At 34.3% G+C, this 120,999-nt stretch overlaps 11 protein-coding genes and 1 long non-coding RNA gene across 33 annotated transcripts; 6 read left to right on the top strand and 6 right to left on the bottom strand.

Annotated features, from left to right (window-relative positions):
• The first annotated feature begins 3,058 nt into the window (after positions 1–3,058).
• On the top strand, positions 3,059–3,895 carry LOC109147920 (protein LIGHT-DEPENDENT SHORT HYPOCOTYLS 1-like). The gene has a single exon (XM_019295593.1). It carries the CDS (start codon positions 3,132–3,134, stop codon positions 3,759–3,761), a length of 630 nt encoding a protein of 209 aa, XP_019151138.1. The 5' UTR covers positions 3,059–3,131; the 3' UTR covers positions 3,762–3,895.
• Positions 3,896–11,900: 8,005 nt separating this feature from the next.
• Positions 11,901–14,144, bottom strand: LOC109147921. 5 transcript variants are annotated; one of them, XR_002048729.1, is made up of 5 exons: positions 13,701–14,144; positions 13,538–13,586; positions 12,661–13,443; positions 12,242–12,476; positions 11,901–12,135 (listed from the first exon to the last, which is right to left on the bottom strand). It is a non-coding gene; the product is annotated as an uncharacterized LOC109147921 (long non-coding RNA). The 5 variants fall into 5 exon arrangements; XR_002048728.1 differs by having other exon boundaries at positions 12,661–12,785; XR_002048730.1 differs by having other exon boundaries at positions 12,242–12,463; positions 12,661–12,785.
• A 6,651-nt stretch (positions 14,145–20,795) lies between these two features.
• Positions 20,796–28,617, bottom strand: LOC109147911 (lysine-specific demethylase JMJ18-like). Of its 7 annotated transcripts, none has more exons than XM_019295573.1 (13): positions 28,048–28,617; positions 27,871–27,944; positions 26,885–27,192; positions 26,709–26,780; positions 26,482–26,559; positions 25,849–26,337; positions 25,468–25,692; positions 25,049–25,210; positions 24,363–24,731; positions 22,631–23,996; positions 22,441–22,544; positions 21,776–21,973; positions 20,796–21,323 (listed from the first exon to the last, which is right to left on the bottom strand). In XM_019295573.1, the coding sequence occupies exons 3-13, from the start codon at positions 27,170–27,172 to the stop codon at positions 21,033–21,035; spliced, it is 3,642 nt and encodes a 1,213-aa protein (XP_019151118.1). In that variant the 5' UTR covers positions 27,173–27,192; positions 27,871–27,944; positions 28,048–28,617; the 3' UTR covers positions 20,796–21,032. The 7 variants fall into 7 exon arrangements, with proteins under 7 accessions (XP_019151118.1, XP_019151113.1, XP_019151119.1 ...); XM_019295568.1 differs by having other exon boundaries at positions 26,885–27,177; XM_019295574.1 differs by having other exon boundaries at positions 26,709–26,777; positions 26,885–27,177.
• Positions 28,618–33,951: 5,334 nt separating this feature from the next.
• On the top strand, positions 33,952–36,854 carry LOC109147918 (RNA-binding protein 42). 3 transcript variants are annotated; one of them, XM_019295589.1, is made up of 7 exons: positions 33,952–34,349; positions 34,609–34,786; positions 35,146–35,243; positions 35,825–35,921; positions 36,117–36,202; positions 36,373–36,454; positions 36,564–36,854. In XM_019295589.1, exons 1-6 carry the CDS (start codon positions 34,119–34,121, stop codon positions 36,424–36,426), a joined length of 744 nt encoding a protein of 247 aa, XP_019151134.1. In that variant the 5' UTR covers positions 33,952–34,118; the 3' UTR covers positions 36,427–36,454; positions 36,564–36,854. The 3 variants fall into 3 exon arrangements, with proteins under 3 accessions (XP_019151134.1, XP_019151135.1, XP_019151133.1); XM_019295590.1 differs by having other exon boundaries at positions 36,531–36,787; XM_019295588.1 differs by having other exon boundaries at positions 36,373–36,787.
• Positions 36,855–41,301: 4,447 nt separating this feature from the next.
• Positions 41,302–51,226, top strand: LOC109147914 (serine/threonine protein phosphatase 2A regulatory subunit B''beta-like). 2 transcript variants are annotated; one of them, XM_019295581.1, is made up of 13 exons: positions 41,302–41,961; positions 44,429–44,671; positions 44,781–44,886; positions 45,351–45,450; positions 45,976–46,081; positions 46,444–46,534; positions 47,097–47,238; positions 47,912–48,059; positions 48,154–48,263; positions 49,061–49,217; positions 49,828–49,953; positions 50,053–50,227; positions 50,631–51,226. In XM_019295581.1, exons 1-12 carry the CDS (start codon positions 41,812–41,814, stop codon positions 50,191–50,193), a joined length of 1,620 nt encoding a protein of 539 aa, XP_019151126.1. In that variant the 5' UTR covers positions 41,302–41,811; the 3' UTR covers positions 50,194–50,227; positions 50,631–51,226. The 2 variants fall into 2 exon arrangements, with proteins under 2 accessions (XP_019151126.1, XP_019151127.1); XM_019295582.1 differs by lacking the exons at positions 49,828–49,953; positions 50,053–50,227; positions 50,631–51,226 and adding an exon at positions 49,629–49,808.
• A 1,979-nt stretch (positions 51,227–53,205) lies between these two features.
• LOC109147913 (ankyrin repeat domain-containing protein 13B-like) lies at positions 53,206–57,514 on the top strand. Of its 5 annotated transcripts, none has more exons than XM_019295579.1 (4): positions 53,206–53,448; positions 53,659–55,513; positions 56,500–56,933; positions 57,330–57,514. In XM_019295579.1, exons 2-3 carry the CDS (start codon positions 53,924–53,926, stop codon positions 56,890–56,892), a joined length of 1,983 nt encoding a protein of 660 aa, XP_019151124.1. In that variant the 5' UTR covers positions 53,206–53,448; positions 53,659–53,923; the 3' UTR covers positions 56,893–56,933; positions 57,330–57,514. The 5 variants fall into 5 exon arrangements, with proteins under 5 accessions (XP_019151124.1, XP_019151125.1, XP_019151121.1 ...); XM_019295580.1 differs by lacking the exon at positions 57,330–57,514 and adding an exon at positions 57,090–57,312; XM_019295576.1 differs by lacking the exon at positions 57,330–57,514 and adding an exon at positions 57,087–57,312.
• A 170-nt stretch (positions 57,515–57,684) lies between these two features.
• On the bottom strand, positions 57,685–59,847 carry LOC109147919 (multiple organellar RNA editing factor 2, chloroplastic-like). The gene is made up of 4 exons (XM_019295592.1): positions 59,331–59,847; positions 59,085–59,182; positions 58,934–58,999; positions 57,685–58,034 (listed from the first exon to the last, which is right to left on the bottom strand). The coding sequence occupies exons 1-4, from the start codon at positions 59,759–59,761 to the stop codon at positions 57,907–57,909; spliced, it is 723 nt and encodes a 240-aa protein (XP_019151137.1). The 5' UTR covers positions 59,762–59,847; the 3' UTR covers positions 57,685–57,906.
• A 1,271-nt stretch (positions 59,848–61,118) lies between these two features.
• LOC109147917 (nitrilase-like protein 2) lies at positions 61,119–65,784 on the top strand. Its single transcript, XM_019295587.1, has 9 exons — positions 61,119–61,356; positions 62,712–62,848; positions 63,159–63,287; positions 63,376–63,434; positions 63,739–63,851; positions 63,935–64,027; positions 64,312–64,414; positions 64,670–64,752; positions 65,418–65,784. The coding sequence occupies exons 1-9, from the start codon at positions 61,162–61,164 to the stop codon at positions 65,457–65,459; spliced, it is 954 nt and encodes a 317-aa protein (XP_019151132.1). The 5' UTR covers positions 61,119–61,161; the 3' UTR covers positions 65,460–65,784.
• A 3,509-nt stretch (positions 65,785–69,293) lies between these two features.
• Positions 69,294–82,717, top strand: LOC109147915 (anthocyanidin 3-O-glucoside 2'''-O-xylosyltransferase-like). Of its 4 annotated transcripts, XM_019295583.1 has the most exons (3): positions 69,298–70,751; positions 74,151–74,179; positions 82,059–82,232. In XM_019295583.1, exons 1-3 carry the CDS (start codon positions 69,427–69,429, stop codon positions 82,136–82,138), a joined length of 1,434 nt encoding a protein of 477 aa, XP_019151128.1. In that variant the 5' UTR covers positions 69,298–69,426; the 3' UTR covers positions 82,139–82,232. The 4 variants fall into 4 exon arrangements, with proteins under 4 accessions (XP_019151131.1, XP_019151128.1, XP_019151130.1 ...); XM_019295586.1 differs by lacking the exon at positions 74,151–74,179 and having other exon boundaries at positions 69,294–69,489; positions 81,036–82,717; XM_019295585.1 differs by lacking the exon at positions 74,151–74,179 and having other exon boundaries at positions 69,298–69,676; positions 81,223–82,717.
• A 3,423-nt stretch (positions 82,718–86,140) lies between these two features.
• LOC109148220 (anthocyanidin 3-O-glucoside 2'''-O-xylosyltransferase-like) lies at positions 86,141–99,217 on the bottom strand. Its single transcript, XM_019296089.1, has 2 exons — positions 99,173–99,217; positions 86,141–87,689 (listed from the first exon to the last, which is right to left on the bottom strand). The coding sequence occupies exon 2, from the start codon at positions 87,671–87,673 to the stop codon at positions 86,303–86,305; it is 1,371 nt and encodes a 456-aa protein (XP_019151634.1). The 5' UTR covers positions 87,674–87,689; positions 99,173–99,217; the 3' UTR covers positions 86,141–86,302.
• Positions 97,591–114,891, bottom strand: LOC109148222 (anthocyanidin 3-O-glucoside 2'''-O-xylosyltransferase-like). Its single transcript, XM_019296090.1, has 2 exons — positions 114,888–114,891; positions 97,591–99,089 (listed from the first exon to the last, which is right to left on the bottom strand). The coding sequence occupies exon 2, from the start codon at positions 99,073–99,075 to the stop codon at positions 97,708–97,710; it is 1,368 nt and encodes a 455-aa protein (XP_019151635.1). The 5' UTR covers positions 99,076–99,089; positions 114,888–114,891; the 3' UTR covers positions 97,591–97,707.
• Positions 100,741–105,976, bottom strand: LOC109148219 (interaptin). 2 transcript variants are annotated; one of them, XM_019296087.1, is made up of 5 exons: positions 105,702–105,976; positions 104,496–104,824; positions 102,411–104,406; positions 102,106–102,300; positions 100,741–101,317 (listed from the first exon to the last, which is right to left on the bottom strand). In XM_019296087.1, the coding sequence occupies exons 2-5, from the start codon at positions 104,795–104,797 to the stop codon at positions 101,003–101,005; spliced, it is 2,808 nt and encodes a 935-aa protein (XP_019151632.1). In that variant the 5' UTR covers positions 104,798–104,824; positions 105,702–105,976; the 3' UTR covers positions 100,741–101,002. The 2 variants fall into 2 exon arrangements, with proteins under 2 accessions (XP_019151632.1, XP_019151633.1); XM_019296088.1 differs by having other exon boundaries at positions 102,411–104,403.
• Positions 114,892–120,999: the final 6,108 nt, after the last annotated feature.

Genomic DNA, 120,999 nt, shown 5'->3' with positions numbered 1-120,999 from the left:
ATAATCTTATCTTTTTATGATATTTTATATTCTTATCAATTAAAATTACAAGACGAATTTCATCTAAACAACAATTTTAAATAATAATTATAAACTTTTTCATAAATCATATATATATTAAACATCTTTCGTAGTAATCAGCTAATAATTCATAAAATACTGTATAAGAAAATTAATTTCTAAATAATTTTATTACACAATGAATATCTCACTAAAAAGGGATCCTATGCCAAATTTCTCACGTCATTTTTTTTTTAAATCATCTATTATACTTCATTTTTTTTTGAAAGATAGTATACTTCATTTCGAAGTAGTCTTTTATATATATATATATATATATATATATATATATATATATATATATATACATACATACATACATACACACACACTGTGAATAACCGATGCAAAATACAAAATTTGACGTTATAGGTTGAGGGTTTAGGAATAATTTGGGTGAGGATGTATAGCGTTAGCTTAGTGTAACATGACATGAACGTGTGACAATTCAGTAATAGTTAAAAGCGGTACTAGATACTTGACATTGTATTTGATTAGCTCCAATATAATTATTTAAACAATATCAAAAGTCAACGCGGGGCTAAATGTAAAAAATGTCGAAACCAACACTAAGCATTATTTTTTTTATAGTGTTTCTATTACAACACAACACACTAAATAAACGATGATTAATAGCCCTACTATACGTACAAAGATGAATTATATAACATAAGCTTCAAGGCAATTCAAATTTGTGCTAGAAAATTCTAGTCTCAACATTTTTGTCCCTCAAAGATCTTGACGTTTGAAAACTACGGAATTTTATTACGTACATAATTGAATATAATATACTAATTTTACAAAGACCATTTTCCCAAAAAGGTATTACTATATATAGCTAAATTATTTGGATCGTTTGGGTTGAACTTGTGGTTGTTACGTTTCAAGCTAGGTACAGATTTTAGTCATATGAAACGAAATTCCTTCAATTCCCATGCAAGTTTGAGGAGTGGCATGAAATTTCCTAGGTTTTGTTTCCTAGTTTGCCATGATTCATGAATAGTTGCTTTCAGAGCATTTATAGATCTTGACATCTTTTGAAGTTTATGCTAAGTTGCTATTCTACAGTACTTTCGCATGGCAAGACCATATATGGTATATCTCCCTATACCATATTAATCAATTCAATTTTTTTTTCATTTATTTCATTATATTTGACTTTTATATTTAATATAATACTTTTAGTATAATTTTTAAATATATAAATTTTATTATACACTAACACTAAAATAAATATTATAACAAGTAAATAACAATAATTTAGCTTAGACATATAAAATGATACGAACAATACTACATATACTCTCAAATTTAAATTTCACTAAATTTTTACTCTCTGCTTACGTAACGTATTCTGATTCATCCAAAAAAAAAAAAAAAAAAAAAAAAAAAGAATGACCCAAGGTCCCTATGCCATTTTCGAAATGAGATAGAACCTATTATTGTTCATACATACTTTCTCAACCTACTGAAGCCCAACCGAGTCAATACCGCCTTTTCCAAAATGAGATAGAACCTATTACATGTAGGGGTGAATTCATACAGAAAAAAAAAAAAAAAAAAAAAAAAAAAAAAAAAAAAAAAGAATGACCCAAGGTCCCTATGCCATTTTCGAAATGAGATAGAACCTATTATTGTTCATACATACTTTCTCAACCTACTGAAGCCCAACCGAGTCAATACCGCCTTTTCCAAAATGAGATAGAACCTATTACATGTAGGGGTGTTCCTACTGAAGCCCAACCGGCCTTTTCCAAAATGAGATAGAACCTATTTCATGTAGGGGTGTTCCTACTGAAGCCCAACCGAGTCAATACCGCCTTTTCCAAAATGAGATAGAACCTATTACATGTAGGGGTGTTCGTACATACTTTCTCAACCTACTAAAGCCCAACAAGTCAATACCACCTCCACTGAGACTCAACCCCATGACCTCTCACTTGGGAGAGTCACTTCATGCCGCTTGGCCACAAAGTCTTTGGCAGAGTATCTTCATTAATTTGGATTCTAGCATTGATTTTTACAGGTCATGTAAGAAAGAGAAGGGAAAGAGGAGAATAAAAAACAGAGGGAAAAAAGGGAAAATTAAAGCAAAACTTAACACAAAAAGAAAAAAGGAAAAGCAAAGCAGTTCACGCGTCTGGCTGGGCGTTGGATGTCCGTCAAACGCGCACGTATGCATCCCTCTTCTACCTTTTATCTCTTCTGCGGGACTCACAAAAAACTTGATTCTTGCAAAGTAATCTCAACCTTCTTTATCCACTCTTATCTGTCTTTCACATAGGCAAAAAGACTGTAAAAACCTTCCAAAAATCACAAATTAATAGGCTCTTATAGGGGACTAAATATTATTGGTTGATAATTTAATTATAATATTTTTTTTTCCCACCCTAAAGTTGATTGGTGGGCACATCATCAGCTAGGTGATGGCTATCAACCTCCAATCACCTCACATTAATGTCAAGGACTTGGCTTTGTTTCAGTTTTCTTGCAAAATGCTCTCTTCCCACAAAAGGCATCATATCACACCCACCCACCCCCACCAAAACCCCTCTTTTTATTTGCTTTCTGCACCTCCCTCAACACAAAGCCACTGTCCCATACTGAATTTGAGTGAGCTGTGTTTTCATTTCAAGATTCTGTGGAACATACATACATACATATATATATTTATATATTTATATATATATATATATGTACTAGCTTTAGGCCTTTAGCACCTCTGCAGAAAACTCAGTCTGCTGGCCTGGTTTTCAAGATTCTGGGTTGATTATGTTTGAAATGAAAAGTCTTCAGATGATTTATCTGCAGTAAAGTAAGATTCTACTGGGTTCTTCTTCTCATCATCTCCAGTCTGAAAGTTGGGCTCTTTTTGCACAATTATATACACTACATTGTGTCTCTTTTTGTGTATCTATTATATCTCCCTCAGCTTTAGGAGGTTTCTGGTTTTTTGCCTGAAATAGTATCTGTCATAGAATCTTTTTATATACTTTTTTGTAAAGAAAAGTTGAAAGCTTGCAAGATCTGGAAACCCTAGGAGAAAGAAACAGATCTTTGAGTGTGATTCCATGGATTTCATTACTCCGCATCACCAAGGGAATAGTCTTGATTCCGTGAGCGGCGGCGGGGGATTGGTGGCGAGCTCGAACTCCTCCGCCGCCGCCGTCCTTCATCACGCTGCAGCGGCGCCGCCGCCGCCGCCGCTGAGCCGGTACGAGAACCAGAAGCGGCGGGACTGGAACACGTTCTGCCAGTACCTGCGCAACCACAGGCCGCCGCTGTCGCTGCCGCTGTGCAGCGGCGCCCACGTGCTGGAGTTCCTGCGCTACCTCGACCAGTTCGGGAAGACTAAGGTTCACAACCACAACTGCCCCTTCTTCGGAATGCCGAATCCGCCGGCGCCGTGTCCCTGCCCGCTCCGGCAGGCTTGGGGCAGCCTCGACGCGCTCATCGGACGTCTCCGCGCCGCCTACGAGGAGCACGGCGGCAAACCCGAGTCCAACCCGTTCGGCGCCCGCGCCGTGCGGCTCTTCCTCCGCGACGTCCGGGACTTCCAGTCAAAGTCTAGAGGGGTCAGCTATGAGAAGAAGCGGAAGCGCTCGGCGGCGGCGGGTAAGCGTAATTTGGCGGCGGATCAACCTCCTCCGGCGAGTAGTCCCGCCGCGCAATTCTGTGGACACCCAAATAATTTAGAGTGAACTTTATTTTTATGCAAAACATGAAAAGTATCTTCTTCTGGCAAAGTGGTTTCGAATTTCATAACGCCTCTTAATCTCTTATTACCATAATTTTTATTATTATTAAAAAAAATGGTAATAATATTAAAAGAAAATGTGGAAATAGGGCTTTGATTTTTGCATTTTTGCATGCTTTTTATCAAAGCTAATGCTAGTATTGTATGGCGTTTTGAATATATCTTTAGTATATGATTATATTTCCTCGTTTTTTTCCGTTGAATATCCAACTGAAAAATAATAAATAAATTAAATATGCTATTCAAATTATTATGCTAATTTGTTGTTTAATTTTGTAATGCTTTTTCAATATTTTAATTTCATCTCCTTAATTGTGTAATTAATAAATTTAAGTGTAGTATTTGACAATTAAGATGAAAACCCTTGCATTATTAATAATGACTTTAGGAGTAATTAATATTGGCCTGAAAGTGGTAATCGAGCAAATATAATATTATTCTTATCTGTTCATATACTTTCTCAACCTACTAAAACATAAAGAACCAATAACGCCTTCACTGAAACTTGAACTCATAATTTTTCAAATGGAAACCCAACCCGGGTACCATTGGACCACATAGTCCTAGTATTATTCTCGTACTTAAAAGGTCACAAATTTACATTTTCTTGATAGAGTTGTCACTTTTGTATTTTCTTTTGTTATTTTTCCGGTTTTAACTGGTTTAATTAGTTCAAAACTTTAGGGTAACATCTTACTTTTAGTAATCATATTTTCAATCGATTTTTAGTAAAGTTCTAAACCAATTAAACCGGTTGAAAATTAATGAGAAGGACTAAAAGTGAGGAGAATATAATTAAATTTATCTTACAATAAAACTTTGTTTTCGAGTTTTGCTATATAATTTTTTTCCAAAATTACTTTTTTGATATTTTCTTCCAAAATAGTGCTGACATTATTAGATTGGTTTTTTTTATATATATATATTTCATTACTTCCTGAATTCTCTTTTTCTCTTGATAAGTTAGTCAACGTATAATTAATATAAAAAAAAAATTATGTTGTCCTTTTTATTAAGAGATAAATTAGAGAGAATAAGAATATTATTATGTATATAATCGCAATAATAACTTCACCTTTTTTTTTTATAATACACCTTTTTTCTTTATTTATTTATTATTAAATAAATTTTAAAAATATAGGAAATGTACGCTTCATTAAACTATAATGCAATAAAGATGTGATGATGAGGTATTAGGTTGACAAAAACTTAATGTCTTGTGTTTGTCTGAGAGTGTCCTTCCAGAGTTCCAGATAATTCCAGTTGTTAGTTGTTGCATATATAGATCTTGCTAGCTTTGTACGGAGTATAGTGTTGAGTAATAATGTACTAATGTATAAAGATAAATATATTGGCACTGTTAGATAAATAATTGTTAGTTGATTGGGTTAGAGGTTATAACTTGTTTATTACATTAGCTGATTATAGAAAAATATTCGGTAAATTAGTTGTTAGTTGATAATTATTTGGTATAATATCTTTTCTCAAAAAGCTAATTGAAAAGGTTGAATTGACCAATTTTTTGTATTTTAGTATTTTGGAATTACAAAAAACTTATTTACCAAACACTTGTATTGATTTTTTTAACTAAGTCAAACAGCTAATAGTGGTCAAATAAGTCAAAATTAACTGATAAGTTAACTATTTTACCAAACAAGGCTATTGTAATTTTTTTTAAAAAAAAGTTATATTATATATTAAAAGTTTGTATTAAACACTAAAAATTAAATTCAGAAGTTATTAGAATGTTAAAGAAAATGTCCTTTCGTCACCATTACAATGTATATCTCTCTAAAATGTAAAAGTGTAAACTATTACGGCAAATGTCGTTACGGGCTTATAGCTTGTAGTGAAAGTATAACTATATTTCTTTATACTTATATAGTAATCAGCGTCACATATTAACTTCCCATACTTACTGGTCATATCGCATATCATGTTTCTTTATACTTATATAGCAGTTAGCATCATATTTTGAATTCATTTGAGCGACAATAGATGTTGGACCAACAACAATTTATAGTGAGAAGCTAATTTTGTTATAAATGCTTTAACTAATATTAACCTATGCATGCACCAACAAAATGATGTATACATTTAGCCTTATCGTGGGTACTAGCTTAGTATATAAGCATTTTTAGATTTGATAGGGAATATTTCTCGATATCTCCCTCTACGTATTGTGTACTTGTTCGATTTGATAGGGAATATTTCTCGATATCTCCCTCTACGTATTGTGTACTTGTTCGATATCTAGTCAGGTCACTTAGAGGAATTATTTTTGACCTTGACCGACCATTACCTTGATATTCCTGATCTAAATGCTACAATCGAGCTAAAATCACGGTCATAGTACGTAGTACGTACTTCGTTGTCTTGGGACCAATCCCGACCTATTTAAGTCGGGCAGTCATCCCGAGCAGGGTTGCTTGAGGATTTGGGTCTAGGTTCCTAACTTTAACCCGACCGCATCCCTCAGTGGGTCGTCAGAAATATCGTTACACGTGGCTGACAGAGTATTGTTCTCGAGCTAACTGATTGCATGTGTGACACGTCTCAGATATGCTAGGAGCTCGACATGTATGTGTCTTCCTTTCTACGCTATAAATGCCGCATTTAAGGCTAGAAGGAGGACTGTTGGCCCTTTTACCTACTACGATATAGCTCGGGACCCTCTGACCTCACGTCTTAACCTGAGCTCGAGACTTAAACCAACAAGCATACTATATAAAATCTAAATACAATACGACCTATCAGTTCGTACGTATTCAGAACTTTCGAGTGTATTTATACTATCAAGACCTGTTGGGTAGTTGAGGCACATCTCACATGTCAGGATCAAGCGTGTCTAGCATTTGGTTTGTACACCAAAAGTTACAGCTAGTAGTGAAAACACTACTTTATTTTCATATATTTGCATAGCAATCAACATCACGTTTCGATATCAGGATGCTAGACTCACCCCTCTAAGCATCTGCCCAACACTGTGATTTACCTCCTCCAAACCTCCACCCGTCTCTAGTGTAAGAGTGATAAATATGGCCCTTAAGTTTGGATTCAAACTTATTAACCTATGCATGCATTTTTCTCGCTTCCATAGTTTGTATTTAAATTTTTAATGTTTTACAGTCTAAGTTTCTTTTAATTTACCAACTACTATGTAGTGTGATAGCACATATGTTATCATTATAAATGTGGTCACAGTATACTACCTTATAAAGAATTGATTTTTTTTTTAATCTTTTAATTTTTTTTTTAGGGAAAATGGTCAAATAGGCCTTGAATTTTACTCAATAAGTCAATTAGGTCTTTAAACTTTCAAAGGTTGTAATTAAACACTGAAACATGTTATTTTAAAGCATTGAGACCTAGAAACCGGTTGGTGACCTGTAAATGGCTGTAATTACAAGTCACTAGGATTCCAGCGGACCTCCAACCATATTCTGGCCAAAAACACCGACGAAACGATCGTCGGTGTCAGTTGATCGATCGCCTTCTCCAGTCGCCAGAACCCTAGTAACCTGTAAATTACAGGTCACCAACCGATTTCTAGATCTCAATGCTCTAAAATAATATGTTTAAGGGCTTAATTACAATATTTGAAAGTTTAAGGGGAGTAATTGACTTCTTGAATAAAGTTCATGAGCATATTTAATCATTTTCTTTTTTTTTTTTTAATTATGTAGTAGACACGAGATAAAAATAATAATAATTGGGTCAAAGTACCTATGAAATCCCGGTACTATAATGTTTTGTTCAATTTAGTCCTTGTACCTTTATTCTGTTCAATTTAGTCCCTCTACTTTAAAAAGTTGTGAAACTAAGGACAATTGTCCAAATCTCATTAGGAACATGATTGTAATTATTTATTTTGGACATATTAATTTAATATATTAGTGGTAAAAATAATTAATTTTAAATATTTATAAAGTAATATATGAGTAGGAATATAAATATCGTCACCGCCACGTAACATAAGTTAACGATAATATTAACACTGTTACTATTGTCCTCAATTGCACCACTTTTGAAAGTAGAGGGACTAAATTGAACAAAATAAAAGTATAAGGACTAAATTGAACAAAATGTTATAGTACAGAACCTCGTAGTTACTTTAACCTAATAATTGTAATGTCACACTTTAATTAACTAAGACAAAAAGGTTTCAATTTCAATGTTGTCAGGTGAATGTTGGATTATATCTTATCTAATTTATATATGTTTGGTTATTTTAAATTAGTATTTTACATGAATGGAAACTAAATTGGTAAGTAAATGTCGCGTGGGTACGGTCACTGAGGATTATGGCGTACTAAAGATAGTAAGAAAACGTTTGCTCAAAATAGCAATCCATTATTGGTATTTGGTACGTTAATATAAAGCCAAATATATATATATATATATATATATATATATATATATATATATATATATATATATATATAATTTCAGAATTATATTAGTGGAGCACAGAGAGCCTAGCAAAGCTATAACCTATACATATTTGAGGAGTGAAAGAGAGACATTGTTAGGTATTGACTTTGTATTAGCAAATCCATAATTGTAGTACTTACATGACGACACTTCACATGTTTTCCATTTTTTTCTTTAAAAAATTATTATGTAGATTCTGTATGATCACATAAAGTCTGTGAATAAGACGGGTTTACAAACAATATTTTAATTTTTGATAATTCATTTTTCTAGGTTACGAGAGAATCCCTTAATCCGTGAATCACATAAAAAAGATAAATCACAAATTTAATAAGAGGGTGATAATAAGAATTGAATTAGTGATAATCAATGTATAAAAATTACACTATATTTAATCGGCTACTCAACATAATTAGTAGGGAGTAATTTTTTTTTAAAGAGATGACGTGTCATCTATGGAAACAAACAATCATCGACTAATTCATAGATCTTGGTTGATAAGTACATTTATTTTTAATGCAGCATATCATCGACTAATTCATAGATAGTCAATAAATATAAAGAGTTTTATTTTCATGTTAGCAAACAAACATTATAAGACAAGATTTAGAAGAGAGAATATAGCATTTTTTTTGTAAAGAAAAATATTTACAAATATTCATTGATATATTTTTTATTGATACATTCTCCATGCTTCATATCTCTTTGGGTGTGTTTGACAATTAGATGCTAATTGATAAGTAATAGTTAATTGTGTTAACTATTTTAACCAATTTGAGGTATTTGAAAAATTAATTGTTTACCGTTAGCGGTAACATATAAAATAATTTTAAAGGACATAAATCTATTATTTTATTTATTAAATAATACTTAAATTATTTTTAATTTTAGATATATGTTTTAAAGTAAGTTTTCTTATCAACGTTGTTGTATTATCATTTTGTTATTTTAACAATTATTTTTGTTTTTAATAATAATAATTCAGCATTAAAAAGTAAATTTAAAGATAAAATCACAATAACTAACCATTATTAACCGTAAATTAATCTTTAAAAAAATTGTAATCAACCGATATTAAACCGTTAAAAAAATTACTCTAAATAAATTTTTTATTTTTTTTCTCATTACAAAAAAATAATAATAAATAAATAAACGAATTACTCACATTCAATGTTCAACTTGATCAAACAACTAAAATTGATCAAATAAATTAAAAATTAATTGATAAGCCATTTGTCAAACCCCCTCTATATCTCATTTTATTTTCATGATATATCATGCATTAAACTCCACAGCCGTCGACAAAAAACATAATTGTCATTTTATACAAATCGTACTAATTTAACTTGATGTACTCCTAATAACTAAGAAATTAACTAATGCATTCTATTAGACATCATTAAATTTTTTAGGTGCACAATAAATTTTTGTGGGCCACACAAATATTGTTGTGTCAAATCATTGGATTTGCTCCAAATGTTTCTAAATATCTAGAGCACAACTTGTATAGTTGTATGCCTCTATCGAGAACCGTTGGATGAGTATTATAATATTGTAAAAAAAAATTAATTTAAGCAATATCCTAATTGCCCAATAATTTGTCATAAATGCGAATATTTTATTTATTTAATTATTTATTAAAAAATACTTCTTACCCATTCTAATTTTCTCCTCTTAAATTATCTTCATGATATGCCTTATAATCATTAGGTGTAATGAATTAGTTGACACCACCAACTTTTAATAAAAAAGTAAAATAATCAATCAAATAGTGTCACAGAAAATTATTATGAGAAGAAGTCCGCACGGGCTTAGCTCAATTGAGCATGCTGTATTTAGAAGAAATGACCAAAGTTCGAACCTAAACAAAAGCAGTGTAAGAATTATGCCTAAAGTAAGTAAATCTTTTATGCGTACCGACATTTAACCTTTGTCTCTATGCAAAAATAAATAAATAAATAAATAAAAAGAACAGCTAAAATCAGGCAAAAAATAATAAAAATAAAAACACAAGGAGCACCTTGCAAATCCTTCTAAAATAATACTGGTTTTATTTGCTACCGATAAATATGTCCTAATTAAACTTCTAATTGATACTTCTCCCAAATTCTTGCACATTGAGAGCATATTTACAATAGGTCCTAGAATTTTGGGTCCGTTTACCAATAGAAAACTGTTTTCTGTTTTCTATTTTCTAATTTTTTTAGTTTTCATTCTCTGTTTTTCATTCTCTGTTTTCTGTTTAGAAAACTTGTTTACTAACTGAAAATTGTTCTCTGTTTTCTATTTTCTAATTTTCAGTTTTCACCTAAAATTTAGTTTAGATAATATTAATAATTTTTGAGCTAATATTTAAAATTTTTTGTTGGATACATTCATTTGAATGACATGTATATGAATATATAACTTTTACTTTGAATTCTAATATATGTGAGATTTTAATATCCGATATCTGGACCGAACTTGTATTATGATGTAACATAATTAAAAACATCCAAACTAATAATCTATTGAGTTCAATCAAAATCTAAAGCATTATATAGAGTTTAATTCTTAATTTTGATAATGTAAATAATGTAGTCTAACTTTAAAGTGTAAGCAAATAAATAATGTTTAAATAAGTAAAGTAAGTATAAAAGATAGAAGATAGTGATAAGTAAAATAGGATGATAATGAATGTAATCATAGTAATGTGGTTATAGTAACATATAACTAAGTAGATGATAGATGATTCTATTTTCCATTTCGAAAACAGTTTTTAAGTGTGTTCCAGTTTTTCAGAAATTATTTTCAGTTTTCAAAATGAAAACTGTGTTAATAAACATGTTTTCTGTTTTCTATTTTTCAGTTTCCGGAAATTCTCAGAAATTTTCAGTTAGTAAACGGCCCCTTAATTTTCACCTCTATTTGTTAAGTGAAGATTTGGAGGGTCAAGATCTGTTTCACATACATACATATATAGATTATAAGCTAGCTTAAAAGCTTTTAGCTACTAGCTTATTTTAAAACATTATTTAGGATAATGTTTTAAAATAAGCTATTATTTAAAACTTGTTGTATTTTACCACACAAAATTTATAATTTATTTGTAACTTAAAATGAGCTATTAGCTCTAAAACACTGCTGGAAATTTCGCATTTTCCGTCCAACAAATGTTGGACGGAAAACGCGATATATTGGTCGGAAACGACGTTTCCGTCCAACATACCGACCAAAAGGAACGTTCGGAAAAACCTCCGTGGGAAATTCCGTCCAACTACAATTTTTGGTCGGAAATAGCGTCCAACGAACAAAAATTGGACGGAAATTCCGGAAAGTAACCCACCATTTTTAAAACGTGGGAACTTCCAATCAACTTTGTGCGTTGGTCGGAAATTCCGTCCAACTACGTGCGTTGGTCGGAAATTCCGACCCAACGTTGGACGGAAAACTCACATATTATATTTTGTTATTTTCCTTCCAACTGTTGGTAGGAAAATCCTAAATCATATGGAATATTTTTATTATTTTTATATTACTAGAATTTTATTTATAACTGTTGTTAATAAATTATGTCATCAACAAATTAATGAACACACTAAATTGAAAATTGAAAATTGAAAATATATTTAAACATCAAAATTATTTACAACAAAATTATGTTCATGTTCATAAAAAAAACATAAAAAATATATACTACTTGATTCATACTCCGTACTACTTAAGTATGAAAATATACTTATTTGATACTACATAAGTATGCTCGCTGCACCCAATTAAGCCTTCAAATCCGGCACTGCTTCAATGGCTTTGATCAATGCAGCATCCACAACCTCCTTCAAATCCGGCACTGCTTCAGCTTTCTCACCTTCAACTTCAACTATACCATTCACTATTTCATATCTCTGCACGTTTTATTTTTTCACTTCATTATGAATTTGAGACAGAGAATTACAAGCCAATGGAACAGCATATGTATAACAATATAATATGTAAAAGAGCCTTACAAACCTTTGTATATAGTGGTTGATAAAGCATATGATACTTGGCTTCAAGTGTTGCTCTCTCTTCAAGAAACTTAGCCTCCAATTCATCATGTTGAGTCAGCACAATTGAGCACCCAAAAAGGTACCAAAATCCACCAAGGGAGCATCAATATACGCCCTAGCAGTGTTGAACTGCAGATCTGCTCCTTAGCTAATAATGCAGCAATTTGGATGGCATTTCTAACACCTGATAATAATAACTTCAGAAAAGATATATAGTGTTACAAGTGAAAGGCTATATACAGCAAAGTGTCGAGGGCATATATTATCAATCACATAAAAATATTGATTAAAAAGGCTATATACTGTGATTCAAAATATTGTATAACCCCAGTGTTTAGAATAAAAACAATGTTGACAAGTTGGAATATTTAGCAAACTCACATGTCTGATTTGCAACTAAGTTGTTTTTGTGGAAAAATAACCTGAGCAGAATGAGAGTCATGTGTGGGGGGGATAGGATGACTCATTATGCAGATAGCACGAGAAACCTTCACAACCTTCTTGACCTGTATTGTGATTCAGTTTAGATGGATTGCAAATAGAAATCAAAACAAGAATCTATGTTTCTAGTTCCTACCAGGCAGATAATCCAAATTGGGATGGAATTGATATGCAAACAAATTAAAAAGTTTCAAAACATCAGTCCATATTCACCAAAACATCTATTCCTCTTATCACATAATATAAGTCTATTATTACCTTATAATATCAACCACAAATACACTCTATAATAAACAGTATCCTTGATGAATACATACAGGAGAACAAATCACAATGTTCTTATGTTCATAACGCCTCCAACACTGTAATTTTTTTGTTTTCTTATTAATTATTTTCTTCAAATTTCATTTCACCATCAACTAAGGATATAATTCAACTAAGACATCACTTAGTACAGAATCACAATTACAACAGAACTGAAAAGCAATCTTCCATTGATCTTTGCCAAATTAAATATAGCATCATTATATCAATTGAAAATTTAATACAATTTACCAACTTGACAAGCAAAGATAAATTTTCAAAAGAAATTATAACTTGCAGTAACCAGATTAACACCACAACTATTAGCTCCTAGACATAATCCAGTAAACATTGCTCCACAACCAGAATACATATCCAGGAGAGTCATTTCAGAACTATCCTCTTTAGCTTCTGCAAATTCTGCAACATCCATCTCACTTGAGATTGTAGAATTGGACTTACTAGGATAAATCAAAACATATTAGGATAAAAAAGTAGCAATTGAAAAACTCACTGGAAATGATTCAAGTACACAGTGTCCTTGGCTCTATAGTACCATTGAGCTGTAAAATAAAGTACACTATCAACTGCTTCAAACATTTCTATAATTCTGCAGATGTAATAATCTTCACCATCTCCAGCATGAACAGAGGAAACATCAGAAAGTAGGCCCTTACCTCTCTGGTTGCCGGTCGGTGTACAACAGTGGTAGACGAAGGTGAGGCTACGGTGGCGAGGAGCGAGGAGACTGGTCACTGGTGGTAGACGGCGTGAGGCTACGGTGGCGAGGAGCAAGGAGACTGCCGACTGGTCACTGGTGGTAGACGGCGTTCCTACGGTGGTCGGTGGCGAGGAGAGTGAGTGCGTGGCTGCGTATGGACTACGGTGGTCGGTGGCGAGCGGCGAGGAGCGGTTGGCGATGGCGACCCTGTTGCTGTGGCTGTTGGCGGCAAGGGGAGGCTACCGGACGGAGGGCGTGGGTGGACTGAGGAGCCAGAGAGAGGGCGTGGGCGGCGATATCGGAGGATTTAGGGATTTTCAGATTGAAGATTGAAGTTATTTGTAGAGAAGACCTAATTTTGGTTGGAGAGAAGACCTAATTTTGCTAAGTATTTGGGACTATTGCGTAATAGAGAAGGTTGGAAGCGGTAATATTTTAATTTCCTAAATATTTGGTGGGAATGAATTAGGTTTTATTTTGAGATGATTTTTCAGATATCAATTGTGGGAATGAATATTAAATTTCCGTCCAATATTACGTTGGACGGATATTAAAATACCTACTATTTTAATTTCTACCTATCAGTTAATTCGACTTTACCAACCAACACTATAGGTTGGTCAGAATTTCCGTCCAACGCGCAAGTGTTGGACGGAAATTCCGTTCAACACTTCCGCGTTGGACGGAAATTCCGACCAACTTTCCGTCCACCCATCTTTAGTAACAGAAAGTTGAAATCTTTAGTAAAATACCGACCAATTTACGGTTGGACGGAAATGTTGGACGGAAAACGCGAGATTTCCAGCAGTGAAATACGTTATATCAAACATAACCTAAACGTGCCGTTGACTGTTATATAAATATAAGTAAATAAAATCATTCATTCACTACTAACTATAACTTTTAACGTAATGATAAGTGTTTAATCGATCATCTACCGTCAACCATTTACTTTTTTTTTGGTAGAGGGAAGGGCCATAGGCCCCGGGAGATTAGTAAAATCTTCTAACAGCTACGCCATTAGCATCACGATTGAGCATTAGGATGATTTCTTCGGGAGGATGCCGTAGGATATTAGTGCCCCATGGAGAGTCTTGACCCATATTTGCGAGATAGTCTGCGCACTGGTTCCCTTCTCTAAAAATATGTTTGAGCTCACATGCAAGGAAACCATGCATAAGAGTCTTACAGTCTTTAATGAGAGTATCCGCTTCCACGTTGGTCTCAGTATTCTTGCTAAGGGCTTGAACTACCGCCAACGCCGTCAACCATTTACTATTCTCATAGAGTTGCATTTTAATAAGGTCGAGTTTTTAAAATACATTTTATACGAATGAGCTGCAATATTATAGTTTTAACATGTTGTACGGGATAAATTTATTTGGATTGACACTAGTGAATATTGATAGATCATATCAAAACAAACAAAACAAAGGAAACATTATTCATTGAACCATAAAGCAATCATTCATCAAACTGGTGTCTCATAATTTATACCCAAAAAAAAAAAAAAAAAAAAAAAAAAAAGGTAAAAAACCAAGAACAGCAACTGGCAAGATTGATTTGAAAACCCAGCAGCGGTGCACTAGAAAAGTCCAAATGCAAATATCACAAAAACTGTCACACTTTATAATGTTTTTGACTGTTCTTGTCCTCAAGCCATAGGTCATTGTCACTTGACAAATTCACTTTTTATATACAGTACATACTTTGGAATTTTTGATTGATCTCCATTTTAGTTAATTAATGTGTACTAGTTTTTTTTTTATTTGTTACACACAAGTCATGTAAGGTTGGTAAGCATCTCGATCATTAAATAAAAAATTTAAAACATATACATAAACCGACAAAAAAAAAATGTGTTTCATTCGTTCGACAAAAATGACAACTCAACTCCAGATAAGATATTGTGAAAATAATCAATAAGAGAAGTTATCTTTGTGCTCGAAACAATGATGAATTGAAGCTAGTGAACTTTTGACGTTGGTATATCTTTTAATTTATTGACAAAAAATTTATTTTCAAATCTTATACGTCACCTAATCTCTTTAATAAGGTGCGCTGAACAAAATCATGACCTAAATTTTCCTTGGACACTTTTAGGACTTTCTAACATGGAGTTATAAAATAAAAGAATAAATAAATGAATATATCATAGACATTTTTTAAAAATTATAGCAAAGAATGGATGCTTATAGGGTGGTGGAGGAACGTAACTAAGCACATACGTGCACCACCACCCGTAGATTCAAGCTAGAAAGAGTGTCAACTAACACTATATAAGAGTAGAGTTTATTACATTTGCACTCTTAAATAGAGATTGTGGGTTTCCTTTGTCACGCAAAAGATAGAGTGCCAACAAGCTCCGAAGTGGGTGACCGAGTGGGAGAGTAAGTGGATTATGATTCTTGTACCAAAAAGTTACAAGTTCAATTCTTGTCAATATTTTCTCGGTCGACTCCATCGCACAGAGTTTTCCTAGTGCATGTGTTTTATTACCTCACATGCATGTGTGATTTGCAAGCTATTACACAAGAAAAATGTTTACCATGTATCGCGCTACAGGTAGTAGATGTGGTTTTCTTCATAACCAAAAAATAATAAAGAGTGTTAATTCTTTATTTTTCACACAGGATTTTCCTAATGTTGTTTACCTAGCCCTGAAAGAGGTACACAAATGGGAGGAGGAGGAAAACAATTCTATAAAAATGTTTTTAGTATATTGGAATATGTCGATAGAAGAACAAAATATAGTTTAGTTTTTTTTTGCAACTTCCATTAATTATGAGATGAAATAAAGAATGAAAGACTGTTGTGTCTTAATTTTTTGTACTTTTTTCATTTAAAAAAACACTTGTAAAATAGAGCTAGGGTATTGCGCCTTAATATTTTGTGGAAAAAATAAATCATATTGTCATAATTTTTTAGTATTTAATATTAAAATTCATGCACCTCTCGTTCAATTATTAGTATCTAAATCAAAACATAATAAGTGTGAATGAAAGTTATACCCCTGATTTATGTTCGTTTTTTCCATTAAGTTTTTTTTGTACATTATGCTATAAAGGTTGTTCATTAAAATATTTTGGACAAACATACCCCTACCGTTATAACTTCCGTTATCTTTTCCACTATTGTTACCATGCACATGCATCCACCATATATTTTCTTATCTTCTACATTAATAATAATATATACACATTAAATATTTGAGTTATATGTTAATTATTACATAAATATAAATATCAAATTTATAAAAATGATTTACATTATTATAATTATTATTTAAAATAATTTAAATATCTAAAATTTAAATAAATTTAAAATTTTAATATAATGTATTAATATTGGGCACCTATTTGTTGCGCGTCGCGCATAAAAAATACTAGTTAATATATAAATGACAATATAGATATAGCCCTATTTGAAATGACAGTAAAAAAAAAAAAACTTATGTGACTCTTATATACTTCAGATCTTTTACTTATTCAAAAAATTCTTTATATTCAAATGTTTCATAGATTATCCCTACTTAATACATTTGAACATTATCACTTGTTTATTGTTTTTTAACTTATATAAAAATAAATAAATAAGCCACCCAATAATGGAAGGGTAGAATCCCCCCATTTCCTCTTATAGAGCAATTAGAAATAAATATTACAAGTACAATATATATATATATATATATATATATATATATATATATATATTCTTCACCATTTTGTTAGGTAATATATAAATAAAATAATACTCCGTAAATAAATGCAATTAGCCAATTATTGTTAATAATATTATTTTTTTATTTTTATTTTTTTTTAAATCATCTAGTTTAGCTGTTTGCCACACGACGGAGAACAGTTCGATCCGTACGAAGAAAATGAGAATCCCGCAATTCATGGGAGGAAAAGTTTGGCGTATAGAGATGACACGTGCTGATGTGGGGCCCACAAATAATGTTCCCACGTGTCAGATGTACTGCTTGTCGGCGGCACAGTCCCCTCTCTCTTCCTCGCGCTTCCCGTCCGACATCCTACACCCTTCCCTTTCGCTACGCTGACGCGTGGAATGCTCTGAGCCGTCGGATCCACGTTCTCCCCTCCAGCAGGAAGCCATTGTCCGTACGATGCCCGCATTTTCCATCTTTGGCTTTATCGTATGTTGCTATTTAAGGGGCAGTGATAATTGCAGCCCCATCCCCTATCCTCTTTCGTGTTTGGAGGGAAATCTCAAAATATGGTAAGTGACGGACAAATAAAATTAATATCCTTACTAATCTACTCTCTCAAAAGTCCAAACAAACATAATTTTTTTTTTTTTAAACATCTTGAAATTACCTGCTAGACTGTCATTATCGTTTGAAATGCAAGTAGAACGATCTATTAGGGGGAAAGAATCAATTTTTAGACAATATTAATAGTGAACTGGTGAATGGTACATATTTCAAGTTATCTACGCAGATTCACGGCTTGAGACATCATCTGTGCCGTTGAAAAAACGGAACAGTTTTGCCATGCAGCATGCACAATTAATTACAATTTTTTTTTATTTCTTAAGTGGCTTGGTAAAAAATAAATATTTGACCGTCTAATAATTGAGACTTTATACTTGGACATTTTGCACAGTTCAAAATCCGCCCCGCTAATAACCCACAACCCAATAGTAATAGGTGACATACCTAAATGGGTACTTGGTTGGGATTATAGGCATAAAGAGGGGATAAAAACAAAATTCACAATTGGAACATGTGACGTCTAAAATATTATATTCAAAGGTAGTGAACGTAGGGAACCCGCGTATGGAGTCATTGCCTTCCAAATTTGTACCCTTCATCCACTACTTTATTGCATTTATGAAGAATATAAGAATCTCTTTTGGTATAAATAAATAACATTTCTGATAATTTTAGACCGACAATTCACATTAAAAATGGTAAAACACTAAAACCTAGCTAGCTTGAAACATACTCCATAGTTATAAATTTATAATGTTTAAAACATTTACATTGCTAAAAAATATAACTACAATGACTATTATATATTTCATTCCTTCTCTTCTTTTTTTTTTTTTTTTTGAAATATGTGATCATTGTTATTATTAGCTAGATTCGAAGCCTAATTCCTAAACCCAAAAATAAACATCTTGGTTTAACAATTCAGGTTAAAGTACCTACGAGGTCCATGTACTATAACGTTTTGTTTAATTTAGTCTTTATACTTTTATTTTGTTCAATTTAGTCCCTGTACTTACAAAAGTAATGCAATTAAGGACAATAGTTAACGATGTTAATATTATTGTTAATTTAGGTTACGTGGCACTGATGATATTTATATTCCTACTCATATATTACTTTATAAATATTTAAAATCTATCATTTTTACCACCAATATATTAAATTAGTATGTCCAAAATAAATAATTACGACCATGTTCGTAATGAGATTTAGACAATTGTCCTTAGTTTTACCACTTTTTAAAATAGATGGACTAAATTGAACAGAATAAAGATTCAAAGACTAAATTGAACAAAACACTATAGTACAGGAACTTCATAGGTACTTTGACCAACAATTCAACAAGAGTTAAATTCTTCGAATACGCTTCAAATTAAATATCGCTAACATTCAAACTCTCTCCAAATAAAATTTGAAAATTACATTTAAATTAATTAATGTAATTATAAAATACCAATAAGTTATGATATTATCAAGTGGCTTGTGGTCTATTAGTATCGGATTGCTCTCCTAAATGAAAGGTGAAAGGTTTGAACCTTACTTGAGACAAATAATGTGTATATATAGGGTATCCCCTTCCTTTTATAATAAAAAAAAAAAAAGTTATGATATTATTCAAAAGAAAAAGAAAAAATTTAACTTCACACGTGACAGTACGTGTACGTGACAACATTTTAGATCAACCAGTTCACAAGGCCCCATGTTCTTCTGGATTTATTAGTCTTCATCTTCTTCTTTTCTTTTTATTTTTTTAAAATCCTAATAATAAAAGACACAATGGATATGATTGGATAAGTTACGCATTTTCTCATGACAACTTGGAATTGTGCACTCAAAAAATATAAATAAATGGAATAAGGTTCAAATTGGCCACTGAACAAAAATACAATTAGGTTATTGAACAAAAAAAAAATACAATTAGACCACTCAACACTCAAAATGTATACAAGTTCACCTGATAGCAGGTTACCATCAATTTTAGCAAGTTATCTGCTTACGTGGCAACTGAATTGTATTTTTTGATAATTTGAACTACTCCGGATTAATTAAATCCATCAATTATGTATACACTTTACTCACTTTAATTTGGGTAATTAAACAAATGAAATTAATGAATGTATAAAATATTTATATTTAATATAAATATAATTTTAACTTATAAAGTGTTATTGTTTTTTATTTTTATTAATTATTAATAAATTAACCAACTTTGTTACAAGTTAATTAAGAGCAATCATATTAAATGTTATTTTTCAAAAAATATTAAATATTGAGTAATATAATATTTAATATAAAACAATTTACAACATAATTACTTTTTCTTTTAATATAGTCTAAGAGCATTCTCATTAGTGGTTTTTGGTGTGATTTTCAAGGAGCTCATGCTGAAGTTGAGGAGAGAGAAGAAGAGAGAGGAACTTTTATCTTTGTTGGAGGACTAAAGTTTTTGTCAGTTTTGTGGGTCCCACCAAGAAAGAAGGCAAGGAAGTCTGCCTCGTGTGAGGCACAACTCTCGCGCCAAGTCGGGCGCGTAAATCTTTTAAAAAAAGTTGTTTTCCCTGATTTTGAATTTTTTTTTTCCTTCTCTTCCCATCTTCTCTTTCCTAGTCACACGTGCAAAAATTCTTCAAAAATTACAACTATTGGTGATGCTCTAAGAATTATGTGATGTACACTGAATCAAATGTCTGCAATATGAATTCTATGGTATTAAAAAAAATCTTAGGTGATGAAAGTTGCATTGTTCCCCAGTACAACACAGCCAGCATATCACTGCACATCCAACATTCCAACATCATAAAATAAGAGAAAAAGACAGAAATTGAAAATAGATTTCTTTTACTTTGTTGAAATAATGTGAACATAATCCAAAACATTTTGAGTGAAACCTGGCTCAAGCCAGAACAAATCTATCTATGAGGAGAACAACAGAATCAATATGGAGATGGGTATCTGACCTAAAAAATGGGACACAGCATTTACAAAGCTTTAAAAGAAAAAAAAAAAAAAAAAACTCATTGTTAGAGGCGCAGACTGACCATTATGAGAAAGAAGTTATTTGCCTCGCCTATGAATCTCTTCGCCAAGACACCGAGTCACTAAGGTTTGATCAGCCGAAGAGGAATTGATATTTAGCGCACTATGGAGTGCATGAAGTTCTTCGGCGTTAGCCTTCTTGAACAGGTTGCTGAGTATTGTATCATATTTGCCAGCTTCCTGATCATCGGGGCACTCGGATTTGGGTTTCAAGTTGCTCCCAGATGGAGAACACTGTGGAAACTGCATAAATGGTCGTGATTTCCAGTACTCCATGCAGACTCTGCTTTGGTCCAAAGCCTGAATAGCCTACACAAGAAATTAGACATATCTTACAAAGGAAAGGTCAATTGAGTTCTCGTCTCCAAATATTTTGGAATCAAACACCAATAGAGGCGCTCGTCACTATGATGGAAGTTCTAATAAGGTCATCGGTTTTATAAGATCTTAGAAGCTCGCTTGTCACTATGATGGAAGTTCTAACAAGGTCATCATGGTTTTTATAAGATCTTAGAAGCTCGGCAATCTCAAATTTGGTTCAAATGGGTCAGGGTCACCGAACAGGCTCTGATACTATATATTATAATCTAAGATTGGGCCAGGTGGCTATAATGCACATGGACCAAACCACAGTAAAAGATTAATCCAACCAATTAGCTAGTCTAACCCATGGCCTTATAAACTCATATGTTCTCTCTTAATTTATCAATGTGAGACTCTTAACAGATAGAAACAGTTATGGTTTTGATAGGGTTGCTTACCTGCACAATTGCTGGCGAGGAAAAACCAAACATTTCCATGCCATCAACGCTTCCAGGAGGCTGCAGTGGAGGAAGCTTTTGCCTTCCCAACTTATGCTGCTTAGTGATCTCCTGATTCACTCTCTCGCGAACCATTTCCCAACATCTGACAGCTGAGACATGGACAAATACTTCACGTTGACAATGCTCCAAGGAGACCTGAAAATTCCATTATCAGTTTCAATTGATGTAGTAAGTACCAACAGGCAAGAATGCATGAATACTTTATATCGAAAGGTATTTAAGAGATTTTTCACTGTAAAACAGTATTCAAAGATTTCCACTGATGCAACTTCCTAAATCAAGCCTCTTTTCATATCACTTGCTTTCAAATGAACATCACAGGTTAAAATTTGGAAGATCTGATAAAAAAAATTAGCAGTTATTTTGCACTAGCCATTCCAAACTAAAGTGACTGATACCACCCCTCACAAAGAGACCAAAAAAAAAAAAACTGGTGGAAAAGAGTGTGCCTATCATTCTGCCTCATTGCTCACAGCAAAAAGACAGGTATAAACATTTAAACTTGGCCAAAATAACATATGAAATGAACAAATTGTTTTTTGGCATGGATTAGTAGTTATTTAGCACTAGCCATTCCAAACTAAAATGAAGGACTAATTTACCATAAACAAAGGTCCATCTCGTCCTGCATCCAGGATTTCAGAAACATAGTAGCACATGTTCGCTGGATCTAAAACATCAATATATCTGACACGGCTCCTAAATCCTGTATAAGAAATAATCAGCAAACTTATGTATGATTGGCTTTGAGGCTTTTGCAAAAAAAATCCACAAGTGGTTCAAGGATCATACCATTGGGGTATATGGCTCGACTATCACACCACAACTTTCCATGATGGACAACTCCATAATTCAGTACTTCAACATTGCAATTGATTCTCCTCACCACTTTCGCAATGCGAGGACCCTTTTGTCGAAAATATCTGTCCAAATTATTTTGAGAAGCAGATGACAAGCTTTGTGCAACATCCATTGATCTTGAGTTGCCATCTACATCTATTTTTTTAGGCGTATCTTCATTATTGGAGTTACTCTCACTAGACAGCTTAAGTGGGAAAAGACTATCTACAATTTCCACATTACAATTGGTGTTTCCATTTTTAATCTGAAGACCTTGAGAACTTTTATTAACATCTTCATCTGAAGACACAACTACGTGGGAAGAATGGTTTACTACAGTGGGACTTTTAGGTGTTTCAGATTGAGCATTCTCAACCTTTATGCAGCCCAAAGTAGATGAAGAATTGATAGTTTCTCCACAAACGGTACCATCAGTTATGTTGACTGCAGAGATGGGCACTGTAACACTATTATTACCCAGACAGACTCTCTGCTTTTCAGGAGAACCCTTCACTCTCCCAGGAATTACTGTAGGTTTCTCTCCATCTTCGGCGCTAAGTACAACATCTTCAGGAAGGGAAGGCCTCTTTACTTCAGGTTTAGTTATACACAAGGTTTTAGTCAGTGGTTTACCCTCTTGAGAAAGCTCACCAACGGGAATTTTTCTATCAGAATCCAACTTATCTGATCCTTCTTTTTGGTTCTGGAAGTTATTCTTTGCTTCCTCAACTGCTTGTGTTGAATTCTGTATGACTGAAGATGGCTTAGTTTGAAAAGTCACTGATTCTACAGGCAGCTTCCCTTTTTGCAATGGACCAGTGTGCCCAATAGCTTTTTTCAAGAGTTCTGCATGTATTTCCTCTTTCTTATCTTTTAATGATTCAGCAGGTGGTCTTGGATTTACCTCTTTTGGTACAGAACCTGAAGAGTTGGAAGATAGCCTACCAATAATCCCAGGGACTTGATTCTCTTTGGTCACATATGAACTCAAAGCCAATCCCAGATCTAATCTTGCCCATCGGTATACTGCACTTAGTTTCCCTTCTAAAGCATCAACTAGTAAGTTTAACTCAGTGATGTCATAACGGAAAAGAAAGAACTTTGCACCCCAGGAACACGAACACAATTGTTTTGCATGGTTCAAGCATGCATATTTGTCCGGTGAACAGTTGTGACAGCCTGTTGCAGAAAGATGCAGATCAAAAAAGCATACACTGCATTCCCTCTCACTAGTAGAATCAAAAGTGCTCTCCATCTTTAAGGCCTGTGACGAATTGCAAAGAAAGTCCCTCCTCACTCGTTCCATCTCAATACGTGTCTACAAAAATGTGATAAAATGTCAAATTAGCAACTGTTCAAATAATACATCACACTTTATGAAATTTAGAGCCCCAACAGTGCTCCAAATTGATTGCATATTTCTCCATGCCATAGAAGGATGGCTATCATTCCATTAGAAAAATGATGGTTATCAGTCCAAGATCAAATGAGAAAGGCAAGTGCAAAAATAAAATAAAAATCACTCTGCCTTTCCTTATTGTCATTACCCTACTCATATCAATACCTAATGTTCTCCTACAAATCCAAGTCTAGTAAGTAAATAGCTCAAATTTATAAATTGTCAACCAATAAATAGTTACCTCACTACAAATCTACACATAGAGTAAAAAGGCATTATCTGTACCTTCAATGCTTTAGACAAAATTCCATCTTTCCCACAAACATCTCTCCATCTCAAATTTTCCGAAGTATTCTTCCTCAGTAAACTAAGTTCCCAATGGGCTTTTACTGCATCACGCGCAGCCCCAAGCAATAGCTTATCATGAGAAATGGATGTTTTTCGGCCTTGCCCACAATAGAGCTCAATGGCATTCTGTCCATGGGGCAACCAGTCAACTGGAGCCACATTTACTGCTTCCGCACAGTTGAAGCCAGAGTTGAAGCCTGCATGATATGCTCGAGGGAAGGTCAGAACAAACTCCCCAGCATTTTGAACACATCGATAAACACGTACTCCATCAGACTTCAGTATGGAGGGCGAAAGTTGTGTGACCTGCATAAAACTAGAAGGTTGAAGGGAAAAACTGCTAGCTAACAAGAAGAAAACATGAACAGCAACTTCTTACAACAAAGCAACTATCACTAACAATCAGAGATCCCTCAACAACATTCGGCAACACAGAGTATAATATACAGACACAAAAGGAAGAAAAAAGCAGCAATTCACATGAATAAGGACTGGAAGTGCTAAATACATTGTCAGCCCTGGACCTAGCTTTTATTTCTTACTAACCTCAACTAGACCTCTCAGACACTGTTACAAGTTACAGATATGTCAAATCCAATTGACAGAATTTAAGTTCTGCTCACCAGCTTATGAAGTAAGTCAGGCTGCTCGTCAAAGAGGTCAGGCAAGTGTTTCCTCATAGCAGCTTCCAACTTCAAGGCATCTGCCCCAGGAACACCATACCACAATTTGGGAGCTCCCCAGTGCATGTAATTCAGTGAGTATAGATGGTGATCTTCAACATGCTGAAATATTTAGAAGGAAAATAAAAATTAAACACGCAATTATCCAAAAGTACTCTGTGCTATTAGAATGCATAAGAACAAAAATACAACAAAACATAGTTGACATGAAGGATGAAAGGAGGTATAATATCTCCAGTGAACCGAAATGCTGGATATCAATAGTCAAATATCATTTCTGTTTATTGCACTGTCCTGGCTCCTGATATGGTGTAACAAGAATGAATTCCATGCAAGTGAAGAGGTACCATTTTCCTTACCCAGCAGAAAGAAGAAAAGCACATTCCTAGATACAGCCAAGGTACCAGAACACCAGATATGTCACTGCTCTCATATGAAAGTAGTGAGCCTGGAAGCCTGGGAAAATTATTTAAGTTCCACCCTGAACTTATATATTTGGTGTCCAAAGCAGATCCAACTTGATGGGAATGTTTAGGAAACCCACTACCAAATGCTCCAGTTTCCAAGTCGGCTCCATAAAGCACCTATATTGCGACAAAAACATTAAGAAAATACTTAAAAGGACGGTGATTAAATCTCATTAAAGCCAAACGACATTTAAAGAAAACAAAACATAATTTGGAAATGAAATTTCAAACGCGAAAGCACGTATCTGTATATAGAAGAATAATGAATTATACCTCAATTTCTTCAGTGGGTTTCTCAACCATCCGCCAATATTCACCTTCAATATTCTCCACTGAGGGCTCACATTGCCCTTCATTTTTTCTGAAGTACTGGGCCTTGAAATCATCAGCATATTTCTGAAATGAATCCAGAGTAAACTCTGGACCAGGTTCAAAGCCAAACCTCTCAGACTCAAAAATTGCAGCTTCACTAGGAACCTTGACATCACAAATAGCACTGTTCTGATCTACTCCTGCCTTAGTGCATCTTCTCCTTTTCTTTTTCTTGTGGTGATTAAGCTTCAACATTTTTGTTATTGAGTCCCGATTCTGAAGTTTGTCTACCCTTTGTATACGAGTAATAAATTTGGATTTTTCCCATACGTTCTTCTCCTTGAGGGGACATGGAGGTTTCCACGAAGCAGGAGGTACTATGCGGCAAATGCCGTATGCTTCTGCTTGGGGACGTATACTTGCAATATATTGTAGAGTATCTTGAAATTCCTGTATATCAATTAAATGACTGAGACAACACCATTGTATAAGAGTAAAAAGAATATAGCAAAACTTTAAATAATTGACACTTGAAACAAGGACATATTCCATCTAGTCGAAAACCAAGTACAATTAATAATTTAGAGTAGCAACCTCTTCAGTTGGATAGAACACTGGAGCATCATAAAGATCAGGCCTACGTGCTTCTTCTGGACGCCATTGTGCAGTGACCTGTTTAGACATTGAGATACAATCCCATTATTGACCTCTATGAGAGGGTTGTAATTCTCCAAGACCTTTGGCATCGGAAAACCACTAATCAACCACCACTTAAATGTTTAAAAGTTTTGATAAGACAAAAACAATGTTATAATGTTAACCTTTTGGCAATTGACACACTCTTCACATCCACGGATAACCCCTTTAGGAAGCTGTGGCCTGAAGGAGACCTTCTGCAGATGTAAGTAATGCATAAGATGAGGAATCACAAAGACCTAGGAACAATTTTGAAATTTGAAATAATATATTAATATAACAGTAGAGCAATAGACTCCACCTGCTCAGAGTCAGATTCATCTCCTGAGCTGTTCTCAACTTGGCCATAGTTCATACAAGGTCTACGCCTTATAGACTTCAGTTTTGCATCCTCCACACCCTCTAAATCAGGTTCAACCTTAGCTCTCTGTAATTGCATTTCACTTGAAGAGGCTAAGCAATTAGTTTTCTTTTCATTATCTTTGACCTTTTCCAGGGTGAAGGATGCAAGTGACTCAAATCCAGGTGGAATTGTTGACATATCTATAGTTTCATCCTTGACGCAGTGACTAAAGAGTTCTGTCCCCATGATATCTGTTTAGCAATGAACTAAAATCATGTCAACTAGCAGATGAAACAAAAAAAAATCATACATTTTTTTTTCTACCAAAGTGCATATGTTATCAGACAATGAAACCATATTCCTACCACCTAAGACAGGTAAGACATTAGGTCTAAGAGTTTATTCTCCTCAAGCAAGATTAGTGCATATTGAATATGCAGTCAAGGAGGTTAATCTCTAAGATTAAAACTGGTGCATGTGGAACATGCAGTCTGTTTCTTAAAAGATTAATGTCGACACTCAGATCAGTAACATCCATTACTATCACAGGATAAAATGTATTGCAGCTAAAATCCGAGGTCTATCTTCCCAACTTCAAGCCTCAGTCCACTCTCTCTTGGCATGTCTTTTGTAAGGCTAAAAAGAAAACCCAAATATTCACAATTGGAGTTGCTGGGTTCGAATCAGAAGTATCTATCCAGAACTCATTCAAGAATGCTCTGATTGTTTTATACAGAACCCCAAGATTCATATCAACATCAAGCATTCTCCATGCCAAATCTAATAATCTCAAATTCAGAATGTCATAGTTAAGGACCACTAAACATTAAAAACAAACTAAATCCAACATTATCAGATACAAAGAAGTACTGCATGCATCATCACCAACAGATTGATGATTCAAAGTTCAAATTAGCAGAATTACATTGAATTCATATACTTACATATGCATGTATGCTTGATCTTAGATCAAACTTTTCCAGTGACCTCAAGCAGCTGAAACTCCAAACCACCACTCCTACATGTTCCACAAAGCAACAACATCAACAATCAACAGAAACACATCAAATCACAAAACACCACACACAATTACATATATGTACACATGCATACACATATACCTACAAATATGAATCAGGAACAGCAGATCTGAAGCAAACCCTAAACCTATCAAGTACAGTAAAAGAGATAGAAAGGTAAAAACCCACCAATAGGTCAAGGCAATCTACAGCCCCTAGCCAGTGTGGGCACCCATCAACATTTACCAACTAACCAAAATTGTATTTTGACCCGACCCTTATGACCCACTACATCTACTACACATCTACTTTTCAGCCTTTCATTTCTCCCCACCCCCAAAGCCTCTTGCAGGCAGAGAAGAAGTAAATTCAAGAGAAAGGACAAATGAAATCCAGATATAGTTTCCTAATTTTGTTATTTGGATAAGGCACCGGAGCTGTGGGATTTCACTTATGGAACAAAAAATAACAATAAAATTGTGAATCAATTGGTGATAAGAATAAAAAAAATTGGAAGAACCCTAGGACAAGAAAACACAGCAACCTAACTTCTAGTCTAGTACTACACGCCTACAGAAAAACCCCCAAACTTCAGCTCGAGCCCAGTTGTTAATTACTTCAACTAAACCTTCTAAATCTATGTAACTTTCTACTTGTATTCTTTACTATATTTATTACCATACCTAACTTTGTTATTGGTTTGGACTTAGTAGCTCGGAGTTTTATTTCCTTTTTATTCGAATGTTCTGTGTATCGGAGACCAAGTAAGAAACTCTGAAATGACTAAATATATAATACAAATAATAATAATAATAATGATGTTATGATAAAAATACAAATTAAATTGATTCACGTTATTCCTATAAATCTTGTAATAAAATTGACCCTGACATGTACGCGATTGAGACTTGAGATGGTAAGATTCATAATATATTAATGTACAATCATTTGTAAATTTAGTAGTATAGTTTATTATTAAATGATATGAGTTTAAATTAATTTTTTGAGTACATATTTTGTTATTGTTATATCATGCATCCTAAGATTTAAAAAACAAAAAAAAAATAGTAAATGAAGTGTTGCCAACAAAAATCAAACTTAAATATGAAGTAACTTATTATTGTATACTTATGTTGAATAATAATAAATAGTAATGGTTTCATCAATTCTAAGTGTTAATAACTTAGATAAGATAAAAATGTGTCAAATTTAAAGGATTTGCAAGTTTTATATATATATATATATATATATATATATATATATATATATATATTATACAAGTTATCATTACAATCAATTACATTAACACAATTTAAATGTATGTTAGAACCTTCTAACTATTGATTTTTTAAATATAATTGTAAGATAAGAAATCTTTGAAAGAAATAAATAAAATATGACGACTCAAAAGACGTTGGGGTGATTGGAGCAGTTTATCGCTCCAAACACGTTTGAAATTATTTTTGGATAAATTATAGTTAAATTATTAAACTTAAATACATAAGGCAAACAACTCAAAATTAAAAAATTTAATAAAATCAATTGATTAAAATGATTGTCAACAATTATGTAGTGTGATAACGCATTTGTTACCTTTTTAAATGGGTAGTCACAAGATAAAATCTCGTGGTAAAGGCATTGATTCTTTATGTTGAAAAAAACATGTTATATGTTAATATGTTTAAAAAAAAAATGTTTTCATTCTATGTTTTTTATTATTTGTTTTATGTTTAAAAAACTTATTTACTAACACTCATTTTTTCAAATTTACCTTTTTAGGCTAACGTTATAAAATTAACACAAAATTATTTTCGAGTGCTTTTAAAACCTTATATTTAAAATATTTTTTGATATTTATGATTTAAATTGAATAAATATAATTTTTATTTAGTCAAATATATGTAAGATTTTTACATTTAATTTACGAACCAAATTCATATCCATATATAACATAACTAAAATCATATCCAAACCAATAAGCTATTAAGTTAACCTAAAATTTAGTTTATATAATATTAATATTTTTTTGAGATAATACTTAAAATATTTTTGGATATATTCATTTGAATGACTTGTGTACATATAATTTTTACTGATATAACATAATTGCAAAATATCCGAACCAATAATTTATTGAGTTCAATCAAAATATAAAACTTGGAGTAGATTTCAAGTTTTAATTTTGATAATTTTGAATAATGTATAACTTTAAGCCTAAACAATTTATATAAGTAAACGAATAGAAACGATAAAATATCGTGATAAGAAAAAAATATGATAATGAATGTAATGATAGTAATAAATGCATATGTAAGTAGATAATAGTAAGAATGTGGTTATAGTCATATAGTGATATATAGAGGTGTGCAAATTTTGGATAATTTTCGGTTAACCGACCGAACCGACAAAGATTGGTTAACCGTTTTCAAACCGAATTTTTTCGCTTCGCTTCGGTTAATGGTTAAAGGAATTTTAAAACTTCGGTTAACGGTTAATTCGGTTCAAAAGGTCAGTTAACCGAAGTTTTTTTAATATATATAAAAATAATAATATAAATATAAATACTAATTTGAAGTTATGGATGTTTGGAGTTTATAATTCATGTTTTTATATTTTGTTATGAATTTATTATGATATGTATTTTATTTTAATTGGATTTATTAGTTTATGTGTTATTTTTAGAATTTTAAATTTTAGCTTTAAAAAGTTCGGTTAATCGGTTAACCGACCGATTAACCGAAAAAAATTTCGGTTCGGTGAATTCGGTAGAGCAAATTTCGGTTCGGTTAACGGTTAAAGAAAAAAAAAACTTCGGTTAATTCGGTTCGGTTAACCGATTGAACACCCCTACTGATATATAGCCAAATATATGATAGATGATTATGTTTTTCATTTAGAAAAACAGCTATTAAAAGTTATACAGTTTTATAGAAAACTAAAAAATATTTTCAGTTTTTGAAATAGAAAAATGTGCTAGTAAATAGATTTTATTTTTTATTTTTATTTTTGATAAAAAAAAATGAGGGGGTTACCCAACAAAACGCTAATCTTGCCCATTACCATTGGAACTATCCATGGGTAGCCTTATGGGGAAATTTGCCCCAATCCGATCTTGTTGGACAAGTTCCCGGAGCTCCGAGGGCACTTCGTCTAAGATGCGTAGGTCGTTGTTGTGATCCAGGGCTTGCGTTGCCAATCGGTCAGCAACCCTGTTTTGCTCCCTGTAGACATGTTTGAATTCTATTGCATCCATGCCTCCAGCTTCTCTCATGCAGCTGCGAATGATATTTGCATTGTGGCAGCTGCCGTCGACCCCCCGTCGCACGTTCATTATGATGATCTTCGAATTGCACTGCACCAAGAGCTTAATGACGCCATAGCCCTTCGCCACTCGAACTCCTTGCAAAATGGCCCAGGCCTCTGCCTCTTTAATCAAGCACCGCCCTATGTTGTATGTAAAGCCCCTACACCAATCCTCGTTCGAGTCTCGTAGAACACCACCACATCTAGCTATCCCACTCCTCTTACAGTAGCCATCTACATTCATCTTCCACCATCCTCTAGTCAGTCTCTTCCATCCCACTTGGATAGTCGCCTACCGCGCAGTGGCCATCGCCGAACTCCTTCTCTTCTCAAAAGCCGCCTTCACCTCTTTGTCGTAGCCATCAAGCCAGAGTATCTTTCGTGCTTCCACCATAGATCGGGAGTTGAACACCTCGTCATTCCTCCAGCGCCAAAGCCACTAAAGGCGAATGCTAAACTGTTCCGGCCACCCTTCTGCAAAGCCCAACTTCGCGTCACCTCTCAGGTTCGCAGATAACCATTCTTTCCGTCCCATGCGTCATATGTTCTCTCTTGTTCGCCAGTGCAATGCCGAGGTCCAGATCGCCGTCGCAACTGGACATCGTCTAAACAGATGATCAAGATCCTCCACCTGGCCTGCGCAACGAAAACAAAAAACGTAACATTAGTCGCGATATTCCGCCTAACCCTTTCGAAATTTGTGAGGATTCTCTCATGTTTAACTAGCCACATGAACATGCCAATCATCTCCGGAACATGAAGCTTCCATATGGCGTTCCACTCATTATCCGTTGATTCGGCCATGTCATCGACATCCATCTCGTAAGCAGTCTTGATCGAGAAGTTTCTGTTAACTTCCAGCCCCCAGTCGAAGCTGTCCTCCACACCTTCAGCTAGAACGAAACTCGCCAACCTCGCCTTGGTATCCTGTGCCAACGTATGCCCCAGCTTCTCCCACCTCGAACCTCGCTCCTTGTCCCAATAGTCGACCACATTTGCGTACAGGTCAGGGAGGCTGAGCAGAGTTAGAAGCTGTTCAAACAAGGGTCGAGGCGTGATCGATGCATCCATCCAAAACCTCGTGCTTCTACCATTTTGAACAGCTCGCGTTAGACCCCTATCCAGCGTTGTCATCGCGGTGTAAATGCCTCGCCAAGCATTTGATATTTTGTGGCGGCTTCCCATAGACTGGACGCCACCACTCCCGTATTTCGTCATCAGCGTTATCGCCCACAGACTAGACGCTTCAGCCCTAAGACGTCATCCCAACTTCATCATATAAGTTGTGTTCATCTCCTGCAATCGTCTAATGCCCAGTCCACAATGCGTCTTTGCTGTTGTAACCTTGCTACAATTGATGAGACTCATTTTGCAACCCGTGTCACGCCATTGCCACCCATATAAATTTCCTCATTATTTTCTCGAGTTATGCGCAGATTCCTTTTGGCAGGGAAACCGTTTGCATTGTGTATACATGAATGACATTTAGGACTGATTTAGCCAGCACCACCCGTCCTGCCATGGATAACGTTTTAGTTTTCCAACCCTCTAAACGTGCGGAGACTCTATCGAGGAGGTCTGACTACGTATTGCAGGTCACTCGCCCATGGAGGGACGGTACTCCCAAGTACTTTCCCAAATCTTTCGTCCTGGCAGTGCCTAACCTAGTTGCAATACCCTCAACAAGACCTTGGTCCGTGTTCTTGGAAAAGTGCACCTGCGATTTGTTCAAACTGATCTTCTGACCCGATGCCATACAGAACCGGTCCAAACACTCCTTAATAACGTCCACCTGCTCAATCGAAGCCTCTGTGAAAAGAACCATGTCATCTGCAAAACAAAGATGAGTTAGAACCGGTCCCGTAGGGGCTAATTTGATACCTTTCAAATTTTGGTTTCTAACTTCTGAAATAATCAACTGACTGAGACAGTCCATACAGAGCACAAAGATAGTCGGGGACATTGTGTCCCATTGCTTAATGCCCCGCTTCGGACTAAAGGGCTCCAGCCGCTCTCCATTCCAGATAATGGAAAGTCGGGAGGTACGGACGCAAGCCATGATAACCGTCCTCCAAGCTTCATTAAAACCCGCCAACTCTAGGGTGTCCTGAATGAAATCCCAGGATAGGCAGTCATATGCTTTCTCGAGATCCAAATTGATAGCCATAAGACCTTCGCCCCTCATATCTCCCGCATGGTGTGCATAACTTCTTGGAAATATGCACATTATTTGATATTTGCCTGCCCGGGACAAAGGAGCTCTGGAAAGGTCCCACGATTTCGGGGAGAATAAGCTTCAATATGTTGGTTACCGTCTTTGTGATGATCTTGTAACTTACGTTGTATAGACTTATAGGTCAAAATTGCTTGACTGTCTCCGGGATCCTGACTTTGGGGATAAGGGCAATAAGGGTGTCGTTTATGCCTTCCGGTAAATTACCCATTTCAAACGCATCTTTGACCAAATTATAGACACTATCCCCGGTGACCTCCCACGTACGCTGATAGAAGGCTGCATGGAAGCCGTCCGGGCTCGGTGCTTTGAACGGCTTCATAATTTTCCAAAAAATGGGAAAAAAAAAAAAAAAAAAACTAGTTACTAAACGGGTTTATAGTCTTGCAGCCCATTCATTATTCATAAGCGCAAGGCCCAGTCCGGTCCATTACCAAATACAGTACTAGAAAGCCACCGTGTCAGAGTAAAATGCGCAATCGTATACCTCTGTAGTCAAATTAGAAGAAGTATTCCTTCTCTCTCTCTATCTCGGGACCAAAATCAACGAGCCCTAATCGCGAAATCTCTACAGCTCCATCTCTAATTCCATCCAATTGAACTTCGTTGTTGGCGCGATTCTTAGCCGGTATCTGCCATGTCGACGGTGCCTTCAACATCCGCAGCTGCCTCTTCTTCTTCGTCGCAGTACACGTACTCCAATGGCACCTACTTTCCGACTCCTTTTCATCTTCAACAGCAGCCGTCGCAACCCTACATCGGCGCTGCCCCTCCGCCGGCTCAGCTCCCTGCTCCTCCCGCTGTTCCTACCGTCTATCCACCTCCGGCCCCTCTTCCTGGCGTATATTCTTTGCCTCAGTACCAACAAGTAAGATTTTTTATCACCTGGAAAAAAAGTAAAAGAGAAATGTGATTTTGATTAGGTATATGGATATATGCAGCTGCAATTATACATTCAGGCATCTTTGCGTGTATACATGTATATATGTATTTGTGCGTGCATGCATTTAGATATACTGATTAGTGAGTAACATATAGTTTAATTTCATTTTCCATAGGAAACTAGTCCATATTTCCATATTGGGTATGTGTGACCTGTTTGTGATGTTTGTAGTCTGCATTGACAGGCGCAGCAGTTGTTTCAAAGGGATGCCCAAACAATTACTCCAGAAGCACTTGAGAATGTGAAAGCTGCACTTGCAAGCAGTGATATTGAGCACAAAGTTGAGGCTAAGAAGAAAGCCCTGCCTCGTAAAGCAGCAGGGCAAAGTTGGGAGGACCCCACTCTTGCTGATTGGCCAGAAAGTATGTTTTGTTTTCCCCTGTATATATTCTCAGTTGATTATTCACATGAGGGTTTGGTTTTGGTGATGTTGCTTTAGATTAGCATTGATTGATATTAAAGGTGTTGGAAGGATTTTTCACCACATTGTTTAATTTAGAATCTTTTGCGTAAGGTACACACTTATTTTGATACTTGAACTGCTTCTTAAGGAAGTCCAAATCTCGGTCTCTTCATGTTTGTATATTATTATTATTATTATTCTTATTATTATTCTTATTATTCTTATTAGTAGTAGTAGTATTATTATTTTATTTTATCTTCGCAATAATATTTGGAGGGATAAATATATTATGATCACAGTGGTGTTGGCATTTTGCAGATGATTATCGTCTGTTTTGTGGTGATCTTGGAAATGAGGTGAATGATGATGTTTTATCGAAAGCATTTTCAAGATTCCCTACTTTTAACATGGCTAGGGTGAGTTCTCATGGAAGTCATTTCCGCTCTTCTCTGTATCTATGATGTTTTTGATTGCTACATGTGAGCATTTGGATGTAATCTGGATGTGTCTGTTTGAAGTATTTGGAGCCCTCAAATGTCTCATATGCATTAAGAAAGAAATCTCTTTGGTCTTAATTGCATTGAAGCTTGTAAAGCTGAAGCGAATTATTGCTGGAGAAGTTTCTATCCATGAATTAAATTTAGCACTTTTTAGTTTCTTGCAATTTAATTCATGCGCTTTTTATTGTGATCTAATTTAAATGGTATCCACAAATGGTTTTGTGCCTGTTTGGAACTTGGAAGAATGCAACTATGTGATGTTTCTACATTCCATATGGCTTGTTGGTTTATGTTCTTGTCAATCTATTATCTTTAACTCTGCTATAATTTTGTATCTAGATGCTGGGTTGAGTTTGCTCTTGCTTTCTAACACACATCACCCACCCAAAAAAAAAAGTAAAAAAGAGAGAGATGTCCTGGCATTAGTGTTGGAGTATCTGCTTGTTTGCACTTTGTTGTAGTAATAGCTAACTGTTTGTGCAATATCGTCATTGCAGGTTGTGCGAGACAAGCGGACTGGTAAGACTAAAGGCTATGGATTTGTAAGTTTCTCAAACCCTTTGGACCTTGCTGCCGCCCTTAAAGAAATGAACGGTACGTAATAATTGTACATCCACAGATTTGGATCTCTTTTGCGTTTCTGATAGGGCCTTAATCACTGTCTTAAACTGTGAAAGACCCATGCTGTCTCTGAAAGGTGTGTGGTGTAAGAGATCAATTAAATTCAGGAGAGTATGTGCTTAGTATATCTTGGTTCATTTGTTATGACATACACCATTATAATTTCAGGTAAATATGTTGGAAATCGACCAATTAAACTCCGGAAGAGCAAGTGGCAAGACAGGATTGATGTTGATGCTTTGGACAGACAAAAGGTAAGAGGCCGTTTGTCAACATTTTCTTCTCTTCTTTTTTTCCCTTCTCCCGCACCCGACACACTGCCTAAGTACCTAACCACTCCCACATACAACCAACCCTAACTCCCTACCCAACCCTGACATGTTTTGGTGAATCTGGATTCTGATGGCATGCAATCTTTTGACAGAACCACTCTCAGAAGAAGGGGAAAATGCCAAGGAAGAGTTTTTTGCACAAGTGAGCACTATTATGCAGTCGAGCAACTGATGGTAAGAAAGCCATTGGACGTTTGTCTTGTTTTCATTCCTTACCATGGATAAATGACTCCCACTTACCGGGGTGTAGACACTTTCAATTCATACTTATTCATTCATTTAGGACCGGGTAGAGAAGTTCCAGATGTAAGATCCACTTGTGGGCATACATCCTTTATGCAAGGATTACCTGTGACTCATGAAGTTGGTGTAACACATGTCCTTGTGAGAAGTATCTGCTCAAAAATTTGTAGCATAATTCATGTATGGGATGATAAGTATAAGGCTAACATTCTACTGTTGACAAACATCATCTGCATGTATGTTTTGGATTCAAGTTTGTAGTCATGTTAATTGGATGACTTGAGAAAATTAATTTAACATGTTTTAAAATGTTGCAGCTGTTTTACCCAAATTAGTGAATTACTTTGTGAATGCTATAAAATAGCTCTGGTCATTTATGCAGCTCGTAATCCTATATGCCTGCTGTCTGGATTTACTTATTTATTTATTGGGTAATATGCTTTCAAGTTTATTTTAGACAAAACTTAAGATCAATAGTTATATCATGAACCAAGAATCTGCATGGTGGACTCTGTTCAAATTATATGCTTAGAGTTAACATATTATGTACTTGTTGCATTTAGGCTGTGTTTGGAAATTATAAAAATGACTTCTGAAAAATATTTTTTTGGAAAATGAGTCACTTCAGAAAATATTTTATTTTTCCGTGTTTGGTTGCTTTCTAGTAAGGGGAAGAAGGTGGTGGTGAGAGGAGGGAGAAGGATGGGGATGGACCCTCGGCGGTGGTGGGGATGGGAAAGGCGATGATTGAGGAGGGCGGAGGAGGATGGTCGCCAGAGCGGTTGTTCGCTGGAAGGGGGAGGTAGAGTGGAGACAAAAAATGGCTTCTCGAAAAAAAAAAAAAAAGAGAAGTCATTTTCCGGAAAAGCACGCTGGAAGGGGGAGGTAGAGTGGAGACAAAAAATGGCTTCTCGAAAAAAAAAAAAAAAAGAGAAGTCATTTTCCGGAAAAGCATGTATATGTACCATTGATCAGAGTTTCATTTTTTGTTGACTTTAAACTTTTCCTTCTTGCCAAACATTAGAAACCTAGCAAATTATTTACAAAAATCATTTCTCTGGTTTCTAAACACACTCTTAACTTATTATGTGCATGCAATTAATCATGGATTCATGGGTATATAATCTAGACTAGGGTTCATAAAACTCGTGGTGGATCATGTGGGCCCTAGTCCACAATATAATTTGCTTAGTTTGATGTAGTATGTGCTTGTTGTTTGGTTTCCAATAGAATTTTGCTGTATGGATTTGTTTAATTTCAATTTTTGCCAACGTTTTACAGGCATTTTGTCCTCTTTGATAACGGTCGAACTCAATGTTTAGTTATTTTATCCAATTGCTATATTAAAAGAAGGGAATATTGCAGCCCCACGGGTTTCCTTCTTTTAGGTTTCATGCTTTGGAGAAATGAACTATAGATTTAAATCCGCAGCAAAGTCAAAATATAATTTTAATTCGTCGTAATCTTGACGAGTTTTAATGACGTGTTCATCGTTGGTAACTTGTGCATAGCATTAAGCCTGAATGGAATATTTTCCTTTTAAGATTTACTTATATTTTAAAATAGTTCTACTACATGGACTCTCGAATTTTTATTCTCTAAATTTTACTCCTTCATGTGATAAGTTACTTTTTTCATGTGGATCCCAATACAAGTATCTGGGTGTGTGAGTAAAAGTTGGAGTAGAAAATGGAAGTATATATAGGCCCTGTTTGGTAAAAAATTGGCCTATAGGCCAATTTTGGCTTATTTGACCACTATTAATTGTTTGATTTAGTTAAAATATCAATATAAATGTTTGGTTAATTAGCTTTTTGTAACTCCAAAATGCTAAAATTCAAAATGCTACTCTAAGCAACTTTTTCAATTAGCTTTTTGAGAAAAGAAATTATACCGAACAACTATCAGCTAACAGCTAATTTACCAAACATTTTTCTACAATCAGCTAATGTTATTAACTATTTATACTCTCTACTTAACCAATCAGCTAACAACTAACAGCTATCAGTTAACAGCCATTTTACCAAACAGGGCCATAATATTTTTCATTTTAAAATACTTCTTAACAGTCAAATATGGTTGTGATTCCGGAAGAATTGATGGTTCAAAGTTCATCATTAAAAGAATCATAACTCGAATTGTTAATATACAATTCTAGACATTTCATGAATTGGTGATTTTAATTTATGAATTATTGATTAATTGAGATTTTTTTAATTTTTATTTTTAAATATAACTAATTAGAATTTTAATTTTAAATAAAAGATTGAAATATAAATTAAATGAGCATATGAAATATAAACTTAGCCCATTAATAATCCAATGAAAACCTCATGGTCTTACCCATTGAAGACTTGGTTAAGAGATTCGTGTAAAAATAAAAATAGTTTAACATATAAATATATTTTAGAATGACAAGTGCCTAACAATAACTTTATTGATCAAATGAATTTACCTCTTCCGTGATCTAACCAAATCATATCACATCATTTAAAACATGTATTTATTGTTCAAATTACAAATTTGGCTGATAGATCATATCACCTAATAGTTCAACCTGCATCCATCAATAGGGATTCTATTGTTGATTTAGTGTACAAATAATCTTCCCAACCCCCAACCCAATATGGGAGTTAATTTGATATTGCACCCAACTATTGATATCAATACAATAGCATTGTTTTTTAGTTGATTTAGTGTGCAAATATTGAGTGTTTGCCGTTTGGTACCCACAAAGAACCACATTTACAAGATGGTGAAACTTTTACACTATAACTGACATAGTTTGATTTTGCGTTATTGGGTACAATCTTGAATTTTCCACCTCAAAACCAAGTTGATTATATGTGAGGATAATTATTCAATCTTGAAACACATTAATCTCTATCTTTAAAGATTTAATCGTTTATTATCGTATTAAGTCACTGATATAATTTTTAAAAACGACAACATAATTAATGTAATTTACGGTACAACCATTCATTATCAAACATCTCATAGACTAAAAAGTACATAATAACGTATAGATGATATGCTCAATTCCGTCTCTAAAAATATTTATTTTTTTTAATCATTACGTTTTGATTTATGGAAAAGTCCGCCACAACTATTTGAAAATACGCTATGGATGAAGCTCGCATTGTATGTCTAACTAACCTATGTTTGCTATAGCAAATTGGCTTAAAGCAAGAAAGCCAACAAATTCAATATACAACTATTACATAAAGCCGAATTTAAACTATTATGATTATCGATCTAATATATACTTTCATAAACTCTTACAAAATTTATAAAAATTTAGAACGACTCTATAAAAGTAAATCAAATTTATTAAAATATATCATTTTAATTTTTTTTATACTACTGCACAAGAAATCAATGTCTCCACTAGAATTCAAACTTGTGACTTTCTATTTGAGAGAGCTACAAAAATTTACAAGCTACTTGACATTATTTTAAAAATTTACAAGTCATTGAATACACCCCAAATTAATTTATTTGAATAACATATGAAATATAAACTTAGCCCATTGATAATCCAATGAAAACCTCATGGTCTTATCCATTGTGGACTTAGTTAGGAGATTCATGTAAAAATAAAAATAGTTTAACATATAAATGTTTTTTAGAATGACAAGTGTCTAACAATAACTCTATTGACCAAATAAATTTACCACTTCTGTGATCTAACCAAATCATATCACATCATTTAAAACATGTATTTATTGTTCAAATTATAAAATTGGCTGATAGATCATAGCACCTAATAGTTCAACCTGCATCCATCAATAGGGGTTCTATTGTTGATTTAGTGTACAAATAATCTTCCCAACCCCCAACCTAAGTATGGGAGTTCATTTGATATTGCACCCAACTATTGATATCAATACAATAGCATTGTTTTTTAGTTGATTTAGTGTACAAATATTACGGAGTGTTTGTCATTTGGTACCCACAAAGAACCACATTTATAAGATGGTGAAACTTTTACACTATAACTGACATAGTTTGATTTTACGTTATTGGATGCAATCTTGAATTTTCCACCTCAAAACCAAGTTGATTATGTGAGGATAATTATTCAATCTTGAAACACATTAATCTCTATCTTTAAAGATTTAATCATTTATTATCGTATTAAGTCACTGATATAATTTTTAAAAACGACAACATAATTAATGTAATTTACGGTACAAACATCTCATAGACTAAAAAGTACATAATAACGTATAGATGATATGCTCAATTCCGTCTCTAAAAATATTTACTTTTTTTTTTAATCATTAAGTTTTGGTTTATGGGAAAGTCCGCCACAACTATTTGAAAGAACGCTATGGATGAAGCTCGCATTGTATGTCTAACTAACCTATGTTTGCTATAGCAAATTGGCTTAAAGCAAGAAAGCCAACAAATTTAATATACAACTATTACATAAAGCCGAATTTAAAATATTATGATTATCGATCTAATATATACTTTCATAAACTCTTACAAAATTTATAAAAATTTAGAACGACTCTATAAAAGTAAATACAAATTTATTAAAATATATTATTTTAATTTTTTTTATACTACTGCACAAGAAATCAATGTCTTCACTAGAATTCAAACTTGTGACTTTCTATTTGAGAGAGCTACAAAAATTTACAAGTTACTTTGACATTATTTTAAAAATTTACAAGTCATTGAATACACCCGAAATTAATTTATTTATACAATGTAAGGAGGTCAAATATCTAAGTTGAACTAATCACAAGATTTGGAGGAATTAATAAAACAATGATATTAACCAAACAACCCCTGGTTTTGGATATTGGCTTTAATTGCTTCCGTCTGAATTGCTTCGTCTCTGTGGACTAACATACTCTTATCAAGCGTCACCTATATTATACGGAAGTAATTTCACTTTTTTCTCCTTTATGTTTCTCTCTTCATCTTCTTCATAGGCACTTGGCTCCTTCTCATCCTCCCCCCTCCTGCTTTTCGCCAAGCTTTTCTCTGGAAATTCTCATCCTCCGGTCTTCGAATATTGAATTTTCACTCGTTCATTTCTTCCTAGGGTTTTTCATCCTCTCGATTCATCCGATTCGGAAGATCTGCTCGGATTTGCACTTTTCGTATCCAATTCGAGGAGTTTGGCCGGAAATGAACGGCGTCGTTTGAATTGGAGCTGCGGTGGTGTGAACAGCGCTGTTTCGGAGCTTGTTTTAGGGTTTGTTGGATGATACAGGAACAACGCAAAGATCTGAGGATTTGCTGCGACTTGATTTCGATTTGTAGGCTTCGTGATGGATGTGGATTTTGATGGCGACGTGGCGAATCTCGATGCTGAGCTCTTGCAGCTCCCGGAGGTGTCTCCTCTGGCTATCAAAGCGAATCCTTATATCGCCGAGAAGCTCTTTGATCAATGGCTGTCGCTTCCGGACACAGTTTCATTGGTATTTTTCTTTTGCAGCTATACCTAGTTGTTACACTGACTCAAAAATTGAATTTATATCCACCTACATCTAGTTTCTTTTATTCTGTGTAATTAGTCTATTTCAACAAAATGTGAATGCTGGTAGGCTGTTTGATTAGCGGTGGTATTAATGAATAGTGCAGAAGTAGCAATAAATGGATAGAAGATTTTAACACATGTATGATATGGATGGTTATCACTGGAGATGGAGGTTAGGGCTTTTTGGCTGAAAATTTACAAGCCTAAAACAAATGTAAAGAGAGTGTACCCCAATTAGTGCAAAAATAAATAAATAAACATAGTGATGAAACACATTTTTAATGAGCAAAAATATTTATTCTATGCGGAAGATTTGCTAGAATTACCATTCATGGAAACTATGTTAGATTCTCTTGGTCATTAGATCAAATTATTGGTTTATGTATTTCATTTCATCTTAAAGTCTTAGGAAGACATTAACATCTACATAGATCCAGATTAGTGACAGCTGATATGTCCTCTGACATTATCTGTATGATTCAAACTTGAAACTTGATTGGCAGTGTGTATTGCTGATCCTTTTTTATACTATCAAGGATTGTTACGTGTTCTCCACATTATTAGCTCTGAGCATTATGGCTTTACCAGAAATATTGATATGAAATCTTTTATTGCTGACTAAAAGTGAATGAGCATCCATATTTAATATTGCTCATTTACTGTTGCTACTATGAGGAAATTGAACTAAATTTCTTATCTGGTTAAGATGTCTTTTATTTTATTTATGGTACAGCCAACTAGACTGAAAGGAATCAAAGGATAGATAATTATTTAGTTCAGAGAGAACAGTGCTCAGGTGGTTAATGAAATTTATGTATTTCCTTTTTCTTTAATCTCTTCATTTTCGAATTTTGTAACCATTTACTTGACCTCATAGTCAATAGATTGGTGGCTTAGCCTTTATCTTTTGGGGCATGCTGTAGGGATTTTTTTACGATCCTTGATTAAATGACAGACTGTCTAGAGTTTACATGTGTAGATCTCTTTATTGGTGGAGAGTGACATTCTGGGGTTTGGAGTTTCAATTCATTATAAGTTTCTGGCTGTGGAAGTTAGGTCTAGATGAAGCATTTCTGAACACCTTATATGTGATTTTCATGACAAGTAGCAAGATTTATAGGTTAATAGGATTTGCTTCCTTGATCTCTTCACAGGACTTTGAGAACAAAGCAAAATCTATCAAATCCTATATCTTGATCCTCTCCATGAGGGAAGAATGCTTCCTAAGGAGTAAGGATCGACTGTATGTACTATGAAGGGAAGTTAAATACTTTCCATGTGTCTTCCTTGAGAGAAGGCTGTTTTCCAAGTATTAAACAGCATTTAATAGAAAAGGCAAATATAGTTATTTTTCTTTGGGAAAAAAGCATTTTTGGTATTTGAGATAGTAATTTTTTGTAAATTCAGTCCTTAAGGTATAAAGTGTTGCAAATATACGTAGTTATCATCAAAAGTTGTTATTATAGTCCCCTAATGTGGTTATTTTAATCCTCCTAAAGTATGAGGGACCAAAATAGTAGTGGATAATGGAGTACATTTGCTGATTTGCAACACTTGGTATCTTAGGGATTGAAATTACAAAACCCTACTATTTTAGGGTCCCAAAGTGTTTTTTTTTTTTTCCTTCAAGATGATGTATGGTGTTAGACATATAAGGTAAACTATGGGTTTGTTTATGTATTTGGATTGAAGCCTTGGAGATAAAGTGGCTTTTTATAGCTGAAGTCTTCAGATATTATTGCACTTTTACAATGGAAAATTGCTTGCAAGAGTTCATAGTAGCCTCTTGGTGATGCATTGCTATTCTTTATTTTTTACGTTGAAATCAATCAGAAATAATTATGTGATCAATTATCGTTTTTCCTTTTTTCCGTTTTGATAGAAACAGAAGGTTTGGTTGAATAGTGTGAGAGAAATTACAGTAGAAGATGAGAAGCTATTTGAAAAATATCAACTCCTTAAGTAAAGAAAATAAAAATGAAACTAAATCTTACTCATGTCAGAAATATAGAGATGCAAACACTGATTTTAATATTTATGTATCCAGAAGAAAAGATGTTAACATCAGTGATTCATAGGGGTTTGATGCTGTTCTTTTATTCTTACTGTAATTATGTATTTGTAATCTGAGTCTTTTATTGAATCTAGGATCCTTCTCTACATGTGCGACTACACTTGGTACAAAACTTGGATTCTGAAAAGCTTCAAATTCATCTTTTACATAACATTCAAATAAAGATATGGGTTTGACTGAAATTTTGAAATCAATGAACTCTATGTTGTGATTTGATTTTGTTTCTCTCACTTCCTTTTTCAGAGTCAGAGACTCAGAATTAATTATGCTATCTTTTCTTTTGAAGTCTCCGGCTTATAACTCTAAAGATAAATCCCATTTTCTCCACATTCAGGCAAAATCTTTGGTTAATAATGCCAAGGGTGGTGGTCCCCTAAATGTCTCTGGAACTTCTTCTAGCAGTAGTGCTGCTACAAGCAATTCTTTGCCATCTATGTTTCCTGCTGGTAGTACACCTCCACTTTCACCAAGAAGTTCATCAGGTTCACCTAGAACCATGAAGCATAGGGCTGGGCCATCTCAGTTAGGCTCTCCTCTGAAATTAGTGAATGAACCAGTTAAAGAGATGATACCTCAGGTTTGCAAGTGTCCCATGATTCATTCATTTTCAGGAACTTTTATGTGCATATCTCTTTAAATTGGTTGATGTTTTATTTTTAAATAAAAAATAATTGTGGTGATGGCAGTTCTACTTTCAAAATGGCCCTCCACCTCCAACCGAGTTGAAGGAACGCTGTTTGTTTAGAATCAACCAGTTTTTTTATGGTCACATGGATGGAATACAAATGCATGGTGAGATTCCTTTCTTTGCCATATTTGTCTGTGTAAAGCCAGAAATGCAGGCGAATGTACTTTATAATTATTGCCTCCTTGATAAAATCATTTTCTTTTGAGTTATCAGTCTTGCCTCCTTGATAAAATCCCGGTGTTTAGCTGTTTAATGCATTTGATATTACTGCTTCTTGGAGTATTTTTATAGTTAGATTTTCATTAGAAGATAAACTACCGAGAAACACCATATTATATGTACTATGTAGCCCAGAGAAAGGTCATTTTTTAAAACCTGGGGGATTTGATATGGCAGTGTTATGTCTGAAGTGATTTGTTATACTCTTTAACGCACATATTAGAGAAATTGCCTAATCTATATTTTATTTGTGCTTTTGACATTTTCATATAACTGTAACTTTGGATGGCTAGTATAATTAAACTGTTTAGTAACTCAGTTTTTTTTTTTTTTTTTGATTGTTTGTCAGAATTTAAGTTGATTACAAAAGAAATATGCAAACTGCCATCGTTCTTCTCCACAGCTCTTTTTAGGAAGATTGATGTTGGTTGCAGTGGAATTGTCACCAGGTAAACTTTGTATGACCTTGAGAACCCTACAAGTGGGAGGTGGGGGGGAGGGAGGTCTTCTCTTGGTTTAACATCCTTGTGTGTGCTTATGTCTTTGATAGATTGGATGACAAGACCACTATTATCTATCATATAATGTACTTGGTTGGCACAAGTAGATAAGTGGCAAAAGGCTCTTTCTAGGAAGAGCTTATAAAAAGGAATTGTTTTAAGAAGTTTTTTTAATATTTGGTAAACATGTCTTATTTATTTTTAGTTCTTTTATCACTTAATGACCCAAGTCTACACTAAAAGATTTTCTTAAAAATGGCCCCAAAAAGCACTTTGTGAAAATTCATGTTTGGCCTAGCTTATGGTTTCTTGGAGTAGATAAGACGCAATAAACTTCTGGTCAAACAAGCATGATATCTGCTTTCTTTTTGTACTTCACTTTCATTTTTTTTCCTGTTCTGTTTTCGTTTGAATTTATTTTCTGTTCATTGTGTTTTAAGTATTTAGTGAGCATTTTCGTTTCCCTTGCTTCAGGGATGCCTTTGCTGATTATTGGGTGAATGGCAATATGTTGACCAAAGATATAGCGACCCAAGTATTCACAATCTTGAAACAGCCTGATTTGAAGTACCTGACTCAGGTTTTCCTTGCATTTGATTGAACCAAACTGCATTCCTAATTCATTAACTTTGCGATTATCAGTCAACTCATGTGAAAAGAATTTTTGAGTTGCTTATTGAGACTCAAGTATTCACAATCTTGAAACAGCCTGATGCCCTGATTTGAAGTACCTGACTCAGGTTTTCCTTGCATTTGATTGAACCAAACAGCATTCCTAATTCATTAACTTTGCGATTATCAGTCAACTCATGTGAAAAGAATTTTTGAGTTGCTTATTGAGACAGAAAAATGAATCCATTTACAAATTCAAATGTTTTTCTGAATCACTGATCATTTTCCTTTCTTCTCAATGATTCGAATTTTCTGTCTACTGGACCATAGGAGGACTTCAAACCTATACTTAGAGAACTTTTGGCTACTCATCCAGGGTTGGAGTTCTTACAAAGTACACCTGAATTTCAAGAAAGATATGGTAACTTCCCAATGATATCCTTCTTTATACCTTTTACAGTTTCAATTCATTTGATATTTTTGCCTTGCTATATAATTTAATGCTGATGCTGTTTTCTTCATAAAAATTGAGGCCTAAAGTGTGTACCTCCTGTCACTCACAAATGCGCGCGCACACACATGCGCGCGCACACACGCGCGCACACACACACACAATAGATAGAAAGGGTGGTGGTTGTAAGATAGAAAGAACCCCCCCCCCCCCCCCCCAAACACCTGTGAAGATGCACGTGTTCCTGATGAGCCTCTAAAAGTTTCTTCTTTATTCTCTTTTTCCGTAAGTTTTTTTTCAAACTTTTGTACGTCTGTCCTTTTTATTTTAATACCATGAAGTTGCTTATGTGAGCCTTGAGATTTTAGACCATAAATTTAATGATAAAAAGGTACCATTGATATGCTATTGGTGATGTTTTTGAAGTTAAAATGACTTTTTCGTGACTATGTAAATTAGCCTTTTCTTTATTTAGTAAAGAAAATATACATGTTTTTTGCTGCATTTTAACAATCAGTTTTATTGCTGCCAGCTGAAACTGTTATATACAGAATATTTTACTACGTGAACAGATCGGGTAATGCCCGTCTTACCCTTAGGGAGCTGAAACGTTCAGACCTAATTTCTGCAATGCTACATGCGGATGAAGAAGAGGATATCAACAAGGTCTTAAGGTAATGATTGGCCCAGCCAAACAGGATGTAGGTCTCTCTTTTTTTTTTTTTTTTTGGGTTTTGTTTTGTTATATTATTTTATTTTTATGTCCTGCTGGTAATTTGCAGTGCACACACATTTGGCTACACTTAATACGTACTCCTCCACACACCAAAGAGGATGGATTCTCTTCAGTTTGCTTTTCTATTTCTTTATCCTAGCAGTCACAGTTTTGGTTAGCTGTTAATGATTTGATGAAAGTGTAGAAGCATGGAGAAATGTGCACCTTGAGTTGGACTTGGTTGCATTTTTGCTTGAGTGATAAAGAAATGGCTAGGTTGGCCTTTATTTATTTAGTTTTTCCTATAAATTCAAAGTTGATCCCAATGAAATATATTTTAAAAAATGTGGCTCATTGATTGGTGAAAGCTACAACTTACAGAGCTCCTAAGAAACATTTTTATAGGTTAACTAAGTCTGCTTAGTCTTTCTGATGCAGATTTCAGTAGCAGTGTGACATACTGACATAGCCTAGTAGAAAGAAAGCCTTAAAATATTTTTTGCTTGTACAATTTGAAAATAAGAACTGTTAAAGACTATCAGGAAATAACATAATTTGCTTAAAGTGCCATTTATATTTACCTCATACTTATGTTGTATGCTTTCAGTTTATTCTTGTATTCTTTGCTGCAGATACTTCTCCTATGAGCACTTTTATGTGATATATTGCAAGTTTTGGGAGCTGGATACAGATCATGATTTTCTGATTGATAAAGAGAACCTTATTAGATATGGTAACCATGCTCTTACTTATCGGATTGTTGATAGAATATTCTCTCAGGTTTGTGTTCTACAGTAGTGTTATCACTTTCAGTTAGCCTAATTTTGGGGGATGGAAAATTCTTATAGTACTTTATGCGTGGATATTTTTCCAGGTTCCCAGAAAGTTCACTAGTAAGGTTGAAGGAAAGATGGGTTATGAAGATTTTGTGTACTTCATATTGTCAGAGGAGGATAAATCATCTGAGCCTAGCCTGGAATACTGGTGAGTGGTGCATGATTAACAAAGTCTGTCTCAACTGCTCTGAAGATTTGTCATTTTTCTTTGCTGTTCTAAGTCTTCTACCATGAGACATTTGACTCTCGGTGCATTTTACTCTAATGTTTATACCACTACGCTTATTATGAAGTTAGAATAGATGTTGGGAGAGTTCACCCCAAATAGGGTTCGTCAGTAGTTCAACTACAGATTAATCAAAATTATGAAGTTAGGACTGTCCGGTGATTATGTTACTGGTGAAGTGGGCTTAATGAGGTTGGAAAATCAGGATGATTTGCTTTCCTCGTATATTCCGTATAGTGTGAGAGAGGGGATTGGTCCGAGGGTATTCATTTTGTTCCTATCCTTTTTGGCTAGTCTACACTTTGTGACTAGAAGTCTAGAATGCTCCTCTTCTGGCATTATAGGGCCATTAGATACATCCTACATCCTTTTGGCCAGAGATTTCTTGCTTGTAGGAATCTCTCTTAATTGGTTTGTTCTGCAAGACTAAGGTTTGTGTGTATTATTAATTTTGGATGTTGGTTTTGTTGTTTTTTTTGGAAACTATGTGCTTCTTTCAAGTACCTTCAGCACTAGTGATGACACAGGCTTCATTTTAGTAGGCAGTGTCCATATCATTTTCATTCTTGGGTCCCTCAGCTTGACACTCTTTAGGCAACCTTGAAATTTTAAAGATTACAGTTAGTGACTATTGGTGTTATTTATCATAGTATACTTTTTTATGTATGTAAGTATGTCCTATGTTACACATTTTAAGATTTCATCCTTAACTGGACCAGGTTCAAGTGCATAGATTTGGATGGAAATGGGATTCTGACCAGGAATGAAATGCAGTTCTTTTATGAGGAGCAGCTGCATAGAATGGAATGCATGGCCCAAGAGCCAGTGCTTTTTGAGGATATTTTGTGCCAGATTGTCGACATGATTAGTCCGGAGGTAACATTCCATTCTATTGCTGCCTTTACTGGTTTCTCTAGCACTTATGAACCCATACTAATAGGCTTTAAACCCTTGACCTCCTTATTTATTACAAGCAAATTCTTTGTTTCCAAATTTAAAGTCTATTCTGTCATTGAAAGTGGCCAGAAGTATTATTGACTAAACATCTTTTGGGAAAATTTTCATTTCTTATTTCTTTTTTGGGGGAGAGGGAACCATCAGCAAGTGTCATTTGGATAATCAATATCTATCTGTCAATAGTTTTGTGCACTTGCAAATTTGTAGAAAATGAATCACTATGTTCTCTTTTTAGTTACAATTAGTTAGAATGGTAACTTATTAATAGATAAAATAATTAGTTAGAATACACATCAAATTCTCAAGGACTCTAATGTGTTTGGGATAAAGGGCAGCCAATTTCCCACACTATGACCCCTTCCAAACTGTGCATGATGTGTGAACCTTGTGCCCTGGTACCGGCCCCCACTATGAGGTAAGTCAGGTAACAAGGGGATATCTAATTTCTATGGTTGCTGTCATGTTCAAGATATAATGATTTTAGATGATGTTCAATTTATTATTATTATTATTATCATTATTTTCACAGGAAGAAAGCTATGTTACATTACGTGACTTGAAGGGCAGCAAACTATCAGGCAGTGTTTTCAACATACTTTTTAACCTCAATAAATTTATGGCATTTGAAACTCGTGATCCTTTCCTAATTCGTCAGGTACTAATTATGACATATTTACTGTCGTTATGGAATTGTAAAAAATACTATTTTAAATTACAAAAGGATTAACAATGAGGTTATTTCGGTTTTGTACAGGAGCGCGAGAATCCAAATTTGACCGAGTGGGATCGCTTTGCACATAGAGAATATATTAGGCTTTCAATGGAGGAAGATGCTGAAGATGCCTCCAATGGAAGTGCTGATGTGTGGGATGAATCACTCGAGGCTCCCTTTTGAGTATTAGTTGTGAGTTATGCAAAATATATGAAAGGTGAAGTTACCTGCATTACTATCCTATATCAGTAACTTAATATCATTTGAGAAAAGAATTATGTTAATATCCCCAATCTTTAATGTTAAGTACCAGAAATCTGGGTGCAAAGTTAATAATCAAAACATCATGTATGACACATCATATTGTGGTCAAGCAAGGGTATTTTTTGCTGGTTTGCAAGCAAGATATACTGTTTAGATTGATTTGAAGTACAAACCAATAATGATTTTAAGTAAAAGGAAGTAACTTTGGTGTTAAAGCTTTACTTTGTATCAACACATTCTCAAATTACGATTACTATGGAGTTCCATTCAAAACTATCTATCTTCTGGGTGTTTTGATTGATTACTATTTTTATCGTATCTCTGTTTTCTTATAAGCTATATTTTGTTTTCATCAGGTGATTGTAGGGAATTTTATTTGGCCTGGCTTTTGGACAGTGAAGGACAATTTTGCACAGCAAACTCGTGGGATTAGCGGATGTGTCTTATTCCACCAAAGGTGTTTTTTTTTTATTGCTAGAGGGATTTCGATTGTATCTGCACAAAGCTTGGTTTCCAAGTCGAATACCCATTCTAGTGTACAAGCTTCTTCTGACTTCGATGTCCAAGTGTTTTGGCAACTCCACCAATTGGCAATTGGCGATTTTGCTGAAACTGGTTCTGATAATTCACAACTTCTAGCACTTCTTTCTGTAGTTGTAAGGAACTGTGATTATTAATTATTTGTTTCTAGAGAAAATGTTAGTGTTGTTTTTTCTATATACGCTTTTTCTCCGAGGGGGGTTCAGGTTCAGCATGGTGACTGGTGAGTGCCATGATGTAGTGTCGTCTTCTTTTCCCCCCTTTCCCAATTCGTTGTCTTCAACATTTGTGATGGACCTTTGTAATGATATCTTTTTTGCTCTGTTCAATTGCTAGTGACTGTAGACTGAATTCATGTAAAAGGGCTGTATAAATTGACTTGAATGCCAATTTCATAGTCAAACAATTTTAATGACGGTAGTCGGTAGGGTTGATATGCTTTTAGCATTGAAACTGAAAGGGATCAAATTTGTATTTCCCCCAGTCGAATCAGTATTTTTATATGACACCGCCCCCGCATTCCTTCCCCAATTTGTAATTTCTTGATTATAATAATATAATATTATATTTTTTATTATCAATTATTAATTAATTTGATGACTTTTGATCTTTTAGTTTATTTAAAAACCATATGATTACAAATTATTAACCATCATGTATTTCCATATACAAACGTACAAATAAACAATAAACTAAACTAAGATAATGAGATGTTAATGCATTTGAATCTCCAAAATACGAGTCTATAAAGAAATTCAATGCATTATGCATTTTTAATTATACAAGATACATAAACTTATATTCCGTATAATAAATGAATACTAATAATACAAGTATTATATATATATATATATATATATATATATATATATATATATATATATATATATATATATGGAAGGGTTCATGTGCGGATATAGCTTCCCGTGCGGTTGTGCGGTTAGATCTGAGCCGTTGATCAAATCTAAATCAACAGCTCAAATCAATGAAAATTAAAATAAAAAAAACGCGTGCCTGGAAGAAAGCCACGCACCTTAAGTGTTAGATCTTAAGCACAAACTCACGCACATTAAGTACAAAACTCACGCACATTAAGTACAAACTCACGCACATTGTTGTACAAGAAGACACGCTTTTGATTTTGCTAGACGCTTTTGGTCATTTAGACGTGTTGCATGCTTCTTCATCCAACACACATTAAGCACAATGTCACGCACATTAAACACAAAACCCACACACTTTAAGTATTAACTCACAGACTTTAAGTTTTAACAATTACTGATATTAATCACTACCCTCACACACATTAAGCACAAAACCTACGCAAATTAAGCACAAACTCCACTCACATTAAGAACAAATCTCACGCACCTTAAACACAAAAGCCCACACTTTAAGTTTTACTAACTACTCACATTAAGCACAACCCCACGCATATTAAGCACAAACTCATGCATCTTATGCACAAGACTCACGCATATTATATACAAAACTCACGCACATTAATCACAGAACCGCTCACATTAATGTTGACCTAAATACAAAAATTACAAAATTACCACTGCATTTTTTTTTAAATTTTGGTAATCCTGGACGTTGATTTAAGCGAGATCAATGACCCAGATTAAACAACCTAATTCTATATATATATATATATATATATATATATATATATATATATATATAGAGAGAGAGAGAGAGAGAGAGAGAGAGAGAGAGAGAGATAGATAGAGATGTTACTATGAGAATTATCCTTCTCATGAGTCCATGAAAACTAATCTAGTGTATTAAATTTTGGACGATTTTGTCTCGGCGAATTCCTCTCTCATTTTTGTGCATTTTTGGATCATCATACCTTCTTATTCTAAAAAGATTTGGACCAACATCCTTCCTTCACCAGCTCACTTGGATCAAGACTTTTCCAATAAAATAGACCTCGGGATCCATGGCCTCATCAATAATAATATTTAAAATGAAATTATTTGTATGGTGAGGAAAATAAACTTATTTGTAATTTTCTATCTAAAACTAAAAATAATTTTAAAATTAATAAAATAATAGACCTATAATTTTAAAAGTTATTTTTCTTTTTGCATACTATTCACTAATTTATCAAACATTTTTTACAAATACTAATATTATTAACTAATTTAAAGTTTTTTTTTTTGAATACATTAAAAAAAACAAAACAAAAACTGTTAGCTAATTAAAAGTTAAAACAATTAAGACAAGACAATAAAAAATCAGTTATTAGTTAAGACAATCGGTATTCGTGATTGCCAAACACTCCGGGATTATAATGATTTGAAGGCGGGGCAGCGGAAGGCAATCCCGTAATTAATTGAAAATTGAGGGGCAAACAGTGAAATCCATGTCCCTCTCCAGAAACAGCGGAGGGGCAACCGCTGCGAATCGATGCGGATATGAGTTTGACAATTGACATGCAGCAAAAATAAGCAGCTTAAAAGTGCCTCTTCCTCTTTCTACCGCTAATTATTTCATCTATACATACACACAATTCCGTATGTATATATACTAGAGAGAGAAACATCTAACCCCATTCCTCCCCCCCCCCCCTCTCTCTCTCTCTCTCTCTAGAACCCATCCTCCCTCCAATCTGCTCAAATTTCTCAGGTCTGTCTCTTTTCTCCATTCCTGTATACATATCTGTATGTATAGGCGTATCAATCAATATACGGGTATATTGTGCATGTATGATAGAGTACAAGTGTTAGGCCGAGATCGGCAATGTTGCGCTTTTTTTTGGTGTTCATTTCTTCCCTTTAGGTTATAATATTATTTTAATTTTTTTTTCTGTCCCTTTTGGGGGTTTCGTTTTGCCAGATTTGGAGTGGGGGATCCAGTGTTACTGGAATTTGTGTGATTCATTATTAGATAATTGATAAGGAAAAACTCCTGGAGATTTTCTGGTGAGAAAGAAAAACATGCGAATTACGTTAATGCTTTGATCAGAGATTTCTTAGGGAAGCTTAGGATTGAAATTTTGATTTGGAACTGAGTTTTGGAAAAAGGCAGTGAAAGAATTTTAATTTGTGTTGGCAATTTGGAAAGGAATAGGGTTGAGAATTGGGGAAACCGAAAGGAAAAAATGGAACATTGGTCCAAGTATGCACATAGTCCGGCCCATTTGGCCGTGGTGAGACAAGATCATGCTGGTTTAAAGGGGATAGTTGCAGCATTGCCTAGGCTTGCCAAGGCCGGGGAGGTGAATACGGAGGCGGAGTCTTTGGCAGCTGAGAATGACGCTGATGCTGTGTCTGCTGTGATCGATAGGCGAGATGTCCCGGGGCGGGAGACGCCTTTGCACCTTGCGGTTAAGTTAAGGGACGCAATATCAGCCGAGATTTTGATGGCAGCGGGTGCTGATTGGAGTCTTCAGAACGAGAACGGGTGGAGTGCACTTCAGGAGGCAGTGTGTTTGCGGGAGGAGAATATAGCTAAGATTATCGTGAGGCATTACCAGCCTCTTGCTTGGGCGAAGTGGTGCCGGAGGCTTCCTAGGATCGTGGCTTCAGCGGGCCGGCTTCGTGATTTTTACATGGAGATAACGTTTCATTTTGAAAGTTCAGTTATACCGTTTATTAGCAAAATTGCACCGTCAGATACGTATCGCATCTGGAAGCGGGGTTCTAGTCTCCGCACAGATATGACCCTTGCAGGATTCGATGGGTTTCACATTCAACGGGCAGATCAAACGTTTCTCTTCCTCGGAGAGGGGTCTTGTTCAGATGACGGGAGTACTAATTTACCCCCTGGATCATTGATAGTGCTTGCTCATAAGGAGAAAGAAGTAACGAATGCTTTAGAGGGGGCTGGTGCGCAACCAACTGAAGCAGAAATTGCCCGTGAAGTGGCCTTGATGTCGAAAACGAATATGTACAGGCCTGGCATTGATGTTACTCAGGCTGAACTTGTCCCCCATTTGAACTGGAGGCGACATGAAAAGACTGAGATGGTTGGGCCTTGGAAGGCTAAGATTTATGATATGCTTCGTGTGATGGTTAGTGTGAAGTCAAGGCGGGTTCCTGGTGCAATGACAGATGAAGAGCTCTTTACAGCGAACGATGATGATGATAGGATACCAAATGGCGGTGAAGATGTTGAGTATGATGATGTATTAACACCCGAGGAAAGAATGCAACTACAATCTGCCCTTCGGGGAGAATATATTGAGTTAGAGGAACCAGACGGTAAGGATTCTAATGAACAGTGTGATGGTGTTTCCGTTGAGTGCAATGAATCCAATCACATGGCTAAAGAAAAGAAAAGTTGGTTTGGTCGGAATAAGAAAAGTTCAAAGCACACTGTAAACGATCCTGAAGGTTCGAATATTGGTAGTAAGTCCTCAAAACTGGCTACTGAAGATGGCAAAATGAGGTCCATTCATAGTCATAGTCGCAAATCTTCATCAGGTTTTCCCAATGATGATATGGGAGGTGACAAAAAGAGCAAAGATAAAAGCAGCAAAAAGAAGAAAAAAGGCTCATCAAGTGAGTCTAAGATTGAAAGTGAGTATAAAAAGGGGTTAAGGCCTGTTGTGTGGTTGACGCCTGATTTCCCATTGAAAACAGAAGAACTACTACCATTACTTGATATTTTAGCCAACAAGGTTAAAGCCATTAGAAGACTGAGGGAGCTTTTAACCACGAAGCTGCCTCCTGGCACATTTCCTGCCAAGGTAATTATTGATCCTCCTCTTTTTTCATGTGCTTTTTCTTCGGTGCTTCTCTCTTTGCTTCCCATTTGTTTTCCGGTTTGACTCAAAGAGGAAACTACAGTTAGAATTCAGTGAGTTAGTCAACAGTAGTATGTTTTTATTATCATTAGAAAGACAAGAAAAATCTTTAGAAGTATTAAAGAAAGTGTAAAAATACAAAGATAAAACTATTTCATACAGTATAGAGAATCAGGGTTGGGATTACAGCAATTAAAGAGACAAAGGGGAAATTTCACCACTGTGCTTACAATAATATAAATTTTACATTATGGTTTCAGGTAATGTGAGCAGTTAACTCAATTATGGCATTTCCCACCCTTACAAGAAATATGAAATTTCTATCTTTAAAAAGAAAAAAAAAAAAACCACTTTCTTAGTTTGGTAAAAGGGGGCATTGCTGCTGGGGTGGGGGTTATCTGTTAGTAAGATTTCACGAATATTCTGCAAAATGGATTGTGGGAGATAAAAGAGTATGGATGAATAGTGGACTATACTTTAAGATGGATCAATAAACCATTGCATTTTCAAGTATATTTTATCTGTTGAAGGATATAGTATTACTAATGTTCCCTGTAAGTTAATTTTTTTTGGCCTCAATGTTAGATGGGCCTGGGGCTTTGCTGAGTATTATAATTAGTGTTAATTTTAGTAAGACGGAATGAACCACAGAGAACTGTATTTGGTTATGAGGTTTATTTTTGCTCTCTTGTTGTAAGAGTTCTTGATTCTTTGCATTGCAATAAGCAAATTCATCTGAATGCATTGCGATATTCCCTTAATCCACTTAAATCTTGCCAATAGGAACCTGAACTCCATAGATACCCTTTTAAATTTTATTTATTTATAATTATGTTTGAAACACTGGTCCTGAGATGTCTGTTTGAAAAGAAAAGAAGAGAAAAAGAAAATGGCAAGGAATAAATTAACAAAACTACTCTGCATCTCAGATTGCTGTCCCAGTTGTACCGACCATTCGAGTTGTTGTTACCTTTACAAAGTTTGAGGAGCTTCCGCCATTAGAAGAGGAGTTTTCAACCCCACCCTCAAGCCCTACACATTTCCAAGATGCTAAATCTACAGATTTCGAGAGTTCCACTTCATGGTCTACATGGCTTAAAAATCAGGGTGAGCAATCTCGTGAAAGCGAAAGCGAAAGCTTTCAAAATGAGTTTGACCCATTCCAAATACCATCTGATTATGCCTGGGTTGATGCCAAAGAAAAGAAACGAAGGAGGAAAGCTGCTAAGAGAGCGAAGCTCAAGAAACAAAGAAAACAGAGTACCACTAGGAATCCTGATGGAGGAGGAGGGCGTAAAACAAGGGAGAAGGCTGAAAGCTAGGTGAACAGAAAAACTTGCTGTTACTCGTAGCAGGAAGAGAGGTAAATGGCATTTCTTACACATCTAATCTAATTTCATCTGCTTATGTTATTCTCAAAGACGTTCAACTAAAATTTCCGTTACTGGTTTGTTACTTGATACTTCTAATGAATGGAAGAGCCTCTTAAAAGTAAATAAACACGGAATTTTTGCAGAAGGAGCATCCTAGTCATTTGTACTCTTTTGGTGGAAGCTTATGCAGTTGATGAATACTTAAAACACATACAAGTAATATGTAATTGTTGTAATCCATTACAATACATACCTCTCTGCTCAGTGCTTCCTGTAAATATGTTGTAATCCATTACAATACATACCTCTCTGCTCAGTGCTTCCTGTAAATACTAAAAAAACAAAGTTCAAATTTACCAATGATACAAAGTTTCTGTAAATGGCAGCAATTATAGATTCAATATTCAAAGATGTGATTCTTTCTTAAATGAAACTTGCAACCATAGCACTATTCATCAAGTAGATTGTAACAAGAACTCTTGGTAAGACTGCACATTCCGGCATTCTGGATTCTAATACCGAGTACAGGAAGCCTCCCTCTCCCAGTCTGATACCTAAAAACTTGGCATGCATCATTGCAGTTTCCTGTCTTGTTTAGAGATCACAATGGGCAATGGCTTGGAGCATTTTCGTGCCCAGGTACCATTCATATTCATTCATGTAGGATCTGTAAATAGCTATTCTGTGTGCTGTCTGAGCAGTGGCAATACTGGGAGTGTAAATATGCCAAAATAACATATATGTGGAAAATAGATTTTATATATTGTTCCAGCATCATGACAAAATGGCCAAATATTAGGGCATTTCAATTTCATAATGTGAGCAATTGCAATTAATACCTAAACACATTACATAAACTGACAGAGTCTGATTCAAGAAAGAGAGTTCTGTTCACAACCATTGTGGTCTCAAACACTGCATGAATACATAATTAAGCCATCTAAGACATTATATTCAAAATTTTCATCTCATGTCTCGGCGCCTGTTGTATCGCGTGTTGGGTCGTACTCTATCACGTTGAGGAACAGGCTCCACTCGCCTCTGTCGTTCAGGTGATCGTTGAACTATCTCCCCATTGACAAACAATTCAGCTGTAAAGAAATGAAACACATCATGATTGGCAGCAAGTCATAGTCATTCAATATGAGAATATAAATGAAAGAAACTCAAAAAGCATTATCATAAACAGGGAACAGATACTGGATATTTGTGCTGATTAACACTTAACAGGCTCTACCTGACCCTTTTTTTGGTTAGGGAGTGGAATGATGGGGGCAACAAATCAAGAACAAAATCCCAAACCACAAAGTTCCCTCCCCTATTGATTGTATCAATGAGATCTCATAGTGTCATTTACCATTCATTCAAACGACCAAAAAAAAAAAAAAAAGATTTAATGGAATGACATTGCTTTGACTTTTTACATGGCTTTTATCTTTGGGAATGCTTGATAAACTGAAAACATTCCATGCCATATGAACTGTAAGGTCTGTGTAAACTGTAAAGATACCTATATCCTGGGAGGTGCACCATCATTTCAAATTTAAACAACACAATGATAAATATCAACTAAAAGAAAAGAGTGAATAGAAGAATTGCAAAAAAGAAAAGGGCAAAGTGTTTTTATTGTCATTGCAAGAACAAAAATACAGAAAACAGAGAAAATTCCTAGGAATAGATTAAGGGAGATGCCGAATATTCACCCTTCTATAAGCTAATAGCAAACATATGAAAATGACTAAATCACTAAAGTCAGAGCTTTTTTCTACCGCTTTATATTTGTATTGCTATTTTCATAATATTATTTATGAGAATCAAGATAGAAAGCCCACCAATGAAAGGGAGAAAAATATAAACCTCCAATATTTAATATCCAGACAAGTTCAAATACAGGCAGCAAAGAAATTTATCAGAGGTTATGCTTCTACATATACTGGGCATTTTGTTCTCCATTCAAACACAACTACATTAAAAAAAAAAAGTTGTTTACCTCCATAGTCCTTGTATTCAGGATCAACATATGAATCAGGCAGCACAAACAAAACTCCAGGCAAACCTATCAAATGGAAATCAAGTTTAGATCTCATTTTGATAGCTCAAACACAATGCAATTCAGTTAGCTAAAATGAGAAAGTCCAAACCTTCCATCTTATTTGCAGTCTCTTCGTCCACTTCACAGCCAAAACCGAAGTACCTCTCACAAGAAACATTGTAAATCTTCTTCTTAGCCTCCTCTTCACTGTACAAGCACACTCAACATTAACCAATACACAAAAATTACACACATAAAACAATAACTACAAGTACATATCTACCGGCAAGAGAGAATGCGTATGTACATGAATTTTGTAGGTCTAAATTCGCATAATTGAGTATTTTATATTTACCTTCCTAGGACTTTAGCAAGAGTTTGAATGTAGCAATCGATCATTTGCTGTTTGGCGGCGCCTTCACCGCCGGGCTTATCCATGACGATCAGCCAGTGCTCGTAATCGCAACCGGGGAAAAGCGGAGCCATCTCGGTGGGAGGACGGTCGCTGGACCCGGGATTGTACGGCGGATTTCCGGATCGGTTGACGCGGAGCCGAGCCGGGTTGAAGCGGGCGGGGTTAATCCCATATGGGCTGGAGGAGGGTAGAGGGGAGTGTGAAATGAGAAACGAGGGTTGCGGGGAGCAGCGCACGGCGGGGATATCCGGCTGCTGAGTAATCGACGGCGATGAAGAGGCCGATGAGAGAAGGCGAGCAGTGGAGTAGAAGCGAGCGGCGGTGGGATGAGAGCGACGGAGGGATTCTGCGAGCTTTAGAGTTGCAGCCATGAGCGTGTAGATTGAACGGCCGATGAAGCGATGATCGAATCGAAGCAGTGGAGTGTAAGGGTTTTTGGACCTGGTGGAGTTTGGATTAGGGGTTTATCAAATCAAACCGGAATGGGCAAACTTGTAATTTGCAACTTTAATTTTTATCAAAAAAAACATATTTGGTGCTTGAGTTAAACTTCAAATATTGATTCCAATATTTACTGGCCTAGTTGTAATGAGGTAACATATTGTTCCTCTTTGGTAACATTAGTTAGTTTATCAGTCAATTTTGACTTTTTTGATGACTATTAGTTGTTTGACTTGGTTAAATATTTAATATAAGTGGTTGATTAATTTTTTTTTTTTTTTGTAACAGTTTTGATAAGGAATATATCCCGACTGTAAATGCTGCGACCGGTAATGGAACCCCGACGAGTAAGATACATGGCCCAATCCCGACCCGACTGCGTCTAGTAACCTCTCGACCGGAGGCCTCACCCCGACCGCTCTGCCTAGTGTGCCTGCAAGTCCCAAGTGATTTGCCTCGTCTTTCGACCTCCTAGGGTCGGGTGCTCGGGGGATTGTCGAATTGATAGTCCCTTTGTAGCAGGATTATGTTGACACGTGCTCACAGCTCCTTCAGCCCTCGCCTAACCCTGTGCATGGACGCCACGTACCTATCATGCCGGAGACTCGTGGGTTGTCCCGTCTTAGTCCTTATAAATACCACATTTATTTCTGATAATGGGACTTTTTCACTTACTTTGCTAAGAGGCTTATATGTCCAGAGACTGTCGACCCACTGTTTAAAGTTCCCGAGCTCAAGCACTTAAACTAACAAGTGGCCTGGGTATAGGACCCGAGACCGGGGCCAACCTAGGACTGTACAGTACGGTAGGACAACCCACTGCATATACTTTATTAAGCTTATTATTCCAAAATACTAAAATTAAAAAAAATATGCTAAAAATAGTTTTCCGATAAACTTGTTGAGAAAGTTATTTTGAATGTAATTAGTTATCAACTAATTGCTAATTTACCAAACATCTTTATACAATTAGCTAATGTTATCAACTAACAACTATTTACCAAACACTCTCACTAACCTTTTCGGTTAGAACCGATTAGCTATGAACGACCTAAGCTGGTTTATCACATGGTGATTCTTTATTGACTAAAGTCAAAATATGAGATTTACTTTGTGCACATCATCATTCTTTCAAAAAAGGTTGAACCCCAACTCTAAAGGCTCCCTACACCCGGTACGACATAGCATCTAGGAGGATGTAAAAAAAAAAAAAAAAAGCTTTTGAAGGGCGAAAGTGTAAAATAACTTAAAATGTTGGGCCGTTTCAGAATAGGGAGGAAGCTTTGGACAGTTACAATTTTTACAGTGAGCTAAATTCGAATCGAATTTTATGGCCAGTTGGCTCCACCTACGTCTCAACACTCCAATCCCCTCTTCGATCAAGTTCGGAGCTACTCCACCACCTATACCAGTGTCCGGCAACGACTCCGTAGCCATGGCCAACTCAATCCGAGTCGCCGCCGCTCAGATGACCTCCGTCAATGATCTCGCCACAAACTTCGCCACTTGCTCACGCCTTGTAAAGGTATCCCCCATCCCCTAGTACGCGCACATGTTTAGATTAGTAAAGGTTTGTGTTTATGGATGCTACTTCTGAAGTTGAATTATTAACATTTGATTTCTAAGCTTATTGTTTTTTTGTTTTTTTTTTTTTAAATATACAACTGAGGTTTGTAAGCTTATTGTTAGTTGGATTTGATTTGTAGAGAAACGTAAAACTAATAGAGATTTGAATATTCTGTTTGTAAGGTGCCGAGAAAATCAAATTGAATTATGATTAATATTATACTTAGGGTGTGTTTGAAACCCAGAAAATGACTTCTTCAAAATGTTTTCCGGGTTTCCCGTGTTTGGAGGGAGGAAAATGAGGTCAACAGAAATGAAGTCAACAGAAAATGATGTTGTAGTCAACGGAAAATAAGTATGTTTTGGGGGAAAATGAGTTCGCTTTTTTTTTTGGGAAGTCATTTTCCAATCCTCATGCTTGGTATGTATAGTATATAGTTTGTGTGTGTGATATAGATACACTATATATACACACATACTGTGTATATATATATATATAGATACATACGGTGTATACTGTATATATATACAGCGTATACTGTGTGTATATATATATATATATATATATATATATATATATATATATATATTTACAGTATGTATTTATATATATTTAGATGCTATACACACACACATATATTAAGAGATGTATTTATATATATTTACAGTATGTATTTATTGTGTTTATGGATGCTACTTCTGAAGTCTGAAGGTTATCCATTTGCTGCAAGTGAAGCATAGAAGTAACTTATTATTGTGATATAAGCAATTAGTATTTGATTAATCCAAGTTATTCTTTTGGCTTGGCTCTCATAGTTCAAGTTTAAGACATTTACTCATGAATATAGGGATGTTTTTACTATACATTACGTTTATGAGCCAATAATTTCAGGTCGGTAACTTTCCACTTCTAATCACTACCTTAATTAGGTGTTGATAGTGATATTTTGCAATCACTGTGTAGATTATTTGCCAGTTCAAAACCTATTTAATATTTGTCATGTGTTACTTGCAAAATTTCTGTTGAACAATTGGAAGTTTGGATCTAGATGAGTAAATATTCATGCAATATTCTGGTGTGTTGCTTGGAATTGTAACCACTAGTTGCCTGTCTATAGCTGCACTGGAATTGCGTGATAATGAAATGCCAATGCAAACTGTTGGCAGGTACAAAAGCATTTCAATTTTCATCTGTGTTCTCTTGCACTCATTGTTTTGATAGCGTGCAAACATATAAAGGGACAACAAAGCAACATTCATTGGCCTGGTAGAGATTAATTATATTAATTCTGGTATTTTGTTTTATTTTCAAAGGAAGCTGCTTCAGCTGGGGCAAAGTTGCTCTGTTTTCCTGAAAATTTCTCTTATGTGGGTGCCAAACAAGGGGACAGTCTTAAAATTGCTGAGCCATTGGATGGACCTATTCTTAGAGGGTACTGTTCTCTTGCAAGGTGAGACTCAAGAGAAAAAGCAGGCCTCATATTTCTTCATGGTTATGTGTGTATCCTTTCCACCTATTTTATTCATCTTGTTGCAGAACAATCAGTATAATCAATTATACAAATCATTGTTTGATCACTCACAATACTATTAGTCCTTTTAGTTTGCTTAACTTAATAAAACTTAAATCTCAATTTTTTTTGTTATTGCATATATCGAAATTTTGGCTGCATAGCTCTTTCTTAAGATTTATTAAGAAAGTGAGTGTGAGTTTATGATTCTAGTTAACTGAACTCATATTCTTGCTGTCATTAATTGAAGGGAGTCAAGCATTTGGTTATCACTTGGAGGATTCCAAGAAAAAGGGTGTGGCGATGCACACTTGCGTAACACTCATGTATTGATTGATGATGCTGGAAATATTAGAAGTACATACAGCAAAATGCATTTGTAAGACTTTTGACCTGACTGGAGGATCTGAGTTATAGTTGTGAAAACCTGTGTTTAAAACTTTTCACCACATCATGGATATTTGAAGGTTTGATGTGGATGTTCCTGGAGGTGCAGTTTACAAGGAGAGTAGCTTCACCGAACCAGGCAAGAGCTTGGCATTCCTCAATGCTATATTGAATCTTCTATTTTGCAACAAAAACTCTCATAAAATCTATAGCTTTCTTGTGAATCTATTTCCTACCAATAAGAAGCACAGCAACTTCTTGGAGATTATAACTTGAAGTTTTGAACTTATCAACAAATGAAAAGATTTTGAAGTTCTCAGTTAAGAGTTAAAACATTAATAGTTTTGTTCTCTCTTCATGGATGTCATTGTTGCTTTAGCAGTCAATACTTGACATAATTTGTTGTCTAAGTTATAAAATTTCTGACTGATTTATTCCTATAGGGAAGGATATTGCTGTGGTTGACAGTCCCTTTGGGCGAATAGGTCTGACAGTATGCTATGATCTGAGATTTCCCGACCTCTATCAACATCTACGATTTCACCATGATGCACAGGTTCTTGTATATTTATTTATGTAGATTAATGTTATTGTTGCTATATTGCACACAAGTCTCAAATGCCATTTTACTATCTGCAGGTTTTGCTTATACCTGCTGCTTTCACAACTGCAACTGGTCAGGCACACTGGGAGGTTCTTCTTCGTGCTCGTGCAATTGAGACCCAGTGTTATGTATGAAACTTCCTAGCTTCCTCTTCGTTGTCGGTTGTCACTTCTTCTGTCCCCAGATGGTTCCTTTTTTTTTTTTTTTTTTTTTCCTTTTAGTAGGAAGGAAATGTAGATGTATGATTCTCATGTCTTAGATTGCAGTATATAGAAGTTATTTGGCTCTACAATATTCATCTTTCAGCGATAAAAACGGAATATCCTCTTGGATTTTTTTTTTCTTGTTTACACAATCTTCTTTACCATGTGCCCCTGTATTTTGTGGGTAACTATGATAAATGCTTTGCCAGGTCATAGCTGCTGCTCAAGCTGGAAAGCATAGTGAAAAAAGAGAAAGTTATGGTGACACCTTGATAATTGATCCATGGGGAACAATAGTTGGGCGATTACCTGGTAAGAACTTTTCCTTTTGATCTGGGTTAGTTTATTTTATTTTTCATTTTTTTAATGAGTTTTCTTCATACAAAATATTTATTGTTTTTATGAGAGGCTGATGTGATTTATTATTATTAATTTTTTGGGCCATATGCTAGAAATGATTCTGCCTAAAGATTTTTGCTAAAAGAAATGGCAGACGTGTCTCTGATGTGCTGCTGTTTTGGTAACATGTCAAAGCCACTACTTAATAATTGTATTTTTGTTTTGCAGATCGGTCTTCAACGGGTATTACTGTTGCTGATATTGACTTTTCTCTGATTGATTCAATTCGAGCAAAGATGCCTTTATCTGTGGTAAATATACATCTACTCTACTCTGTTAATTACACTAGAGGCACATATCCTTTACCTTCCTTGCTCACAAACACGAGGCAGTACTCTCATTTAATATTAGACTTTGGAGCTTTGTTTTTTTTCTTTTTGTTTTTAATCTCAATGAGTTCTCCCCTGTTTGTTTTCTCATTATTTCCCTACTTGAATCTGTACCTCTTGCCCTCTTGGATTTTAATGCTAAACATTTCTCTAGAAATGAGCTTCCTTTTAATTTATTTACCATTTTCATTGTGCATATGCTTAACTTTGTACTCTCATACATGTAAAGTCAAAAGTCAAATAGTGCTCCTCTTGTAATTATTAAACTATATATGTATGTATGTATGTATGTATGTATGTATGTATGTATATTCTCCAAATATTTTCTTATTGTCTTGAAATGTTGATTTTGCCAATTGTGCAGTTTGTGCTATGTATGCTATCTTAGTATCTGTGATGCAATTTCACAAGGCCATTTTGCTCCCCCCTGAAAAGATAAAAGTTTACTGTCAAATGTTTAGCTTAAAAAGTTGCCAAATTGACTTTCATTGCAGAATGAAGGGCATCTATGATGAATTTATACATATTTTCTTTTTGTCATTATGATATTCCTATTCTTCTCACTTGAAGTAGCTTCGTTTTTCCAGCACCGAAAGCCTGCTGATTTCTGGAGATCTGCTTCTCTTTGAGTAAGGCCCTCTTTCTAGTTTCGATTTCTGCACCTTTAAGGTGAATTTGCTGCGAAGTTTGGTGTATTATCAAAATATGTCTTTTACAACAAACCTCGGTAGTCATCATTAGCCAAAGGAATTTGTGATGAATTTAAATATTTTTCTTATTTATATTATTGTAACCCCTCATCTACTGTTTAGAGTATTCTTCTGGTTGCATTTGCTCTTCATTTAGTCATAAAATCCTTACATTTGATCTGTACATGTAAACATTTAGTACATTCATAGTGAACATTAGTTCATCAAAATAAAAATCATGGCCAGGAGCCATGTATTCCTTGAAGTGTTGCAATATATTTTCACTACTCTTGACATTAGTTTTGTTTTGTTTTGTTTTGGTTTTTTTTTTTTTTTAGGGTTCCTTTTTTTGTTAGGGGGTGGGGGGAGGTTGGGGTATCAGTTACCTTACTGCCTGTTTTCGTTGAGATCCGGATGAAAAGAACAAAGATAGCCATGAAGCTTCTAGACATCAATTATTGCGAAAAAATAAAAAAGAAAATAATTGAAAAGACAACATAGTCCAATGACACCTTTTGAGACAGACAAATTATTGTGGAGTATTCAGGTAGCTTAACAATAAGCTAATTTTATCAAACACTTTCAATCATAACAGTTAGCTTAACAGCTTTTCAGTTTTCAGATCCGAACTTATAACTTTTCAGCTTTTAGTTCATTTTCAGCTCTTAGTTTATAGCTTTTCAGTTTGGTTTGCCAAACAAAGCCTTAGTAAAAGACAAATTATATATGAAATCCCTCAAGTAAAGTTTTTATTGATAAAAGAGAAAGATAGTAATAAAAATTGTGAATTGTTTTTTTTTTTTTTTTTAATGAGAATAAAATAGAATTTGAAAGTATATATAATATTATTCTAAATCGAAACCAATTGCAAACAATTATGATAATTAGTTACATATGTTTTTTTTTTTTAAATCACTTTTTAATATTCAATGTTATTGTTATATTAAATTATTTTTAAAAAATATTTGTATGGCTTGGAATAATTTCTCAAAGAATAATACTAGGACTCTGTTTGGTAGATCTTATAACTTATTTTAAGCTACTAATAAGTTATAAAATAATCTCATAGCTTAAAACAAGAGCTTATTTTGGAACGCTACCTTATGTAGCGTTTCAAAATAAGCTTCTAGTTTCCTAACTTTTTTTTTTCATCTTTATCCTTATTATTTTAAAAAAATGATATAATTTACCCTTCCCAATTAAAACCCTTTTCTCTTCTCCTTGCAGCTTTCACCGCAAATATTATTATTATTATTATTATTATTATTATTATTATTATTATTATTATTATGAGATTTGCAACAATATTGCTACTTCATTATGAGATTCTAGATCATGATTATACTAATAGTTTTATTTCAAAATGTTAATTTTTTTTTTTAATGACAAAATGTTAAATTTTAATATGTAAACAAACTAATTTAAATTTTATAAAGATGTCCTTTTTAGTCTTTTTCATTTATCAGCTTATCAAAACGCTAATTTTACCAAACATTTTCAATCATAACAGCTAGCTTAACCGCTATTCAGTTTTCAGCTCCGAGCTTATAACTTTTCAGCTTTCCGCTCATTTTCAGTTTTCAGCTCCTAGCTTATAGCTTTTCAGCTAAGTTTGCCAAACAGAGCCTATATGGACTCCTATTTTATTTATTTATCTTATTTTTGTATTTCATACTATGTGTCATGTTTTGATTGATTAATAAAAGAGATGAACAATAGTTTTTGTTCCTTCTTGTATTGAACATTTAATTACTTGATTTTATTGAAATATTTTCCTTTCAAAAAAAAAAAAAGAGATGAACAATAGTTTTTGTTCATTTATTTTTCTTCATCTAATAAAAATTAAATACTTGGTGGGAAAGTATATGAACAGATACTACAATGTAATAGAGCTAGTAACATTCAAAAAAAAAAAAAAAATACTTGGTGGGAATTACACTCCTCCTTCAATAAAAATTAAATACTTGGTAGAAATTATACTTTATGGGAGTATACGTAGTATTTTCCTTTCTTATTTTTTTTTAAAGGAAATTTTCCTTTCTTAAATTTAGTTTTCTTTTTCATCATTTTAGCTGTAGCAGTAGGACCACTACACTACATCAGTGTTCATTACTTCATTCATTAAATTCTGGAAAGAAATTGTCTCTTAAATTTAGTTTTCTTTTAAATCATTTTGGCTGTAGCAGTAGGACCACTGCACTACATCAGTGTTCATTCATTAAATTCTGGAAAGAAATTGTGTCATGGACTTGCCTAATTGTCCTTGATACTAAAAATCTGTTAAAGTCAACTTTAGTTGGTGAATATTTATTTTGTTAAACGATGCGAATATGATGGCTCATAGGCTTATTAGGAAATTCCTTTTTATGTCTGGTTGTACAAAGTGATTCCTACATCCTCAATTCCTCATCCTTTTCTTTGTAATGATTTTATCATGGATGAAAGTTAATATATGGTGTTTTGGTCTTCCAAAAAAAGATATATTGTGTTTTGATTTTTCAAAAAAAAAAATCAAAAATACTACTTGGACTCTAAAAACCTACTCTGAATTTTTACTCTTACTAAGCACGGCGATTTTTGAAATTTTGTGGTCTCATTCTTATAAATAAATGAGACCCTACCAAAAGTATAAGTGCAACCGTTAAAACCAATATCGTAAAATATATGACTTTTCTTTTTAATTATAAAATAGTTTTGTCATGCTCAATTAATTAGGTCTTAGTTATTAGGAGAGATAAGTGATTTGGGAAAAAACTAATGAGTTTTAGGATTAATTGTAGATTTTTTTTTATTTATTTCTTAAGTGGCTAAGTTAAAAATAAATATTGGGCCTTCTAAAAATTGAGGCTCTGTGCTGTTGCACATCTTGCACGTATACCATGAACCAGAGTATCTTACATTGTAGACTCTGGTCTAAAAATTGTGTTTGCATTTAATATATTTTGTACTTGCAATTAACAATTTATGTGTTTGTAAATAAATTGAAGCACATAATATGTTATCAAAATATACCATGTTATACAGTTAACATATTATGTGTCTATAGTTACCATGTTTTTATGTACCTTAAATTAATTTGAAAACATATTATGTGTTTTTATGTACCTTAAATTTATTTACACACAAACTATTAACTTACAAATATTACCATAATTTGAAGGTTATTTTGAATTAAGATCTACAATACAAGATAGATCTTGGTCCATTGTATAATTTGCATGCATGAGTTGTTATACCATGGACCAGGGTCCACTTTATGACGCATTTTTAGTATTGGAATTGTGAATTTCTAGAATATAGATTGTGTTTCTAAGTCAAAATACAGTAAATTTGTGAATACAATACAAGGTCATCAAAATCCTAATCTGTTAATATTGTGTAACTGCACTATTTGAAAAGAACTTATGAATACAAAATAAGGTAATCAAATTATATATATGTTAACATTGTGTATTTGAAGTATTCAAATTGTGAATTTTTAAAAAGTAAACTGTGAACATTTAGACCCGGGTCCACCTTGTTGGTGGATTAGGTTTCACGGAATAATTTGCCATTGGGAGAGGGTGTCTTTTGTCAAATTATTGTGTGGACCATGGTCTATACTGTGTTGTGTGGACCATAACAAAAAAAAAGAAAGAATACATTTTTAATATATTAAAAGTACATTAATCATGTACTGAATGTACATTATACAAAATAATGTACATTCAATACTCATAATGTAAGTTTCCGGAATATAATGTATATTTTTAATATACAAAAAGTATATTATTTGTGTATTGGATGTAAATTATTTGATAGTATGGTTTACCCCATAATGATTGGTATCTTCTCTCCAACCTCCCTACTTTCAGACACCAAATGAATTCCTTTTCCATTCAGAAACACCACTGCACATAACCAATCAATGCTACGTGAAGAAACTGTCAAGTGCTGCAAGCAGAAATCCATGGATTCAGCAAAGCTTCACATAGCCATGTTTCCATGGCTTGCGTTTGGGCACTTCATCCCTTTCCTCCAACTAGCCAACGATCTTGCAAAAAGAGGCCACAGGATCTCACTCTTACTCCCAACAAATGCTCTGCTTAAACTCAAACATATGAATCTCTACCCACAACTCATAACCTTATGTGCTCTTACAATCCCCCAAGTCGAAGGCCTTCCGCCCGGTGCAGAGACCACAGCTGATGATAGAAGGAACAGTCTTGATGGTTCACTGGAAGTAGCCTTCGATGGATTGCAGGATGAGGTGAAAAGCATTCTTCTTCACATGGAAAAGCCCAATCTTGTGTTGTATGACCATGCTTATTGGATCCCAGAATTGGTATTAGAGATGGGATGCAAAACTGTGCGATTCTCAGTTGTTAGTCCTACCGTATCAGCACTGTCCCTACTCATGTGGGCTATCAAAGGCAAAGGCAGGGCCGTAACGGCTGCTGATTTAATGGAGGCGCCGCCGGGTTTCCCTTCTGATTCCAAGGTTGTCTTGCGAGAACATGAAGCATATCAAGTTTCACGTTTCGCTAATGCACCTACCAACAGGATGAAGGTGTTTGATCGTGTTGGAGAGGCGCTGAAACGGTGCGATGCAATAGCCTTCAGAGCCTGCAATGAAATGGAAGGACAATACTGCAACTACATAGCTACTAAGTTAGGTAAACCAGTCTACTGCACGGGACCGCTATTGCCGGAGCCGCCGAGGGAAGAGGCGTTCGACGGCGAAATTGCGAGGTGGCTGGACAAGTTTGAGCCAAATTCAGTGATTTTCTGTGCGTTTGGGAGTGAATTGGCGCTTCAAAAGGAGCAATTTCATGAACTTGTTTTAGGGCTTGAACTCACCGGCCTACCGTTTCTGGTCGCCGTCAGGCCGCCGGAGGGATCATCGTCTATAGAAGAAGCCTTGCCAGAGGGATTTGAAGAGAGAATAAAAGGAAAGGCAATAGTTCATGGAGGTTGGGTGCAGCAATCTCTGATTTTGAGGCATAAAGCCGTCGGGTATTTCGTGAACCACGGCGGATCTGCGTCAATGTGGGAGTCGTTGGCGTGCCATTGCCGGATAATTGTGGCACCTCCAAACAGATATGACTTCGCTTTGAATGCTCGTCTCATGACGGAAGAACTTGAGGCCGCTGTTGAGGTTCAAACGGATGAAAATGGTAGATTTTTCAAGGAAAATCTGTGCAATGCTATCAAATCTGTGATGGGGGGAAATATCCAGAAGGAGAATCATAAGAAATGGAAGGATTTACTACATAATCCTAACTTCGCAGATGATTACATAGACAATTTCATTCACAATCTGTACGAGCTCTTGGCAAAATAAATATGTAATGCACACACTAGCTATATGCAGAGGTTGGCAAAAGTTTGTTTGTTTGTTTTTTTTTTTTACTATGAGTTAATTACCGTAATTGTCATTGACTATATGTTGTTGTAATAGATGATTTTTGGCTATTGACTGTCGCTATGTATGTTTGTGCAATAATGTATATAAAGATGTGTTTAAAGCATTGTTCTGAGTTGAATATTGTCTGAAATATGGACCATTGTGCCATCAAAATCACATGGGGAGGACCATGATTTTGAAAATTCATTTACTGGAAATCCATGCCTGTGAATTTGTATGGTTTGAATATTGTCTCTATGGGACCATTGTGGCAGCAAAATATAGAGTTTTAAACACATTGGGACCACCCATTTAATGTGCTTTTGAATATTGTGTGTATGTGGACCATTGTTGTATGCAAGTACTGGAAATCCATTTCTGTGTTTGTTTTTTTAACTTATTAGAAAATCCATGTTTGTTTTTGTTTTTTTAACTTATTAGATGTCTGGAATTTATAAAGTTGTTTTGCAGTTATTAAAGTGCATCTTATATACTAGTTAAATCAGGTGGTCAAGAGATTTGTACTTTCAATCTTAAATTAAGGCATGGCATGGTGATAGGATAGAACTAGGCAACCCACCTAAGTATGTGGGAAGCAGTGTTAAGTGTTTTTCTAACATGGATTATGATGAGTGGGGAATAATGACTTTATGGGACAAAGTTCAATAATTGGGATATAAGATTGATGAATGTAGGTGTTTTTCTAAGAGTGATAGTGGATTGGTAGAGTTAGTTTTAGATTTGGATGCTTGGAGCTTGGTTAACTCTATTGTGAGACCTAAGGTATTGGAGATTTGGGTTATTGTAGGGGTGGTTGGAGAAGATGAAAATGAGATTTATGAAGAAGAAAATGATAGTGCAGAATTTGAGTTGGACCAATTTGAAGAAAGTGACTATGAAATTGAGCAACAAGTTGATGATCAAGAATTTGTTAAATACACAGATCCAGAAGTTGAGTATGCAGGTGAGGGAAATCTGGAAGTTGAACATGAAAATGTAAATCAAAGGCCTATAAACAGTGAGGTGAGTTTTTCTGATGAAGGAGGAATTAATTTACATTTTGGTGAGTCTGTTAGGCCTAATCCACCTCCTCCAGATTTGACAAATCCTTTGTGGCTTGGTAGATGTTTTATGGCCAAAGAGGACTTCAAAAATGCAGTGAAGACATATGCTATACAGTATGGAAAAAAGCTGAAATTTAAGAAGAATGATAAAAGGTAAGGTGTGTAGCTGTATGTACCCGAACTGACTGTAAGTGGCAAGCAACCTGTAGAAGAGATCCTGATGAAGCCTTTTGGAGGGGGACTGTTTTCAATGATGTAAGAACAATTTTGTCCGATAAAAAATAATAATATAATATTTATAAAGTAATGTACAATTGTATCATTATAAAAATACATAAAAAAATATTAATACCATAATGACCTGAATCATTCAAATAATACAAAAGCATAACAGAAATATTAAGTTTTGTTCTAAATAATTAAAAGAAGATTAATTAAACAAAAAAAATACTTAACCTAAATTTGTTTTTTGTTTTTTTTTTGTTTTTTAAAAATGCAAGAAAATCAAATGATTTTTAAAATTCCTGTTTTATAATCTTTGATGCTCAACTTTGAATGCTATGTATTTAGTCAAGCTAATTATTTGACTAAACTTTATGTTAACAATTATTCCAACTCTAATTGGGATGAAGTTCGAACTTAAGACTTTTCTTATAGAAATTAATGAGTAAGTTAAGAATAATAAATAGTTAACGGAATATTCTATTACTAAAGTTTATATTAACGGAATTTAGGATTATTTAAGGGAAGAAAATAATATAATAGGGGTAAATAAGGAAAATCATTAAAAAAAAAATACTAAAATTAAAATAATATGAACCATTCATTTTAAGAAACAATACCACCAATATTTTTTTGTTCCAGTTAAAGGCCTAACATTATTGGCTCTTATTAGATTTGTAGATTTATGTGTCTTGTATTGTGAAATTATGTGTCTATGAATGCAAATTATGTATCTAAATCATATTTGAAAAATAAGTAAATATGTAACATGTTTATGTAATTGATCTGGGGCCACCATTGGCTCTTGGATGACTCTGACCTAGGATCCATACTACTATTCTCCAAGATCAGCTTGGCTCTAAGGTTTCTGGCTTGATTGACCAAGCTACTCATACTTGGGATCTATCTATTTTAAGAGATATTTTCTTGCCTACTGATGTGAACCGTATTATCAGGGTCGGTATGCCTAGCCTATGAGGATTCTTAGTATTTATATAGAGACCCTTAGAGTTATTATTATGTGAAAATGGTTATAGATGCATTATGGATGAATTTAGTGGCAGCTGGGGGCTTTAATAAATGGAATTCCCTTTAGGGGTCGTTTGGTTCACGGAATGTCAGATTACCTTAGGGAATGTTAGATTGTTGGGAATGTGAGATTACTGAGAATGTGAGATTCATGTGTTTGGTTAAAATTGGGGTATGTAATATAATCATGTTTGGTTTAGGGTTATCATTTATTCACACACTATAATATCCTTAACATATTTTCATATATTTTAATAAATTTAAAAATTAAAAATAAATAAATAAGATAACGGTATCATATATAATTACATGATTTTAAAATATTAACTAAAATATTGAACTTGAGAAACAAAATTATTTTATATGCTAACCTAACATAATAAAAATAAAAAATATATAATTACAAAAATAATTATATATATATATGTGTGTGTGTGTGTGTGAGAGAGAGATAAACTAACATAACCAAGGTTATCTTACATAACCTTAGAAATTGAAGGGAATCACATTCCCTTCAAAATCCTATGTGGAGGGAATGTGACATTCCTGGGGAATGTTAGATTCCCTGAGTTAATGTGAACCAAACATAGGAATGTGAGCTTTGGAATGTCACATTTCCTTGGTTATGTTATATAACCGGAACCAAACGCCCCCTTAGAGAATTAAAGCCCCTAAATAGAAGACTTTCTTGTGGAGAGCTAATGGTATTCTTCCCACTACTACTAACCATATTATAAGGAGAGTGGAAGTGAAGTGGCGCTTGAAAAGGAGCAATTTCACCAACTTGTTTTAGGGCTTGAACTCACCGGCCTACCGTTTCTGATCGCCGGAGGGATCATCATCGTCTATTTGAAGAAGCCTCGCCGGAGGGATTTGAAGAAAGAGTAAACGGAAAGGCAATAGTTCATGGAGGCTGGGTGCCGCAATCTTTGATTTTGAGGCACAAAGCAGTCGGGTATTTCGTGAACCGCATCAATATGGGAATCGTTGGCGAGCCATTGCCGGATAAATTTTGCACCAAACAGGGCCGATTTCGCTTTGAATGCTCGGCTGATGACAGAGGAACTTGAGGATGCTATTGAGGTCGAAACAGGTGAAAATGGCAGATTTTCCAAGGAAAATATGTGCAATGCTATCGGAGGAGAATCATAAGAAATGGAGAGATTTACTACTCAATCCTGACTTCGCAGACAGTTACATAGATAATTTGATTCACAATCTGTATGATAATTTGATTCACAATCTGTATGATCTCTTGGTAGAATAGATATGTATCTCAACTCAGGCACTATATGCAGAGGTTGCTAAAAGTTTGTCAGCATAAAGCTTGGTCAATGTGATCTAAGTTAGAGTATACCTATTGTAGATTTGTTATTATATCTTGAAACAATGAGTGTAGGTAAACTGGTTCTTTTATTCACTTCACTCCTCATAGGGGTGATCACAGTTCCGGTTCCGGTTCTAACCGGAATTATTTAAAAAAAAATTAAAAAATACACTATAAAATTTAATTTTTTTTTGGTTTGGAATCGGAACCGGCGGTTCCGGTTCCAAGATTTTACAAACCTTAACCGGAACCTAGGTTCCGGTTAAGAACCGGAACCGTACGGACGGATCCGGTTCTGTTCCGGTTTATACAGTCACGATTCCGGTTCGAACTGAACCGTGGTCATCTCTAACTGCTCATGCTTGTTATAACTAGATTCTATAAGGTGTAATTATATTAGGATTGTAGGAAGTATATTCCAAATGTTTGCATATAACTTTTTTTTTTTTTTCGAGTACTACTGACTATGTTACACTGTAGTATTTGTGCATGACTAATTTTTCAACCTACTGAAACACGAATAGTCAATACTCCCAAGCTCGAACCCATGACGGAGAGCCAATTCGTGACACTAAACCACAAGGTCATTGACTAACTGTTTCTTTCTTAATCATTTATGTTATCAACTTTTCTTTTCTTTTTTTTTCCAATTGATTAAATTCGAGCAAAGATCTCTTTATCTAAAGTAAATATTATTCCCAAAAGGTTGAATCCCCAATCTCAATAGAGCCCCACACCTCGATCCAACAGAGCATTTGAGAGGATGTAAATCATGACAACTCAAACACAGATGCTAGAGCCCACATTTATCAAAATCCAACCATGGCTCTTTTAGTATTTTGGGATGAAAACAATAATCAATTCATTCGACTATTGAATGCATTTCTTTTAGCAGTTTGATTGCTAAAGTAGTCAATTCTATTCATTTTTTAAAATCAAAACAGGATTTACTAAATAAGTTTTAGGCAAAGTGTCAAATAGCTCCATATAATATTCGTTAGTGTTTAATTAACATCTTGTTCTAAAATAAGGCCTAATTGGCCACATTTATTTTTAAAATTATGTTCTTTTAGCATTTTCTCTAATGTTTCCATCAGGCAACCCTTGCCTTCCATACCTTTCCATATTGCTAACATTGAATTTAAATAAAAATAATTTGGTCACTTATTTCATTGTTGACTCATTCAAAACTAAAGAAAATCGCTACTCTCTCCCTCCTCCTCCTCACCACCATCATTGCGAACGTTGATATGAAAACTGAAAATTGTTTGCTGAATTTTGAGGTTACTGAAACTTTCTATGGTTGTATATGCATATTACCATGCCCTTTCATATTTTGTTGTAGAGCTCACTGGCATCCCTCCTGAAACTCTTCACTGCTTAATTCTTAAACATGCTCGAAGGCACAACTTATTCATAGCCTTGAGCTCCTAGTCACAATTTGGAATTTCATTTCTCCTGTTTGCTTCAGCTGCCTCGTTTAGGCGTGTACCAACTATAAAATGTCTTATAATCTACAAGGTGTTTAAAATCAAATTTATGAGGAAACTTTGAACTAGACAATCAATGAATGCATCTATTTTGTTCATTTTGGATGTGCAGAGTGTCGATAGTTCTCATTCTCCAACCTTTAACGAGCACACAAGGGAGAGCCTAGATTGTAGTGCAAAGTCTAGAGAAGCTGTTGATTTTGTTTTCAGATCGGCAATCACGAATTCACGATGATGGTGGTGGGGATGAGGAGGGAAAGAATAGATGTTTTCTGTTGATTTTGTTTTCAGATCGGCAATAACGAATTCACGATGATGGTGGTGGGGATGAGGAGGGAAAGAGTAGTTGTTTTCTTTGGGTTTGAATGAGTCAACAATGAAACAAGTCATCAAATTATTTTTATTTAAATTCTATGTTAGCATTATGGAAGGGTTATCTGATGGAAACCTGGAGAAAATGTTAAGCGAACACAATTTTTAAAATAAATTTGTCCAATTAGATTTTATTTTAAAACAAGGGATTGATTAAGCACTTGCGAGTGATAGATGAAACTATTTGATACTTCTGCCTAAATTTTATATTTGAAATAGCTAGTAATTAGTTTATTTTAGTTGTCAATGATGCATAGGCCCTCCCCACTCCTGTTAGGGATATGTATTAAAAAAAAAATCTAACAAATCTTTTTAAAAAATGAAAGCATTACATTGGTCCACCATTCACCTTGTCATTTGGTGAGGTAGGGTCAATTAAATTTTTCAAAAAAAAAAATTAAATATTAATGTTGTTGTTAGAAAGCCATTTGAAATTACATAGATGCAGATGGTCATATTGTATTTTGTATGCATATTTCACCTAAAAACTAAAGTTATTTATACGAATGAAATAGTTAAGAATAAAAACGTAAAGAAATAAATTATCAAAATGATTTTTTTTACTAAAGGTAGTTTTGCTAATTTGGTTAATTGTCAACTTTTCCTTATAATGTCTTAATAAATTTGTACTTATTTTAATTATCCAAATAAAAAAAATATTTAAAAACTAAATGGAGTAATACCTTTGATAAACTAAATTAAATACAAATAATGCTACTTTCCGCACATTTTTCACCATCTAGCATATATATATATATATATATATATATATATATATATATATATATATATATATATATATATATATATCATAAGTCTTACTAAGTTAAAAGTGTTCACTAAATGAAAAAACGTTGAATAGTCAACACATTTTCAATGTTAAAAAATATGAGTATTTAACAGTTTTAGGTAAGGCATAAAATAAAATGTTCGCTGAACAGGTAGCTCAGTTAGTTTTAGAGTAGGTAGATTGTGGACAAGAACAAGTTACATTCGATGTGGTGAGGTTCTTGTGAACATCAAACACTAAATCTCTTACTTAATGGACTATTGAATCATCGTATCCTGATTTTGTGAGACTGATGAGTAAAATACTTGTATATTGATTTGAATTAATGAAATTATGTTTTCCTCAAAAAAAAAAAAAAGATTAAAAGGCCACACAAAGGAGAGAAAAGTCTAGCATTAAATACAAATTTTGGCAATTGAAAGCATTAATTTCATATTTTGTCGGCAACTAATAAAAGACACACAAAGGAGAAAAAAGTGTAGCATTAAATACAAATTTAATTTTGGGGAAAATTGTAAAAAAATGTCCTTCTATAATATGTCAATTATCAATGTCACTCCTGAATTATGAGCGGTGTAAATGTTACCAATCAATTATCAAATGGTGCACATATAGTCCCTTCCGTAACGAACATGTGGTTTTCCACCGCTGTCCATCGCTGGTACTTCGAATCGAGGGAGGGAAAAAACAACTAAATTACATATTTACTTCGACTTAACGGTGTCGTACACTAACGGGGAACCACATGTCCGTTACGGGAGGTGCTATATGTGCACCGTTTTGATAATTGAGGGGCAACATTTACACCACTCATACAGCACGTTTGGTTCACGGAATGAATTTGGAGGGAATAGGAATACTATTCCACATGGAATGGAATAGGTAAGGAATAGAATATGAATTGTATTCTGTTGTTTGGTTGGCTGAAGGAATAGACTTTAGTAATTGTATTCCAGTGTTTGGTTGGTTAAAGGAATAGAAATAGAATAGGTTTTAAAGAAATAAATACCCTTATAATAATAATAATAATAATAATAATAATAATAATGAATATGATTATGATATACTGAATGTTTTACATATATATATATATATATATATATATATATATATATATATTTATATAGTTATATTTATATTTGTATTTATATACATGTATATGTATGTGTGTGTGTGAGAGAGAGAATAACAATAACAATAATAATAATAATAATAATAATAATTATTATTATTATTATTATTATTATTATTATTATACAAATACATATTTATTTTTATATTTATTTTCTCACTTATCCCACATCGGTTGGAGAAGTAAGGAATGGAGCCTTGAGGCTCCTATAAAAGGAGTCTCAAGGCTCCATAATTTCAATTACAATGCTCATCCGCTAGGCAAGCTTGCAATGCCCATCCGCTAGGCATGCAGATGAGCAGACTACTTAATTTAGGAGCCAAGACTCCATAATTAAGGAGTTTTATACAGTTATTTTTTTTACATATATATACATATATATATATATATATATATATATATATATATATAAACTGTCACAAAATGCCGATTGCAAATGCTACATAATGTGTGTGTGTGTGTGTGTATATATATATATATATATATATATATATATATATATATATATATATATATATATATATATATATATATATATATATATATATATATATATATATATATATATATATATAGAGGAGCGCTCACATGTGGCCATGTTGTTAGGTGTGGTCATATGGTCAATTATAGACCATTAGATTAGATAGATCTAATGATTCATATTAATCAAGATTTTTTCCAGTATTTTCGCGCACATTCTCCTACCCAGAGAACTGTAAGGGTAAACTTGTCATAAAACACCGGAATAGGGAAAATCACATTGTTGTGTGTTTTATTACACTATTGGTGCATGTTGTCAACACTGTTGGTGTATTCTGAAACCCGACCGTGGCCATTGTAATTACCATAACACGGGAATACACCATTGGTGTGTTTCACTGTGGTGTGTTTTATTACACTATTAGTGTATGTTGTCAACACTGTTGGTGTATTCTGGAACCCGCCCGCTATAAATGGTCACTGTAATTACCATAACACCCCCACTTACTAAAACGCGCGAAAATTCTGAGAATTACCACTGCCTTTAGATTAAACTGATTCAACGACCCAGATACGACCACACGACCACACCTAATGACATGACCACATATGAGCGTTTTTCTATATATATATATATATATATATATATATATATATATATATATATTTTGATAGATTGATGGATAAAAAATATAATTAATTAAATATATATAAATTTATATAATACACGATATTTATTAAATATATATAAATATTATATAATGTGTAAAGGGTATTTTTGGTATTTATGATATAAAAGCTATTCCCAAGGGCATGGGAATAGCTAATACCAAGGCCCCCCTAGGAATGGCTATTCCCCTTGCGAAGGTAATAGCTCATTCCTAGGCATGCTATTCCCATGGCAAAATGATCCAACCAAACGATGGAATAGGTCTATTCCAAGGAATGCTATTCCATTCCTGACCTATTCCATGAACCAAACATGCCAATAATTCAGGAGTGACATTGATAATTGGCATATTATAGAGGGATATTTTTTACAATTTTCCCTTCAACTTAATTATGTTTCATAGTTGGAATCCTTTAGCATCAACATATTTTTATAGTGTTTTTAATTCAAATTTATTATGTTTTATATTTTGTTATGAATATTTTTATAAAGTTTTGATGTGTTTTATTTTTCGCTCATATCCAACAATATTTACAACTATATTTTTTAGGTAATTTTTTTTTTTAAAAAAATGATCTCTTTTGTTTTAATGTTTCGCCTTTGAAAAATTTTTCTGAATTTGTCCCTACTTCTCGCAAATTATGCAGTGGACTCGTGTCCACAATGTCCAAAACGATGTCGTTTTCAGGGAAAACGCGTCATTTCAATTAAAAAAAATTTGATTTTGTCTCGCCGTTAACGCTGTTAGCGTGTTATTCGTTTGTGCCATTATGAATGTACAGTTATGGGATTATGAATGTACAGTTATATATGGAATTATGAATATATAGTTATGGAATTATGAATGTAAGTTATAAAATTATGAACACAAAGCTCTGACATTATGAACTTACAATTATGAACATATAGTGATAAAATTATGAACATAGAGCTCTAAAATTGAGAACATCGAGCTTTGAAAATTATGATTTTACAGTTATTGAATTATGAATGTACAGTTATGCAATTATGAACACAGAGCTCTGATATTATGAACTTACAATATGAACATATAGCTCTAAAATTATGAACATAGAGCTCTAAAATTGTGAACATAGAGCTTCGAAAATTATGAAGTTACAGTTATTGAATTATGAATGTACAGTTACGGAAGTATGAATGTACAGTTATGAAATTATGAACATAGATCTCTGACATTATGAACTTACAATTATGAACATATACTCCTATACCGAAATAGTCTGAATTTTTTTTTTTAAAAGAAGAAGAAGAAAAAGATAACAGTGCCTAACCACACTGTTACCCGTGTCCAGCATGCATGCTAGACACGGGTCCATAGCATAAAGATTACCTACTTCTTCGCCCCCCTCAACCTAATTTCTGGCTCCGTCCCTGTGGATACCCTTATCTCCTACCTCTCTACTTTCATATATATATATACCAAATGAAACTCTTAGCTTGTTGCATATATGCATACAGAAACACAACACAACACAACCAAACCAGTTCAAGAAAGCATAAAGCATATATAGCATGGAGGACTCAAAGCTTCACATAGCCATGTTTCCATGGCTTGCGTTTGGGCACTTCATCCCTTACCTCCAACTAGCCAACGATCTTGCAAAAAGAGGCCACAGGATCTCACTCTTACTCCCATCAAATGCTCTGCTTAAACTCAAACATATGAATCTCTACCCACAACTCATAACCTTCTGTGCTCTTACAATCCCTCAAGTCCAAGGCCTGCCCCCCGGTGCAGATACCACAGCTGATACAAACAATCTTGATGGTTCACTAACATTAGCCTTTGATGGGTTGCAGGATGAGGTGAAAAGCATTCTTCTTCAGATGGAAAAGCCCAATCTTGTGTTGTATGACCATGCTTATTGGATCCCAGATTTGGTATTAGAGATGGGATGCAAAACTGTGTGGTTCACAGTTGTTAGTCCTACCGTATCAGCACTGTGCCTACTCATGTGGGCTATCAAAGGCAAAGGCAGGGCCGTAACGGCTGCTGATTTAATGGAGGCGCCGCCGGGTTTCCCTTCTGATTCCAAGGTTGTGTTGCGAGAACAGGAAGCGTATCAAGTTTCACGTTTCGCTAATGCACCTACCAACAGGATGAAGGTGTTTGATCGTATTGGAGAGGCGCTGAAACGGTGCGATGCAATAGCCTTCAGAACCTGCAATGAAATGGAAGGACAATACTGCAACTACATAGCTACTAAGTTAGGTAAACCAGTCTACTGCACGGGACCGCTATTGCCGGAGCCGCCGAGGGAAGAGGCGTTCGACGGCGAAATTGCGAGGTGGCTGGACAAGTTTGAGCCAAATTCAGTGATTTTCTGTGCGTTTGGGAGTGAATTGGCGCTTCAAAAGGAGCAATTTCATGAACTTGTTTTAGGGCTTGAACTCACCGGCCTACCGTTTCTGGTCGCCATCAAGCCGCCGGAGGGATCATCGTCTATAGAAGACGCCTTGCCGGAGGGATTTGAAGAGAGAATAAAAGGAAAGGCAATAGTTCATGGAGGTTGGGTGCCGCAATCTATGATTTTGAGGCATAAAGCCGTCGGGTATTTCGTGAACCACGGCGGATCTGCGTCAATGCGGGAGTCGTTGGCCAGCCATTGCCGGATAATTGTGGCACCTCCAAATAGATATGACCTCACTTTGAATGCTCGTCTCATGGCGGAGGAACTTGAGGCCGCTGTTGAGGTTCAAAGGGATGAAAATGGCAGATTTTTCAAGGAAAATCTGTGCAATGCTATCAAATCTGTGATGGGGGAAAATATCCAGAAGGTGAATCATAAGAAATGGAAGGATTTACTACATAATCCTAACTTCGCAGATAATTACATAGACAATTTCATTCACAATCTGTACGAGCTCTTGGCAAAATAAATATGTAATGCACACAAAATATGCAGAGGTTTTCAAAAGTTTGTTTCTTCCAATTATTTTACTATTATTATTTTCAAGTTAATTGAGCTTACACCATCCTTATTGTAAGACCAGGATTCACAGTTCACAGTGGACCTTGATGGATTTGTATGTCTTTTGCGTCTTGTGTTATAAAAATTTGTAACTTAAGAGTATGAGGTGTGTACTTGAAACAAATTAGTAATTGTGTTTATTATGTTATGAATTTCTATGTCTTGTATTGTGAAATTCTGTGCATATGAATACAAATTATGTACCTAAATCATATTTGAAAAATAAGTACATATATAACATGTTGACCATGATCTATGATATAAATTGGCTAGCTTATACTACTTGCAAAGTTGCAAACCAATTAATTAGTTCATACTATTAGGACTAGTATTATGACTTTATGTATTTGAGTTACATTATGACTTCCTATCCTAGTCCTATGTGATTCTTCTTGTATATATTCTTTCAGTTTGTATAGTTGTAATCACGGTGAATCTAATACAGTTTATGCTGTTTTCATCTGGTATCAGTTAGCTAGGGTTTTCATATGTTAATTCATCGGAACGTACCGTCTCTGAAGCTGCCGTTACTTCCTCCGTTTCTATGGTTATTAATTCAATTTCTATTGCCCATCACTTTATGAGTATTAAGTTCACTCATAAAAAATTAATATAAGAGTGGTGAAGGTCAATACATTGTATCCTAGGGTATCCTCAATAGTGGTAGGATTTTGAGGAGATTTTGCAGGTGTGATTAGGAAAGAGAAATTGGTGAAAAGGAAAAAAAGAAAAGGAAAAATAAAAAACAAAATCAAAAACTAACAAAATCCCCTCAAAATCCCTCAAAACCCCCTAAAATCCCCAAAATCTTGACAAAATCTCCCAAATAACATAACTACCCCAACCTTCCCCTCTAGTTGGTGCATGGAGCATAATAGACATCTGCAACTTCTCAAGTAACACAAATTAAATAACTTAAAAGCTAAATTATTGAATGTAACCATCACCGCATCACTTCATGTAGACTTTTTATGAAGAAGAAAGATTAATTCATTGAATCACGAGTAAGAAAGTTTACAAGGAAAGAAGGAGGAGTATCTAGCCACTCCTCGCAACCTGACTCATAAAAGATCTCCCTAGCAACAGAGTGGGCGGCGCAATTCGCAGATCGCTTAATAGAATTTAACATCATCAATCTCCATTGCTAAATTCTTAACATCATCAACTAAGAAACCAAAAGCTGAAATAAAAGATGGCGATCTAATAGCATTAAAAACATGACAGTCCGTTTTCACATCCACGGCATCCATACATGTGTCCTTCAACCAACTCAAAGCCTCCCGAATGCACAAAACTTCACCTTCTTTCACCAAGTAAATCCCAGGCATTAACATGTTCTTGGCCGCAAAAAATTTCCCATTGTCATCCCACAAAACTCAGCCAAAACCCATCACTCACAAATTTGCATCACTCTCTTCCTACTCACTCATAAAGAATCATGCTAAGCTGCTTGCATGAGCAGCTCATCAATTGGTCCAATTAGATCTTATTTTAAAACAAGAGATTGATTAAACACTTGCGAGTGATAGATGAGACCGTTTAACACTACCTAAGTTTTATATTTTTTTTGGGTTATGCCTAAGTTTTATATTTGAAATAGCTAATTAGTTTATTTTAGTTGTCAACGATGCTTAGGCCCTCCCTAGTCCCCACTCCTTTTAGGGATATGTATTCCTTGTGACTTGTAATGTAATATTAAAAAGAGTAAATACCCAAAATGGTCCCTTGACTATATCTAAATTCACAAATTGATCCTTAATTTTCAATTTTAACCAATTAAGTCTTTAACTTTGTAATTTTAACACGATTTGGTCCTCCGTCTATTTGACCGTTTGTTGACTTTGCTTTTTGAGGATATATATGTAATTTCATGGTCCATCGTCGATTTTTTAAGGTTCCGGTTGCATTTTCAGACTGCACTGTTACATTTGAATCCACCGCCGAAAGCAATCTGCCAAATCCTGTCGCCTTTCTTCATCCTCCCTTTGGATTCAATGTAGTTGAGTTCGTACCAAAGTGAAGACGACAACGTGTTTCTGAACCGGTGCAGCGTCATCCTGGAGGCCTCCATGTGCTCCGATGAGAGCTGCAGGTTCTTCTGGAGATCATCGATGACGACGCAGGCGCGGGCGTTAATGCAGAAGTGTTCGAAGGACCAAATCGTGTTAAAATTGCAAAGTTAAGGACTTAATTGGTTAAAATTAAAAGTCGAGGATCAATTTGTGAATTTAGCTATAGTTGAGGGACCATTTTGGGTATTTACTCTATTAAAAAAGAAAAAATCTAACAAATCTTTTTAGAAAATTAAATGAAAGCATTACGTTGGTCCACCATTCACCTTGTCATTTGGTGAGGTAGGGTCAATTAATTATTTCAAAAAAAAAAATATTAATGTTGTTGTTAGAAAGCCATTTGAAATTACATAGATGCAGATGGTCATATTGTATTTTGTATGCATATTTCACCTAAAAACTAGAGTTATTTATAAAAATGAAATAGTTAAGAAATAAAAACGTAAATAAATAAATTATCAAAATGATTTTTTTGACTAAAGGTAGTTTTGCTACTTTGGTTATAGATTGTCAACTTTGTCTTATAATGTCCTTAATAACTAATAAATTTGTACTTATTTTAATTATCCAAATAAAATAATAGATTTAAAAACTAAATGAAGTAATACCTTTGATAAACTAAATTAAATACAAATAACGCTACTTTCCGCACATTTTTTACCATCTAGCATATATAATGTTATTAAGTTAAAATTGTTCACTAAATGAAAAAATGTTAAATAGTCAACACATTTTCAATGTTAAAAAACATGATTATTTAAAACGTAAGACATAAAATAAAATGTTGGCCATAGATTAAGGACACGAAGAAGTTACATTCAATGTGGTGAGGAGTTTTTGTGGGCATCAGACAGACAAACATAAATTCTCTTACATAATTCTTCCCAAATGCTCTGTCGAGTTGAGGTGTGGGGGCCTTTAGAGTTGGAGTTCAGCCTTTTGGAAGAATGAATTCTCTTAAATAATGAACTACTAGCTATCCTAATTACCCCATAAGGCCTTGAGGTAAAGATAATTTCATCTTTTGTCCGCAACACTCAATCATCTTGACTTGACCACATTAAATACAAATTTTTGCAGTTAAAAAGATTTGCAATTGACAATTAATCCGTACGATTGAGCGGCCAAGAGGATCTTATCATATACCAAATGAAATTGTTGTTGCGGGCATATATGATATGCATACAGAAACCCAACACAACCAAACCAGTTCAAGGAAAGCCGAAGCCATATATAGCATGGAGGACTCAAAGCATCACATAGCCATGTTTCCATAAATTTGTTAAATCCTAAATTCTTAATCTGCCTATGTTTAATTTGTTAAATCATAATTTGTCCTAAATCCTAATTTGGTTTGATTTATGTTTGCCCTAAATCCTTAAAAAACCTGTTGGTAGTGCATTAGAGCACCTTTTGAATAAAATAAAAGAAGTTTTTCATACCTTGTGAGGATTTCATGGTATAACAATTGTTGGTATAGCTTGGACAACTTATCACATTATTAAAGGCTGAGTGATCTTACCTTATTAAATGCCTTTCTAGTAAGAATTTGATGTCCCTCTCATTTTGCTATTGTAAATGGAGAAAGAAATAAAGACCAAAAATAACTATTGTATTTATTTCATCCGATCGAACACACATAACAAAGAAATGTAAAAAAAAAATAAAATTTATCTGGACTATAGTTTAACTGATAGATTAATCTAAAATAAACTGATAGTTTTGTGTTCAAGAGGCAAGGTGCAGGGATTGGCATCTATTGTACTGAGAGCTCATACAATTTGTGAATGAAACTGTCAATGTAATTGTCTGCGAAGCCAGGAGTGAGTAGTAAATCCCTCCATTTCTTATGATTCACCTTCTGTATATTTTCCCCCATCACAGATTTGATAGCATTGCACAGATTTTCCTTGAAAAATTTGTCATTTTCATCTGTTTGAACCTCAACAGCGGCCTCAAGTTCCTCCGCCATGAGACGAGCATTCAAAGCGTAGTCGGACCTGTTTGGAGGTGCCACAATTATCCGGCAATGGCTCGCCAACGACTCCCACATTGATCCAGACCCGCCGTGGTTCACGAAATACCCCACTGCTTTGTGCCTTAAAATCATAGATTGCGGCACCCAACCTCCATGAACTATTGCCTTTCCTTTTGTTCTCTCTTGAAATCCCTCCGGCAAGGCGTCTTCTATAGACGATGATCTCTCCGGCGGCTTGACGGCAACCAGAAACGGTAGGCCGGTGAGTTCAAGCCCTAAAAGAAGTTGGTGAAATTGTTCCTTCCCAAGCACCACTTCACTTCCAAATGCACAGAAAATTACTGAATTTGGCTCAAACTTCTCCAGCCACCTCGCGATTTTATCTTCCAACGGCTCCTCCCTCGGCGGCTCCGGCAACAGCGGTCCCGCGCAGTAGACTGGTTTACCTAACTCAGTAGCTATGTAGTTGCAGTAGTGTCCTTCCATTTCATTGCAGGCTCTGAAGGCTATTGCATCGCACCGTTTGAGCGCCTCCACAACACGATCAAACACAGTTATCCTATTTCTGGGTAGATTAAGGAAACGTGACACTTGATATGCTTCATGCTCTCGCAACACAACCTTGGAATCCGAAGGGAAACCCGGCGGCGGCTCCATGATATCAGCGGCCGTTACGGCCCTGCCTTTGCCTTTACTTTTTGACGTGATTAGGGACAGAGCTGATATGGTAGGGCTAAAAACTGTGAATTTCACAGTTTTGCATCCCATCTCCGACACTAATTCCGGGATCCAATAAGCAAAGTCATAGAACACAAGATTGGGCTTTTCCATCTGAAGAAGAATGGCTTTCACCTCATCCTGCAATCCATCCAAGGCTACTTCTAGTGAACCATCAAGATTCATTGTATCGGCTGTTGTCTCGGCACCGGGCGGCAGGCCTTCGACTTGAGGGATTGTAAGAGCACAGAAGGTTATGAGTTGTGGGTAGAGATTCAAATGTTTGAGTTTAAGCAGAGCATTTGTTGGGAGTAAGAGTGAGATCCTATGGCCTCTTTTTGCAAGATCGTTGGCTAGTTGGAGGAAAGGGATGAAGTGCCCAAACGCCAGCCATGGAAACATGGCTATGTGAAGCATTGAGTCCTCCATCATATGCTTTCTGCTTGCACTTGAGGAGGCTTTCTTGAACTGGTTTGGTTGTGTTGTGTTTCTGTATGCATATCATATATGCCCGCAACAACAATTTCATTTGGTATATGATATAAGATCAGGGGAAAATGACAGAGATGCATGCATAGTTATACGTGAACACGTGGTACGGTGCTTCTTGGATTTTGTAGAGTCGGAGACGGCAATGGCACCTATGACAATCGTTATACCCTGCACGATAGCAGGGGCACATGGCACTGTGTGTCCCGCGTCTCCCAAAACGACATTATTTTGGTAAGTTATCTAGGAATTTGATGCGATTATGTACATTATGGTATATAATTATGTATTTTTTTATACAATTATGTACATCTTTTATAAAATTTTGTACATTTTTTTATACAATTATGTACATTCGAAACAGAGAGTTTATGTGTATTATCTTTTCAAAAAAAAAAATTGTATTTTGTTATACAATTATGTACATTTTAGTATACAATTATGTACATTTTTGAAACATAAGATTTTTTTTAAAAGAAAATTAACAGCCGACACAGGAAAGCGAAATTTAAAAAAAAAAATCCAAAACGACCTCATTTTGCACCAAGATGCACAATGCAATGCGCGCCCTGGTGCACGATAAAAATTGCCCACTGATGATAGGCTGAACTCTGAAGGGTTAGCAGATGGATAAAGATATCTTTGTAATCTTTGCAGACAAACTGGTTTGCGTGCATAATTAAGTTTTTTTTTATAAAAAAAAAAAAAATATGTGATTCTAGTTTTGTCAAACTAATTCTAAGTACAGACAGTATAGTCACTGCAGAGGTAATTATGAATCTCAACGAAGTTGAGCTAGAGAGATCAGAGTCGTTCAAAGTTAGCGACACACTTGAGCAAGAGAGAAGAGAAGAAATCGGGTTTTCCTATTTCATTTTGACTCTTGGTCAATTGTCAAATACTTATTAGGATATAATAATAATAATAATAATAATAATAATAATAATAATAATATATAAAATAAAATATACACATGGCATCCTAATCAGCTCAAACTTATTGTTAACCTGCTAAAAATGATAATTACATTTTTTTTTTCTTGGGTTCATGGATGAATTTGGAGCTTATTCAAGTTATGTGGCCTAATTGCTATCCTCAAATAGTTCAATGACCTATTTGTACCTTTCCCCAACATTTACAATTGACAATCGATCCGTACGATTGAGTGGCCAAGACGATCTTATCAGGCAAACTATCTCGTGCACCGTGGTGCATAATCAATTATGCACCGAGCTTCAAAACAACATCGTTTTGTTTAATGAAAAGAAACGGTATCCGTTTTGCGTCGTTCCGCAAAATAACTCTGTTATTCAGTTTTATTTTGTATACGCTGCAGTTTCAATTCAACACAACTACAGTTTTATTTCGATATAACTATAGTTTCATTCGATATTTATACACTCAAATATGTGAAAATGTTATTTAATTTTATTTTATATACACTATAATTTCATTAAAACACAACTACATGATCATTTCGATATAACTACAGCTTCATTGCATAATATACACTCAAATATGTGAAATGTTATTCATTTTCATTTTATATACACTGCAGTTTCATATCACCACAACTACAATATCATTTTGATATAACTGCAGTTTCATTTGATAATATAAAAATAATACGTGAGGCAGTGTCGGTTTAGATACACAGTAGTGTCAGTTTAGATACATTGTAGTTTCAATTGGTAATTAACATGCGCGCTTCGTTAACAGTAACGGCGCACGGTTTCTTTACTTAAAGAAACTGCGCCGTTTTGACCGCGGTGCACGTGCACCGCGGTCCACAGTATAACGGCTGATCTTTGATAAAATGACAGAAATCTGAAGGTGAAACATGCAATTTCTCAAAATATGACAAAAATAAAAAGGTGGACGAAAATATGAAAAACAAATTTGAAAAATGCGTTTTATCTTTTTTCAGGTCCTACTTACTTTATTATTATTATTATTATTTTAAATTTGGTTTCCCCGGCGAAGGGGTTGCCTTCTCCTTCGTCGGAGAAACCAGCCACCAATTTTTGTCGCGGGCTTCTCCGGCGAAGGAGAAGGCCACTGGTTGCCTTCTTCTTCGCCAGAGAAGCCAGCGACACCATTTTTGGTTGCTGGTTTCTCCAGCAAACGAGAAGGCCACCACCTTCGCCGACCAAAACTGGTCGTTGTTTTCTCCGGCGAAGGAGAAGGGACCAATTTGGTTGCCTTCTCCTTCGCCAGATATACCAAAATTAAAATTAAAAAAAAAAAAAAAACAGTTTGCGACGCAAGTTAGATTTGTGTTTCTCGAGAAGACTTGCGTTTTAAGTTTGACCGGAAATATGATAAAGTCATAAAATACATTTCCCAAATGTGTTTTTCATATTTTGATCTAAATTTTTTTTTTGGTCATATTTTGAAAAATGGCATGTTTCGCCTTCACATTTTTGTCATTTTTGTTGGAAATCCATTCAATAATAAAGGGTTTTTTACATAATTTTTATTTTATGTACACTTATTTATTCAGCTCCCTACTTCTCTGGATCAAGTCTGAATTGATCATCTCCTTGTCTGCTATTCATGAGAATGTGACCACATTCAAGATCTAATTTTCCTAAAAATTAGCTGGTTGTGTGGTCTGTATGATGTGATTTGTTGGGGCTCTATATTATAAATAGTCCTTCCAGTTGAACAGAGAAAGGGACAGAGAACACCTTCTTGCACTTTCTTCTACTTCATTTCTCATGCTTTTTTCAGTCTGAGCATTATTATAAATCTGTGTTGCCTGTCGAAAGCTTGTCGGCCCGTCACCGGAAATATTAAGCTTTTAAGGTAGTGTTTATAGACACGCCATAAATCATTGTTCCCTCATCTTATCCAAATTCTACTTGTACAAACCACTTGCAGATCCACTTGTGTTCTTCATCTTCATATTATTACGTAAAATGTTGTTACATTAGTTGTGGAGCAGCAACAAAATATCCAACAATTTTCCCTCTCTTTAATTATGTGTATCTCGTTTTCAGTGCTTTTAAATCTGGAAATGATAACTCAAAAGAAAAATGTAGAATTTTGGAAGAGCAATTAAGCATCTATATAAGACAGCTGCAAGGATAAACACTCCAACAGCTCACGAAAATTAAATAGCTTCTGCAGTGGTGAATACTATTGCGTGCAAAGTTTAGTTTTGAGCACTACATAGATGGAAGCCTTATTACCTCTTTTCACGTTCTCAGTACTGCTTCTTTCAGCCTTGTGGCTTTATGCAAATTAAAGCCTATAAGCAATAAAGCCCCGCCATTGCCACCGGGGCCGCGCGGCTTCCCCGTGGTGGGATATTTGCCTTTTCTCCCCCCCAATTTACACCACCACTTCACACACCTCGCCCGCAAGTTGTGTTGTGTTGAACTGAAACTGTAGTGTATACAAAATGAAATTGAATAACAGAGTTAGTTTTTGCGGAAGGGTGCAAACTGGCGGAAAACAGATACCGTTTCTTTTCATTAAACAAAACGACGTCGTTTACATGCACAGTGCATAATCGATTATACATCGCAGTGCACGATATAATTTGTCATTTGGAAGTTGGTAATACATGTTTGTAATCATAATACCTGATGTTGGGCTCTTTCTTCAGGCCTATTGCCATATCGGGCCTCTTTGTTGGTCCAGCTGAGACAACTTCAATAGTTATGCTGTGCAACCGAATGCACCATGCGCATGGTGCATACGATGCAAAACGACGTCGTTTTGACTAAAAACGCGCGTCCCACTTAAAAAAAAAATTAGGTTCGATTCTCGGCAATAGCATTATTGCGGATATATAGTTATGAATTTCTGGATATATAGACTATAGTTATGAATTTATGGATATTTAGTTCATTCATTGTGGATATTTAGTTCATTCATTGTAGATATTTACTTCATTCATTCACTGTGAATATATAGTTATGAATTTATGGATATATAGTTATGAATTTCTGGATATTTAGTTCATTCATTGTGGATATTTAGTTCAATCATTGTGGATTTTTACTTCATTCATTCACTGTGGATATATAGTTATAAATTTGTGGATATATAGTTATGAATTTATGGATATATAGTTATGAATTTATGGATATATAAAATGCTATTGCCGGGAATCGAACCTGATTTCTTTTTTAAGTGGGACGCGCGTTTTTTTAACCAAAACGACGTCGTTTTACATCGTATGCACCATGCGCATGGTGCATTCGGTTGTACAGCATAATTTGCGAGACAACTTATCACATTAGTTTAAGGTTCATGGCAAATTATGATGTGCATCCGTGTACACCAATGCACCATCACGGTTGCAAAAACGACGTCTTTTTGACTGAAAACACGCATTTCACTTTTTTTAAAAAAATCATTTTCGATTCCCGACAACAACATTATGTTGTGCATAATTTGAACTATATATCCAAAATTAATGAACTAAATATCCAGAATGAATGAACTAAATATCCAGAAGAGAAAATTTCAATTTTGGTCCTATAACTATAGGGGCTTTGTTAATTTTAGCACTTAGCTTTCAAAAGTGTCAATTTAGTACCTTGATTATGTAATTTTTGTCAATTTTGGTCACTCCGGCCAAATTATCGTTTAAATTTCGCCGGAAATTTTAATAGGTAAATAATGAGGATATTTTGTCATTTTACCATTTTTCCTTTCTTCTCGACCAAAGAGAGGGATTAACAAGACCGCGGTGAAGACGGGGGCCACGGTGATGACGACATCTCTTTCTTCTCCGACGAGTGGAATAGCATTGGCCGGCCGCACGGAGTCCGCCGAACACCTCCGTGGTCCTTGGAGTGCGCCGGGGCTAATATCTAGGGATGGCAATGTGCCCCGTCCCCGATGGGGATCCTTGATCCCCGCCCCGACAGAGACGGGGATGGGAAAATTTTTCGGAGAACGGGGACGGGGACGGGGAATATGTGTGATTCCCCGCCGGGGACGGGGACCGGGATGGAGATACCCCCCGCCCCGCCTTGTCCCCGAATATATAAATAAATAAATAATAAATAATAAATAAATAAATAAATATATATATATATATATATATATATATATATATATATATATATATAATTTATTTATATAGTTATATATTTATATTTATATATATGTAATAGCAGATAGTTATATATTTATATATATGTACTAGCAGCGTAATGTCGCCACTGTATATAAGCAGTATACTATATATATATATATATATATATATATATATATATATATATATATATATAGTTTAGTATTTTAATTTTTGAATAGATTTTAAATTTTTTTATTGTTAAAAATTACAATTATTTAAAAATTTGACTAGGAGTTGACGGAGAATGAGGAATCCCCGTCCCTGCCTAATTTCCCGCGGGGACAGGGATGGGGAATATTTTCAATTTTCCGCCGGGGATGGGGACGGGGACGGGGACGGGGATGGGGGCGGGGTTGCGGGGACGGGGAGTACACTCCCCGCCCTCGCCCCGCCCCGTTGCCATCCCTACTAATATCACCGATCTGCCGGCCACCTCATACTTCTTCGGTTGCCTGGTCAGTGAACTCGCGCTCTCCACGTTCGCCGACACCTCCATTGGACGGAAGAAAATGCTAGAATGGCTGCAGAACCTTCGATTTGGTCCTCCACGATAGTCCCCCAACGTCGGTGTTGCCAGGTCTAAGGAGGCTACCAATCAAAATGCTTTGGTCATTGATTTCGTTAAGCTCGCAAAAGTGGCGTTTAGATTTGTTTTGGTTTTAAAAGTGGCCTTGAGCCGCTTCGCCTGTACTTTTGAAGCCGGGAGAACTAACCGGAAACAACTGAAACATGGTAGACTCGTCGGAGAAGAAGAAAAGAGATGTGAAATGACTAAAATACCCTCATTATTTCAACTATTAAAATTTTCCGGTAAAATTTGGCCGGCAATTTGACCGGAGTGACCAAAATTGACAAAAATTACATACTCAAGGTACTAAATTGACACTTTTGAAAGTTATGTGCTGAAATTAACAAAGCCCCTATAGTCATATGACCAAAATTGAAATTTTCTCTATCCAAAATGAATGAACTAAATATCCAGCATGAATGGAAAAAAAAAATCAGTTTCGATTTCCGTCTAAATATCCATAATGAATGAACTAAATATCCATAATGAATGAACTAAAAATCAAGAATGAGTGAACTAAATATCCCGAATGAATGAGCTAAATATCTAGAATGAACGAACTAATTTTTTAAAAAAAGTGGGACGCGCGTTTTTAGTCAAAACGAGGTGACGTTGTTTTTACATGGTGCACACTGTTGCACAACATAACGATTAAAGGTTCATTGATCTTAGAAAATTAGGGAGAAGAATGAAAGTAATTTATTTCTGGCAGAAAAATGAAAGTAATTTTTTAAAAACTTTTTTTCAAACAAGGTTACTAGATTTGAATTCGATAATAGGGTTAAAACCGTCCCAAATCACATCAATTAATTTAAAATAAGTTGATCACTTTGCTTTTTTAGCCAACCAAAGGTGCAGGATTTGCAGGAACGGATAGGGCCGGTGTGTGTAACATAAGAAATGGAGGGATTTAATATTCAGTCCTGTCTTGGTTGAATTGAAGTTGTCTTGCTCTCCTAGTGTACTGTTCAAGAGGTATTGCTGAAGAAGTTTGTTGTTCTTTTTTGCTATGCATCATCATTTTCCAGTTAATGTGATCTAGCTTATTGATAGGTTAATTTGTTGGAAATTTTTAACAAAAATGACATTTTAAGTGGTTATTTTGTGATAAAAATAAAATTTTAAATTGTTTGATTTATGGAGAATTTTTTTCTAATGGAAGATGATATCCTCATGAGTAGTGAAAAACTTCTTTTATTTTATTCAAAAGGTGCTCTAATGCATTACCAATAGGTTTTTCGGGGAGTTTTTTTTTGTTAAACTTTTGGGTGAGTTGGAAGAGAGAGATGCAAATTTGTGGAGTCGTAATTAAACACAATGATGAAAATCTACGTGAAGTGATGTGGTGATGGTGACGCTCTTGCCCTGAAGACTAGTAGAAGAAGTAAATCAAAAGATCTGCCTCAACCGACATCATTGGTGCTCACAACAAAATCCATTCATACCTTCTTTCTTTTTATTTATTTTTTTTATCCTTAGTAAGATTAAGCATTGCACAATGTAACTGCTGCAAAACAAAGCTTATGGACTTATTTTGAATTGATCGATCAATTAAACTTTGTCCAGAGAGCATTATTAGTATTTAATAATCACATTAAATGTAAATTAATTCTAACATGAATACAAAATGTGATGATGTAATAAAGTTAACTTGTATATTGTGCATACATTTACAATTTTTTTCAAGTTTAGCCTCTCTTTTTAAATGATTTTCCCTCGTAGTTGTTAACATCTACTGTTAAATTGTGCTTAATTAATTATACATTTACATTTTTTTTACCAAGTTTAGCCTCTCTTTTTTTAATTTTCCCTCTTAGTTGTTAACATTGTTAAATACTACTGTTAAATACTAATTGTACAATTATTTTTTTTTATTTCACATTTTTTTCATATTTATATTGTATTAATAATGTATATTGTTTTTTCTCTTTATAATTTTACTCAATTTTATCATTAAGTTTTTTTTTTTTTTTTTTTTTTTTTTTGAAAGCAAACGAGTGAATTAAATTACTAAAACAGATGACGAATACATTCAGGGGGAGTATCCTCCCAAACAGTAGAACGAGAGGCATGGGAAAGATGGTTTGCTGATCTTCTAATAAAAGCTCATGAACAAAGACCAATGGAATTAATGAGACTAACACAATCTCTAAGAAAAAAATCCGCATACGAGAAGGTTGTGACACTTCTTGGGAGGGCGCGCGCCACATTTAGGCAATTAGTTGTAGCAAAAATGAGTGATGGTGAGTCTACGGGTGTGAAATGTTGTCCTTGGCTCCTATGGACTCCTAATGCATCCAAACGCGAAGCGGATTCCTTGCTATACCGCGAAGGCATTATAAAGGCGCATGAGTTTTCCTGCTGCACCAAGGAAACGTCATTTGACTCCAATGTCCACCAAAATGCCTGAAAATACTCATCTTTGTTTCTAAACAAAACTCCTTGCAAAATAACACAATTTAATCATAACCTCATGAAATTTGGAATGATCTATAAGCAAAATGGCTTAGTGAAAGAGATGAAAATATGGACAAATAAGTGTTGGGTAATAAGATGGAAAATCCCCAAAAATATTAATCATACGAAAAGATTATAATTATATGGGAAAAGAGAAAACCATGAAGGAAAAGGTGGATGATTTGGAAAGTGGTTAGCACGAGTTTGAACAAATCGTTCTTTTCCTTAAAACCTTATTTGCTACCGCCAACAAGTGCTAGGAGCGAGCGTTGTAGCCTAGGTTTCACAGGATAAAACGTGCTACGATTCAGTGTTTGAGCACCCAAACAAAGAGAACACACTAGTAGAAGCAGAGTTGGTAAAGAAAGGAGTAGAAGCAGAGTAACAAAGAGAACGCACTTGGTAAAGAAAGGAGTAGAAGCAGAGTAACAAAGAGAACACACTTGGTAAAGAAAGGAGTAGAAGCAGAGTACACACTTGGTAAAGAAAGGAAAAGGAGTAGAAGCAGAGTACACACTTGGTAAAGAAAGGAAAAGGAGTAGAAGCAGAGTACACACTTGGTAAAGAAAGGAAAAGGAGTAGAAGCAGAGTACACACTTGGTAAAGAAAGGAAAAGGAGTAGAAGCAGAGTACACACTTGGTAAAGAAAGGAGTAGAAGCAGAGTACACACTTGGTAAAGAAAGGAGTAGAAGCAGAGCAGAGTACACAAAGAGAACACACTTGGTAAAGAAAGGAGTAGAAGCAGAGTACCCTCTTCAGCCTACGCATGCTTGCGCACACGAGACTTTTTTATCTCATCCTGTGCACAAGAGAAAACCTCTATACTATACAATTCAATAAGCTTAAAAAGAGCTCTTGTATAAATAGTGGGGCAAATCCTCTTTCCAAACTAATGTGGGACAAAAGATCATTTTTTCCCTTCATTTTCCAACTCAAATGGGTCTACTTTGAGAATCAATATCTCATTCACCCATTATCTGTTTTGAGCGTACAATATATCAATCTCTTCGTCTCACTACGAAGAATCCGAATCCACTTTGACCTGACCCAAATTGGAAGTGAACCTCACTAATAATTGTACCACAAAATAGTCACTTAACATGCCATTTTATGCCATTTAAAGCTATTTTTTCCAACAATAAGCACTTATCAACAATTCATCTCAACTTGTATGTCGGCCAACCCCTTGTCCCTAATCCATGTTAATGCTTCCTTGCAAGCATAGGGTCTGCCTCGCACCTCAACATAACATTTGCCTCTGCAATAAAAGCTCACGAACCATCAAGCACAATTCACACAAAAGTCAAATACCACCCTCGCATAATTTGTTAACTGCAGATCAGACACAATTTGAATGTCATTTTGAATCAATACAGTCTACACTACAAGATGGACCTTATCACCTCAATCCATGATATAACAATTGTTGGTTTAGACAACTTATCACATTATTAGTTTAAGGTTCAGTGATCTTAACAAGTTAGGGAGAAGCAAAGACATGAAAACCTAAAGAGTAAGGATAAATGGGCATGACTCATGTGGTTTGCTTCTTTGTAGATATGAGTAATAAAATTTGTTTTATTTTATTAAATTCTTGTTAAGAAATTTTGCAATGGGTTTAATAAATGCCTTTCTAGTAAGAATTTGATGCTCGTCTTATCTTGCTATTGTAAATAGAGAAAGAAATTAGATTAAAAAATAAATAAATAAATAACTATTGTATTTATTTCATCGGGTCAAAAACACATAATAAAGAAATGTAAAAAGAAAAATTTGCATGGAACATAGTTATAGATTAATCTAAAATAAATTGATAACTTTGTGATCAAGACCAAAGGTGCAGGGATTGACATCTATTGTACCAAGAGTTCATACAATTTGTGAATGAAACTGTCAATGTAATTGTCTGCGAAGCCTGGACTGAGTAGTAAATCCCTCCATTTCTTATGATTCTCTTTCTGGATATTTTCCCCCATCACAGATTTGATAGCATTGCACAGATTTTCCTTGAAAAATCTGCCATTTTCATCCTTTTCAACCTCAACACCAGCCTCAAGTTCCTCCGCCATCAGACGAGCATTCAAAGCGAAGTCGGGCCTGTTTGGTGCCACAATTATCCGGCAATGGCTCGCCAACGACTCCCACATTGATGCAGATCCGCCGTGGCTCACGAAATACCCGATTGCTCTGTGCCTCAAAATCAGAGATTGCGACACCCAACCTCCATGAACTATTGCCTTTCCCTTTACTCTCTCTTCAAATCCCTCCGGCAAGGCTTCTTCTATAGACGATGATCCCTCCGGCGGCCTGACGGCGACTAGAAACGGTAGGCCGGTGAGTTCAAGCCCTAAAACAAGTTGGTGAAATTGCTCCTTTTCAAGCTCCATTTCACTTCCAAACGCACAGAAAATTACTGAATTTGGCTCAAACTTCTCCAGCCACCTCGCAATTTGGTCGTCGAACGGCTCTTCCCTTGGCGGCTCCGGCAACAGCGGTCCCGTGCAATAGACTGGTTTACCTAACTCAGTAGCTATGTAGTTGCAGTAGTGTCCTTCCATTTCATTGCAGGCTCTGAAGGCTATTGCATCGCACCGTTTCAGCGCCTCCACAACACGATCAAACATCTTTATCCTATTGCTGGGTAGATTAACGAAACACGACAATTGATATGCTTCATGCTCTCGCAACACAACCTTGGAATCAGAAGGGAAACCCGCCGGCGGCTCCATGAAATCAGCGGCCGTTACAGCCCTGCCTTTGCCTTTACTTTTTGACATGGTTAGGGACAGAGTTAATAGGGTAGGGCTAAAAACTGTGAATTTCACAGTTTTGCATCCCATCTCCGACACTAATTCCGGGATCCAATAAGCAAAGTCATAGAACACAAGATTGGGATTTTCCATCTGAAGAAGAATGTTTTTCACCTCATCCTGCAATCCATCCAAGGCTACTTCTAGTGAACCATCAAGATTCTTTGTATCGGCTGTTGTCTCGGCACCGGGGGGCAGGCCTTCGACTTGAGGGATTGTAAGAGCACAGAAGGTTATGAGTTGTGGGTAGAGATTCATATGTTTGAGTTTAAGCAGAGCATTTGTTGGGAGTAAGAGTGAGATCCTGTGGCCTCTTTTTGCAAGATCGTTGGCTAGTTGGAGGAAAGGGATGAAGTGGCCAAATGCAAGCCATGGGAACATGGCTATGTGAAGCTTTGAGTCCTCCATCATATGCTTTCTGCTTTCTTTAACTGGTTTGGTTGTGTTGTGTTTCTGTATGCATATATATATATATATATATATATATATATATATATATATATATATATATATGCAACCAGAATTTCATTTGGTATATGAAAGCAGAAAGGTATGCCGTTGCAATGGCAACGGCACAAAATTTGGCCGTTGCCATTGCAACAGCCTGAAAATTGGCCGTTGGCAACTGCCAATGAAATTAAATTTTAGAGTGGCCGGCCACTATGAAAAAGCAGCAGTTTATTTTCTTTTTTACTGACGAGCTTTGGTTTTGCAGGAGCAAAATTTCTTCAAAGTTTCCAATCTCATTTATCAAAGTTATCTCAAGAAAATTTTACTATTTTAAAATATAGTGGAGATCTCCTTATTGGGATGCCCTTAGGAGCCGCTCAATCGTATGGATCAATTATCAATTATAAATGTTTTCAACTGCCAAATTTGTATTTAATGTGGTGAATTCAAGATGGTTGATTGAGGCAGACTAAATTTTAGAAGGAATAATGCTAGACTTTTCTCTCCTTTTTACGGCATTTTACTCACTTGCCGACAAAAGATTCGGCTTTTCCATCTGAAGAATTGACAATCCTTATGCGCATGGTGCACACGGTTACGAACGGTACCGCTTCACTAGGGTAAAATAGCGGTGTCGTTAGTAGCACCGTTTAACTCCGATCAATTTTTTTTTAAAACTCCAATCAACGAAAATTTCACCATTTTCGTGCATTTCTCTCCACCAAGCTTCCACCACTACAAAGCTTCGTCACCACTATCGCCATTTTCATCAACATTTTCGCGGTCTACTCGGAGTCACAGTTCTCGTCTTCTTCATCATCATTGTCGCCGTCTTCACCGCGACCGTGTTTGCAGTCCACTTTTCACACCATTGTCAACTGAGGATCTACTTCTTCTTCAGGTATTATGCATTTTATGGATATATAGTTCACTAATTCTGAATTTATAATTTATTAATTTTGAATATATACTCCATTCATTCTAAATACACAGACGCAGCGAACTGCCATAAGCCAAAATAGATTACCAATAACCGGTGTGGGTATATAGTTCACTAATTCTGGGTATATAGTTCACTAATTCTGGATATATAGTTCAAATTATACACAGCATAACGCCGTTAACAGCAATCGAAAATAAAAATTTAAAAAATAAAAAATAAAAATCGAACGGCAAAACGACACCGTTTTGTAACTGTGTGCACCATGCATGGTGCACACGGTTGCACGGCATAATTTGTCAAGAATTGAAGAATCGTTTTCACCTCATCATATCCTGCAACCCATCAAAGGGTAATGTTAGTGAAGCATCAAGATTCTTTGCATCGGCTGTTGTCTCGGCACCGGGCTGCACGAGGGAGATTAAGAGAATGGAAGGTTATGAGTTGTGGATCCTGTGGCCTCTTTTTGCAAGGTCATTAGCTAGTTGGAGGAAAGGGATGATGTGACCAAACGCAAGCCATGCAAACATGGCTATACGTGAAGTTTTGTATCCATGAATTTCCTGCACTTGAGACTTTCTTGACTTTGCATTGATGAATTGGTGGTCTAATGAATTTGTTGAATTAATGCCTTTCAGGCAAGAATTTTGATTTCTCATGTCGCTAGTGTAAACAGAGAAAGAAACTAGGCAGAAAACAACTATTGTATTTATTCCCTCAGACGAAAAATACATACTATAAGGAAATGTAAGAAAAGCTTCACAATTCAGCATTGATGTTGGCATGTTTTGTTTAGAGTAGCAAAAGCAAATGGTTGTTTGTAAATACAGAGTTTGTATTCGAGCCTATAAAAGAATTCCAGACAAGTATATTCAGACACTAAACGAGAATCTAAGAGTATACTAATTATGAACACTAGGTACTGAATTCCCAAACCTGGTCGTCGCATCATTCAACTAGGAATTCCCTAATAGAGCCAGGACTGGACAGAAGGTCAATTGGCTTACCAAGTGTGTCTTTCAGAATTGTGATTTGACCTTCTTTGAGGAGTATGTCTTCGTCTAGAGTCTCTATCTTCTTCTTTAACAGATTGTTTTCGGAGTTCAGCAACATATGGCTTTCGCTGTACTGCTTAACCTCCTCCCAAAGCATGTCTCTCTCTTGAGATACTTTTGGCAGTATACCCTTCACCACTGTTAATTCCTTCATGCATTCTTCGAGATCATTCTGGAGCTTTTTGATATTTTCGTCTTTCTTGAGAATCTGTTGGATAAAATGGAGAGGGGATGGGGAAGGAGCTAGGGATTACACATTTGGGAATCAAAGGTATCTCATATTCAAATAAGTATATTTAAGTTCATTCAGATAAACAGCAAAGAACGTATGTGATAATGCAAGAATGGAATGGTGTTTAACATAGGATGAACATTATCAGTTATCATGCAACAAGGAACAGCAAAGGTAATGATACAAATACAAAAAATACCAATCATATCGCATCACCATTAATCTTTACCAAATTTTAATGAATCTAATAATGCTGAACACAGTAGAATATTGAGCCTCTGATCATCCTCAAGATCCTATAGTTCGAATGCTGAACTGGTATGCTCTATAAGGTAACAGTTATTTACTATCTTTAAATCAAACAGAAATATGATGCATTTATGTGTGCTTGTTAACATATAATCATTTGTTCAATCAAACAGTTATACAACTCATTCAAATCCAACAGACAATTTAGCTGCACAGCACGTACTCATCCATTCAAAACTATCATAAATTAAAAGAAAACAAAATTCTCAACAGATAATTGAGAAGAAGAGCCTTTGGGAATCAAAATGGAAATCAATATAAAAGATTATTAAATTCGAGATATAAGTCAAGAAAGATACCATCTTGGGTAATGAAAGAATATGCACAGACATGAAAATGTTAGAGTATAAAGTCAAGTGATTAACTGCAACTTGTGTTATGCACATTTATGCAATTAAATTGGGTTAGCATAAATTTCCATCAAAGAAAGTAAATTACTGCTATTGACGGCTTACCTGAAGTTCAAGATTTTTGGTCTTGTGAGTTACACAGGAAAGGTTATCGCGTGCATTTTGCAATTCACATTTGAGCATGTCATTACCCCTGACAGCAGTTGCCAGCTCAGCCTGAAGTTGTTCCATATCCAACTCTTGGATATAAAGCTTCTCACGCAACAGATTTGTCAGTAATGTCTCTGATTTGAGCTCTGACTGCATTATGTAGCAAAGATTACCACAAGTATTTAAAAGAAGATATCACAGTAAAGACCATACAGACAACTTATTGAAAAAAAAAAAAAAAAGTATCACTACCAACTTACTTCAAATTTCTGGTCATCTGATTGGTGTATCTTATTCTCTAAAGTGGAAGGCTGAGACTTAGACTTGCCAGTGCAAGACTTCTCATCTAGCACAACAGACACATTCTTTAAGCTTCTTGCTAAGTTTTCTAGCCCCCTCTTAAAACCTTGGAGCTTTACATCAGATTCAATAGCAAACTGACCCTGTAATCCTCCATCTAGAGTACACAATCCACCCTTTGACATGTCTCCAGTAGTAGATTTGGTGTATTCTAACAACTTTTCACAAAGAAGGGTGCTGTCTTTAAGCAACAATAGCCCTTGATTCTGCAAGCAATTAACACGATTCAATAGTTCCTGATCTAGCCTCAAAGTTAATAAGCCAGCATCCTGACCACTTCCTTTTAGGCGACTCAACAAGTGTATATTCTCATGTCGAAGACGATCAACTTCAAGCCTGCAGGATTCCAACTCCTTCCTTAGAGTACACTCCATTCCTACCAACCTTATTTGCTCCATTCGTGACTTCATTAATTGGTTGTCAAACTCCTCTGCAGAGCGTTTCTTGTTAATTTCCTCATAGAAAAGTCGCAAACCATCAATTGTCTTTTCTTGTTCATTACAGGTCCTCTGTAATCTTGTAATAGACCTGTGCAAGTCCTTACACTCTTTCACCTTCTCCTCACAATTCCTTCGGATGCAATCTTGATCTTCCTGTACTCCTCTGTACTTTTCTTGAAGTTCAGAAAAATTTTGCTGCAAATTTTGATTCTCCTCCCTTTCTTCCTCCACTCTCCTTACAAGGTCATCAAGCTGTTTTTCTAAATATGAAATCCTACTTTTGTTGTCCACCTCCTTCTCACCGAATGAAGAGACTTCCCTTTGAAGAGAAACATTTTGCTCTGCAAGCTCCCTAACCCTGTCACGGAGTCTATGTTCCTCTGTATGATACCTCTCAAGCTTGAGTGACCACTCACTTGATCTTCTGTCTAGTTCCTTTTCCAGTGAATACTGTAATTCATTCTTCTCCTCTTCCAATCTTCGCTTCTGTGAATCTAGTTCAGCTCTTAATAGTTTCACTTCTTCTCTAGCCGAAGCTCTCTCAGCAATTTGACCTTGCAAGGCAGCTGAAACCTCACGGGCCATTTGCACCTTATCCTCTATCAAACTTCTGATTTTCTGGATCAATGTTGGAACACTGAGCCCTCTACTCTGAAGAAAGTTCTGTTCTTCAAGATCTTCAGAAAGCACCATCTCTCGTTCCTCAGCATCTTTAAATTTTCTAAATAATTCCAAATCAGAATCTTCCTTGGCATTAACATTGTCCATGGTGCTGTAATTAACACCAGAGAAAATTTTCCTTTCTTGGAAGGTTGTCATTTCTTCAAGGTGATACTCACTGGTTGCCTCATTTAACCCATCAATCAGATAATCTTTTTGTGAATTACCATCAAGATATGAACTAGGATATCTGCTTGCACTCCCATGGTAGATATCTTCAATTGTAATTGGAGTATCAGCACCATATTCTTTTTTACTTTCCTGAGCCAGCAGTCGAGATTGAGAAAGTCTCTCAACCACTTTCTTTGCAAGTTTTCTGGGAGATTCATTACCAAAACCATTCTCCATCAATTCTTGAAGTTGAGGCCCTCTAGCTTCTCCGAAAGATTGAGCTTTTGGGTTCTGTTTATTAACATTGGGTAGTGAAGCAGCTGCTTTGTTCTGAGATCTTGGAGGCAGTTGAACACCACCGCATCCAACATCAACATGATATTTTATAGAAAAGTCACTTGTTAATCCACTTTTTTCCTGTTCTTGCTCCCCATCAATATAACGATCTAAAACTTTACTTGAAACATTACTTGAGCAGTGAGAAGAGCTCTCAAATGAATCAAGGTGTGGACGAAATGATGAGCCATAACCATGTGGTCCATTCCCAACTTTATAAGAGTTTTCAACACCATCCATCTCGAAGAACTTTGAACGGGATTGCCTCTCAGGTGTAATTGCACGACTACTGACACAAACAAGAAATCTGAATTAATCTCTTAACAAACTCAATTTATAGTATCTAGACAACCAACAAGCAGAAAATATACTGCATACCGGGAGGAGCTACGATTTGATTTCTTAATGTTAGTACCACCATGTGGAGACCCACTTTGATCTTGACCATTCATTTGTCCCAACCAACCATCATAAAAGGATCCAGATGAGAATGAAAGACTCCTCCTAAGAGTTGGAGTATCACCAAAAGTAAGATTTTCTGGAACTTTCTTTTTACTTCTTGACTTGTCAGGCTTATCTGGTTTTTCCCAATCAATTCTTTTTTCCTTCGCTGGTGGTGAAATTTGGGTGTTGCTACCTCCACTAGATGCAGAAGATCTGAAAAAGAACAGTTTCTTCATCTTGAATCATGGACAATTTAAACCAACCTGCACAGCATTATAATTAATGAGATCCCTAAGTGATAAGGAATTTACTGATTAATGACAGTGATAATGCTTAGCTTCAGGAGTCATGACAGTGCATAAAGAGGTAATTGACAGCAAAAGTATGGCTTTTAGTATAATGATTGATGATGACTTCACACATATAGGCCTCAAGCCTAGTTTCTGCATCTCAAATTGCTACGAATAATGAGATCATAGAAATCTAAACCTCAGCTCAAATTATTTCAACCTTAAGAAAAAGAAAAAAAAAAAGACTGCAAATTAAAGGAAATTTGAGCTGCATATCATAAAGAGAAAATATAGCTAAAGAAAGAAAACAAAACACATGCATTGCTCAAAGAATAATCACAACATATACAGCACTCGATTAACCATTCTTGTGAGACAAACGCTAAGCAAGGAACCTGAATCATACCTTTTTAACTCGATATATTTAATAAACTTAATTCATCTAGAGGCCTAAGAATTGTAGTTTTTTTATTTTATTTTGCAGTAAACTATGAGTTTGTGAAGTAAGCGTTAGAGCAAGTGGCCATGATGATTTTAAAACACACAAAATCCGGAACAGAGGTTAAACACTACAGAATGAGCATCAAACAACGCGTGGAAATCACAAAGCGGAAATTCAAATTTCAAACAAGTATCGGAGTGATTTTACCCCAACATTATAGGGAAATCAGATATCTAAACATCGGTATTTAGATAATCACAACAGACACAGAAAATTCAGGCTGATACCTCTACTCACAGCGCACATCGCTAATCATTTAACATACAGTCATATACACGCATGCACACACACACACACACACACACAGAGAGAGAGAGAGAGAGAGAGAGAGAGAGAGAGAGAATTTACTGAATCAAGCGGATGCGAACTCCTGCATTAGATTTCGACAACTCAAACTCTGAGAAACTAAAAATTACCGAGTATATACGGAGTACATGGAGAGAGAGAGTAGGGGCTTATATAGATACCGATATATCATATATATATATATATATATGTGTGTGTGTGTGTGGAGTATCTGATACAGAAACGGCGAAGGCGTATTGTTCTGTGCTCAACGGAGAACAGTAAGGAGTGACAGAGATGCGATATATCGAATAAAAAAAAGTTTAAAATTTCGAAGCCGCGGAGGGAGCGTTTTAGTTCTTTCCTCTTAAACCTTTTCGCCTTTTGGACATGGTGGGGACACGGGAGCGGTCTAGACTTTTTGCTTGCTTTGGTTGACTTTGAGGATAAGTGTAGTTTTATTTTTACTGTATTTTAATTTATAAGGAATTTACGGAAAGTATATTTGTATTTTGTAGGGGTAAAATTATTTTTTGGGTGGCAATGAAACCTTTGAGGTGACCCTACCTATTTTTATGTTGCAAATTATTCCGTGAATTCGGGTCTAAATGTTTATAATTTACATACTAAATATTCATAATTTACTTTTTAAATATTCACAATTTGTATACTACGAATCCACAATGTTAACATATATGAAATTGATTACCTTATTTTGTATTTACAAATTCCTTTCAAATACTACGGTCACACAATATTAATAGATTATAAGTTCACAATTCTAATACTAAAAATACATAATTTATACATCGTTTAGAACCATGGTCCACCTTGCAAGTGGACCCTGATCCATGGTTTAACAACTCTTTTACGCACTATCCCACATAATCACCTCTCAAAATGACTAAACTACGGGGCGGGGCGGGGCGGGGTGGGCAGTATACTCCCCGTCCCCGTCCCCGAATCCCTAATCACGTCTCCGTCCCCGATGAAGAATTACTTACATTCCCCGTCCTCATCCCTGACGAAAAATTGCTTACATTCCCCGTCTCTCGTTCCCGTTCCCTAAAAATTTTTCTTATTCCCGTCCCCGTCGAGGTCGGGGCATATTGTCATTCATACCTAAAAGAGAAAACCAATTTGAATATATATATATATATATATATATATATATATATATATATATATATATATATATATAAGTCACATACTCTGTTGGGTCGAAGTGTGGGGGACCCTTAGGATTGGGGATTCAACCTTTTAGGACAAGAATTGAATTTTGGCAATTAGTGATTTATTATTATAATCACCATATATGAAATAAGGAGTGGATTTTGGATGGATTTGAAATTATTGCACGAATTTGATTATTGTTAAGGTAGACTGGTAGAGCATGGCACGAGATCTAATTCACCCCTGATATGTGATTTATTTATTATTGCACAAAAGTATGGTTTATTCGTACACACCTTCAGATATTTTAAAAACAAAAAACTATATTTTATTGATAAAATTTCAATAATTAAAATGAGTTCTTTTAAGATGTATAATATGATTAGTTAATTCATAAATAATTAATGTATATAAAGAATTTTATTATTAAGGCATGAGTTGAACAAAGAAAATGGCATTTTTTCAATTTTAGGAAAATTGAGAAACAAATTACAGATTCTCTTCTCTCTTTTTGAGCTCATTTAACAATCTTTAAGGATATTTTGAAAATTAACTTAAATAATTTTTATGGTGCAATCCCCTCAAATATGTTAAAAGATTCACACAGATTCCATTATGTATCTCATCACTACAAGACTAATTTAAATTTAAAGTATTTAACATGTCGCACTTTTACATATGTCATGCAAACCTCTAATATTGCAATTGCAATTACATTCCGTGTACCAACTATCTCACATTCTTGGGTCAAACCTTTTGGTTAATATAACTTTTGTAACAAAGTATAAAATACAAGAGTTTAATATAAAAATTGACACAATTTCAATATAATAAGTTAGCCCAATAATTAGTGGTGATTTTATAACAGTGTCACTAAAATAACTTTAGTTTAAAATAGTACTATGTTGGATATTTTAATTTTAATTAAACCTTAAAAATAAGAGTGATTGAAGGGTAATGAAGTGTTGATGAATGGACAAGGCACAGGCTGTTCATCTTTTGAGACGCATAATGATGCATGCATGGCTTCATCCATTGCGTGAATGAATGAGAATGACTAATCATTTTTGTTGGGCAAAGACGGGGGGACATAAAATGGGATGAAATCATTTTAATTTATTTTATTTAGTGAGAAATGATATATATGTGTTGGAAAATCATTCAAAGAAAATGCTCTTTAATTTTAACTTTGTTTATAGCTTGTTTCTCTTCTCCCACTTTATAAAGTGGATAAAATACTTTCAAGGATACTTAAAGTCTTATAGAGAGAAAAAGAAATGAGAACCAAGTGCATCTTATTTGCCAATTTGTGCACTATGTCCGTTAAACATGACATAGACTTGTTCCATTTCTTAACACAATTTGCCCGTCGAAAATTACAGACTACATATTTTTCGAAAATCGCTTTTAAGACAGTATAGTGTTACCAAAACATGACATAGACTTGTTCCATTTTCTAACACACACACTTTACGTTTTTCCACTAAAACCAATCGCGATGAAAGACATTGTGTACAACTAACACAATATCACTTTTCAACACATATCGTTTTATAAACCATTATTCCAATACAATCACAACGTACTCACATTAAATAATGAATACTTACAAAAGAAACATAATTTATCACCCAAAAAAAAAAATTATATTTGAATCCAGAAAATCCTTTTTTTTTGCCACTATAACTAATATGGAATGTTGACTTGATTCGTAATTATTTAAGCAAAAAAAAACCATAATATATATTTTTGAAAATAATAGAGTACTAAAAAGGAATTGAAGTATTTGAGATGCATGGGATTCTCCTTGCAACCTATATATATAATTATACATGGCTGATGGTTTATATGTTTCTACTTGTAACACAATGCCTTGTAGGATTGTTCTTGTAACACGAAGTCAACAAGGACTGACTTTATTCCTCCGTATATTAGACTATACTATAAAAATATCGAGAGATTGAAGCGTATCAAAAACGTATTTGAATAGCGTGGTTAAAAATCTCATCATCTTCTTCAACGTGTAAAAATAAAGTCAATCGAGTGCACCAAATTTTACGGAGTTAAATGTTTGGGTTACGTAGGAAGTAAGTCGCAACATTTACATGCTCGTAAACAATGAATTATATATATAGCTGATTCAATTCAATTTTTTATTTGTCTCCACTAAGACTCGAACTCACAATTTTTCATATGGGAGTCGAACCTAGGTGTCATCTGAGCACAAGCGCAAACTATGCCATGGAATCGTGTTCACCGAGAATAGTGAACACAAGGCAAAACGACGTCGTTTTTTGGCAAAAAAAAAAAAAAAAATCGCAGATGTGGAGTTAACGGCGCGCGTTTGATCAAATTATGAATTTTCTGTTATGAGATTATGAATTTTATGAAAATTCATAATCTCATAACAGAAAATTCATAATTGCATAACAGAAAATTCATAATTGCATAACAGAAAATTCATAATTGCATAACAGAAAATTCATAATTGCATAACAGAAAATTCATAATCTCACAACTGAAAATTCATAATATCATAACAGAAAATTCGTAATCTTATAACAGAAAATTCATAATCTCATGGTTCCAAAGTGAATGTGTAGGCATGGTTCCAAAGTGAATGTGCAGGCATGGATTCATAATTTATGAATGTCCGTGATTTCGGACGGGAATATGTAGGCATGGTTCCAAAGTGAATGTGCAGGCATGAATTCATAATTTATGAACGTCCGAAATTATGAATGTAATGAAAATTCATAATCTCATAACAGAAAATTCATAATCGCATAACAGAAAATTCATAATCTCATAACAGAAAATTCATAATCTTATAACAGAAAATTCATAATCTCATGGTTCCAAAGTGAATGTGCAGGCATGGATTCATAATTTATGAATGTCCGTGATTTCGGACAGGAATATGTAGGCATGGTTCCAAAGTGAATGTGCAGGCATGAATTCATAATTTATGAATGTCCGAAATCTTTGTTCACCTCAAATTAAAGTGAAACCGCAAAATGTGAAAATAAAGAAGAAAAGTCACGCAATTAATTAAAAAAAAAAAAAAAAAAGATAACGGTGTACTAACACCGTTGGAACCGTGTTCACCATTCATGGTGAACACGGTTCCATGGCATAACGTCTGGAGCACAAGGTGATTGACAATTTAATTCAATTCTACTTGCAATTAATGCAGATCAATTTTTTTTTTAAATATCACGTTATGGTGATCGATGACAAAATATATAGGGAGAAGTGTCAAATAGGCTCATGTATTATTGTAAAGTGCTCAATTCCCACCATGGACTAAATTAAACGCTAATTAACCACACTTACCTACTAAATTTGTTCAATTAGTTTTTTTTTGCAGGTAATTGACTTGTTTTTGCAGGTTACCAATTTAGTTATTAAAAAAATAATTTCAAAATAATATAAAAATTATTAAAAAAATAATTTAAAAAAAATACAGCCACCGGCTGTCCTCGCCGGACAGCCACAGCTGTCTTTGAAATGGCAGCCACCGGCTATCCGGCGAGGACAACCGGTGGCTGTATTCTTTTTTATTTTTATTTTTATTTTATTTTATTTTATTTATTATTTTAATAATTAAATAGGTAACATGTTATTAACCTGTAAAAAAAAAACTAATTGAACAAATTTAACTCGTAGATGGACCTATTTGACACTTAATTTAATTTGTGGTGAAAATTGAGCACTTCGCAATAGTAAATGGACTTATTTGACACTTGTGCCAAATATATAATATTTTATGAATAATTACATCATAACGTACTACTTCTACTTTAAAAAAATAATAATAATAATAATTAAGTGAGGATTCTAGTTTTGCTTGACTAATCTTAAGTCCACTAGACATCGCCCTTAGAGTTATTGTAGAGGTAAATTGTGAGTCGCAGAATCACCGGTTAGATTCTACAGGGAATCCAATCCAATCCTTCCATTTTTCTTATACTTTTTTCTCATACTTTTTTCTCATACATATTTTCAGTAAGATTCGAACTCCTACACTGTCACTTCCAATCATAACATTTAAATCAGATAACGAATCAACTACGTTAAGACTTTGGGCAGTATTCAACTTTGTGTATTTACTAGTTGTAATTCGTAATTTGCCGAGTAAAAGAGTACTTTGCAGTCTTCGGTTTTCCGCTACGTGCCATAAGTCAACAAATGCACCAGAAAGGGCTCCGTAAATTCATTTCATTTGTTGACAAGTATACTTCTACCTATAACACACTGCCTTGTAGGATTCTACTTGTATAACAATTGAGATGCTTTATTGGACTTTTAACTTATCCACTAGAGTAAATTGTCGGAATGTCATCTGTTATAGTAATTTTACAATTTTAATTCTATAGAATAATTTTTTTTTTAATTATTGTATATATTTTAATCATTTGAAATTATAATATAAGAAGACCAAAATGCCCTACTGTATTTACGAGTTGTTATACAATGGACCATGATCGTCGAATAAAATTGTATTATAATTAAAATGATACTTTAGTGTTACTATAATAAAACTAGTGCGTGTGAGAAATGAAACTAAAGAAAAAGCACATTATTGTCAAATGAAACTGTAGTATAATTAAATTGATACTTTAGTATTGTTATAATGAAACTAGTGTGCGTGAAAAATTAAACTAAAATCATGAGTCATTCAATAACATATATTGTCAAATGACATAAAGTATAATTAAATAATACTTCAATATTAATACAATTAAACTAGTCTATGTGAAAAATCAAACCAAAAAAATAAAGCTCAAGCAACAATGTATATTATCAAATGAAACTATAGTATAATTAAAATAATAGTGTAGTATTGTTATAATGAAACTAGTGTGGAGGAAAAATGAAACTAAAAAACATATCAATATTGTCAAATATTCTAAAAAAAACAATATTGTCAAATGAAACTAAAGTATAATTAAAATGATACATATTTCATGATCCACAGTAAAATTTGCATGTTTTTACTTAATTAACAATCGTTATATCGTGCATTGTGTGCCTTGACCCAAAACAACGATGTTTCTATAAGTTGGTGGGGAGTTGACGCGACGGACAATGTTCCGTCCGTCCAATCCCGTTACAGTTTTTTTTAACAATTGTGTTTATGTGTATTATGTTAAGTGTTTATGTGTATTATGTTAATAGTTTATGTGTATTATGTTAATAGTTTATGTGTATTATGTTAAGGGTTTATGTGTATTATGTTAAGAGTTTATGTGTATTATACTATACAATTTTGTACCTCGAAACATGGAGTTTTTTTTTTTTATAAGTTAACGGCAGAAACATAAAATCCGTTCAGGGCGACCTGTGCACGATATAATTTGCCCTTAACTAAGGCAAATTATGTTGTGGATACGTGTTCACCATGCGCATGGTGAACACAGGAGTAGATCCATAATTTATATGCTGCAGATTTATAATCTTGTTTTTTCATTTGTTGTTAATGTCGTTTCTCTCTTCGCAATCGCATTATTTCGTCTTCGCAGTACATATATTATGAATCTACAGTACATAAATTATGAATCTACAGTATAGAAATTATGAATCTACATTATAGAAATTATGATTTATGAATCTACCCCCGTGTACAGTATAAAAATTATGAATCGATGATCATATATCCCAATTGTTGAACTCTGTATTCAAAAAATCACATAACTATATTATAAATTTACGATATATAAATTATGAATCTACAGTATAGATGTTATGAATCTATTCAGTATAAAAATTATGAATCTATAGTATAGAAATTATGAATCTACAACATAGAAATTATGGATCTACCATATGTTCACCATGCGCATGGTGAAAACGTATCCCCAGCATAACGGCAAATTATGCCCTGGAAACGTGTTCACCGAGAATGGTGAACACAAGTCCAAACGACGTCGTTTTTAGGTAAAAAAAAAATTGCGGATGTGGAGTTAACGACGCGCGTTTGATCAAATTATGAATTTTCTGTTATGAGATTATGAATGTAATGAAAATTCATAATCTCATAACAGAAAATTCATAATCGCATAAAAGTAAAATATTTATTAAATTATGAATTTTCTATTATGAGATTATGAATGTAGTGTAAATTCATAATCTCATAACAGAAAATTCATAATCTCATAACAGAAAATTCATAATTTCATAACAGAAAATTCATAATCTCATAACAGAAAATTCATAATCTCATAACAGAAAATTCATAATTTTATAACAGAAAATTCATAATCTCATGGTTCCAAAGTGAATGTGTAGGCATGGTTCCAAAGTGAATGTGCAGGCATGGATTCATAATTTATGAATGTCTGTGATTTCGGACGGGAATGTGTAGGCATGGTTCCAAAGTGCATGTGCAGGCATGAATTCATAATTTATGAATGTACAAAATCATTGCTCACCTCAAATTAAAGTGAAATCGCAAAATGTGAAAATGAAGAAAAAAAGTCACGCAATTAATTAAAAAAAAAAAAAAAAAAAAAAAAGAAAGAAAGAAGATAACAGTGTACTAATACCGTTGGAACCGTGTTCATTCCATGAATGGTGAACACGGTTCTATGGCATAACGATTGCAGCATAACGATCCCGTAACTAATAAATTGGCTTAAATGTGGGCCTACTGTGTGGCAATCTTGGGCTGCATCTTCATAGCCCTTAATTAAACACTTCTAATCAGGTCTAATTCAAAATAATGGATCCGACAACCTACGGAGTATCGTGAGCCCAAAATATTCAGAAAACATCGTCTAGCCCAAAACACATTATAACAATAGTTAATTTCATAAATAAATGCTCAATTGACTACTGATATTTATCAATTTTTAATTTTAATTTTAATCTGTATCATAAACGATTTCTTGACTATTGACTTTTATAAAACTGTGTCCATAACTTTTAATTTGACTATAAATAGTTCATTGACTATTGATTTTGTTTCAAATTTGGTCATTCCGTTAAATATCAATTTAGTAAACATTAAATTTAAGGATAATAATGTAAAAGTTTAGTTTTTCAGATTTCTACTAATAATGAACCCAATGTATTAAATTTAGGAAAAATGGTCAAATACATCTTCTAACTTTGTGTAAGAAGTCAATTAGGCCCTTGAAATTGAACTTGTGAAAGTTGTAATTAGACACATTAACATATCAATTTAATTTAATGCATCAATACCAAAAGCCCTAATTGCGACTTCCTATAGCAGGTCAGCAGAGCTCCAACGATATACCGACAAGATATTAACCAGCACATCATCCCAGAAGGATACCAAATTAGTCGCCTTCTTCGTCGATTGAAGACGACAACCAATACTATAAAATATAAATGATTGTCATTAAGAGACCTTAACTAATAAATGATGACCTATTATAAACCGATCAAGGCCAAAATAAATCTATTAATGACAATCATTTATATTTCAATCTCGGTTATATATAAAATAATATTAATCTCAGTTATATATTTCATAAAATATAAAGTTACTGGAAATATATCCTATATATAATAAAGCTATATGGTCTTGTGAAAATTAAATGGTGATAATCAACATTTAATTTTCACAAGACCATAATAATATTGTTGTTAATTATAATAACAATAACAATAATAATAATAATAATAATAATAATAATAATAATAATAATAATTGCAATAATATATATATATATATATATATATATATATATATATATTTATTTATTTATATATATATTTATTTATTTATTTATATTTCAATTTCTACTGGCAAATTATTGTGTGAACGATTGTCCACATAATTGTATGGATCATGAATATCAAATACATTGTTAATATATTAAAAATACATTATTTTTATATTGAAAGTACCTTACATACATATATAATATACCCTTAGTATATTTAAAATATACTTTTTATTGCATGTAACCTCAAAATTCATAAGTTTGAAATTACTATATGGCATAGCTAGGCGGCCTAATATTTAAGATTGTTGATGTGCATATTAAGGACTACGGAGACAAAGATGAGTTATTCGTGGATTCATCGGATACTATCCAACAACACTCTCCAACTTAATTGACGTGAAGTAGGCTTAGTAACATTAAGATTATATTCTCGAATTTTTAGTTCTCATCTTTTATTGATTACACACTTAATTCGATAGTATTTTGAAGAAAAAAGCAATGTTTGAACTAAGATTGTGATTTTGATCTTTAAAGGTCAATTGTATGTTGCTATATCTAGAGTTAGAAATCTCAAAGGTCTAAAAATTGTGATCCGTGGTGACTCTAAATTGTAATTCAATTACTATTGTAATTTACTAAGTTCTTAAAAATTTGTAATATTAAATATTATCTACTAAATTTTTAATATAGTTTAAGATTTGTAGTAATCACCCACCTTAAATATTATTTTAATTGTAAATATATTTATGTTCATAATTTTATCATAGGAATTCACACATAATAATTATTAAATAACAAAATTTTTATATATAAATAAACCTCATATAGAGTATATTTTTATAACATATTTTCCGTGCATCGCACGGGACAAATACTAGTATATATAAAATCTGTATATATACGTTACTGAAATGTATGTATGTAAAGATATATATTTAAAAATTGAAAATGAAATAGAATCATTTAGTATCCACAATTTATAATGAAAATTTTGTAATTAAAGATGGAAAATGTTTTGCAATACGAGATGGAAATATAACAAGGCGTTTGGTTGGGGGGGGAGAAATTACGTTGGAAAGGAATTGCAATTCCATGGGAGATGAATTACTGGGAATAAAGTGGGAATTTAAATTCCAGTGTTTGGTTTACAGTAATAGAATTAATGGAAATTTCAATTCTAATGTTTGGTATACATAGGAATTGAAAGAGAATAAGTAGTATAAAGTCCAAAATGTCCATTGTTGTTGTGGTATTAATTTTAGATTAAAAAAGGAGGGGTAATTTTGTCTCATCACTAGCTTTTTTTTTTTTCTTCCTAAAATCACAGGAATTAAAATCTAGGGGGGAGAGGGGGGGGGGGGGACATGGGATTTTAATTCAATGAAAATGTGGGAATTGCAATTCCTTCAAACCAAACTAAGGAATTTTGTGGCATTTGGAATTAGGTGGGAATTAAGTGGGAAGGGAATTTAAATTCTCTCCAACCAAACGGCGGATTAGCAATAGGCAGAGCGAAGTTTTGGCATTTCCGGCGGAGTCAACACTGCGGAAGCAATCTTGACGTTGTCAGTGCAGAAGGTTTTTTGGGTTTTTTTTAAATTTTTTTTTTTCTGCAAATCTAAAGTTGGCATTGCTTTGGATCAAATTAGTAGTTATTTTTATGGCAGTAGTGGAAGAAGATTCAGTGATAGATGACTGCAGTAGTTCACGCCATAGGGCAGTGGTTGAAGTTTGTAGGGATGACAACTCAATGAGAGTGCGGATCGTAAATATATGTGTATTAGTTTTTTTTTTTTTTCATGTCTATATTCACTACCATTTTTAAGATTCATATTAATATTGTATTTTCTTTCCTGCATAATTTTAGGCTTAGTTTGTTGATGTATTAATAACATTGTTCAATCTCTCCGAATAAGGATTATTCCTTTGTTGTGTAGTACCATAGAGAATTACTACGCTATTTGATCCATTTTGAAGGCGAAAAAAGGTATTTATCTTTTATCCTAGAATCTAATTTTATGTTTTTTTTAACTTTATTTTTTGTTTGGATGTTTGTCTCTATCTCTTTTGTCAACCTTGAAGGGTTTCAACCATGACCGCCAATCATGGTAGATGTAAACTTGCAGGATGACTTTTTTCAAATTTAGAGGTGGTAGTAATCCCTTGGACAACTTTGATTGTACTACAGAATCTTGACTTGGTGGATACAAAAATCAAGAATGCAAAATGAAGAATCTGGATGTTTTTAATTATTTTTTTTATTTTAATACTTTCTATTAAAAGTTTATTATTTTAGTTAATTACACATTTTAAATATCAAATCTAAATAGGGTAGTTACTCATTTTAAATATTGTAGTTAATTTGTTAGATATATTAAATATAATATATTTAATATAATGTATATTAAATATAATATAATATATCTATAATATATATTAAATATAATATATCAATATATTATATTTATATATTGAGAGAGAAGAGAGAGGAATGAATAATGTTATTTGAAGGGATGATTAACAAATGAATACAAACCACATATTTATACTAAATGAAAGCTACTAATCAGGAAGCTAATGCTCCATGTACTAATGCTATAATTTAGGCCACTCTTCACATACAATGCATGACCCACACCCATTACTTTCATTATTTCCAACAAATTAACTAATTATTAATTACTTGCTTGGTTTAATAATTATAATAATAATATTATTATAACATAATTGAATTTAAATCTCCTCTACAATATGCATAAATTGAATATATTTCATATGTATATGATTTAAATTTGTTTTGCATTGGTAGTTAATTACTATACAATCATGTAAATGAAAATCAAAAGTTTCATATTTAGTTCTTATTAATATACATGTAATTGCATATATTGAAAAAGTAGTATATAAATTTAATAAAGTATATTGTATTGGTAGTTTTATTAAAAAAAAAAATGTAATATTTCACAACTATTTCAGGTAAACACTATAGCAAGTTGTTTGTATATTATATTTATTAATTACTTGATTTTTATTTTGTGAAAATATTTCATGAATAAAAATTGAATTGTAGATGCATCATATCCAATTCTTTATCATTATATTCTTTTTAATTTTATTGTGATGAAGATTGTATTTATGAGTTTAGACATGAGATGAATTAACAACTATCATATTCTTTTTAATTTTATTGTGATGAAGATTATACAGATGAGTCATGAGTTTAGACATTGGACAAATTAACATGGATGTTAGTAAAGGACGTGGCAACACCTAACTTGCGCAATTAATATATACATACATTAATTAGTCTTGGTGTAATCGGAATTACTGATAAATGAGAATATATATTTTCTTTTGTAGTTTAACTACTAATGTAGTTTACTAAGATGTTTGTAATAATTTTTTATTTTAATACGGTGTATTACAAGTTTATTATTTTAGCTAATTATTCATTTTAAATATCAAATCTTATTTAATTGATAGTATGTTTTTGGAAATCAATAAAATAATAGTATGTGTTTTTTCAATTGTAATATCTCAATGTTTCGTATATAGTTATTACATAACAAAACTTTAAATGCATAAAGGTTACATATCGTATTTACACATGAAACTTATTTACACTAATAGTTGATAGTATTATAAAATCACTTCAACATAGAAATATTAAAAAATTTGTTATTAATAATTAACTAATTAATATGTATTAAAAAGAATCATTGACTGATAATAAAAATGGTATAAAAAGTAGATCAATTTCAAAAGTAAATGATAATTAATACTTGATTAAAAATGGCACAGAATATATTACTGGAAATAATATATATATATATATATATATATATATATATATATATAAAAGTTATTAATAATTAACTAATTAATATGTATTAAAAAAATCATTGATTGAGAATAAAAATGGCATGCAAATTATACCAATTGAAAAAGGAGACGATAATTAATATTTGATTAAAAATGACATTGAATATATAAATTCTGAATATATATCGGTAACTATATTAATAATTATAATATAAATTAATTGATATGTAATAAAAAATATTTGACTGAGAATAAAAATGACATGAAAATTATACTAATTGAAAAATGAAATGATTATTAATACTTGATTAAATATTAAAAATGATCTCAAATTGACTCAAATGAAAAAGAAAATGGTCAGACCGTCCAAACAATAATATAACTAAACTGGAAAAAGAATTTGTTAATTGGAAAAATACTTGACTAAGATTGAAGATAGCACGAAATGTATAAATTGTGGTATAATATTTTAAGAAAAAAGGATCCTCATATTAACCATGTCAAAAAGGAAATGGATTAACTATAGTATATGTAAATTCGAAAAACTATCTGTTATTAAAAACTTATTGGAAATATTAAAAAATTATTATTATTAATTAACTAATTAATATGTATTAAAAAAATTATTGTCTGAGAATTAAAAATGACATGCATATTAGGCCAATTGAAAAAAAATGATAATTAATACTTGATTAAAAATGACATGGAACCCTTCTAAATATATAACGATAATTATATTAATAATTAAAGTATAAATTAATTGATATGTATTAAAAAAAATATTTGACTGAGAACACAAATGACATGAAAATTAGGCTAATTAAAAAAGAAAATGATTATTAATACTTTCTCAACCTAATGAAGCACACAGAGTCGACAACGCATCCACTAAGAAAATTAGCCTAATTGTGTGCTACATTAGGCTAATAAGAATATTAATTAATTCGAAAAAAAAAGTAATAAAGAGATAAAAGGTAAAATAAAAAATAAAAAATCATCAATTTCACTGTATAGATCTATATAGTGAAATTGATGATTTTTTTTACCTTTTATCTTCAAATCGAGTAAAATCAAATTTCAAATCGAAGCAGGTCAAGACGCGAACTTTAATTTAAAAAAATTAAACATATACATTTAGAAATGGTAAATGATTATTAATAATTGACTCTGTGTGCTTCAGGTGTGGCGGGGTCTTCCCGTGCAGGGGTGTGACATAGTTTCAGAATACACCAACAGTGTTAACGAAAGACACCAACAGTGTAAGGGAAACACACAATAATGAAATACAAAAATACACCAAAAAAATACACTATATAACTCACCATCCCTAATGGTGTATTTTCAAATACTGTATAGTGCTTTTACTCACACCTAATGGTGTGTTTTTTGGTGATGCGAACCTAATTTCTGTGTGTTTTGTGGTGCATTTCCTAACATTGATGGTGTATATTTGCGTTACTATTTGTGACGCTGCACTGCCGCACGGGAAGACCCCGCCGCACCTGAACTCGACTACACACACACACGTAGAGTTAGTATTTTAATTTTTAAAACTATGACTTATATTTTAAAATTTTTATTATTAAAATTTTGAATTATTTAACATTTTGACTAGGAATTGACGGAGAATGGAGAATCCCCGTCCCCACCTAATTCTCCGCGGAGACGAATATTTTCAATTCCCCACCGGGAACGGGGGCGGGATGGGAAGGGGAACGGGGTCGCAGGGACGGGGATGAGGAGTATACTCCCCGCCCGCCTCGCCCCGTTGCCATCCCAGAATATGTACTTCAAATAGAAAATGGTTACCAAATTTTAAGAATAAGTAACCATAATAATTGTGAGAATAATGGAAACAAATTTTGCGTAATAAATGGGAAAACTCTTTTGAAATTTTGCGTAATTTTATATGAAAATAATAATTTATTAATTATTATTTACACCAATCTATACTATAAATAAACAACAAATTATCCTCTTCAAATTTTCCGCCTAAACTAATAAAGAATATTAATTAATTCGTAAAAAAATTAATAAAGTTTAATCGGTAACAAAATTTTATATGGAAATTAACTAATATATCTAATGAATTGTTACCCCAAATTAAAGTCAATATGTACTTGAAAATGAAAAATAGTTAACAAATTATGTGAATAATTAAACCATTGTAATTGTGAGAAGTATAGAATGCTAGAAGAGTCGCACCTATAAGGACAAGCGATCCTCTCACCGACTTTAGATGGTGTTGATCAAATTAATCAGTATATGTGTGACATGAACACTGCAAAAGGTCGAATGTATTTAAACTGTGACTCTTTGTGTAAGGCAGAATCATATAGATGGTGATAATCTCTCACAAGTACACACTCCTGAATTTTTAAATAGATTGAGATTGTTTGGACTTCCTAATCATTCATTGGCAATAAAGGTTGGTGCACCTATTATGTTACTGCGAAACATAGACCACTCTCTTGGTCTTTACAACGGTACACGCCTCATCGTTGCAAGATTGGCGGATCATATTGTCGAAGCAAGAATAGTTAATGGAACGCAGCAAGGAAACAAAGTTCTTATACAACGAATGTCTCTCACCCCTTCTGATACGAGATTGCCGTTCAAGTTCCAGAGTAAACAATTCCCGTTGATGCTAGCATATGCAATGACTATCA

The sequence above is a fragment of the Ipomoea nil genome, unplaced genomic scaffold (assembly GCF_001879475.1).
Source record: "Ipomoea nil cultivar Tokyo-kokei standard unplaced genomic scaffold, Asagao_1.1 scaffold2036, whole genome shotgun sequence".
Taxonomy (NCBI): Eukaryota; Viridiplantae; Streptophyta; class Magnoliopsida; order Solanales; family Convolvulaceae; genus Ipomoea; species Ipomoea nil.
The sequence above is the reverse complement of the archived record's forward strand: the minus strand, read 5'-3'. Positions and strand labels throughout refer to the sequence as shown.

Excerpts from the sequence above, each read along its gene's own strand:
- LOC109148219 (XM_019296087.1), bottom strand. The coding sequence starts at position 104,797 with ATGAAGAAACTGTTCTTTTTCAGATCTTCTGCATCTAGTGGAGGTAGC. Across the intron at positions 102,301-102,410 it reads CAGATGACCAGAAATTTGAA|TCAGAGCTCAAATCAGAGAC; the intron begins GTAAGTTGGTAG and ends TACATAATGCAG. Across the intron at positions 101,318-102,105 it reads CCAAAAATCTTGAACTTCAG|ATTCTCAAGAAAGACGAAAA; the intron begins GTAAGCCGTCAA and ends TTTATCCAACAG.
- LOC109147920 (XM_019295593.1), top strand. The coding sequence starts at position 3,132 with ATGGATTTCATTACTCCGCATCACCAAGGGAATAGTCTTGATTCCGTG.
- LOC109147913 (XM_019295579.1), top strand. The coding sequence starts at position 53,924 with ATGGAACATTGGTCCAAGTATGCACATAGTCCGGCCCATTTGGCCGTG. Across the intron at positions 55,514-56,499 it reads CTGGCACATTTCCTGCCAAG|ATTGCTGTCCCAGTTGTACC; the intron begins GTAATTATTGAT and ends TCTGCATCTCAG.
- LOC109148222 (XM_019296090.1), bottom strand. The coding sequence starts at position 99,075 with ATGATGGAGGACTCAAAGCTTCACATAGCCATGTTCCCATGGCTTGCA.
- LOC109147914 (XM_019295581.1), top strand. The coding sequence starts at position 41,812 with ATGGATGTGGATTTTGATGGCGACGTGGCGAATCTCGATGCTGAGCTC. Across the intron at positions 45,451-45,975 it reads TGCAGTGGAATTGTCACCAG|GGATGCCTTTGCTGATTATT; the intron begins GTAAACTTTGTA and ends CCCTTGCTTCAG. Across the intron at positions 48,264-49,060 it reads GAGCCTAGCCTGGAATACTG|GTTCAAGTGCATAGATTTGG; the intron begins GTGAGTGGTGCA and ends TAACTGGACCAG.
- LOC109148220 (XM_019296089.1), bottom strand. The coding sequence starts at position 87,673 with ATGATGGAGGACTCAATGCTTCACATAGCCATGTTTCCATGGCTGGCG.
- LOC109147915 (XM_019295583.1), top strand. The coding sequence starts at position 69,427 with ATGCTACGTGAAGAAACTGTCAAGTGCTGCAAGCAGAAATCCATGGAT. Across the intron at positions 70,752-74,150 it reads ATCCAGAAGGAGAATCATAA|TGATTTTGAGGCACAAAGCA; the intron begins GAAATGGAAGGA and ends TGCCGCAATCTT. Across the intron at positions 74,180-82,058 it reads GGCACAAAGCAGTCGGGTAT|TTCGTGAACCACGGCGGATC; the intron begins TTCGTGAACCGC and ends GCCGTCGGGTAT.
- LOC109147918 (XM_019295589.1), top strand. The coding sequence starts at position 34,119 with ATGTCGACGGTGCCTTCAACATCCGCAGCTGCCTCTTCTTCTTCGTCG. Across the intron at positions 34,787-35,145 it reads TCTTGCTGATTGGCCAGAAA|ATGATTATCGTCTGTTTTGT; the intron begins GTATGTTTTGTT and ends GGCATTTTGCAG. Across the intron at positions 35,922-36,116 it reads CGCCCTTAAAGAAATGAACG|GTAAATATGTTGGAAATCGA; the intron begins GTACGTAATAAT and ends TTATAATTTCAG.
- LOC109147917 (XM_019295587.1), top strand. The coding sequence starts at position 61,162 with ATGGCCAGTTGGCTCCACCTACGTCTCAACACTCCAATCCCCTCTTCG. Across the intron at positions 61,357-62,711 it reads CTTGCTCACGCCTTGTAAAG|GAAGCTGCTTCAGCTGGGGC; the intron begins GTATCCCCCATC and ends TTATTTTCAAAG. Across the intron at positions 64,415-64,669 it reads AATAGTTGGGCGATTACCTG|ATCGGTCTTCAACGGGTATT; the intron begins GTAAGAACTTTT and ends TTTGTTTTGCAG.
- LOC109147919 (XM_019295592.1), bottom strand. The coding sequence starts at position 59,761 with ATGGCTGCAACTCTAAAGCTCGCAGAATCCCTCCGTCGCTCTCATCCC. Across the intron at positions 59,000-59,084 it reads GACTGCAAATAAGATGGAAG|GTTTGCCTGGAGTTTTGTTT; the intron begins GTTTGGACTTTC and ends TCCATTTGATAG. Across the intron at positions 58,035-58,933 it reads TGAATACAAGGACTATGGAG|CTGAATTGTTTGTCAATGGG; the intron begins GTAAACAACTTT and ends ATTTCTTTACAG.
- LOC109147911 (XM_019295573.1), bottom strand. The coding sequence starts at position 27,172 with ATGGGGACAGAACTCTTTAGTCACTGCGTCAAGGATGAAACTATAGAT. Across the intron at positions 26,560-26,708 it reads AGTGTGTCAATTGCCAAAAG|GTCACTGCACAATGGCGTCC; the intron begins GTTAACATTATA and ends ATGTCTAAACAG. Across the intron at positions 23,997-24,362 it reads TTTTGTCTAAAGCATTGAAG|ACACGTATTGAGATGGAACG; the intron begins GTACAGATAATG and ends ACATTTTTGTAG.